The sequence below is a fragment of the Pollachius pollachius genome (assembly GCF_949987615.1).
Source record: "Pollachius pollachius genome assembly, chromosome: 18".
In the NCBI taxonomy this organism is placed as follows: domain Eukaryota; kingdom Metazoa; phylum Chordata; class Actinopteri; order Gadiformes; family Gadidae; genus Pollachius; species Pollachius pollachius.
Window position 1 is genome coordinate 16,835,985 of NC_136951.1, and position 105,000 is coordinate 16,940,984.

Here is a 105,000-nt window from a genome sequence, read left to right on the forward strand (position 1 = left end):
AGCCACGCACGGAGTCATGCTGGGTCTGCTCGTCCTAAATCAAGTGGAGCTGTCAGAGCCGAAACAACAAACTTCGGGGCCGAGCGGATGGGGTCCTTGCCCTGACATTTACGCGCTGCATTGGAGGGAAAGGGGGCGGGATTACGCGCGGATATACGTCCAAAAAACGGATGCATCAAAACAACCTGTAACTGCGTGTCGTTCACCCACACTGTGCCCGTTCTGACAGAGCGTGCGTGGTAGGGGGGGGGGAGAGGGGGGGAGAGACAGAGAGCTCTCTGCTCAACTCAATCACAGACAGTTGTTTCTTTCCACGCACTTCCCGACACTTTGCCAGAGGAGAACAACGACGACACAACTTACAGTCGACTACACAGTGGGATTCAGCCGCAAGGAGGACGGAGGACGGCAGGGCTCTGCACAGGAACGGATCCGGACGGGCTGTCTGGCGATCCGATGGCGCCATTGCTCTCTCTCTCGCTCTCTCTCTCGCTCGCTCGCTCTGTGGTGTGGCGCTCTCCCTCCCTCTCTCTCTCTCTCTCTCCCTCTCTCTCTCGCTCTCTCTCTCTCTCTCGGTCTCTCTCGCTATCTCTCTTCTTCGTGTTGCTGGCTGTGGACGAGTTGTGTTCCTCTCTCTCTCGCTCGCTCTCTCTCTCCTTCGCACGCAGCAAGCGAAAAAAAACAAACACTTGACGTCATCCTCGGGACTTTCCGGTAGCTTTCGTTTTCAGACCTGGTCGTAAATAATAATAAAAGCACGCCATGAACTAGACGAGGGCATTCATAATGAGGAAATACTGAATACAACGTAAAATAAATAAATAAATGAATGAGAATCACTAAATAATGATAATTCAATGACGAAACGACTGAAAATACACACAAAAACAACAACTAAACGATCTTAATAATAATAAAAAAGTAGAAACTAACGCTCAACCATTTCTGTAGTCTCGTCGTCAATAGGCCCAGATGTTGCAATAATAACAATACAGATCCATGCATCAGATAAAGCTCTGTAAAAAGTTTGAGTATATTAAGGTATAAGCCTAGCTGAATATTACTCCTTATTATAATATAACCGACTGTATTCGGCTATAGTATCGGATAGGCCTATGTACATATCATATACAGTATATTCGACCAGTATCTAACATGTATGAACGGCAATTATTGTACACCTAAAATAAAGCCAATCAAGAAGTTAAACTCAAACCAAATCTGCTTGAAAATTGGAAAGTATGGTCTTGAATCAATATGAATTGAATGATGCACATGATAAACACGAAGATTAACGTCACACAGTTGATAAAAATGTTGATGTTGCAACTGCAACATTGAACAATGTAACGTCACCCAAGCAGTAGCTGTAATGGCACTGTAGCGCCACTCACATACAATTGTAGCGACCTCTTGTGGCGGAAAGAAGTAACGCTTGGATTAACTGCACTAAAAGTACAGGGAAGTTCCCAAATACCGATCACAACACACTAATACACTCAAAATGAATACTAGCATGAACCATTCAGACTGGCAACTCAAACCGCATATAACTATAAGGATTTAACTCAATTAAGTGTGTGCGTGTGTATGTGTGTGTGCTCTGTGGCCTGCGTGACATAACTGACATACCAGAGAGCACATGACACGCCATGACGCGACGTTGTCAGGTCAGTCACCCGGGGGTGGGAAATAGTGAGTAGGAGTGGGTTAATTTAGTAAGTAACTGAGTGGGAAAAGGTCAAAAAGTTCACAGGCAGACAAAAGAAAACGCAAGCATGAATACACATGCAAACATACACACACACACACACACAAAGTATATTAATCCAAATCCTAAACTGTGACGAGGCTATTTTTCCACTTATCCATCCCCTTCCTTTATCTAGCTTATTTCTCACATTCATAATACACTTTCTTTGAAACACACACACACACACACACGCACACACACACACACACACTCACACACACACACACACACACACACGCACACAATGCTAGACGTATACCAGGTTAGATGTGTTATATATTATATACACAAACACGACCACGCACACAGACACTCAAAATGTTAGACAATTACCAGGTTAGATGTGTTATATATTGTACACACACACACACACACACACACACACACACACACACACACACACACACACACACACACACACACACACACACAATGAAGGGGCCGTTAAATATTTTTAAAGCATTTATTTATTGACTTTTATTTAAAAAAACAAGAACTTTGGCAGAGAGGCTGAATACCATTCTCCTGAACGGCACACGTCGGCTGGTGAGAATATTGTGAGGCAACGTGCTTAGCTGGAAACATTACAGAAGCAGTGGCATAACCAGTACACCAACACACACACATTCATGTCTTCACTTTGACCTCGGTCATACAAAACCCTGATCTGAGGCAATGTGCAACACTTAAAAAAAAAACTAAAAGCGATCATATTGTCAATAACAAACAAAAGTACAGTTTCTGTGTAATCTCCATGGTATAATAACCCACCAACCATTGTACAAACCACCAAATAGTTCTTCATTGGATTTTTTTATATAAAATAACACAATAGTCGATTAAGATCGTTTGGATCTTTCTAGAATAAAAAAGTGCTGCTTTGGTCAAAAGCAACTAAAGACTTTTAAGTCCCATAGAGGATGGAAAGGAAAAAGGTGAACAAAATTCAGTTTACTTCAACATCTTTATATCGTCGTAACATGAACACCTCTTTTCCTTCTGGTCGAACTCAAATTTATTGCTTCTCATTCAGAGCTAAATAAAAACAAATTGTACGAAATGAATGAATGAAAAAAGTGACTTTTGTACAACGGTATAAAGTTCAATATTGTGTAATTATTATTACATCAACATCATGTTGATGTAATAATAATGTTACACCAACATGATGTGACATCATGTTGCCTTATGTTACACAAACCATCACAATGGATAACCCTAACCCCTAACCCCAACCCTAACCCAACACAATGCCTCGGTTATCCATTGTGATAACCGATGCATTGTGCATGCATAACCGAGTTTACATTTCTACGGGAGAATACTGCTGTGTCTCACAGCTAAAGGGAAATGGTTAACGTACCGCTTAAAAGATTCACCCGTGCTTATCGTCCAAAGCATTTGGATTTGCATTTACCCTCTCTGTCAGATACAATGGGTGTGTACCTGCCGGTAGAGGCTGGTTCTGAGTCTTTTTCAGCCTCAGGAATAGAGATCAACCGAATTCAGACCCTGGCCCAATGAGACACTGAATTGATACCTTGAGTAGAGGCCCTCTTTAGTAGAAACTAGCCTGATAGAGTTTAGTGCACAACTTCAGTTTGACACCAAAGAATATAGACAACAGCTCTACCACTTCTTTTGATAATAATAATACATATAATAATAATGATGATAAGTGTATAATAATTAAGGAATGAGACTTGGGAGGGGACTATGACATAGTATATCACTTAAATTGTAAATTGCCTTATTGTAAGTGGACTTTAAGGCTTTAGACACAGGTACAGGAATGGCACAAGAACAAGGGAAACTGTTTAAAATATAGCCTATCCTCTCTAGACAATTGGGCTCAGTCATCCACACGTCAGTTTTGTACGATGTGGATGGTAGCACCGATATAACAAATTGTAAAAAGACAGGGTTTTCTAGAACTAACTCTGCCTCATCTGCATCTTCAAAAGGCACTGTGTGTGTGTGTGTGTGTGTGTGTGTGTGTGTATGTGTGTGTGTGTGTGTGTGTGTGTGTGTGTGTGTGTGTGTGTGTGCGTGCGTGCGTGTTCTCTGATTGTATTTGTGATTTGTGTATTTGTATTAGTCACCAGTGTGGACGCTTTACAGATGTGTATGCATGAGTGTGAACACACATTCAGCGTCCTTGTTTCTATGTGTGTGTGTGTGTGTGCGTGGGAATGTGTCTATAGATGAAGGTTTTTCGTAGTGTGCATGTGGCCTCATATCTCTACGCGTGTGCGTGTGTTTTTTGCGTTTGAATGTGTGTATATATCATGTTGTCTTAGTAGTGTGTGCGTGAGATCTCATATCTGTATGTATGTATGTATGTGTGTATATGTGTATGTATGTATGTATGTATGTATGTATGTATGTATGTATGTATGTATGTATGTATGTATGTATGTATGTATGTATGTATGTATGTATGTATGTGTGTATGTATGTATGTGTGTATGTATGTGTGTATGTGTGTATGTCTGTGTGAGATCGTTTTGTACAATGTGGACGATAGCACCAATATATCATTTTATTTATTTTTTTAGTAACTCTGCCAGTATTAACTCTTCATCTTCAAAAGGCACTGTGTGTGTGTGTGTGTGTGTGTGTGTGTGTGTGCGTGTTCTGTGTTTATATTTGTGATTACGGCTTTTGTGGGCAACTGCGTTCAGTCACCTGTGTGTGAGTTTATATATGTTTATCTAAAGCATGTATGTGTGTGTGTGTGTGTGTGTGTGTGTGTGTGTGTGTGTGTGTGTGTGTGTGTGTGTGTGTGTGTGTGTGTGTGTGTGTTCATATGGCTGCAGGGACCTGGGTCCTTTGGGGGGCTGCCTGGCCGCTGTTTTTCTGTGCGTGCCAGCGCGTCTCTTTGTACACGAACCAGGCGTTGCCCGCCCACACACACAGGTTCAGGAAGCCAAACACCTGGGGAGGAGAAACACACAGAGAAAATATATGAGATACGCACTATTGCAGTATCGTAAGTTACATTATCCTATTTCATCGTCCTGCCCAATTTGACGGACCTACGTTTACCTAGTAGATGTAAAAACCACGACCACTAGTTTTACGTCCTTGCACTTAATGTACGCCCCATTGAATGTTGTATTTATTTGCCTTACAAATAGTACTCAGCATTGTGTACAACCTTATCCTAGCTATCTTTCTTGTCTACGGGGAATGGGTTAACCCAGGGATTGTTAGTGCTTGGCACTTGGTTCTATGAACATCCTTCCTGTACCGACAGCGATGTATTGGGGTTTCTCTTTCTTCTGACAAATGCAATTACTGTATGTCGCTTTGGATAAAAGTGTCTGCTAAATGTCCTTAATGTAAAAGCAAATGTTAAGTGTGTAAATAGTCAGTTATTATGCACAATGGGAGACCTTTCAAAATATAGTGACGTAAAACGTGCAAGACATGCTTACACAAAAACAAACCATCCGACTCTCTTTGTGACACAAACACAAAAGAAAGAAAAAAAATGTAACTTCCTTCTAATTGACACAAAAACCAAGCGACCCTGTTCTCCTTATCTTTAAACGTTTTCTCACCACGGAGACGTTGAGGGACCGCAGGCTGGCGAACTCCGTGACCCGGCAGGTGACGTCGCCCTGCGCACAGACGGCCAGCGTGGCGGCGATGCCCGCATCCCCGGTGGCGTCCTTCACGGTCTGCAGCCCCCTGGCCCACGCCGACGAGCTCACCAGCCAGAGGAAGGCCAGCGCCGCCGTCAGCAGGAAGTCCTGAAGGAAGAGCGAGAGTCAGGACGGAGAGCGCTAGCATTAGTATTAGCATGAGCCAGAGGGCTAGCGTTAGCATTACGGAGAGTGTTAGAGTTAGCGTTAGCATAAGCATGACGGAGAGCGTTAGAATTAGCGTTGGCATTAGCATGACAGAGAGCGTTAGCATTAGTCTTAGCATGACGGAGAGCGTTTGAATAAGCATTAGCATGACGGAGAGCTTTAGCATTAGCCTTAGCATGAAGGAGAGCGTTATCATTGGCCTTTGCTTGATGGAAAGCGTTAGCCTGAGCATGAAGGAGAGCGTTGGCCTTAGCATTAGCATGAAGGACAGCATTAGCATTAGCCTTAGCATGAAGGAGAGCGTTAACATTAGCATGACTGAGAGCGTAAGCATTAGCATTAGCATGAAGGAGAGTGTTAGCATAAGCACAACAGACGCTAGCATCCAATAAAATGGAGTGGTTTTAGCGCCATGTCATTAAAGGTAAAGTATGCAACGTGTTTTTGTTTGAGATGTGCACCGAAACACGTTCATGTCGTCACGTAGACGGTCCCTTTGAGGCTGCAGGGATCTAGGTTAATTGCACTGATTCGGCAGTAGCATAGAGAAATTGCGTTTTATGCTTTTTTTTATTTTTGGAAGCCTCGCTTTTTAAGGTGGGGCATCTTGCACAGTGTCCCTTTAATGCCCTGGTTAGGGTAAGAATAAGGCTGTTGATTGGCTTGTTTATATCCCCTAGATGTGGCATCACAAATGGCGTCGATTCAAGTTTGCTCCAGTGCAGTGATTCCAGTCAAAAATTCTCAACGAATTGTAAAACCTTCATTCATTTAGCAGATTTATTAGACGGATTTAAGGGGGGCTGTCAACACATTCCTCTGCTCAGAACAAGGCTCTATCTACCAATCCGTTATAAAACGTAATCAAGTATTCATAACCACTCACGATGATGGGCCCGAAATCGGAGCCCTTGTACACGTGCATGTAGCCCAGATACACCAGCAGCGCCACCATGGAGTACAGGAAGCAGACCACGCCCACGCCCACAAAGAACTCAGCCGAGGAGGCAGAGTCACCCACCAGGTGGGTGGGGCCAGCCGTGTGGTTGCAGAAAGTCATGTTGGCCTCGACCAGTGGAACCTGGCTTAACCTGGAACCGCAACACACACACACGCACGCACGCACGCACGGACGCACGCACACACACGCGCACACACACAAACTCACTTAAGTTTCAATTCTCATTTATTTATAATAGTGGCAGAAGTGTAAAGAATAAAAGTAAAGTAGTGCATTTGCATTTAAACTGATTTCGATTAAAGTTTCTGCTCAATAAATACATGACAAGGTAAAAACTCTCAATAGGGTAGCATAATTACACAACGCACTACATAACTTTATTCTATTGACCATTCGAACGCAATGCAAAGCAAGGCAGTGGTCCTGGGGGTCCATTTTGTTTGTTTAAATACAGGTGTTAGCGGTTAAATGAGCGGTCAGGCGCACACCTGAAGGGGTAGCTGAAGGCAGCGGAGAGCGTCTCGTTCGTCCCATTTCCACAGAAGAGAGAGATGACGTTTGTTCCGGAATAACCGCCACAGCTTCCAAACGCAAAGATGGCCGTCAACTGTCAGAGAGGGTCAGAGAAGAGAAGAGAAGAGAGAGAGAGAGAGAGAGAGAGAGAGAGAGAGAGAGAGAGAGAGAGAGAGAGAGAGAGAGAGAGAGAGAGAGAGAGAGAGAGAGAGAAAGAGAGAGAGAGAGAGACACACACACACACAAAGATGGTGAGACTCAGAGAAAGCGAACAAGCGTACAGAAGAGGAGAAGAACAAGGAAGGAGTTAGGACAGAAATAAGGAGAGAAGTGAACCTTGAGAACCAAACATAGCACGGCCTTTCCAGAGGACAGATCTCGCCGGTTGTTTGTGTATACTTCTTTCTGTTATTAATTCCAACTGGATCAAACGGGCGACCAACTCAGCATTTAGTATCACGTAACACTAACAACGTCAAACGTTGTGGCCGACAGCTACTGAGTAGCTATAATTCTGTATAAGGGTGTAGGGTCATGGTGGTAATACATTAGACAAGGCATAGCAGTCCTCACAGCGGACATTCCTAGCGCTTTACTTTGGCGGTCACATGATAACACGTTTAAAAGACAAATGTTAAAAGCCAATAAGAGAACAATATTATTAAGGGAAGATAAAAGTACCAGAAGGGAAGAAAATACCTATATTTTGTACGTTCAAACATTATGATTGAACTGCAGAGCATCACTTTTGCCAAGTGTGAGTTGTGGTCATGCACGTATATCTCTGCTGTGTGTGTGTGTGTGTGTGTGTGTGTGTGTGTGTGTGTGTGTGTGTGTGTGTGTGTGTGTGTGTGTGTGTGTGTGTGTGTGTGTGTGTGCCATGTCCCATTAGTGCTATTCCTAAGTGGCCCAGCATGCCAAGCAGTCATGCTCCAGGGCTTATGTCACTCACACACACACACACACACACACACACACACACACACACACACACACACACACACACACACAAACATCAAAACCAAGGCACACAAACCAAACATCAAAACCAACACAAACGCACCAAAACCATCACGCAAACACACACTCATCAAAACCAACACATACAGACACGCACACATTACATGTGACCAGCCCAAGGCCAGAACTAAAAAAGGTTGGATTTCAAAATATACACCCTATTTATGACCCTATACTACAAACACCTAGCACATGCAAAGTGTAAAGACTATCACTGTTGTTTTGGGTATATTGTGTAATTAAGGTCTATTAGAGTCAACATTACACATTTTGCAGAGCAAGATCATTTACACAGCAGATAGCAAATCATTACACATCAGCAAATCAGATCACATTTACATCATCCTGTTTTTTTCAAATACCGGCACATAGTCTGACGTTGCACAAAAAGCCCATTTCTTGCCCATGAGTCCGCTCCCACAATGCAGCAGAGCACAAGACCGGAGCTCAGATTATAAAAATACAAATCTGAACGATTCAGCTTCACCTCCCCCTCACGGACACACACACACCTATGTTTAGTCAGCATAAACACCCCACTTCTGCAACCACGACGCCACACACACACATCCACACACACGCACCCTGCAGGCCTTATCCAGATGCTCATCCAGATGCTGTTGTCGCCGTCACTTCCTGTTTTCTTTGACTTTTTCGACTAATGGAAACCACTTTTGAACTGTACTGCCAACACACTCTCCTGACTCAGAAGGGACCCCCTTATGGGGACGTGTGGGGTCCCCATTACATTTATGGGGGTTTGCCGGATGAGGGCAGTAAAGGGCTTGGGTTCACAAAAACTGGGTTTTTGAGTCTGTGTATGCGTGTGTGTGTGTGTGTGTGTGTTTGTGTGTGTGTGTGTGTGTGTTATTCTGTTTGTGTTTGTGTGTGTGTGTGTGTTATTCTCTGTGTGTGTCTGTGTGTGTGTGTGTGTGTGTGTCTACGGGTGTGTGTGGGCCGACGCATGGGGACTGGAACAGGTAAGCTAAACCTAAACTGCAAGCTAATAGCATTTATCCATTGGGGGATTGGGATTGACCAAACAATAGTTGGTTCAAAAGACAATGTAAACCTAAGTACCAAGTAAAGCACCACTAGTTTTATCGATAATCATCATCGTTTTTTTCTTGCCCTCTGGGGGGCTAGGGTCAGGGGGTTGTCATAAATATATGGCCTGTAAGCCCTTTGAGACTGTACCTGCGATTAAGGGCCATGCAAATTAAACTGAATTGAATTTAAATCGATGAAACAGCCTTGGTTCATGTATAAACGGCGCTGATTTAATTACCTAGACCTGTCTTGGAAAAGAGAAAGCTAACTGGATAACAGTTGAAAGTCTGCACCTTAACAGAGGTTGTCCAACCGGGTCCAGCAGTGTTTGGGGACAAAGGCTTCACACAGTTAGCTCCTTCAAGGTCCCTCCGTTCAAACACAAAGGCTCAGTCAGCTGTAAGACACAACCTATTTGCGATACACAACGCTGACATACACATTGTGTGTGTGTGTGTGTGTGTGTGTGTGTGTGTGTGTGTGTGTGTGTGTGTGTGTGTGTGTGTGTGTGTGTGTGTGTGTGTGTGTGTGTGTGTCCTTGTATTAATGCTTGACCGCTCTTGGCCAGTGGTTACAATAATGTGACGGTAAAACTCCATGAGAAAACATCAGTTTCTGCACAGTCGGCCCTACACACACATGGAAATGTTATCTATAGTCGGATGACTGTGGTGGGACACGAACGTCTCTCCCTCTTTTTCTCTCTCTGAGGTCACTCCCGTGAATTAGGGAGCCCAGTGGAAGAACAGATGTACGACAGCTGTATCGGGGCCACACTGGGCCACTTAAAGCAGAGCGTTAGCCTGCCCTGGCCTCATTTCTCCACACAAACCACCGGAAATCCCATTTGAAACGCTTACCCACGGAATCAGTCCAACCTACCGCAATAATGCTGATCTAAACTGCATGGGCCAAGGAAACTTAAATTAGGCCTAACTTTTTTTTTTCTTTTGTATTTCTTAGTTCAAGTTCAAAATGCTCCCAATGTGCCAAAGGTTAATTATTGCTGTGCAGTGCATTAATCGACAACTGCCTGGCGTTTAGGTCATAAATCACTTCCCATTAATTAATCATTTTTGTACAAACAGACAGCAAGACAGCAGCACAGATACGTTGGACAGATAAGTTAGATAAATACCTAGGGGACTTCCCCTAAACTTCACTTCTTGAAAACTCATGAAAATTGAATATTATCACAGTTGGAATGGCAAGTCTGCAACTCCCTTTTCAATATCTGAAAAACTATTTTATTTTATGTATTAAACATAATAAAACCTCGGACCAGACCCCTCCCATCCTCATGCGCACCAGAACGGAGAACACACTGGTCTCCAGAAGATCTGAAGGACTCACCCACTCCACCAGTTTGACGAAGCCCAGCGGCTCTTTGAGCGGGGACAGATTCAGCCGAAATCCAGTCATCATAGTCCTGGGGGGAGGAAATCGAACCTGCGCACTTTTTCTATGCTCGGATTCTAAAGGTAGCGGAAGAATGAAGCGCCCTGACAGTAATGACGTGGTGGCTGGGTAGAGTTCAGACGCTGCCACGCAAATCGCGGAGGCGGTGCTGCTGACTGCACAGAGAAAAGTTTTACCCCCAATGGGAAAAAAAAGCATCCCCTTCAAAATAAGAGTAGTAACGGAGCTTAGGTGAGGAGATAAACCCTTCGATTGCATACAAATGGGTTTATCGGCTTACTTAAACACCATTAAACCCCTTTGTATGCCATCAAGACTTGTATTTAGATTTAAAGTCGATTCAGATCCTGCTTCGACCTGGTCTAGAATAAACGGTATAAAAGCTGGGAAATATGAAGCCATGGGGTTGCCCCCTGCGGGCGCTGCAGGGTATGACAGGAGAGGTTTTATTACATGACCCTTAGGGGGGCTGCTGACTCAGTCATATGATTGTGGGTAACACAAGGCTTGGAATTGTTGCGTTTTTTAAACTGAGACAATGAGACAAGTACCCTTAATCTCACCTTCTGAATAAACAAAGTTAGAACGACAAGAAGAGAGATAACGAAGACTTTAGGGATATAGTGGAAGGCTACTGTTGCATTGCATTTGGTCAGTTCAATTAAACTGTGTTCATAACTGCTCCTGAGTTAGTTTAGAATAGTGGACTTTCTTTTTTTACAATTATTATTACCTAAAAATAAGATTATTCAAACATTGGCGTGTTTGAATAATCCAGATTTGACGTCACAACTGGCAATGATTAAGATTGACGTCATTACAACTGGCAATGATTCAGATTGGCGTCATTTACTTGGACATTGTTTCCAATTAAACTACAAATCGAGCAGGTAGAGTTGAGGCACCTTGCTGTAGGATTACACCATGTAGATTGATTAGGGTTAATACCCTTAATTACCTTTTGGATTGACATTGGTGAAGACTTCCGTTCTATTAGACTCCAATATTAGATCTAAGTTTGCATAACAGAGGCCATAAAAAAACATGGTAACATATGTTATATAATCCAGTTAAATCCTATTGGGTTCTTTCAATGAGTAATAATAATAAAACACTCAAATCACATCGACAGGGTGTGACCTTTAATCAACGCCGTGCTGACATTAGAGCAACAATTATGTTAGTTAAAATATCAGGGAACTCGTGTGGGACAACCAGCATATACATACGATGAAACGACAAAGAAAAGAAAGAAAAATCACTTCATTTGTATTTTGTAATATAATCACGCAGTAGCATTCATACAGGGCCACACACGCTCTCACACACACACGTATGCACAAACATACACTAACAAACACACACACACGCACACACATACCCGTTAACAGACTGAAGCACAATGAATGACTCATGTGTCGTACAAACACACACACTTTTGGATAACTGTTGGTAGAAAACGGTACGTTTGAAAAACAAAAATGAAAGAATGATAATTTCCAGAACTTTCCTTCCTTCCTCACCTACCCTCTTCTTCCTCAGTCAGATACCTTGTGGTATTTACACGAAGAGGGCAGTTTGGCCGCAAACATTTGTGAATCAACTATTTACTGCAATATTGGCTTCATTTCGACCTCCTGACCACGTCATACAAAATAATATTTTCTTCAGAGGTAATCAGAACCCAGATAGTATCAAAATATTAAACCAAAAAACATTTTTGTTTTCCACTTAAGAGTGAACCGCATAACATAAAAAAGGGAGACAAAATAAAACTAGGCTAGGCTCATAATGTTTTGAGATGTACGGTTGGCATTCCAGTTTGGGGTCGTGTGCCCTTTTAAGAGCAGGCAGGAAGAGACGACTTGATGACATCACAAGATTCCAACTGGACTTGATGGCATCCCAAGATTCCGACCCCCATGAATGGTAAAAAGCACCGCAACGGCTAACCTTGGTAGCACAGTTGCTACCCGTGAAGAGATGTTATATTTTGTTCCGTGAGCGATGGGAAGAATGTCCCAAGGGCCCAAGGCCACTAGGTTAGGGTACCATGGGCACAGCGAAAGCTTTTCCACAGCACAGTTAGCAGTTGCATTTCCTTCATATCCACCCGTGTATTCTATCTCATCGGCCATGGAGAAGACAGGAGGATACGAACAGATGTTACCCACACACAGGACTAGGGGACGGGATTCGTACCCGGGCTTCAAGGGCTGTTGGGGAGTGGTAGTTCAGGTAAATGTACACCAACCCTAAAACACCCAATTGGCACGTTCCAACTTTCCAGAATCATCTCTTGGGGAGGTGTTTCCTGCTTGTCTGGGGGAGGGGGGATTAAAGCAGTGATACACAGGACAATGTTGAATTGATAGGCAAATCTGAAAGACCTCCTTCTCTTCAACCTTAAAGTATGTATTTATCCTCTGTCTGTTGTGGCTGATGTTAAAATTCCTCTACTGAGCCCGTAGCAACGGTGTTAGCATTCCTACAGCCTGTCGTCCAATCACAACAAAAAGCCAAGCAACTTAAAGGAAGAGTGATTTTAAGTTCCCTAGCTGCCCCCCCCCGCTCAGAAAACAGATTTGCATAAAAATAACTGACTCACTTTGAAAAGGAAGAAAACGTCAGTGCGCTTACAGCAGTCCATGCACACTCTCACATAGTCAAACCCTGGATGAACATTTAACATCTCACACGCCTATCCAGGGGGAATAGAGGAATAGTCTTCTTTTGAAAACATCATTGTTCGATGTACGTATTGTTATACTGTGAAAATTTGGTGGTATAGACGTGGAATTTGTTATGAATGGGACTTTTACTGCTGTAAGAAGTCTATTATTCCTGGAATCCTTCCTTAATAACTCTACATACCTTTTTTGACAATTCTTGGACAACTCAGGTCAAATCCACTAAAAAGGAAACTTCGCCCCAATTGATTCCTGAAAAAAGATATCTGAACGATTCTGGTGGCCAAAGGTCTCCTCATCAAACCAGCAAAAACAAAGTGCATCAGTCCGAATTATATCGACCGGAATTGAGGGAGGGCACTATTGTCAGTGTATGTTCAGACAGTGCATTCTGGGAAAAGCAGTTCTAGTTCTAGAAGCAAGGAGAACGACTAATTTACGCTCGTGGAAAACACCAATCACATTTCGTTGGCTGCTAGTTACGATTAATAGTGTATTTTGCTCATGCAGACTCCGCAGAGTATATTAATTAGACCTATATAATAATAAAAGAAGCATTTCTTTTGGTGAGACACAATTTAAGCTGCAAGGATCGAATGGGAAAACAGATCAGTGGGAAAGAACTCAGTGTGTAGTACAAAGTTAAAATATTACAAAAAATGCAAATAAAATGCATACAAACACATCATCACATTGACTAATCTTCTTTATACGGGGGCAAGACCCCAAAACCCCGTAGTGCAGGACTTAAGAGCTGACACATCTAATCAGTGCAACCAATCAAAAACCATACGCATAATTTCCCTCCTTCACATGAAAAGACAAAGTTGACTTTAAACAGTATTTAAACATATATAGGTTTTCCACAGCTCTGTACACCATACATGGGGGGAGGGGGGGTACTTTGGGACTACTTCACCAAGGGTCCTACTGGTGAAGCAGTTTGTAATGCTTTTTTTTTTTAAATTTTATAATCGGCCGATTAAATCGTTATCGTAATTTTTCTCTGAAAATAATCGGCATCGGCACTCAAAAATCAATATCGGTCGGGCCCTAGTAAGGACATGTCATTGATATGGTTGTGGATTAGCATCACTTTCACTTTCTCTCCAGCTCACATCTTCTGTAGTCTCTCTCTCTCTCTCTCTCTCCCTCACTCTCCCTCTCTGCCTCCCACTCCCTCTCTCCCTCTCCCTCCCACTCTCTCTCTCTCTCCCTCCCTCACTCTCCCTCTCTCCCTCCCACTCTCTCTCTCTCCCTCTCTCTCTCTCTCCCTCCCTCACTCTCCCTCTCTCCTTCCCACTCTCTCTCTCTCTCTCTCTCTCTCCCTCTCTCACTCCCACTCTCTCTCTCTCTCTCTCTCTCTCTCTCTCTCTCCCTCTCTCACCCTGTCTCCCTCCCTCTCTCCCTCTCTCTAGAGCCCGGTCGTCAGTGACCAAGCAACCAAATGAACAACAAAAACACAAACATGGGACAGGAGTATACACAGATCGCTGGAAGGAAGCTGAGACTTTTTTTTTCTTTTTCTGCCCTGCCGAAGAAGACGAGGGCTGGTTCGGCGGGGGGGGAATGGTGAAGCTGCTAGGGAGCTGAAAAGAGGTGTGGTCGACGTCTGAACTCTCTCTCTCTCTCTCTCTCTCTCTCTCTCTCTCTCTCTCTCTCTCTCTCTCTCTCTCTCTCTCTCTCTCTCCTCTACATGTCTCACCTGGGGTGTCAGGGGGTCGTGGTGGGTGGCTGGGTGGGTGGGGTCACAGGGCCATCAACATCAGTGCACCCTACCTCTGCACGCTGGGTGACAGTGGAGGCCAAGGAGGTGAGGAATGGGGGGGGGGGGGGGGGGGGGGGGGGTGTTCTACGTTGGGTGGAGTTTGGCGGGGGGTGGTTATGTAAGGGTGGGGGCGGGGGGGGGCTTATTTGAGAAGCTCCTCCTTCTCTGTGTCTTTGAGCTTGGCATTGTCTCTGACGTCGTCGAACGTGTACGTCTTCACGATCTTGCCGTTCTGGAACACCGTGTGCAGGTGGTCCTGGGGGGGGGGGGGGAGATCAGAGGTCAGAGGTCGGGGCGACGGGAAGAGACGAGAGGTCGGGGCGAAAGGTCAGTGAGGAAGGGAGCTGTAGGCAGCAAGGGCGCGTGCCTATGCATCTGTGTCTGCCTGTGTGTGTGCGCGTCTGCCTGTACAAGCGTATACATGTGTGTGCCTGTGTGTGTGCTGACACACAGTGCCTGTGTGTATCTGCCTGCGTGCGCGGCCATGTCTCCTTGTCTGTGTCCGCGCCAATACGTGTGCGTATGCCTGTGTGTGCGTGTATGCGTGTGTCTGCCTGTGTGCGCGTGTACATGCATGCGTCCGCCTCTGTGTGTGTGCGTCACTGCAGACTCACCGCTCCGTACTCTTCCAGGTCTCCCTTGCCCTCCTCCAGCGTGACGAACTGCCCGCTGTGGGAGCGGTGCAGGGACAGACGACCCTTCTTTGACCTCTTGTTGGGGTCGGCCACCGGGTCCTTGAACACGTTCACCTGCGAGCGCGGAGCACAGCCGTCACGCCTCCGAGCGGTGACCGCGGGACCGTACGCGGTTATTCCCTCAGTCGACACCGAGCTAAAGATCTACCCAATGTGGGGGCCGGGGTGTTCTCAGGGTGTTTCCCTCACAGCCCAAAGGTTGCCGGTGTGATACCCAGCGTCAACACTGCCTGTAGGCGTCGTTGAGCCCCTACCTGCTACCTAACGGCATGTCTTTGAAATCAATCAAATAAAAAAGCCCATGTGGGCGTGTGTGAGGATGACGGCTGGTTTAAGTCTGATTGGACCCTTAAACGCTTAAAGCAGCCAACATCCACACACACTCCCACAGTCTATTATACAGTGAAATAGCGCACGGTACTACTAGCCAGCAGATGCTTTCAAAAATCAACAAGTCTTAAATACAACAACAAATGTGAAGATACATTTAGAAGCGGCTTTGAACCAGGAACGGACAGGTCCTCTTGCTCAAGGAGGCCTGCAGTTAGACCGCAGACATCCCCGTTTCAAACCCAGAACCTTTCCACTGGGATTCAAACAACAACCACTGGACCATAATCCCCACGCTAAGGGGACCACAGATGCAAATGAGCTTTACAGCAGACCCTGGTATAGAACCTGTTCTGTACACGGTCCCTGTCAACTGAACCGATGAACTAGACAATGAGCGGAGGTTCGTGTGCCACCACAACGACGTGGTTCTGAGGCAGTGGTTTGGTTCTCGCTCCTCACCCCCAGTCCGTTGGTCACCACGTAGCTGCACTTGAAGGAGCAGTTCAGCAGGTCCCGGGTCAGCTTCTGCAGCAGGGCGCCCCCGGAGCCGAAGGAGATGTTCTCGATGGACCACTTCTGCTCCTTCAGGCCCTCCACGATCTGGGGGGGGGGGGGCAGAGGGGAGGGTTGACGTTTGTTTGTTAGGAGAAGCATTTGCCTTTCTGAAAGATTACGTACATTGATTTTCATATGGATGGTGACATAATTACACGTTTTTCCTTTGTTCCTTTTTATTATATTTTCTTATTTTCTCAATTGCTAGGAGAAGGTGTTGGCGGAGAATATACCAGAAGTAGCGTTCAATTTTTTTTAATATGTAATATTCATTTTATCTTAGCGTATAGTGAGGAGGCTTTTGTGGTCTCTCCATGGGGGGGTTTCTCTACCTCTTGCAGGGTGTAGTGTGTGTGTGTGTGTGTGTGTGTGTGTGTGTGTGTGTGTGTGTGTGTGTGTGTGTGTGTGTGTGTGTGTGTGTGTGTGTGTGTGTGTGTGTGTGTGTGTGTGTGTGTGTGTGTGTTCTCTCTACCTCTTGCAGGATGTAGTTTGTTTGTGTGTGTGTGTGTGTGTGTGTGTGTGTGTGTGTGTGTGTGTGTGTGTGTGTGTGTTCTCTCTACCTCTTGCAGGATGTAGTTTGTGTGTGTGTGTGTGTGTGTGTGTGTGTGTGTGTGTGTGTGTGTGTGTGTGTGTGTGTGTGTGTGTTCTCTCTACCTCCTGCAGGGTGTTGATGTCCACTCCGTCCCCCTGGATCACTCTGATGTAGGGGGGCAGGACCCTGTAGCCCAGCGAGTTCTCTGTCGGGGGAAACTTCTTACCAAGGATCTCCAGGACCTGAAGGAATAAAAGCGCAACTCGCTTTTAATACTACTTTTAAAAAGCAAGTAAATACGCTGCTTATAAACAGTGATTCAAGCCATTGTATCATATTATGGTATTTATGGTATTATATTGGTTGTAAAAGGAGTAAGGGTATACAAAGGAAACTATGTGCGGGTTTTCAACTTCGTACATTCCTAGATAGGATAGTCCTTTCATAATAAAAGGGTGTTTGAGATAGGATAAGATCATAAATTACTATGTAAACCAAGTGATAGTTTATCTACATAGCCCACATCATTGAGCAACCCTTCCTCAGAGCGAGAGGGTTTTCCCTGCTTGCGGGACGAACTGTATTGGACGACAGGCTGTAGGAATGCTAACAACTGCAGACGCCGCATACCACGGTTGCACAGGAAGTGATGCTTGACACGCCCCAGAGCCACGATATCCAGAAATGTGTGCGTTCCGGGAAAGGAGATATTTTTAGCTCAGTTTCAGTTTCTCCTCCAAGGCACCTGCGTGATTCGATTCACTTCGACATGACAGCGTCCAACCCATTAGTGAATCAAATAGTCGAGGGGAAGGCCACAAGGACAGCTTTTCAAGATAAAAGCATAGATTGCGAAAAAAAATATTAACAAGACAAATAAAGTCACACGCAAGAGAGTGCAGCACCCCGGGTGGGCTTTTCAAAATAAAAGCGCCAGACCAAAAAAAAATGCACTGCACCTTCAGGACGGTGTCCAGGGGGTCTCCTGAGTCGGGCCGGACCACCAGGGGGGCGTCTGCGCCACGGGACACGATCAAGCTCCTCAGGTCCTCGCCCCAGATCTTCTCGCAGGCGTTATAGATGTCGTAGCTATCGCTCACGATGGACACGGGAACGTTGGGGAACTGCTTGATGATGTGCTCGAAGGCGTCCTTCTCGTGGTCCTTGCCCCATGCTGTGATGGTGCTGGAGAAAATAAATAAATAGAACACGCTCTTATTTTCAAAGATTTAACACAGCGCTTTTAATTTGAAACATATGCAGCTTCAATGGAATGGAGGAGCTTTAGTAAGCAATGTCAACTAGGGTGAACTAGATAAACTGCTTTTACTAGGAAATATCTAACATTTGATGAAGGATTACATTTATTAAATTAGACAGTGTCCTTCAAAATGAAAATGCTTTAGTAGGCAATGCAAAACCAGGTTGTTTATGACAAGTTCCTCTGGATTTATTCAATGTCATAACAGTCTAAAATATGCAAGTTGAAACACAGTTGAAAACCAAGTAAGGGAAACTAAAAGTTACTTATTATAATGAAAACCCAAAAGCCACAGAATATTAACCGGATAGGTGATGCATCACCAGTGATAGAGGAAAACAGGCAATAACACAGGCCGTCCAATAGAGGGCAATATTGTCCAGGTTTTCCATTAATGAGCAAAGGCACAGAATTTCATGGTTGGAACGTATGGGCCGTTTTAGAGTATTTGGAAAGTGTAGATTCCAGCAAACTTCTAATTCCACTGAACTTCCTGGTTGTATGGCTCGCGGTAAAAACTAGAATTTCTGATGGGTTAGGCTGACTCGCTCATTGTGGGCAGAGTGGAATGTGTGACATAAGGATTTTAACTCGGCGGTATTCTACATTAAACTCTACATTATTATATTAGCTGTAAGTAGACACATACACATCAACATAAATTCTAGGTAAATCCTAGGTAAATCCAGCAAGAGCCACCCCCAGGTGGTTTCCATTCCCTGCATTTGCATACCCAAAACCAGTTTGATAGCTGGTCATTTCCTAGACGCACACACTTAATTATATTGAAACAATCTAGTCATTCAGCACACACACAGTCAATTCAGACGCATGTCGCCATGGAACAGGTGTGTGATCTTCGTCTTCCTCAAAAGACTCACAAAGGTTTACCCAAGGACATTGGGAATCGAACCTGGTACCTTTCGCCCTAGCACCTTAACACCCCTTCACTATCTACACAAACTGGCACTAGAGACCTGCAATCAGTCCTCACACCACCAGATCAGCGCGCAGAGGAACACATAGACGCAAAGAAACCCAGACACGTACACGCAAAAGAAAAATCGCCTGCATCTGCATGGCACTCGATAGTGCGCCGAGCGCTTGTGTCGTTTGTTTCTGGGCGACAGGTGCTCAATAAGTGGATGACGTTTCCTCAGTGCTCCGTCCGACCTGTTAGCCCAGAAGAGAGGAGGAATGCTCGGGTTGCCACGTAGCCTCACGTCTCTGCCGCTGCCGGGACGAGACGCAGGGCTGCCCTGATGGCTTTGCGAGGCCTGAGGGGAATGGGTTTATGGCGCTCATTATCCTAATGGACCGCCAAACAGAAGGGCCCGAATCGCACCGGTGAACGCCGTACCCCTTTACGGCAAGCCGGAAGGCGGGGACAGGTTCTCGTAAATACCTCCACTTAGCTTTCACATTTTCTATGAACTTACAAGCGGATATGAAGGATCCACTGACACAGCGTTTTATTTGAGTCGACACAAAATGACCTTTCGACATTCAATAAACACACACGGAAACAGACAAGTTCCAAAATCTTCCGTGGGTGAGATCGGCCGGGGGTTGCTATGGATCTGAAGGTATTAACGAGCTTCGACAGGCCTGCGTGGGTCGGTATCTCCCGCAAAACAAACAAAACCCTCGGTTCAGCTTCCCCGCCCCCCTACCCCTCGCCCACCCCACCAAGGGGAATTTCACTGAGGGCCAGCTCCCCAGCGGCCCCACGCCAAACAAACAGGGGACCGCTTATGTAATGGTCGCCATGGCGAACACCATCCCTGCAGACATAAACTTGGGGTAACCCAAGCAGCGCCATGGCAAAGTAGCGTCTCCCGGGCAGCATGCTAACATAGCGTGTGAGCACGTATCCTGTTAGCGTGTTGTCATCACATGTTAGCATGTAAACATAGCCTGCTAGCATGTTAATATAGCCTCTAAGCAATTAAACATAGGCTTGATAACGTACTCTGTTGGCATGTTTACATGGGCTGTTAGTGTGAAAGCATAGCCTGTTAACATAGCCCATTTGTACATCAACATATAGTTGTTGACAGGTTGACATGTAGCATGGTGGCATTCGTGTGCATTGCATCTTAGAGCGAAGAGGATTCACGTGTGCATGGAAGAAAGGAGGTAAAAGAAAGAAGAACGAACCAATATCAAAAGAAAACTATCCACGTCTATCCACGAAGGACACAACGAGATACGCTTTCCTCCAATACCGTGGCAGGTTTTAAACATACACAACCGACCAACTGCTAAAGGATGTGTCTGTGCAGGTGCGGGAAGAATTGTGCAAGGTGTGCTCTGGAAATTTTGATAGAGCGATTTGACGTCATGTTTATTACTAAGACGAACCGAAAGGTGAAAATTTAAAAGGGGTGATTTCATGCCAGCGATGTAACTACACACAGGCAAAAAGCAGGTTTTCAAACAGCTTGTAACGGCTGATCACCCACACATCTGGTGGCATAATAATGCCCCTTTAACACATATATGTGCGGGCGTATGGCCCAGACCGAATGCACGCTGATGGGCCTTAAATGTCATCGTCTGTTGCCGTAATATCATGATGAATGCAAGTATTTTTATTTTAATCGTGGGCCCTGTCTTGATGTCCTGTCCTGATGTCTTGTCTGTGATGTTTGTAAATAGAGCTGCTGGGATGCAAGACCAATTCAGACCTGCTCTGACAATGAAGTATTATCGTATCGCACGCGGGTTCGACCGCTGGTTACCTGTGCTCCGCGGCGGGCACGGAGAAGCCGGGGACGGGGTCCTTGGTTCCGTAGTACTTCTTGATGACCCCGATGCCGGCGACGGTGTCGGTTCCCTTGAAGTTGACCAGGTGGGCAGAGGCTCCGATACCTGCCGTCTTGGGGGGGGGGGGAGGCGGCGATGGAGAGAGAACGGGGCGATGTTTATTACATAGAAGAGATGATTCAGGAGTACGGTCAGAAGTCACAAAGCAGCCCTTATTTTTATTTTTTTGTTTGTCTGTGATGTGTCTGTTTGTGGATCCACCGTTTCCATTCCCATTACCTAGTCTGAAGACAGTCTCCCTCAAAGCCAACATTAAAAAGTTTTCCCTTCCATAGATATGGATGAATAAATACTAAAAACAGATGTACAGACAGGCGAGACAGAAAACAAAAGGGCAGGCACAAAAATGAAGACAGAGCCAGACAGTCAAAGCAACAAAGGGGCAGACAAACCCGGCTAATAGATAAATGGACAGGCAGACAAACAGACACACAGGAGCCCATACTTTCACCCCAAGATACGATTACGATGCACGTTATTCATCCCAGACGGGGAAGACAAGGGCAAGATGCGCTCCAGGCGAGTGAGCTAGCGTTGTGGAGGTTCTCACTATTCTGTCTGTTCTAGCGTGTTGCGGTGACTGGACTGGATGCCTGGACTCTCCTCATGGTCAACCGGCCAGCACCACATCACCATTTTAACATGATGTGCATGTATTTACCTGTATGTCAATTATGGCACCCATTGCACTCCTGACCATCCCTGGAAGAAGGGATCCCCCACTATGCGTTTCTTCTCAAGATTTCTTCCTTGCTAATTTCAAGGGAGTTTTTTCTTGCCCTTGTGGGGGCTTGGGTAAAGGGGGTTGTCATAAATATTTGACCTGTTAAGCCCTTTGAGACTGTAATGGTGATTAAGGGCTATACAAATAAAATTGAATTGAATTGAATTGAACTGAATTCTCGGACTAGTCTGGCTCGGCCGTACCTCCTGGGAGGAGACGCCCCGATAGCCAAAGTCGTGCAGCTTCAGCTCCAGGCCTGTCAGGTTGCCGGAGGTCTCCAGCAGGAACTTGGCCAGGATTTTCTTCTGCTCCCTGGAGTTGGTCGCCACGGTGATGGGGTACCAGATCTGGACTAGGATAGTCTGGAGAGGATGGAGGAGGAGGAGGAGGAGGAGGAGGAGGAGGAGAAGGAGGAGGAGGAGGAGGGAGAGAGGGGGTTAATGGACAGGATCTCACACTTGTTGGATTTCTGCAGAGAGCAAAAGGGTTCTCACTCTTCTGTCCAGCTCAGATCAAAGCTTTACTACGAGATTGATTTATACCATGGCTGAGAAGATGCATTTGTGTGAACAGGTTAGTTACCTTTTCAAATCGCAGTGCGGTTTTGGAAATTGCTTAGGGTATTAATGTGTCTTCCCCGCTTTTCAAACATGGCAATCACAACACTGACAAATCAGACTTGTTTGCGGCAGCCAAAGATCAAGCAACGGTACAATACCCTGCAATGTTGAGAACATAAAACCCTTTCGCGTTTTCGCCTAAGCACACTCGTCTTCAAAGTGTGCTCCAGTTCCAGGGTTTGGAATGGACCGACAGGGAACGGCAGGGATGCCTGCGTTTATTAAAACTATTTCAGAAGCTTTAATTTCCATGCAGAGCGCTCCGACTTTAAAAAAGGAAGGATGTGTGGAACATTACGGGTACTTATTTTAATAAGGGGGAACAATAAAAATGTAAGTGGAAATTAAATTCTGTTTCCCACCAGCCTTATCATACCTAAGTATATTGCTCAGTACATGAAGTTCGCTTTTCATTTGGATGAGCTGGTGTGTCACCAGCTTACAACTCCTGGCGTTTTGATATCTACAGACTGCTTTACGCCGCAGCGATGCAAACAATCCAGGTTCTGATTCCACTATCTGGTCATTCTTTTGCAAACACTTGGGTTGGAAATGTCTTTATCTGAACTGTGGACAAATTACGTCTGCGTTATGGGGCCTTGACATTTTTACCGGGAATACGCAGCACACAATCTAGCAATGTCTGACTGAGGATAGGGAATGGACACACACACACGAACACGCACACACACACATACACACGAAACTGGAGGATGGGCAATACAGGGACAGAAGATAAGAGAAAACAAAAACGAAAGAGAGAGACGAAAAGAGCAAAACTATGAAAGTATGAAAGTAGTATGAAAGAAAGAAAGACAAAAATAGAGAGCCATACTCAGTATCAAAAAGATAGAGAGGGATAAAAAGGTTTAACCCAATGATGCGGTGTACGTGGGGGCCAAGGGCACAGAGCCGTCTAATTTTAAATCCGTCACAAGGAAAGTGTGTAAATATATCCATGACCTATGTCTTTTAAAGCTGTGTGTGTGTGTAAATATATCCATGACCTATGTCTTATACAGCCACTCTGGATGTGTGCGTTGGTGTGTGTAACTCTCGATATGAGCCCTCTTGTACAGGCCCATGAGATAACACCGGTAAGGCTTCATTTCCTAAGAGGAAATAAAGTCGAACAGATTTCGTGTGGGGTGGAGTCTGTTAACGGCTCTTCTCTCCACCCTTTAAACAACTAACTTTTATTTGGAAATCCGTGTTTGTTTGGTAGCTGGAGAGACCTCGGATCGTGCGCTATCGCGGACAATAAACTTGGTTTCAACGCAAAACACAAACTTCAATTTTGCCTCCTGAACAGCATCACTTCAAGGTACACTTCGCCAATATTCTGCAACAAACATTAACTAATATAATAGAAAATAAATAAACATACACAGGCTGAATCGCAATTACTTTAGGGACTTTCTTATATCTTTTGCATTAGGTGGAGAAAGATGCTTACTGTCAGATAGACTCGGAATAAACCACTCAATACAGGGAACTGAAACCCACATAACGTATTATCAAGGGAGCAGAAGCATTCATTGGGCCCTATCTTAACGGTCTGAAACGCAAGTGAGAAGCGCCAAGCACAAGTAGCTTTGTGGGCGGTTCTATGGCGATGTCGCTATTTAACCGGCGTAAAAATGACTCTTGCGCCCGGCGCAAATCTAAAAAGGGTTGGTCTGAAGTAGCCTAATTACCCGTAGGTGTGGTTTGGGCGTAACGTGCAATAAACCAATGAGAGTACCAGCTCCCATCTCCTTTAAGAGCCATGAGCGCATTTGAATCTGACAAGTTGATATTCTGACAGCGCGTCTGCAGTCTACGATGAGACAGATGCACATGAATTTCAAACTTCAAATGGCTCAGTTTATGGCCAAATAATATGGCCTAATTCACACAGGGAATAAGGTTTTATTCCACAACTTCAGAAATACTGAGTCCTCAAATAAATTTCGGCAAAGAAAACTTAACACACATATGAATTGCGGTAACTGTGGTTCTATTTAATGATATACGCAATACATTATAAACATAGTTTCTTATCAGTATTGTATGCATTATCGTTATCGACTTGTGTTCCTAATATGCATGTGTCCCCCCGTTAATATACATTGCCATGGACTGTATTATGCATTACGTGTTTAGTTTGCGTGTGTTTAAACAGATGGACGCACACACGCGCGCCTGCATTCATTCATTCTTTTACACATACACAAACGCGCGCCCGCATTCATTCATTCTTTTTAACACACACTCGCGGTAAAACAATGTTTTCTCACGATCAAATACTCATCAATCCTAAAAGTTATGTACACGATGTCTGTGTCAAGAAAATATGTGTTTGCTGTATGGTGTTTGCAGATGCATTGATTTAAAAGTACAACTTATTACCGCTGTATCAGCTGTTGTTTCCCAAATAATTTACCAAGAATGTGTGGCTAGGTAGATGAGAGAAGCAAAGTGTATGCGCGAGGTGCACAAGCAACATTATGCATGCGCCCTTAAAATAGCATCTGAACAACGCGCCACTGACTTTCAACCAGGTATTTCCTGGTTTGTGGCGCAAGTGGTTTCTGAAACTGCAAAATAGCACCAGGGAACGTTTGCACCAGAACACGCCTCCTCCTTTCGCCGAACCGCCCCTTGGGGCGCAAGATCATTCCCTAATTTACCGACGCGTGGCGCAGGAGGGAAAAGAACGCTCTGGGCCAGTTAATTGCGCCGGATGCAAGATAGGGCCCATAGTGTTCATCAGTCAAGTAAGGACGAATGAGAAAAAGGGAGAAAAACAAGAATTCAGGACTGGTGGCTTCTTTTTGACGGATGTGGCAACTTTCCGTTTAAGAAAGGTAGACGCGTGACCGAGAGAAGTTGCATTCCTTAAATAAATCATGTGTTTCCAAAGGACATTTCCCCTATGCATTGGTTTTCTCTCACAAGCACTTTTTATTTCACCTCGAGTCTCTGACCCGTCTATTTCAAGCGCAGAAAGAACTAGTTTTCCTTTCATAAGAGATAAGAGAGATATTCAAAAGGGAGACGCATTGACACACCGACAAGAAATAGAGAATGGGAGGGCAGACTAACCGATGTAATAGTTGACCACATCCTCGTTGCTATGGGGACCGGGGGGGGGGGGGGGGGGGGGGGGGGGGGGGGAGAACTGCCCACTCAGTTGGCCCAATGGCGCTCTTACCCTGTTACATGTAAGTTACAATAAACCTAAACTGACACTGGGGAACATTTCAAGTAATCCAGTTAACTCAAGCTTTCTTCTTTCTAAATACTTTACAATAGAAGAGTGAGGAGTGAGTGTTGCAACAGATCAGCTCTCCTAAATGAGTTTGCAATGAATAAAATAAAGAATCTTTGTGAACAACATCTATAGTGATCAGAGTGTTGCTGTACAGATTGATATTTGTAGTTGTAGTAGTAGTAGTAGAAGTAGTAGTAGTTGTATTTTATGTTGTTTTAAAAATAGTTCATCTTTAAAACTACTGAAACAATTAACAACAAATTCTTAAGCTTCCAAAGCCAATGGGGATAAGTGGGGAGGAGAGGCAGCAACCCAAAAGGTTGTGGGGTTGAACTCCAATATCTGCAGTAAGTTGCTTTAGATAAAACGTAAAATAAACGCTCAATAAACCAATGATGTCAAGGAGGCCAGCAGCAAATTTCCGGTATAGCTTTAAAGCGCATTGCATCATACAAGTTTGTTTTATAGCCTGGTTCCAGCCCATAAAACCTTTTATAAAAACCTCTCTGATTCAAAGTCTGCTCCACAGTTTCTTGTAGGGCTGGGTATTGCCGGGTACCTCACAATTCAATTCAATTCGATTCTTTAGGTCTTGATTCGATATCGATTCAATTCGATTGGATTGGATATTGATCCAATTGCTTCGATATCGATTAAATAATACGTGCATATGACAAAAATACCTAAATATTATTTAGAATTAACCATTTCAAAAAGAATTAACCATTTCATTGTGCTTTAACTATCAAAAAGGGAATACACCATTGTATAGAATTGTTCCTGAGCTAAACTTGCAGCATAAAAGTAATAATCATAACATGGACAAATGTAAAAGGGCATGTACATTTAGGCATACTCGCTTCTAGATTACAATGACTGAGAATGTTTTTTTTTTTTTTAATGGAAATAATCGATTTCAAAGAAATTCTGAATCGAAATTGAATCGAGAACAAATAAATTCCAGTGCATTGATGAATCTATATTTTTTATATTTTTTTCTCTTTAGTCAACTTCTTCCTTTTTCCAAACCTGCCTCTTCTGACATCACAAGTGGGCGTGTCCACCTAGATGGGTGCCGGATAGGTCAGTCTTACCAGCCTCCCCGGTGGTGTGTAGCGAACGTCGCTCTTCTATCTGTCACAGATCTAGGGGGACGCACCCGCTTGTGATGTCAGAAGAGGCAGATTTTCAAAACAGCTTGTAACGGCTAATCACACACACACCTGGTGGTACAGCACGCCACCTTTAATAACACCTAAAAGACGGAGTGCAATCGTGTCTTGAGTCGCCCCAGGCCGTGGCTCTGCGGGCCCGTACGACCTCGTCATACTGTGGTTGGGGTGTACTTGTTTTGCTGCAGCAGACCTCTTACCTCCACCCAGTTGGTGAGCCAGTAGCACTCTGGGTCGGTGCTCTCCACGGTGAACAGGACGTTCCCACGGGGGATGACACTGCCCTCTGGCACCGCCTTGATCTCGATGGGCAGGTGGCCATCGTATTTCTGGAACACACACACACACACACACACACGTCATTGTGCTGCATTTGTTTAGCGTGCACTGCTTTTGGGTTACTACACTGCGGTGTGATATTTCTACTTGCTTGCGGGATCAGAAACATGACGTTGCATGAACTTTTTTCTTAAACTTAAACCAGACACTGATTTTGGAAGTCCTATCGGATTAGAAGTGAGTGCACGCGTGTGTCTGTTCACATCACAATTGCTATATCAGAATCACCCACGCAAAACAATAGGTGTGTGTGTGTGTGTGTTATGAAGGTATTATTGTAGCAAAAGTCTTTGGCAGTTGTAACGATGAACTTGTGCTCGCTCATTAAAATGCTGAATCAACATAGCGTTCTGTATCATTTTATTTGTGAGGAAATTTTTCACAGATGTGCAACTTCTGATGCAGTAGTTCACATTTGGGTTGACGAGTGCACACATTTTGGGCATGTTCTCAGATTCCGAAACACGGGTGTGCGAATGTGTTTTGCGCCAACTGCGCTGCAATGATTGTAGCAAAAGTGTCAATTGCGTGACTCTTTGAATTAGTGATGCACAGGATAAGATTTGTGCACCTGTAACACAGACTTGTGAACTTGTAGACAAAATGTAGTGTTTACAATGGTAGAAAAAATATTTACGACTTCAAATGTACTGTTACCCATTTGTGAGTTTAGAGTACACATGCAAAATAAATATTTACGACTTCAAATTTACTGTTACACATTTGTGACTTAAATAAATCTGCAGTTACAGGTGCTAAAGACTTTTGCTACAATAATACCTTCATAGAAAGATGGCTTACCTAGAGCTTGCAGTACGGCGAGCTAATAAGTTGCCTGCATAAACGCACGCAATCGTTTGTGTGGGTGTTTGTTTACACAAAGCACAACAATGGCAAGATGTTTTTTGGGTTTTTTTTGAAACACAAAGTCTGCGGCATGGTAGCAACGTCCATTGTTTTTAATTGAATGAATGAACTGAATTGTAATCAACTTTCATGGCAACCAGACGTTGGTTTCCAAATGCTTTTGTCTGTTCACATGACTCACCTTAGTTGGTCAACAGAGTATCAACAGCTGATTATTAAAAGAGACTAACATTTTTTGACCTTGCTCGACTCACTCAATTGTGTAGGACAGCCGGTCGGCAGACTTCTGTAATATTCTAACCGGAAGGGACGACTTGTAAGCCAAAACATTTTTTTCATTTCAAACTTTTTAGGGATTTATTTGTGTTAACAACTCACAATATTAATGATTATACCGTCTCAACCCCAGGGCATTGCACTCCAGTGTCTTGAATGCATAGGCTCAAACAGCTTGCAGTTCACTTAGCAGCCACAGGGGTCAGTAATGAGTGGGAGTTACCTCTTTTTAGAAATTAAATCTGTGGCATGTATCCCGATGCTATGAACCAAATCTGTGACGGGGGCTTATTTTCCCAGGGCGGCTTATAGGTCGATTTTGCAAACCTATTTCAGTGATTTGCATTCGGGTGATAAAACATGAAGTTCCTAATACCGTCCCGAGTTAACGTCCATAAGCTCATTTACATTAGACGTTTGAAAGTAAAAGGATATCCTCGGAAAGAAATAAGCATGGGCATCAATTCATCACTGACTAAAATACACAGAGGACCGTTCTCTGCCATCTGCTCCCAGTCCATTAGCGATGATTCAAAACCTGTGCGTCTCAACAAAGTGCTTGCAAAATAAAAGACGCCTTCTTTTCTAAATCTAAAAGTTCAGGTTTCTACTAAAGCTTGAGCGAGATATGAATTATGGTCATCGTCCCTAGTCTAAATAGGGCTAAGCCAATCAGTTGATGGATAAATAGATTACCTCCAGGATGTAGTTCCAGCCCTTCTCGTTGAAGACATCATCCTGGAAGTGTTCCCTGTAGACCTCCTTAGCCTCCTGGATCTTCTCAGGGGTCACCACCTTCCCTGCAAGGGCGAGGGGGGATGGGGGGGGGGGCAGAACAGAGAACATTCATTAAGGTAAATGAGAGACAGATTGAGAGAGAGCAGAGAGTGCTCTTACGCACTTATGGTAAGTTGTACGTCCTGGCACTTAATGTACGCACTTATTGTATGTTGTACGTCCTGGCATTTAATATACTCACTCATTGTACAGTGTACGTCATTGAACTTAAAAACTACTACTACATTGTGTTTTTGTATACAGGGAATGGTTTAACCTAACAAATGTTAGTCCTTGGCACTTGGTTCTATTCAGAGATATATCGTTTCTCTTTCTTCAGAGAAATGTACTTGTACATGTTAACAATGTACTAACCCGTCGCTTTGGATAATAGGGTCTTCTAAATGCCCTAAATGTAAATGAGTGACAGTAAAGAAAAAGGTAAAGAGAGAGAGGGAGTATAAGAAGGTGAAATGGCAAGGTTAAAGGCAGGAGGTAGAGGAGAGAGAGACAGAGATAAAGAGACAGAGATGGAGAGACTGAGGGACAGACGGACAGACGGACAGATGGACAGACGGACAGACGAACAGACGGACGGACAGACGGACAGACGGACAGACGGACAGACGGACAGACGGACAGACGGACAGACGGACAGACGGACAGACGGACAGACAGGACAGAAAGCAAGAATGGGTTAACTACACACGAGAGAGAAAGAAGAACGAGATGGGCAGGAACTTGGTCTGACCGAAAGGACTGCTCATTAACGCAAACAGCAGCATAGTTTGTCGGATACATTAACACACTTCCGCAGAAGACTGTCCGCCAAGGAACACTGGGATGTGATTCTACTGTTCCCGCCACTGTAATTAAATTAGCAGCGCACCACATGCATCTTTGTCCACACACGCACGCATGCACGCACACACCTACTTGAAACATTCATTTCTAGGGTACACTAAATGGGGGCTTTGTCCAAAAGGCAATGTGCATGCATGCTGGGACAAAGCAGTGAGTTTTTGGCTTTAGAGCGGAAATATGGTCACAAATTATCTTCATCATTTGATGCGTTACAAACGATATGTGGGAACAGAGTTAGCTATTATCTCAAAGTTTCAGTTGTATTCAACCATGTCATTGAATAGCATAGCTCAAAATCGGTCTCTTTTCTCTTACATATTTTAACGGACTTTAGTACTAGAATATTTAGGGACTTTTTGGTCAAAGGTCATAAGCTCATGTGCGACACTTGTGAAGGCTAAGCGTGTGTAACTAGCAAATCAACTTTAATATTTTAAGAGCAATGTTTTTTTTAGATTCACTCTGTAAGTAGAATTCTAAGAACAAAGTGAAAAGGTATGTGGAATAAAACGGCACTACATTTTTTTTTATAATTTACTTCTTACTTATTTATTCCTGCTTGCCAGCTGGGCTTTGGGCTGAAGTGCAGCTGTTCTTTTGTTTCTCGTGCTCTCTGCTCCTTTTCTTCTCATCCCTTAATCTACTTCTCCCCTGGCCCTCTCCTACCCCACCATGAAATCCTCTTAAGTGACACAATGCAAACTGTTTCTCTTTCTCTCCTTCCTTTGCTCTCCTGTGATGCCCTAACAACTGCTTGCCATCCTACATTTAAAAAAAGAAGACATTTTAAAGAAAGGAAAGCCACTCCAAACTCCCAAAATGCATTCTGTTCTCCTCTGTATTCATCTGTTAAGTCTTGTCTTACTGTTCTCGGGGAAGATCGTGTGGATCAAAATGACACCATATCTATGGGGAGTGCTAATTAATGTTCATCACTATTCTCGGGAAGTACAATTCTGACGCTGTGGGGAATCTGCAGAGTTTACTCAATCGGAATTAGGAAGGTACTTGTTTACAGCCAATGGTGGCTAATTTTAAGTGTAAGACCGTGCAAACTCATGGGTTTTACATGCAAAGAACTTTTCCGTACAGCTTCAGGGGTATTACATGACAGAAGGGCTGGGCGATTCAACAAATTTTGATTGCGTTTAGATTTTAGCGTCAAACGATCACAAAACTAATATAATCGAGTTTTAAAATGAATATTATTATTTTGTTCATTAAATGTATTATAGAAAGTGGAAAGAACAGCTGGATACATATCTGTACATTACTTTAGATTTGAACATTTTCTTTTTGACCATTTTTGTGAATTTTCTTGTGAGTTCTCAGTTACAACATGTTTTTTGGGCGAGACATGCTGAATAAATACGTCACGTTATCAAACTCAAAAATTATCGTTCGAATAATCGTGATTTCAATATTGACCAAAATAATCGTGACCATGATCTTTATCCAAAATCGAGCAGCACCTACATGACGGTTGGCGGGTTTACCTTTGAGGTACTTGTGGAGGATGTACTGGAGGCCGTAGAACACCGTCTTGTCATACTTGACCTTCCTGTTCTTTGTGGGCTCCGTTCTGGTCTCACGGCACTCGAAGTAGGAGTACACTTTGCTGGTGTTGGGCGGGTACTGCTTGTAATGTGTGACCTGCGGGACGAAGGCACACAGAGGTGAGGCTGGGGATTCAGCGTGCAGACGAGCCCCTTGGCAGAACTACAAGTCGTCCACATGGATGAGACGCACCTTAAGGTTGCATATTTGCACCAAATCTACCATTAATGGGCCGTAACAGGTGCAAGGGCGATTGGTTATTACAAGAACAATCAATATGATGAAACTATGATGATATCAGAAGTGGAGGTATCACAAGATCGTATAAATGAGAATGTTATGGCTATCAGCCACCCATCTGGCGGTAAAATAAGGGTGCTTAAGATTATCTTATTGACATTTAACCACATGCCTAAGGTTGGCTGAGTTGCAGTTTCGCTTTCACGCCCAAGTTCACTCTTAGGCCCTTAGGCTATACATGCTTTGGGGACTACAGGAAAAAGCATTCAACCAGGTGTCTGAGACATCTACGCCACCTATGGTTTCAGAACCCGGACCCATACATGTCGATCAAATCAAAGGCGTCAAAGAAACACAAGATCAACTTTGATGTTGAGACCATTGATTTACAAGCAGGGCTGCATAAACAACCCCTCAGTTGCAGGCTACAGCTAACCTAGCTTAGCTTTGATCCTAATAAACATTGACATATTGTAATTGCTTTACTTTTGAAAAGTTTGCCACACTCGAAAACGATCTGAAGCATAGAAGGTGTGTACGGACGTGTACATGTGGGTGATTTTATGTTTGCAATGTATCATCCACAGATGGCATGCACATTGGATAGTTGATTAGTTGATACTTGATATCTTTTCTCGGAAGCATCTTGCTCTTTAGGGGAAAGACAGACCAAACACTTTCACTTTCAATTTTCTCAGCTATCCTGTATCCTAGAGCTCGAAGAAACTCAGTATTTTGAAATGGCGTAATTAATAATCAATTATATTCTCAATTGTCTGTAATGTCTGTAAAAACAAAGTTTCATGTCGGTGGACTTGAGTGTAAAAAATGTGACGTTATGAATTTGGGTCACTTAAAAGTTCATGGCTTTTTATCTATGCAACCAAACTATCAGGAAGACGTTGGCATTTGACTGACACTAGCCTGACATTGAACATTTTTAGGACCCTCCCCCCCTCCTCCCACGGACAAGTTCCAAAGAATCCTATCTGGTCATGTGACCACAGACCGTGGATGCTTCTGAGGTCAAACAGGAAGAGAGATTGTCACGTGACTTGGTCAAAATGCGTCGGACATACGGACATTATACAAGCCACACACACCCACCACAAGCAGTGCGCTATGGCTGAAGAACAGCATGCTTTTAGTGGAATGAAACTGCGTGTTTTTACTGACATTTACAAATGAGAATCCTGTAACAGACTCTGCGCACACTTCTGGAAGAGTTCCCAAGAAGCCAAACATCTGTGTCCGAATCTCTCTCGCACACCCACGCGCGCACAAACAAACACACACGCACGCACCAACACACACAGATGGCCCCGGAACCTAAAAGATCTTCCGGATCCTTTGTCAAGTCCAAGTCAATTTTATGTATGTCTTTATTCATAACAGTCAGTCAAAGGGCTTCCCAGGACGACATTAAACAACATCCTCCAACACAAAGCCCTCTTAAGGCCAAGGAATAAAATGCCCCAGTACCCAGAGGGAAGAAACTCTGGGAAGGAACATAGAAAGGGTGTAGTAAGCTCCAAATGGATAGGCATAACAGCAGCATAAAAGTCATAAGTTACGGGCAATCAAATTAGGTTTGAATGGCTGAGTCATCCGTGGACCGATGCATGCCCGGACACATACAGGCTTCTCAGAGCGAGAGAATTCATGTTGATATACACACACGGCCAACGGGATGAATGGCGTCACTGTATTAACTCCGAGCTCCAAGGAAAGTGTGTTTATTTTGAGTTTTTTTCTAACTGAGACTCCCCGAGTTTCTTTTGTTGTGCTAAAAGGGAAATTTGTGATTATGTAAAACATACAAGGCAGTTGACCAGAGCAAAACACACAAACTACTGTAGCAGGTCGGAAAAGTAAACGTCACGATATCCCAGTGCTACCAGTAATAAACTCGGAACTCCGGAATTCTAACCAAATGGTTTTATTACCTGTAGTTCAATGTAGTTGTCATGTTAACATATTGTTGTGATGTTCGACTTGCGCGTAATGCTTACAATGCAGGCTGATTGTTAAGCTAGCCCGCCAATGTCTGAGTCTCCCATGGATACGTCGGGGACTAAATTAAATTCATTAATGTTGGCCACTGCTGGAGAGGCTTACTGCAGGAGAAGGGGCTAGCATAGCAGGGTAAATGTCATTGTAATAGTGTTTCTGTGACCCTGTCCTTCCCCCTTAACCTCAGAGGACCCAAAATAGTGTAGAGATAAACACGACACGCGGGCCTGACGCCACGCAAACTAACTCACACACATCTTAGTTTCGCCAAGTGACCCTGCTTCATACGACTTTGGAACAATGCAACATATACCAAGCAGTATGTGAGATATTTTAGTGTAAATACCGCTGTTCGCTCAGATGCCAAACGTTGGTTCGAGATTCAACTTCAAAGAACAGCTTGACGTTGAAGCAGCCGATGTAGGCGATTGTGTGGACGGCAACAACAACAAAAGCCCAAACAAACAGTAAGAGCCCATAATGGCCGACCGAATATAAAGAGAGAAGAACTGAGATGCACACACACACCCACCTACATTGTAGGGATACAAAGCACATCAACTCACAGTAACATGATCCCCAGTGGGACTTAAGAAAACAGTCAGGATTTGTTTGTATCTTTGCCGGCTTGTTGGTCACTTAAGTCTGCGTATGAATATCTGGTTATCAATCTTATTTTCTAGAAGAGTCATCCGGTTACAAGAAGGAATAATAAATTATCACCAGAACGGAAATATTAAGCCATTAGACGAGGGCAAGTCCAGGAAACACTCAATGGCATGAAATGTGATCAACATCAAAGCAAACGCTTTAGACTCTGTGTACCTTAATGTATCCGTTCTGTTTGACTTGTCCTGAACGCTGTAATTAACACTGTAGTGTAGAGGTGCGTTTACCACACACACACACACACACACACACACACACACACACACAGGGTCATGATCTTAACAAGCAGCTTATTTCATTAATTTGTATGCCCACCATGTTACAGTATGATGTATTCAGAGTTCTAAATTTGCGCCCCAGGATATGGACGAGTCGTAATGCTACTAATTCTATTTACAGACTAAATAAATAATAATAATAAAAAAAATATTCTAGTGATGTATTTGTGGTGCACTTCTCGTTGGGATGACAGCTTAGTTGGTAACAGAATGGATGGTACTTGTGATCATTTAATAGAGTTTGAAGCCTGATCATGTTCGGTTAAAATGCAACAGTCCGAGACGTCCTACGTCTACGACATAGGCAAGGCCATGCTGAAATAAGAATTGACTGCAAAGGTTGTCGCCTAAATTGGAGGAATGGGATGCTTTAAAATGAGCAAAAAGTAATTAACCTTCCCTGTGAGACATTTTGAAATTTGGATGTTAATATTGTGATTATGTTGCTCCATATTACCCCTAACACTTGCAAACCTAATCTTGTGATTTATAGAACAATTTGTGGTCTAGTTTATACTCTGTAATTTGCAGAATAGACTGAACTAAACTAGTCAGGACCATATCAGAGACTAGCTTCATTCAAATAGATATATTATATGTTAATCCTTGAACGTATAAAGAGCTTATTAAGAAAACAGTTCTTCTGAAATCAAGTAAAGCTCTGTTTTACACATTGAGTGTGTTAACTTAAAAAGGAAGACTTCTCTACAGTCTCTTTAACAGAAAATGCTTTGTTTTATTTCCACTACATTGCTTTAATGCATTTCATTCTCATTTGCACCAATAACCTCATATTTCCTGCCGTGGTATTAACCATTCCATTATCCTACCGGCACAAATAACAAATTCTTGTTAAAATAGGGATATTACACATCTGTAAAAACGAAACTAAAAGCAAGGTGAACCAAAACAAGGTCCACCGGAACCTCCATCCCGTCGACCAAAGCATAACAATTGACATACATCGTCAAAACATTAACTGTGATGAACAAAATACCAAAATAATAATAACATCTCACCGTTACAACGTTACGTTTCAATTCGCTGCAAGACCAGCTTTCTCGGTTTTAGGATCGGGTTGGCGGGTCACAAGAAACGGAGACTCAAATCAGACGAATTATCAATTTCGTTTTCGGACTAGTGAAAGCTACCAAAAGGCTATCCCATTTTACTCTCTGTCTGTCTGCCTAGTTGTGTGTTGGATGCCAAGTTAAATTCCTGGGTGTACATTGATGCATTTGCGCATGGTGCCACGGCCGGTTGTGCGCGAGCGGGTATGCGACCTGCTCGCGCAACCTGGGCCGGGAAGGGAAGGCTCACGTGCGGCTCATCACATCATCCAGAAGAGACTCGGCTGCTCGCTAGTTACAAGCAGCGCTGCCAGATTGGGCCAGACTTTCCCTCCAATCTGGCAACCTTCAGGCTAACGTTAGCTTCCCACCACCGTTCATATAATCTCCTGTTTCGGTCACCCTGGCTAGTAGCGAGCTACCTAGCTAGCACCTATTGCACATCAACGCGCCTCAGCGGACAAGGCTCGGGGGAGGGAAAACGCGAACGTTTTCCCCTTTTAGGAGGCGGGTTTTATGGGGTTCGTCCTTGTGTTCGTCGCGGCTATAAGGGTCGCTTTATCCTGGATCTGAGGGAGGATGCTTTCTCGGTGAAATTGGTACCCCGTTTCGTCCTGCCCTATCCTCCTCCGCCGCCTCCTCCTCCTCCTCCCCATTTGGCCTTGCGATAACCATCGGACATGCCACAGAACCGCGGGATGGCCTTGGTGCTGATTAAACCACCTTGACGGGTCTATTATACTGGGGAATCGCACCCTCTGCGTGTTTTTATATTTTTTTGTTTTACCCTTTAATCAACAGCGAACCCCCTTTAAACGTAGAAACATAACACAGATACGTTACCTTGTAGGAGTCGGTCGCTAGCAGTATGTTGAAATCGCTGTCTCTGTGCTCCATCTTTCCCCTTGGTTGTGAGTCAGTCGCAGCTGTCAGTATTGTGTGTGTTTGTGTGGAGCGCCGTGTGTGTGTCTGTGTGCAAGCTGCCGGGAACTCTAACAGCCAGGTGTTGCCAGATCGGGCCCTAGTCCCCACCCAATCTGGCAACATTGGCCGCTGCGCGCTGAAGCCAGCGTTGCCAGATTGGACGGGGAAATCGGGCCCGATCTGGCAACGCTTGTAGCCGCGTAGCTCGGGAGCGGACAGTGGGGTGGAGCGGAGAGGGGGCGGTGCCATGTGTTGGTGTCGTCACGACAGTTTCCGCCTTCACTCGGCTGTGTTCGGCCTGTAGCCGAGGGTGACTCGTGAATAGTTGCACTGGCAACAAAAAGGCCCTCTCCAAACTTCGAAACAGGGAAAATGTTGCTCAAGAAATCTCAAAATGGGAACAAATACGCGGAGCTTGACAAAAGGCTTAAAAAAGGTGGAAAATATAGAGGGAAAAAATAGACCCATAAATGAAAGGACTAGCTGTTGATCATATTGTTAAAGGAAATGTGTATGAGTAACAGTGTAAAGGGCAATAACATCAATGGAAGATAGCAATGATGTGAAAAAGGTAAAAAATGTAACTAAATGTAATAACATGACATTTATGTTTTTCCTCCAACAAAAAAACGGGAAAAATCTGTTAAATACAGCAACAAGTAACATTTTCTTGCACTTGTCTGATGCTGCAAGAACGATTTTATTTGTATTTTTTATTTCTTGCAAGACAAATTGATGATCCTAAATTTGCCCAGATGACGTTGGCCCTTTCTGATCTTCAAATGTGGCCATATGCTGAAGCCTCCTCTTCCTCATCGTCTTCTTCCTCCTCCTCTCCCTTCTCCACCTCATCCTCTTCTCTTCAGTCTGGTTTGTTGACCGCTGGCTGTCTGTCTTCTGCACTTGGGTCTGATTTTACTTCTGTGTGGAATAGCCGGCGTAGAAATCCACGGTGTATGTGTTTGTGAGCGTAGGCAGTTGCTAATTTGGTGACATCTGGTGATCGTTATAAGCACACCCGTAGCCAGCTATGAGGTCGCTGAGGCCCGGATCTTTGTCGGTTTTCTAGAGCTAAAAATAAAAACAAAAATTTGAAGCTAAAACTGTATGAGGGAATCTGCACTTGAAAACTTCTCAGAACTGAGTGCATGCTTACTGCACGCCACCCAAAAGGACCACCCTAACTTTCAAACCCTGGTAAAAATGAAGATATATGAGAACCGCCAAGCTAGTTCATCATAATGAACCAGAAAACAAGGCAGGAAAGATAAAGTGCATCTTCTGCCCTCAAGTGTAGTAACATTTTTGAAGAGGTGCTCGTAATCAGTGGTTTCTCTGTAGGCCACACTGGTGACCTAGGATAATTCAACCTTTAAAGTCCTTATTTATGCCGTGTTCTTTTTGGAAAAAGGTCGCAGAGTCAGGATCGCTTGTAACTCACTTTATTTGGGAAAGGTTTGGTCTAGTCTCTATGAACCAAAAGGAGAGGAATTGTATTGGCCCGCGTGGGGATACGCTTAGTAGGGCATCTGATAGATGCGTTACCTGGAGCCTTCCGGCCCCCTGGGCTATGTGTTGTGACTTTAATACTGGGCAGGCGTGGACTCAGTCATGTGCTATGATTGGCTAAGCATGGTGATGAACTCCCGCCTCCTGGATACCCGTATGTGTACTCTGTACTGATCCCTTGTGGCTATGTGCTGGTATTGCAAATTGTTTTTGTGGCCTTGAGCGTCTGAGTTTCTCGATTACCTGGGCCGCTCGCATCTCTAGAATGGACACATGATGAATGGCTTCCTGTATGAGCTGGACGTCTCCCTGGGCTCAGGAGAAAAGAAGATGCAAAAGATGAGAAAGAAGCCTCTCTAATTGCCAAGGACACGGACGCCTCCCTAGGCTAAGGATCCCTTCCTAGCGTGGGAAAGAAGCCTCTCTAATTGGCAAGGACATATGTCGCCTGTTGGTATGAATGTGTGAATTATGTCACATTTGTCCTTCTCTCACTACATAGACTTGACTCGTGTAAGTTATGACCCCAACCTGGCCAGTGGGTATCCTAGTCCGCAATCATAGTCCACTGGTTTGTGTCTGGGTTCTCAGCACTCGATAGAAAATATGTCTGTTGAAGGCAGCCAGCACAAATATAGACCAAAGAGAAAAGTAAAATTGACTTTGCATGTTAACATCTTTCAGGCTTCCTTCAGCGCCTCTGCCACGATGCCCCGGCCTTCCTCTGAAGCTCGGACTAGCGTGTGGTTGGCAACGTAGTCAGCGAGGACCCATCCATTGACCCATCCATCCGTTCATCCATCTATCCATCCTTTCAAGCGACTACCCATCCATCCGTCGGTCCCTCCCCCCCCCAATCCACCATTACCTTGGACAACATCCTAAAGACAAGGGCAGTGCGTTCTTCAGGCATGTGGTCGAACCAGTCGGCCACAGCCTCCAACACCATCTCCTCGTGGCTGACGTTCAGCTCGACCACCACCGCAACCTCCGCCAGCTTGGCCGCGGAGAACGCCAGGAACTCCTCCGAGAACCCCGCCACCTGGTCAAAGTGGCGCAGGAATCAGCCATACGCCTACTGCCGGAGGCCCGGGCAGAAGCAGATCCCAACACAGTTCTCCAAGGTTAGGGTTGGTTGATGAGGTCACTGTAGTTACATTTGTCCCCTGTAACACCTTTTCGAATTTGAGGGGGCAAGGAGCAGGTCAGGCTTATTCATTTTACAACAATATCAGATCCCTCATTTTGGTCTGTCAATATGAGTAAGACACCCAACACTCTTTATTGAAAACCATTTTGAACTAGAATTCATATTCATGTCCAAAACACAGACAAAACACAGTATACGTGGATCTATACATTTATTAATTTGTTACATTTATAAATTAGTAAACGATATTGGAGAACAGATACACTGCAGTAGGCCTATACAAACAATAATCAAATCAATTTTATTAAATCATGTTCTCTTTTTTAGCGTAGTCGTGTTACGTCGTAGTGCTATCTACTTTTGCTTTCTGATTAAAACATTATCATATAATATAAGTTGTCTCCCTATTGATAAGGATGCGTGCCTAATATCACCCCAGCGTGTCACACATATCTCTGCCTGGCCCTGTGACCCCTCGCCCGATCAGCTGACCATCATCCAGCGGGGCGGTGAGACATTCCGTCCCCGACCGGAGGGATGCCTTGGCCCGCGGATCGCATCGCCTCTCACCGCTCTGCCAGCACTGCCAACTCGTGGGACGGAGCAGGAGGAGTTCTCCACTCCAGGAAACAAAAGCGACATTTCCGCATGTCTTCTGCGTTCCAAAGCTGGCGTCCGACCAATGAGACACCGATTGTGGTTCGCCTCTTAACCCCGTTTCTGTTGATGTCACGTGACTGCTTGCTTCAGATGACACCGGTTGATCGCCAGGTGGACGCAAGGTGTCTGTGTTTCTTCGATAGTGGTTTGTGCATCTCTGTGTTACTTCTGGATGCTTGGTCCAAAACAAGTCGCACACATTGAAAGAGGAAGTGTTATTTGGCGACAAGAAGGGGATCAGTGGCCACTATGCTGAAGCTGAAGACAAAGTTTGATCTGCGGAGAGATGTGGTGGCTGATATCCTCAGGAAAGAGCCGACTGTGGGGAGAGTCGAGACAGGTAGGCCCGAGTGTTTTTTCCTGGATGATTTCTACGTGTCGTGAACACAATGAATCCCGACGCGTCTGTCTACTCGTCATGTGGATGGACTGGGTTTTTGTGATGTTTAAAGTGTTGGACATGCATGGTTCCTTACTAGGAATGTCCTCTGCGGATTATTCTGGGGCTTTGGACACTCGCATCGTGAACGTAGAGAGAGATGGGGGGATTCTCTACTCCTGGAAGGTAACCGTGTAATGCGATCACTCTGTGGTTCAGTAGGTCAGTCCACACCACACCACAAAGGCCTGTGCAATAAAAGTATAATTCCACGTTGATAATGATTATGTACATGAGGATAATCGTGTCTCTTTAAGGATTCATACTCGTAATGAACACGCTATGAAATCAAATGATGTAGATGTACATGCAGATAATCATTGAGAACAAAAGAACCATTATTTCTAAGAATCATCATGTGCAATGCTTGATTCATAGGTTGTGTAATCAATTTCAGAATCTAGTCAGAAAATAAAGTATGGGAAACTGGTAGGCTCAAAAACACATCATATTTAGATCAGGAAAGATAAATGAATTAACAGGTCATACTGTTTTTGTATGCTGATAATCCAACATAATTGTAGCCTCGAATATCCATGTTATTATTATTATTATGGTAATTATTGTGCTTATTATGCATTGATTCATTCTATTAATTTATATTTAGGGGGCATCTGGGACCACTAGGATTGGGAAATACGACCCGAACACAAAGGACAACAAGGTAGCGTGAATGCATGCACGTTTCCTGTGTGTGTGTGTGTGTGTGTGTGTGTGTGTGTGTGTGTGTGTGTGTGTGTACAGCACGTGTTTGTGTCTCCGCATGCAGATAAGACTGTATATGTGTATTTATATTATTGCATACTATTGTGCATGCAAGTCTGTGTGTGTGTGTGTGTGTGTGTGTGTAAGTGTGGGTGTGTGTTTGTTCATACATTTTCTCCCATCTTGTTTAATAATTGTGTGGGTGTATACGCCCGCGTGTGTGCGCACGTGTGTGTGTGTGTGTGTGTGTGTGTGTGTGTGTGTGTGTGTATGTGTATGCACATGTATGCGTGTAGCTCCTGTATACATTTGACCAGCAGGTATGTGTGAGCAGTTGTTCTCTGAACAAGGAGGAGACACTCCTGGGTGAGAGATAAATCTACTAAAAACAATTAAATATCCCAGAATAAAACCACCTCATAAACATTATTTGTGAATGCCTCACCAGTACCCAATCCTTGGAGATGTTTATTAGTTAGTCTGGGCCCTTTTAAACTCCTTGATTACATTCAGGGCCTTGGCTACAATGCCCTTCAATGGGGATATTTTTCATAAAGTTATGTTGGGAAGCTATGCCTGGGGTGAGATTAAATAAGTTTTTCTTCTTCTCACCCCTTTTCAAATGGGTAAAGCAAGTGTTGGTTTCTTTTCAATTGTTGTTTTCATTGTTAGTAAATATTACTTAATTGTAACTGTCCACTTATTTAATCATTAGATTTTATTGTTTATCATTGCTTCATTTTCTTTTCTTTATTGGTTCGAAAAAAATATATTTTCAATTCAATTCAAAGCTAAACTTGTGCTACAGAGGTAGGTAGAACATGGTAGTTTTTTCTTATTTCATTGTACAGTATATCCCGAGACAGTTGCGTGTTTAGAAAGTACGTTTAAATGTATGATGTTGACAGTGATAATGTATGCGTCGTTACTCCTTCTCAGCTGTCAGCCTAACACAAAGGAGAGGAGGACAGGATCGCCTGAACCCAAGTAACACACCCTTTCTCATTCTCTCTGCTTTTCTATCTCCCTATTTTCATAAATAATAGCCTGGAGATCAGACCAGGATGTAGTGACTTGGGTGTTCGTCTCCCAAAATATTCAGGGTTGTGTTGCCAAAGTCCAGGATAAAAGAAGTCTTACCAAAAGGAATCCTAGAGGAAGATTCCTATCAACTTCTCTTTATTGACAATCACTGATATTCATTCATTAATTTCATTAAATCATTCTTTCATTCATTCACTGTCACTTTAGATAAAAATGCCTTCTAAATGGCATCCATCTTTAAATTCAAATAGTAAAATGTGTGTGGGGGGGGGGTAATAGAGAGCAAGCATTAGTCATGATCATGTTATTAACACAAGTGTGAGTGATGGATATTTATAATATAGAAATACACGTCATGGTTCTCCTGTCCCTTTCATCACAGTGTCCAAGTGTTTGGCCCTGCTCATTGAGATCCACCCCATCAACAACACCAAGGTCCTCAAGGCTGTGGACTGCACGGTCAGAGTTCAGGTGTGTGTGTGTGTGTGTGTGTTTGCTCGCGTTTGTGGTTTTGCATCTGTTTGTGTGAGTGTGTAATTGTCTGCGTTTAACCACTCCTGAAACACTGTTTCGCAATCCCATGTCCCGTCGTTAACGGGTTTACATTGTCGTTAAATCTCTGCCTCATCACAGTTCTCTGTAGTTTACAAGCTACCTTGGGTTTGATTATTTTTATAACCTGAGTAGCCAATCTGTGTTTTCATGATAGTCAGTTTAAAATGAGAGGGATCAGAAACAGGGAAAGAGATTTGTACAGCGAGTACGGAGGGTATGTGTTCAACATAAAAAGTATGTCTTTGCATTTATCCGTTTTTGTGGGGGGCTGGTGACCTGAGATATAGGCAGCGAACCGAGCCGTAGGAGCTGATTGGTCAGTTATCAGACATATCATTGTTATATTCATTTTTTTCTTTGTTTTAGTTCCTCCACCCAGAAACGGACAGCAAGTCTGTGCTAGAGAGCCACCTCTTGCTGATAGCTGAAGATGGCTGTAAGACACACATCCGTCCGTCTGTCTGTCTGTCTGTCTGTCTGTCTGTCTACCCATCTAATACACATTTTGAAAATATACAATATAAAAGGCATCAAACAACTTTGACGTGACGTAAAAAACATATCTATTCTAAATGTAAATTCAATTCCTCTGACTCATTGAAATTGTCTTTTTGTTTTCAACAGATATAGAACAGTACCACGTTCTGCTGTGCAAATATGAAGGATATAGAGTGGTACGTCCCTGTTGAGATCCTGATTTGATTTCCCCAGTTCTCTTTCTGGAATACAATTTACTGTTGTTGGACTTTAACATAAAATAAATAATAATGCTTATTAAATAATGCTTATTTCAAACCAGTTGTCACACTGTGTGTGTGTGTGTGTGTGTGTGTGTGTGTGTGTGTGTGTGTGTGTGTACCAGGTGATGTTGAACCCAGAGCGGCTGTCCAAGTTGACAGAGAGGATAGCAGAGGACGTCAGTTGGGTCCAGTGGGACAGACACTCCCAGAGACTGTACTACCTCACACACAGGGTAACACACACACACACACACACACACACACACACACACACACACACACACACACACACACACACACACACACACACACACACACACACACACACACACACACACACACACACACACACACACAAACACACACACACAGAGACCCCCCCCCCCAAACACACACACACAAGCACAAATTCTTTGACAGCTCAACTTTATAGGCTTTTGAGATTATCGGAAGGTACTTTCTGTGTTTAGAAAAAAAACATCAGAACTTTGTAAAAGTTTAAAAAAATATGCTGTCTACTGACACTAGGTGGTGCCAGTTCCTTTAAAATAAAATAATGAAGCGCAGTGTGGCATTATGATCCCTTTTATTAGCTCACTATACCATAGGAAAATGTAAGCGAATGATGCATATATTGTATCATTATATTATTATATATTTTAACGAAGAGGCAATGCAGATAGGAATATGATGCAACCAATCAGTACTAGCATGTATTCAGCTTGACGTTACGATTTTGCAAGAAAGTGTTTGCCAAACAATTCATTACTACATTTACATTTACATTTAGGGCATTTAGCAGACGCTTTTATCCAAAGCGACTTACAATAAGTGCATTTGTTACAATAAGTACATTTGTCATAAGAAGTGAAACAATATATCGCTGTCGGTACAGTAAAGATGTTCATAGAACCAAGTGCAAGTATTACAATCGCTAGGCTAACCCATTCCCCGTGTAAAGCAACAATAGCAGCTACTGTAGATGCTACACATTACTAGTGACAACTACTGACTTATCTACTGACTCATAACTACCGACTAATAACTACTGACTAATAACAACTGACTTATAACTACCTAATTTAACTACTGACTATACATACTGACCCTACCTACTGGCTTATAACTACTGACTTTTAATTACAGACCAATAACTACCGACTAATAACTCCTGCCTATACATACTGACCCTACCTTCTGGCTTATAACTACTGACTTTTAATTACAGACTAATAACTACAGACCATTAACTACAGACTAATAACTACAGACTAATATCTACAGACCATTAACTAGAGACTAATAACTAGAGACTAATAACTACAGACCATTAACTACAGACTAATAACTACAGACTAATAACTACAGACTAATTTCTACAGACCATTAACTACAGACTAATAACTACAGACCATTAACTATAGACTAATAACTACAGACTAATAACTACAGACCATTAACTACAGACTAATAACTACAGACTAATAACTACAGACTAATTTCTACAGACCATTAACTAGAGACTAATAACTACAGACCAAAAACTACAGACTAATAACTACAGACCATTAACTACAGACCATTAACTACAGACTAATAACTACAGACCAAAAACTACAGACTAATAACTGATGACTGTCGCTGCGTATGATTGCATACCTTTGTGCCGGACTGTGTCTTCGGTCCTGGGGCCGGCGTCTGGCGCTGATCTGAAGCAGTTCGTCGGGCCCCCAGGGGCCTCTACCCAAACACTTCAGTCCAAAGCTCCTCAAGCGCCCCCCCCCCCCCCCCCCCCCCCCCCCACTGCTGCTCGTCGAGGACCGAGCCACCGCGGGGCGTCGTACTTCGACCTCAACAGGCGTCTGTCATGACCCATATCGCCACGGCGACCGGGACCCCCAGGGTGGGGGGACAGGGCCGTCGGCGGGGTCCCCCCCTGACCCTTCCGACCAATCAGCTCGGGTTAGGGGGTCACGCCGCGGTGTTCCCGAGGTGCGACCCTCCCACCTCCGTCGTCCCGCCGGAAGGGGGAGGCGACAGCGGCGGTTTTGGCTCCCGGAGCGGGGGGGAGGGGAGGAAAGGGCCAGGGAGGAGAGGGGAAGGGGTCAAAGGTCGATCCGGGCGCCAAGCCGACGGGTAGACGAGCTGAAGCGCTGTCCGACAGCCCCAGGCGGGAAGTGCGCCTGCCACCGGCGCCACGCCCACTGACCTGATGATGGATTGCATTAAACTCCGCAGCGTTGTGACTGCATTTGAAATTCTGCTCCTTCCGTCTTGGTTCAGCGATATGTGTGTGTTGAGGTGATGGGTAATTAAGGGATTATGGTGTACACGAAAGTGGGTGTGTGTGTCACACAATTTTGTTTTTACTGACACTTTGGTTCAACTATCGGTCTTGAGAGGGAACGGGAGTCGAGAATTCCCAGTCCTGAAATAAAACTTAAGCAGTCAGTGAAATGGGCAGAGAAATATGGATCAAGATGTAAGAGAGTAGGGACTTTATGGCTACTTAACTTAAGATAAAAGAATATGTACTTCATTAAACCCAGACTGAAATTTTTGGGTGAGACAGCAGAAGTGCAGGACATTAATTAAACTCTTTTCTGTAATATCTATAATAATATGCAAAATCTACTTTGTTTAAGGTCACCCTATAATTAAAGATAGGATCCCTGTTTCATGGCCAAGATCCAAGGTTCATACAGAGTGTTTGTAGAAGAAGTTCTTGTCCTCACATATTCCTTCTACAGAAAGAGACTTAGAAGAGAACCACAGATATGTTTGAGCTTTCCTGTGTTCATCCTCCGATCATATTCATGCACATGTTTCGTGGTGTGCTGGAAAAATGATGCACTGAACATGTGCATTATTCACATGTTTATATTTCTTAGGGGTGTAACACCATCTTCAGTTGACTCTTTTTAATCACACAAAATTCACACACTTCAGTGTACACAAGCAATCTTTTTCAACTAGAAGGTCATTCAACTGCTTCCAGGGAAGTTGGATTCATGCATCCAAATGTACCATTCACATCATCGTTTTAATCGTATATTATGCCTTTCACACAGGACAAGACCTTGCGATGTTTCCAATTTTACCCCAATCGCAACTGCGAGATTGTGGTAAGTAAAAAACATGTTTAATGTAAAAATATAAGCTTTCACCTTGCATATGACCTGCGACATTTATATCTAGTAACTCAGCTTTTTTCGAAAGCGGTCTGCAGTTGCGGCACAATGTACGATTTAATCAAAAAACAACCCTTTTGACAGACGGGTAGCAACCTAACCTTCATCATGTGTCTGAGCACCAGTGTGGTTCATGTGTGGTATCTCCACTCGCTCTGTCTTTCACTGGAGCCTCGACATGCATGAACGAATGAAGCGGCCCCGAAGTAATCAGTGTAATGCACTCCACCGGAATCTAACCTTCAACTACACCTCCAGATGTGCAAAGGTTATCATTTCCCTAGTCTTGCTTTATCAGACCATTGGAGATCTCGCCTACCAAAACTGTAAGCTTATTAACTGCTGCGAGAATGGCCAACTACTAGTCTGTTATTGGCCTTGTTCCTGTACATTTTACTTGTTCCTGTACATATTTTCTCCAATTCTCCTGCATAGTGGAAAAAACTGGATGTAGCAAGTCAGTTTACAAAAACAGCTTTTACAAACATTGACAATTTTACATTATTTGATTCCGCTTTATTCAATTTGCTCAGAAACTTGACTTGACTTGAGCGTTTTGAGTCTTCCTATCATGCATGTGCTGCTGATACGACTTAACAGCCCTGATATGAAGAGCCGCCCTAAAGCAAGGCACTTTTTTTATAAACTCCCAAGTGGGTATCAGTTTTAGCAGAGAAACCTTGGTGATTGCCCTCAGTCTCTAGTTGAGTCAAGCGTTTAGAAACGTACTCATGAGTGTATCTCCCTGATGGTACAAAAAAACACCAACATTGTATATTATCTTCCCACTCGATTTGAAACAATACAATTCCACCCTTTAAATGATTTTAACAGTCTCCTGGCAGATGCATTCATTGCTTGTCCTTGATGTCTCTCGCTCTCTTGCTCTCTGCCAGTTGGAGATGGTGCTAGATTTGCCTACAGAGCCTCTGAACACTTTAAGGTAAGGGCACACGGATAACAATCATTATACGTCCATCGACCGCCACAGAGCGGCAGCAGCTCAAGAGGTAGAGACGGTTCACCTGGAACCAAGGGGTCGCCTGTTTGATCACCCAGACGTATCGTGACGTCTGTCCTTGAGTCAAGGCACCTGTTCACTATTGTGGCTCTTTTCAGACGCTTTCATCCAAAGTCACCTACGGTGAATTCAGATACATGTCGCGAAGGGGCGGGGTTAGAGTTAGGGCGTTGATATTTGGGATCAAACCCAGAACCGACTGGGGTTCGACTCCAGCACACACACTGTACTTTAACCCACTAACTCAAGTCCGTCCTCACATGACACGGTCGCTGGTTTTGTGTGAATGTGTATTCCCGTGGGCAATCACTCAAGCACTTGGAGAGCGAAAACAAGTTTAGAAACAATAAATAACACACTAGTATTTTATTCTTTCACGATCAGTACAACACTTAACTTTGTTTGATTGGGCTTGTGTCCCGGATGATGAATTCATGTAACTTATCGTTTAATTGCCTTTAATGTACTTTTTGGTTTATAATTAATCACCCAGCAGAAATTGCTTAATAGGCTGAAACCTTGTTGAATATTTCTGTAGTATTTAGTGTGTGTGTTTGTGTGTGTGTGCGTGTGTGTGTGTGTGTGTGCGTCCCAGGTTTGTCAACCTGGGTTTTGACCACTACGATGAGAAAAAACTTCAGCAACAACACAATCAAATGGAAGTGTTCACAAACAATATAGGTACAACACACACACACACACACACACACACACACACACACACACACACACACACACACACACACTAACTTACAATGTAGTCAAACTATGCTAACATGCATTTTGTCTGATTTCCATTTTGGCACCTGATGAAACAGAGAATAAGTTCTGACACAATATAATACCTCTGTCAAAAACACAAAGTCATCCTCTTGCAATATGAGGAAATATAATTACATTCCACTGCGCAAATGATCTGCCACTCTCTGAGAAGCAATGTTCTGCGCAAATGTTTATTTTTATCCATATTCAAATGTGAAATTTGATTCTATCCTAATATTGATTCAAATGTGTCCGAAAATCGAGGTTGATATTTCCCTTCAAACGTTTTGGGAGTTGATTGTCTTCTCAATATGTTTCACTAACTGTTTCAATAATTGTGCATGATTTACTTTTTCAATGTAACAAACGTTGATCAAAATGAACAAAACGAATTTGACTTCCTGTCACTGCAAAGCCATTTATTGTTCGCGATCACGTAAAATACTATGTAGGAAATCGCATTTGTAAATTACCTTTACGCTCCTAATCAAATAATTGGAAAATCACGTGATGGTCTCGCTTCCTCCACTGTTTGACCAATTGCTCCCCCTGCTGGTCGTTCCAGGGAGTATGTGCGTGTGCTTCAGCCAACCAGCGATCGATGGTCATGAGCAGACTTACAGCGTCATCTTCGTTCATAAAGGCAAGAGGGCTTTTCACCTGCGAGCCCACAGTATTCATTATGCATGTAAATATGCAAAGAAACAACAAAATAGCAGCATGAATAAACATAATAATTGTGAAAAGATCTTGACTTTTTGTAAGAATCATATCATTTAAATGCGTAATTTGACTTCAGTGCAGATTACAGTGAAACTATTTATAAATTCCTTAATTAATGAATGCAAGTACTTGTTAGTTTTTCACGGTGAATAGTTCAAATGAAATGTAAATGGCGGCAACGTAACAGGATGCAAGATATCCAGATTTTCCTACTCTTTATCTGTGGCCGGTGGGTGTTTGTGTGTTTGACTGTGGTGTGACTCGGTGGAAGCCGATTGGTCGGTGCAGCAGGGGAGATGAGGTGATGACACATGTTGTGGTTGCAGGCTGCAGTAAAACATTCAGAGTGTCTCAGGAGGGGAACGGCCCGGAGTCCCCCCCCCTGCCGATCTTCATACCGATAGGTCTGGAGCACACAAACACACCCACACACACACACACACACAGGCACATGCACACACACATGCACACGTTTACACACACGCACAAACTCACTGTTAGACATGCCTGTTGTCGTTGCAGACATGCACACATGCACAAACACATTGTGCACACACACAGACACACACTTAAGATTAGACATGCACACACACACGTGCACACCCACACACACACACGCAAAGTCACGCAAGAACACACACTCACGGTTAGGCATACACACACACACTATCACGGTTAGACATGCACACACACGTACACACAACATACGCGCACGCACAGTCACAGTCACGCAAGCACACACACACACTCATGGTTAGACATGCACACACACACGTACAACACACGTGCACACACAACAGACACGCACACACCTACGCACTCACAGACACACTTACTCTCACACACACACAGTCACACGAATACATGAATACACACATGCACAATCACTGTCACACATACACACCGACGCCCGCAGTGATGCTGGCGATGTTTCCTGTGCAGGGTTCTACATCCTGGTGCACGTGGCCGGCCGCTTCCTCCACTGCATCAACAGCAGACAGCCACAGACCCTCTGCTACTCTCTCTTCCTCTCAGGTGAGAGAGAGAGAGACTGAGAGAGAGAGAGAGATACTGAGAGAGAGAGAGAGAGAGATACTGAGAGAGACTGAGAGAGAGAGAGAGATACTGAGAGAGCGAGAGAGAGACAGAGAGAGAGAGAGCGAGAGAGCAAGAGAGAGAGAGAGGGAGAGAGAGAGCCTTCGAGTAGACTTTACCCTTGAGCAAGATGCCTAACTCCTGTCCAACTCCTTAATGACATAATGTGGAGCGTCATTCAATACCGCACAAAGAAAGACAAAGCGAGCCACACTATTAAGTGTCGAAGGTCTCGCTCTGACAGACTGACGAGTTTGAGCTTTCACCGCAGGCATTACCAGACGAGCTCAGATCGTGTCAACATCTTTTATGTACAACCCGCAAACACACACGATTTTACGAGATTTTCAGCTTGCTCGATGAATATGAGAGTTGGAATCGATCGCAGTGTCCTTAAAGGTTTGTTTTAGAAGCTAGAGGTCATTTATTTTTCATACAAACTTGCTTTCAGGCAGTATTCTGTTTGTCTGCGGTCTGAAAACTTTGGAGTGAAAATCATGTAGACGTACACTTGAAATAAACTTTCCTTGTCCTGGACACGATGATGTTATCATAACCAACACAAAAGGAACAACAGTGTCTTTGTAAGCTAGGATGGAAGGTATTTGGTCCCCTAGTAAATAAATGTGATAGCCATCATTCATTGAGTTCATTCATTTACAATATAAATAATAATACATAAGAATACATTCATTAACAATAATAACAATATTAAAGGATGAATCAACATACATTTGTATGTGTCTCAGGGTCTTTTTGTTAAATAAATATATTAATAAAGTGTGTGAAATGCAGTGACCTATTGGGCGGCCATCTTTGATGAGGGGTATAGGTGACTCCGCCTCCCTCCTTTCCTTCCTTTAGGTCCAGAGGCCCAGCTGGGTGTGCCAGAGCCGTCGGCAGGCGTCACTGTTTTAGGCGTAGAAGAAGAAAGTGAAGAGGGAGGAGGAGGAGGAGCCTCAGCCAGCATGCTGATGGACCTGGCCAGTGGCAAGATCTACAGGGCTGGCCTTAGCTCCGCCTTCCTGCTGCAGATCCTCTGCTCGGACACGCCCCCTACGAGAACCAGGTGAGGAGGCTGGAGGGGAAATATCAAAATGGCCGCCTAGCATTTGAGCGGAATGTGTTAATAATTGGGTTATAATTTCCTTGCAATACGTGAAGTGTAGACACTGTGTGCACAAACTAAACTTCTAATGAACATATTTTTCCACTTGGAGCCTGATGAAAAAGAAAGTTAGTTAAGACACCTTTAGAAATAAATCCCAACCTCGTAGTCATGATTTAAGAAACAACTTTTCATGACAGACTCCAAGAGACTTTTTTGTATATTCAACACAATAAGTAGTTGGTTTTAGGACTATACTTGCATATTGGGATTCTATGTGTCATCTCTGCAAATGAGTAACACACACACACACACACACACACAGCAGGAGCTCTGAAGAAAAGGGATGGTTCAGACGCCAGCTTCTTAGTTTCACCATTAAAGTTCATGAGGAGAAATGGTTTCATTATGGTGCCTGCTTCTGCTCTTATTATGCAGAAGAAGTCCCAATAGTAAATATCACTGCTGTCATCTCCTCTCTCTCTCTCTCTGTCTCTCTCTCTCTCACTCAGTATCTCTCTCTATCTCTCTCTCTCTCAGCATCTCTCTCCGTCTCTCTCTCGCTCTCTCTCTCTCTCTCGCTCTCTCTCTCGCTCTCTATCCTTGTTCTCAATCTTGTTTAAAGCGCAGAGAGTACTGGGCCCCACCAGTTCTTCCCCAAGGTCGCGGGGAACACGAGCCCACAACACCGATGCGCTTTACTCTTTCCTGACGCGTCTTTTCGTACAAATCGTGCATTTCACAGGAGTGCGTCTCCAGGTCAAGGGCGCGCTCAGCGTCGGCGCGCTGATGCAAATCGACGCTCAAACGATGTAAATTAAAATGTCTAATGATTCATCATGAATAATTGAATAGATCCCAATCGCCTTGTGTTGAGGGGAATTGATGCCGTAGATGATACCTTAACGCGTTAGAGGATGCCTTCAGGTGCACCTCAGACATAGGGGAATCGAACTCGGTGCCCGTTGGCTACTACTCAGTCCCAGACGCCACCCCGTGTTCTAGCCTACAGCGGTGTGTCTAGCTGCCGCTAAATGTGTGTACGTGTGTGTGTGTGCGTTTGTACATGCACAGTTACGTCTGTGTGTGTGTACATGAGTATATATGTATGCATATATATATAGGTATGCATCTTTATGCAAATGTATATGTGTGTCCCTGTGTGTGTGTGTGTGTGTGTGTGTGCGTGTCCGCATTCTGCATGTGTGTGTACATGCGTATATATGTATGCATGTATCTATATATAGGTATGCTAATGTGTGTGTGTGTGTGTGTGTGTGTGTGTGTGTGGCGGCAGCCTGCCTCTCAGCGTGGCCCCTGGAGGAACCGGTCGGCCCCGGGCCCCCAGCCGGCCAGAAGCCCAGCGGCTGGCGGCCCTCCACTGCCTGCTGGTGTACCTGGGAACCGAACCAACGCTGGAAGACAAGGTGAGGGGGGGAGGGAAGGAGGGAGGGAGGGGGGCGTGGAGGGGAGAGGGAAAGCGAAGTAAGAAAAGGGCAGAGTCAGGAGGAAGGAGGTAGGGAGGGAAGGGAGAGGAGAGGGAAGGAGGGAAGGAGGGGAGGGAGGGGAGGGAGGGAGGGAGGGAAGGAGAGGAAGGGAGGAGGTGGAGAGGAGAGAGAGATGGGAGGAAAGATGAGCAGGAAAGGGAAGGGAGGAAAATAGAGGGAGGAGAGAGGGAGGAGTAGGAAGAGAGAGGAAGGAGAAGGGAGGGAGGGAGGAGAGGAGACAAAGAGAAGACCGATGATGCGGTGAGAGGGAGAGAATGAGAGACCATAGGTTATAAGAGGGAGAAGTGGGGGAGGGAGGGAGAGAAGAGGAGGAGAGGAGAGGAGGCTGAGGGGGAGGAGGAGCGAGGGGGAGAAGTTAAGAGGAGATACAGAGGAGATAATGGGAGGTGGGACCATGATGTAATGGGGGGCTTTTACTTCAGCCTCAGGAGATCTATAAATTAACAGACAGCCGGACAGACAGACAACCGCAAACAAACCTATGAAAACACAGACCGTAGGATGAAGACAGATAAGACGATACTTTGTTAATCTCAGATGGGGAATTCAGTGGAAAAAACTAATGAACAGTTAAGGCTAAAACAGGTAATGGCCTTTTGTGTTGCGGCATGGACAGCGACGGAGAGAGAGAGACAAAGAGATAAGGTGGGGAGAGAGAGATGGAGTCAGTTGCAAGAAGTGAATAGACCGGAGGGTCACTCTGGCCTCAAGAGTTTTACACAAGGGACTCGAAGAAAGGGCTAACGACTGAAAAAGGAGAAGAAGGAGTAGGCTGAAGTGTGAGCCCGGCGCTCTCCTAGCCTCATTTAAAATGTTCTGTGAGACTATAATAAATCCTTCTTAAGGGCTTGGAGTGAGTCACTGTAATTACCACTGCAAGGCCTTAGCAACAGCAAGCTAACACACTTTGCTGGTCATTTTTTTTAGGGAGTTTTTTAGGGACTTTTTTTTTTTCTGCAACTGTAACTTTTGGGCAATTTTAAGTAAATAGTTTGTCAACTATCGTGCGTGTGTGTGTGTATATGTGTGTATGTGTATGTTTTTGCGTACGTCTATGTTTGTGCGTGTCCACCTGTGTGTGTGTGTGTGTGTGTGTGTGTGCTGCTTCCAGATCATCGATTGGCTGTGTGACAACACGATGGCGTTCGTGTCCTTCGATCAGATCCAGGAGTTCATTCTAGGTGAGCTGTTGACACTAGACACGAACGGCCAGCTTCTGGAACAACCCGTGATTTACTGCTCGCAGAACCCACGTCGGCCCTGAGATTAATTGTAGTATAGATGTGAATTTAATATTATCCGTTTTTTTACAGGAATGTGATTAAAAGCACTACTCTGGCCACTGATTATTTCCCCCTGCATCATTTGTCTATTTATTCTTGTTCTGATTTGACTCTCTCTCTCTCTCTCGTCTCACTTTCCTCTCTCTCTCTCTCTCTCTCTCTCTCTACCGCTACCTCTACCTCTAACTCTCCACCTCTAACTCTTTACCTCTCTACCTCTCTCTCTCTTTCGTCTCTCTTTCCTCTCTCTCTACCTCTCTCTCTCTCTCCCAGCCTCTTTGTACAGGATCAGCTATGGGAAGTTTCTCTGTCTCGACAAAGTCTTGCCCTACTCGTCTGTTTCCGACAAGAAGGTAACTCACACACACACACACACACACACACACACACACACAAACACACACAATGTGTACACACTGTTGTAGTGCCTTCCATTTGTAAATACATTTCCTTTATTAGTTTTCTCCACAATACTGCAAAGTAATAACTCCTGTCATGTCGACAGTCTAGACACAATTCACTGACAAACAAATAAAGTCAAATTGAAACATACTTGACTATTATATAGAGTAGTGGCCCAAAGCTACTGGGTTTGATCCCTGATGTACACAGTCAGTAACACGTATCTGAATTCACTTTGGATAAAAGCTCAATGAATAGATGGTACTAAAAAATACCTATTTGCATGTTTACTCAAACTGAAACATGAAATGTGACTTGGCATTAATAGATTGTTTGCAGATGATGTCACACTTGTGGCGGGAAAGTGAGATGGAGGGATGGATATACTGTACATAAAGTTAAGATATGTTTCTTGGAAGTTGTCGGTGTGTTTAAGTGGTTTAATGATGCGATTCAACCTAGGAAGGTTAATGAGGCGAACGTTGTTATTTATTCACCGTTGGTACCGCCCACTCTAAGCACTGTGACTAAAAGCACACGCCCACCCTGACAAAAACAATATTTTTCTCTCCCAATTCGGGAACCCGAAACCCGAACACGAAAAAGCAATACCTTGTTCTTCCGATCTCTGATGTAGTACTAGGTCAGCATAAGGTCATGGACTTTGTTTACCGACTCGATCAAGGGGGTAAATCGCGAATATCCTGTGATAAAGCCTTTCATTTTTTTTAAACCACACGGATCGAATCCAATATATTTGAGTATTTCTTTTGAGACGTTTGTCTGGAACATTATGGTCCGGTTTACTTAAGCAGAGTTGTGTTGCCGGACGTTGTCCATCTCCCTCTCTGCCCTTGGTGTCACCGACCCACCGGTCTTACCTGGCTGGACACCAACAGCAGGCCGATCCCAGAGAGGATCAATAATCTGTCCAATTCCATTAGAGACTGCTGTGTGTGTGTGTGTGTGTGTGTGTGTGTGAGAGAGAAGATGATGCATCATTCCCACTGGGGAAATGTGGGTGTCAAAGCAGCAGTACAGGACAGTAATAAGAGTTGAAGAGATACTTGTTTTGAATAATATGCAAAAATCGCCCCATACTAAATAAACAGGTCTATAAATACCCTATGAGTAGTAGAAATGTAAAAGCAGACTGTAAATGTTTGTGTGTGTGTACACGTGTTTGTGTGACTGCACAGGTTTATCTGTATTTGTGTGTGTATTTGTTTGTGTGCGTGTAAATTATTCTGTGTGCGCGTGTGTGGGTGTATGTGTATGTGTGTGTGGGAGCATATGTGTGTCCAAACGTGTTTGTGTGTGTGTGTGACTCAGGAAGTGGCAGCAGCACTGCTGGAGGTCCCTGGTGTTTCCTGTACGTCTGAAATGTACACGGACCCCGTGTTCAAAGGGAAGGTGAGCCATAGCTCTGATTGGTTAATGCTGGGAACTCTTTTATTTTCCATATTCTGATTGGTGGCTCTTATTACAGGTAATGTAATGTGTCCTTGTGTTAATGTGTGTGTGCATATGGGGTATCTGAGTGTGAGTGTGTTTGTGTCGTTGTGTGTGTGTGTGTGTGTTCGAATTTATGTTCAAGGGATGCACATACATTTATGCGTGTGTGTGTGTGTCATTGTCTATCTGTGTTTCATTGTGTGTGTGTTTCATTGTGTCTATCTGTGTTTCATTGTGCGTGTGTGTGTCTCATTGTGTGTGTGCGTGTGTGTCTCATTGTGTGTGTATGTGTGTTTGTATGTGTCGCATTGTGTGTGTGTGTCTCATTGTGTGTGTGTGTGTGTCTCATTGTGTGTGTGTGTGTGTCTCATGTGTGTCTGTCTCATTGTGTGTGTGTGTCTCATTATGTGTGTGCGTGTCTCATTGTGTGTGTGTGTTTGTGTGTCTCATTGTGTGTGTGGGTGTCTCATTGTGTGTGTGTGTGTCTCATTGTGTGTGTGTGTGTGTGTGTGTGTGTGTGAGTGCGTGTGTCTCATTGTGTGTGAGTGCATGTGTCTCATTGTGTGTGTGTGTGTGTGAGTCAGTGCATGAGTCTCATTGTGTGTGTGTGTGTGTGTGTGAGTGAGTGCATGAGTCTCATTGTGTGTGTGTGTGTGTGTGTGTGAGTGAGTGCATGAGTCTCATTGTGTGTGTGTGTGTGTGTGTGTGAGTGAGTGCATGAGTCTCATTGTGTGTGTGTGTGTGTGTGTGTGTGAGTGAGTGCATGAGTCTCATTGTGTGTGTGTGTGTGTGTGTGTGTGTGTGAGTGAGTGCATGAGTCTCATTGTGTGTGTGTGTGTGTGTGTGTGTGTGTGTGTGTGTGTGCGCGCCACCAGGCCCGGGGGCTGCAGGGCTTCTGGTTGTCTCTCCAGTGGAACGCGGAGAAGATGAAGCACCTGGAGGCCGCGCCCCATCCCCGCTACCGCGCCTCGCTGCTGAAGGACCCCTGGGACCGGCTGGTGGGTGGGGGGGGGGGGGTGTTTACCTGTGCGCGTACTGTGTGTGTGTGTGTGTGTGTGTGTGTGTGCGCGTACTGCGTGTTGTGTGTGTGTGTGGTGAAAGTACTGCGTGTTGTGTGTGTGCGCGCGTACTGTGTGTGTGTGCGCACGCACTGTGTGTGTGTGTGTGTGCGTGCGTGTGCTTGCGCACGCACACGTACTGCGCGTGTGTGCGTGCTTGCATCGTGCATCGTGCGTGTGTTTTGCGTTGACGACGACAAAGCGGGTTTGCAAAACTGCGTCATCCAAACCCGCTTCCATCCACTTGTTCATTGTAAATGAAGCTGAGAATGTTCAGAATTCAACGTGTGGGATTAATAAAGAGATAAAAGCATCAGCATGAAGAGCATCAAGCGTCTGTCTGCAGCCCTGACGTACTGTTACCTCTGTGGGTGGGTGTGTGTGTGTGTGTGTGTGTGTGGGTGTGTTACCCACGCCGGCGACCTCTGGGGGACAGGTAGGGGCTGACACCCACACACCGGCCTACAGGGTGGGTGTGTGTGTGTCTGTGTGTGTGTGTGTGTGTGTGTGTGTGCCCTCTATAGGCCAGGCAGGGGCTGACACCCACACACCGGCCTACAGGGTGTGTGTGTGTGTCTGTGTGTGTGTGTCTGTGTGTGTGTGTGTGTGTGTGTGTGTGCGCCCTCTGTAGGCCAGGCAGGGGCTGACAGCCACAGGCCTACAGGATGTGTGTCTGTGTGTGTGTGTGTGTGTGTGTGTGTGTGTGTGTGTGTGTGTGTGTGTGTGTGTGTGTGTGTGTGTGTGCGTGTGGGCGCCCTCTGTAGGCCAGGCAGGGGCTGACACCCACACAGCCCTACCGGGGCTATCTGAGGGCAGATGCATGCTCTGGCCTGAAGCCATACATGCTTTAAATAGCTCTGCGTGCCGACTGCATTTGTGAGGGAATTGAGGACACTTGATATCATCGTATAAACTACATTCATATGGATTACGTGCATGTGCTGCCAAAGGAATCAGCCGTGCAGGAAGGGATGCTGATTCGATTTGGAACTGAGGAGTAAACTGCATTTATTTTGGATGATATGAGCCGGAAAGTCAGTTATTTGAGTTTATGGCGACCATATGTAGCTCGGGGATGGGTAGCATCTCACTTTGTTAGCGTTTGATAGCTTTCTTCGATATAATTGCTGTCTCTGATAGCATTGCTTCCTTAGATAGCGTTTCTCAGGAAGTCTGAACAATGGTACCCCCATAGCCTTCTTTGATAGCATTTGATTGCATGGTGGTAGTGTTGGGTAGCTTTGCTTAGCTTTGCTGATAGGGTTCGATAATAGCCTGTCGAGTGGTATTACGTGTTGTTAGACATATGTTTGCAATTAGCATGGCTATACTTAGGCGCCTTGATAGTGTAGTGTTGCTTTCATGGCGTCTGATAGCAGGTGTTTGTGGACACTTTGCGGTTGTTATGTTTTTGTCAGGTTTCCTATTCCTCGTGTCGTTTTACTGACATCTTAAGTCATGCAGCTGGTGTTTTCTCCATTTACACTTTGAGCATGTTTTCGCTCTGTCGCTGCTGTTGTGTTTATGTTGTTTTTCTGTTTCAGAGGGCAGATGGGGGGAAAACACCCAGTCAATCGAAACATCTGGAGGAGAACGCAAAGAAGTAGGTCTTAACTCCTGCCGCTGTTCCCTTTATATGCTCTCTCTCTGTCTCTCTTTCTCTCTGTTGTCTCTGTCTGTCTCTCACTTTCTCTCTCTCTCTCTCTCTCTCTCTCTCTCTCTCTCTGTCCCTCTGTATCCCAGTAGGATAAGGCAGCTTGGCTTAGCCTCAAGCTAACTTGGCTAGCCTGTTCAGTTATCATATGCATGCCTTTTCTTTGAGTCCATCCACTTACAAGCCTGCTGTCTCTCTTGATTAGATCCTTTTGGACTGGACTCTGTTGTAGAACTTGGAACAAGAACACAGTCTGTGTTCAAGCTGTTTTCAGAGTCAAACGTCTGTTGTGCTCTTTCTTCTTAGAGTTCTGTCAATGGTGGATACATGGAGCCTCGGTGAGATCACGCACGCACGCACACATTGTAGACACACACACACACACACACACACACACACACACACACACACAGATACTGTAGACACACACACACACACACAGATGTACAAGGTTTCACATGGGAGTACACATGCACGCACACTAACACACAAATATCGTAGACATGCAAGCACGCACGCACGCACATACACACACACAGACGTACAAGGTTTCACATGGGAGTACACATGCACGCACACGAACACACAAATACTGTAGACACACACACACACACACAAATCTAATGTAGATACACACACACACTGTAAATACACACACACAGGTGTACATGATTTCACACGGGAGTACACATGCACGCACACGCACTCACAGCACATACTGTACATACACACACAGGTACACGTAGATGAATAGGAAACCCATCATCTTAAATAGAAGCTGAGAGTGCACCCACGTTTGCCCCAATGTGTGTGGGACACGTGCGCAAGAGTGTGCACGCGTTTCTTCCTCCCAGGGTCACATTCCTCCAACCCACTGAAGAACTCCTGCAGAACAGAACCAGACCGGTAATTCATCACAAAACGAGAGAGGGAGCGAGAAAGAGAGAGAGAGGTTGGATAACAATGGGACAAACATACCTCTTTCTCTCATTTCCTCCTAACTATCTCTCTCTCCCTCGCTCTCTCTCTTCTGCCTGACTGAAGTTCAGCTGGTGATTGTTAGGACCTTCCCTCACCTCACTTACCTCTGCACATAACACACACACACACACACACACACACACACACACACACAGTCGCTACCTTGTTCCCTGGCTCCCGTATAAAACCCTCTACAAACTTCAGATTGATTGTGTAATCAGTTGGTCCTCCACAGTTACTTTGTATATGTGAACGTCGCCGATGTATTTCTGTCCATTCGGTGAGACTTGAGTGCGCTCGTGTTTGATGCTAAGTGAACATCCGCCTGTTTCCCAAAAAGTCTGCTTTTCACCGTAGGTGGCAAACAGCTGAAGTGCCATTCAGCAACGTGACCCCAACATTCGTGCTCCCGCTCGGATTTAAACACTTCTGTGAAACCATTAGCATATGAAAAATGAAAAATGAAAAAAAAGATAATTCATCTAGATATCTCCGAGTGGTTATTTTCATCAAAGGATGTTTTTGAGATCAGGGTTTACCAAGGGCCTCGGTGCAAAGTGTACTTCGGAGAAGGAGAGCGCATTAGCTAGCAAGCCGGAGACACATGCTAAATGGAGATCATTAGCATGCATATGCTAATGGAATTGGCTTATTTCAATTGTAAAAGACAAAGTAAAGTGGAGTTCAATTTTATGGCTTATAAAGCTACAAGACGACTCGCTATAAAACCCAACTGATGAGGGAGGAATTTAATCTCTTTTCCCTTTTTTTCTTCTCTTTGTGGTTTTGTTTCATTACCACAAACTTTTCCGCTTACTTTTTCCGAGTCAGGTATCATTGTTATTGTGAGTTGTAGGGAGTTGGTGGTTTTTGTTTTGAGCTGGGACTCGATCCAGTGGACATGGCCAGCACTAGGCAGCGATCCTGGGGTGTTTAGATGAAATGTTAATCAGATTAAATGTTTATCAGTTCCCAGCCCCAACATCCAGTCCAGCAGTAAGCATCTTTGAACAAGTGTGTTTGTGGGTGTGTGTCTTTCTCCGTACGTGTGTGTATGTGCGTCTGCGTGTGTGTGCGTCTGCGTGTGTGTGTGTGTGCGTGCGCGATCCAGATAGGAAGACTGTTCCTCTGTTCCAAGAAGAAGATCCACAGCAGAGAGCCCTCATAGGACTGGTGAGACACACACACACACACACACACACACACACACACACACACACACACACACACACACACACACACACACACACACACACACACACACACACACACACACACACGCACACTCCTACTTTAACATTCACCTACATATCTCAATCAAAGTAAACACAGACACACACCAGTTCAGCCCAGCAGGGCGCTGTGTGTGTCTTTATTGGCCCGGCCGCTCACAGAGTGAGTTGCACCGCTGAGCCCGTGACCGACGGTGAGTCGACCGCAGCTCTTCCTTATTATTGTTATTATTTCAGTTTTCAGCCTCGCAGCACACGTTAGCGTAACGGCCCCCGTCCGAGCGAGATGAAAGGGGCCCGGTGTGTTTATGTCCTGCGGTGCTCGCCGGTGATTCTCTGGGTGTTGTGTAGCGTGCCGCTGTAGCGGCGCGGCCCAAACGCTATAATGGAACTCACTCAGATGTGAGCGAGAAATCATTTGGGCTATTCTTAGTGAGTCCCTCTTCCTCTTCCTCCTCCTCCTCTCCGTCCTCCTGTTTCTGTTTCTGGTTTTCCCTGCATATCTTCCTGCTCGTTCTTGCTCTTCTTTCGCTCTTTCCGTCTCCGTTGTCCTCCTGTTTGTATAGTCTATCTCTCTATCGTTCTACCTATTTCCCTCGCCATCTCTCATCCTATCTCTCTCCCCTCATCTCTCCCTCCCTCCCTCCCCTCTATCTCTCCCTCTGTTGATTGCTCTCACCCTCACATCCAATATCTCTCCACTCATCTCTCTCTCTCCCTCTCTCTCATTCTCTATCTCTTTCTCATCTCTCCCTTCCCTCTATCTAACTCTCTCTCTCCCTCTCTGTAGAGTTCTCTCACCCTTTCTCATCTTATCTGTCTCTCTGTTTGTTGACTTCTCTCATCCTATCCATCTCCCCTCCCCCTCCCCCCCTCTCTCTCTCCCCCTTCATAATATCCCAGCTGCTCCATACCTCTGTCTCTTCTCCCTCTGCTCGTTATTCAGTTTCTTCTTCCCCCCTTACCTCCCGCCCCCCCGCCGCTCTCCCACCTCTCCGTAACCTCTCTCCCGTCTCCCGCCCTCCTTCATTTGTTTCCTTCCCCCGCCCCCTTTCCCTCCGTCTGTTCCTCTCGCTCTTTTATTCTCTCTTATGTCATGTCGTTTGACCCTCCCATCTCTCCCCACCTCTCCTCCTCCTCCACCTCTCCTTCTCAACCCTCCCCCTCTCCTCCTCCACCCTATTACCGCTCTCTCTTCCTCCTCCACCCTCCCCCCCACCTCTCCCCCTCCCCTCTCCCCCCATCCATCCTCCCCCTCTCCTCTCCCCTCTCTGCCTCTCCCCCTCCCCTTCCTCCTCCACCTCTCCCCCTCCCCTCTCCCCCTCCTCCGTATTACCGCTCTCTTCCTCCTCCTTTGGTGTCTTTGTTCGCTGTCGTTCCCCAGCAGGACGTCTCCGCCCGCGACCCTCAGGCAGCAGACTTTAGTTGATTCATTTATATATTTAGCCGCCTCTCTTTCCCTCCTCCTCCTCTTCACCTCCTCTCCTCCAATCCCTCCTTTCCTTCCCTCCTCCTCCCCATCGTCTTCCTCTGTTCTCCTCCTCTCCTCTTTCCTCCTCTCCTCCTCCTTATCCTCCCCTCCCATCGTCTTCTTCCTCTCCTCTTCTTCTCTTCCATCTTTATCTTCTGCCCTCTACCTTTACATCATTTCTCCCTAATTACGTTCCCCCTTTTCCTCCCCTGCTTCTCCTCTCTCCTCGCTCCACCTCACTGATCCGCTCCTGTCAATCCCTCCTGCTCTCCTCTTCCTTGTCTCACTCCCATATTCTCTCCCTTCCCTTCTCTTCTCTTCTCTCCTCTCCTCTCATCCTTTTCTCCGCTTGTCCTTCTCGTCTCCTCTGTTTTCTCCTTTTCCCTCTCCTCTACTCACTATTCTCCCATCCTCCTCCCTCCTTTCTTCCCTCGCGTCTTTCTTGTTTATTTTCCTTTCTCTCTTATCCCCTCGATGCTCCTCTCCCCCCTTCTCCCCTGTCCTTCTCTCCCCCTCCTCCCCCTCCGTGCCATCGTCCTCACGCAGTCACGCACGTTATCTAAATCGGGACCTGGTCGTTGAGGGAAAAGCCGAGCTGCACCCAATTTGACCTCGTAGGGAGAGAGTACATGCCCAAGTTCTTAAAACACACACACACACACACACACACACACACACACACACACACACACACACACACACACACACACACACATATACGCATAGATGCATTCGCGTGAGGGTATACACATACCTGTGCACATTTTTATATTTGGTTTCAAACTGTGCAAAGGTCTGTGTGTATGAGGTTATATTTCCCTTTCTCAGTTTTTGCTATGTTTCATTAAAATGTGTGTGTGTGTGTGTGTGTGTGTGTGGTTAATTGTACCAGACAACCTTTGTATTTGACCTGCTAAACAGCTGTTCAGCAGGAGATCAGCAATGTGAAACACTTCATAATCACCTGCAAAACAAACCCACAGACACCCGCACACACACTCACACACTGTGTATTGTTTCTAAGATGGTTGACAAACTTCGGGAACATCTGACCAGACTCCTTCCTGGCCTGGGGAAGAAGAGGATCGACTCGCTGGTGGTCAACTATGTAGCCAAACTGGTCAGTGTGGTGTGTCTGAGTGTGTGTGTGTGTGTGTGTGTGTGTGTGTGTGTGTGTGTGTGTGTGTGTGTGTTCAAGTTCAAGTTCTTTACTTAGTCAAATACACAACAAACATGCAGTAGCAGTCGTGGCTCAGTCGTGGAAATTCCAGTGTTTTAAGGTGTATGTGTGTGTGTGCGTGTGCGTGCGTGCGCGCACAAGTGTGTGTGTGCGTGCATGCGTTTGAAAGGTTCTGACTCTGAACCCCTAACCTAATCCTAAATGACCTGTCCTAATAAAACTAGCGTTGTTTGTAAGTCACCGTGGTCAAGCATCTGGTCAATGACTAAAGAGTCCATATATTTTGAGCCGAAACGCTCTACATAGAGAACTAAACCATAAGAAAACACAGGACGGTGTCAGTTCGAGGTCTGCAACAGAACTTTTGAGAAGGGCTCATGTTGTCTTCAAGTAAAATCGATCTTCAAAACGCAACCAGCTCAAACACGAGTGCATTACGTAAGCCCAGGGAGAAAGAGACGATCCATTTCAAACATCTTACCCCTTTCCTCTCTGCATCGCCAGACCTGGCACCCCTCTGCTTGGCATCCTCATGTCCGACAGCCACAGTGGGCATAGGGCTAAGTAGGTGTTTAATATTCCTGCTCTCCACACTGCAGAGTACAGCTCCGGGCGTACAGACGTTGTACATCAACACGCCAGCTCCCGGTCGGCTCAAGGTTAGGGGCTGGAGCATAGCGGGGAGACTGGATGGTCTGGAGGTCCCCTTTGTATTGAGGATGTTGCAGGACTGCAAATGGGTTCCTGAAAAGGCCACACTTTTTATTTGTAACATTCTATTTCGCTTGAGAGATGAATTGTCGGGGGTACACAAGGGGGAGGGTACGGGTGAGAACCAGGAGAGTTCCATGAAATAAAACAACATAAATTTGGGGAAAGTACATTTGAAAGTACATTTGTACTTGTGTTTGGCAGTTAATGTACACACTTATTGTATGTATGTACGTCCTGGCACTTTATGTAGGCACTTAGTGTATGTGGTACATCCTGGTTCTTAAAAACAACATGCTTGGCATTTTGTAGCATCTTATCCTAGCTATGCTTGTTGTATGAATTGGAATTGTTTGAACTAGCGATTGTAAGTGCTTGGCAGTTGTTTCTATGAACATCCTTACTGTACCTTCTATTTCTTCTGACAGATGTACTTCTTGGAAGTCACTTTGGATAAAAGCTTCTGCTAAATGCCCTAAATGGAAATAATTACAATTAGGGCATTTAGCAGACGCTTTTATCCAAAGCGACTTACATCAGTTAATATACACATTGACACACCGACGGCAGAGTCAACCATGCAAGGTGACAGCCAGCTCGTCAGGAGCAGTTAGGGTTAAGTGTCTTGCTCAGGGACACATCAACAATAAGCTAGGAGTAGCTGGGGATCGAACTAGCGACCTTTCGGTTACAAGGCAACTGCTCTACCTCCTGAGCTAAGCCGACCCCTGGAAACATGCTGAGTTGTTATTAATTTTTCCCCAAACATGACGGAAATGATGTTCATAAAACGAACAAGAGACTGAAATGTTCACTGTTTGATTCCCTGTGGTCTTCCATCTCATTATTTTGCAGAAGGAGTTGTTCTCCAAAGTTTGCGACCATTGGAAAGTCATCGCTTTCGAGCAAAGACGTCCGGTATCGCGAAATGTCTCGATCCCTCTTGACGTGATTGAAGTGGCTTCTGATGCAGTCAGATGTACTCACCTGGAATACATATCGAGCAATCGGCCAACGGCACAGTTATTGGAACAAAACACAGTGTAATCAGTGAATAGATGTGTGTGTGTGTGTGTGTGATGTAGGTCTGTAGGGGTACATGATCCGTGTTGTTTGGGGGGCATGTGTGCGTTTGTGTGTGTTGAATACCAAGCCGTTTGACGTTGTTGCCAGAAAATGCAGTTTTTTTTCATAATGAGTGTGTGATCATCACACACACGGTTCACTGCCTCCCCCCCCCCCCCCCCCCCCCCCCAGAGGACAGGCAGTGTTCCCGGTCGATTAGTATACGATTAGCAGAATTCCCAGAAGCGACACTGCCGGTTAATAAGATGTCCCAGCCGGGATAGGAACCCTTATTGTGTTGGGATTACACATCAACGTTTGTGAGACTCAAAACATGTCGCTTGAAGACGAATAAACGAAGCGAAGCGAAGTAAAACCGCAAAAAACGAATCAGGCGCACGTATTTTTAACAGCGTATATTTTAAGCCAGGGGAGGTGGAGGGGGTGAGAGGGAAGCATAATTTTTTAATCTTTTAAGGGTGACGTGTTGCATAACCTAAGATAATTAAGATTCCCGCCCTTAGGGTAACGAGAGAGCGAGAGAGAGAGCGAGAGAGAGAGAGAGAGCTGGGAGGATGATATAATGGAGGATATCCTCTGGTAGGTGCTCATCCTGTTGTTGTTTCCGATGCTCAGAGGAGATGAGAGGGTTAGAATGTGCGTGTGTGTGTCTGTGTGTGTGTGTGTGTGTGTGTGTGTGTGTGTGTTTGTGTGTGCGTGACACTCCACAGCATGGTGCCTCACTGGAGTGGACAATATCATTACCAATCTGTCAGTGGTAGTTATGTGACTTCCTTGTGTGTGTGTGTGTGTGTGTGTTTGCGTGCTTGTGTGTGTGTGTTTGTGTTGTGTACGGTCACGTGTGTCTGTGTGTGCGTGTGTTTTGTGCGCTCGTGTGTGTTTTGCGTACTCGTGTTTGTGCTTTGTGCGCTCGTGTGTGCGTTTTGTGCACTCGTGTTTGTGTGACCTGCACATATAACTGCGTCATCTGACAGGAATAGGAATTCGGAGAGGGAGGAGAAGAGAAAAGTGAAAAGTGTTTTCTGTGTTACGGAATCCTCCAGAGAACCGCCAGAAGTCCTGAGAACCGCTGTAGTTCACATCGGAATAAAAAGACTACAGCTCCCAGGAGACCACCACACGCTCAAATCCCGAACAGCACATTTTAGCTCCGCCGAAGCCGGCTCGGAAGAGAAAACTAGTTAGTTATCCCACATAACGGAAGGGAAAACTTTTTAGCAAATACGATTTTACATGTAATTACGGCAAAGTATTATGTTGTTATTTAATTATTTTCTTCTTTTCAGAGAGTTTAAATTGCCTTTTCACGTTTCACAAGGAAGGCAGTACCGAGGGACTGGCCGTTGGAGTTGATGTATAGACCCTCTCTCTCTGTGTATGTGTGTGTGTTAATGTATGGTTAATGCAAATGTTCGTTCATGTGCGTTATTGTGTTTAGCTGGAGCTCATCAGACACATGCTGGATTACGTGTGGCTGAAATACAGTCTGGGCCCACGAGTTCTGTGCCTGTGAGTTACAAAGCTTCTCTCTCAGTGTGTGTGTGTGTGTGTGTGTACATGCGTGTTTGTGTGTTAAATCATGCCTGATGTGTTCCCTACTATATATACATCTATGAAATATATTAAATTAGATTATACTAGATGGAGTGTGTGTTTGTGTGTTTCTTTTTGTGTGCATGTTTGAGAGTTAAATTATGCCGGATTTGGTCACCATATGTACCTTTCGTGGGACCTAAGAAATATGTTCAATGAGATTGAACTGGATTAAGTGTGTGTGTGTGTGTGTGTGGTTGTGTGTGTGTGTGTGTGTGTGTGTGTGCGTGTGCGTGTGTTAGTTCTCAGCAGGGCAGCTCATCAGAGTGGTCCGTCTTCCACTTCATGTGTCGGGTCCTGGAAGCCACGAGGGGCCTCTGCCTGCCCCTCCCACCAGGTACACACACACACACACACACACACACACACACACACACACACACACACACACACACACACACACACACACACACACACACACACACACACACACACACACACACACACACACACACTATTCTATTTCCAATGTAAGACTACAATCCCATCATGCATAGCCCTCGTTCAGTCACATCTGCACTCATACACTCTCTTTATCTACCCCAAATCTCTCTCTCTGTCTGTCTGTCTGTCTGTCTGTCTGTCTGTCTGTCTGTCTGTCTGTCTACGTCACTCTCGCTCTCTCCCTCCCCCCCCCTCCAGGCTATAACACAGTGCTGTCGGTGTTGGCCGTGCGCTGTCTGCCTCCCCACAGCCTCCTGCAGTACGTGGACCACGGCCTGCTGCAGCTCACGGAGACCCTGGTCACACACCTCATGGCCGGTACACACACACACACACACACACACACACACACACACACACACACACACACACACAGTCACACAGTCACACACACACACACACACACAGTCACACAGTCACACAGTCACACACACACACACAGTCACACAGTCACACAGTCACACACACACACACACACACACACACAGTCACACACACACACTCAAGCTGACTCATCCACTAACTAACTCACTTACTCACTAACATTCTTACTCACTCACACACACACTTTAACTCTCACACACACACACACACACACACAATCTCTTATTCTCAAGCACACACTCTTACTCTCATACACACACACACTCGTACTCGAAACACAAACTCTTACTCTCACACACACACTCTTAATCACACACACACACACAAACTCACACAAACTCACACACAAATAAACTCTCTTGGAATTCACATATTTCAAATAAACATTTCCGTTCCTGGGAAGGGCTACAGCAATTATTCCGATTATTAGATTATTACAGCGTCAGACAACTGTGTGTGCGCACAAAACAGCGGCTTCCACACAAACCATCAACAAGAGCCGTACGATGTTTGGGAATGGCGGACCTACGTTGACACGTCGTTCAGCGCTGGTTCAAACCGAACAGCACGTTCGAACCACTCGTTAAAGTGAAAGACGGTTCAATCTGTATTTACATTCCCATGACATTAACCCTGCCAGGCACGTGCCCCCTGGTATGAATCAGTACCGAGATCTACTGGGAGATATAAACTCATTCAACACCCCCCAGACGGGGCGAAGGCGTCAAGAAGGTTGTCAAAAAAACAATTAAATGCGCTTCAGCACGTTTTCAATCCCGCAGCAGAAGCAGATATTCAAATGGGATTCATCCCGGCGATCCCGGCTGTCGGATCGGGTTATCTCCTCGGCTAGGCCCCGTTAATAAGGCGACAGACAATTCATTGGATATTGTTTTTCATTTTAGCGGCGACATTAGCTTCTAATAGAAAGCCACCAGGTGTCTCGACAATACATTTGTTTGAGCCGCTTCCCAATTTGCTATGCTTACTTGATCACAGACTTCACAGCAGGATTAGCATGTGGGCGGGTCGATTATTTTGCTATCAATTGCGGAAAACTAGAAAATAAATGGTAAATGGACTGCATTTATATGGCTCACTTTTCTAACCAGTGGCCTCTCAAAGCACTTTACATTAGTGCCAGCATTCACACACCGACGGTGGCGTCAACCACGCAAGGCGACAGCCAGCTCGTCAGGAGCAGTTCGGGTTAGAAGTGCCTTGCTCAGGGACACCCCAACACTCGGAGCTAGGAGGTAGCTGGGGATCGAACCGGCAACCTTCCGGTCACTAGCCAACCCGCTCTACCTTCTGAGACAAATGCCGCTGCCGTAGAAGATATAGTGTGCTGTGCAAGAGAATCGAGTGACGGTATTTCAACAAACGCCTCATTGAACATTGCAACCATGCTGGGGGCACACTGTAGTAGCAGGTTGAAGGGGGATTCTACTTTAATGAGGTCATTTAACCCAGCGGTGCCATTTGACCTGACTTTAGGGGTAATGTAAACACGTTTTGGGTAAACTTTGCCAGGAAACCCTTCATCATCGTCATGGCGATGGGAACAGGGGCAGGTTGGGGATAAATCCCCTAAACCATTCTGATGATTTGAATTAAAAACACACCCATGCACCAAGCCACTTAAATGCACACACAAACCCGCAAGCACACACAAAAACAGTAGATTTAATGCAGGAAACTGATACTGAACCACTATATATTATGAAATAAATATCTTACTTTATATATGTACTATAAAGTAACAAAAAAGAAATATGACTTATAATATTCTTCATAATTTTCCGAAAAAATATAATTATAATTACAAACAGGGCATTTCCTTGTTTTATGCTAATATCCTAACGTGGGGGGAATGAGAATCAAAATAATTAGTGTCGACTCAACGACTCAAATATAATTAATTTGTTTCCCCTCTCTCTGTTCCCTGACAAAATACACAAACAAGTATTTTGGACATTACAGATTTATTTTCTGGGTGATCTTAGCATCAAAGGACTCATAACTTCAAAGTGTGCATGCAGAGCATCTTTTAAAGACTTTGAAGTCATGAGAGCAATGTATCATCATGGCCCACGGGATTTGATGAAGACTAAAATAATAAATGTAACAACCATTGGATTTAGACCTTATTTGACCCTATCCCTGTTCCTTCTTTCACCTTTGACCTCCTTTGACAGATTGAGGCCTATTTGATTGGCTTATTTTGTATTATAAACACTTTGCTGACATTTTTAACCCTGATAGATGGACTTAAAATAATTAAGACACTCCTTAACCGACTTAAGATATATACCTTCTAAGTGTGATTGCAATTAAGGAGCATTAAACTACTTAATGGAAGTGGGGCTTGCTGGCTATCGTTTGTGGGTCATAAAACCAATGTATTCATTATACTGTATTTCTCTCATTCCTTCTAATTTGTTTTATTTTCAGATTTGGACAACAGTGAAGCCAACGAGAAACTAAAGTTCAGCATCCTGAAGAGACTGCCTGAGGTGAGAGAGGGAGAGAGTGGGGGGGGGTAGAGAGAGAGAGTCAGTGGTAGAGAGAGGGAGGGACAGACAGAGAGAGAGAGAGAGGTAACGGAGAAAGGAGGGATGGAGAGAGATGGAGGTAGAGAAGGGGAGATGGAGATAGGGAGGTAGAGAGAGAGAGGAGGGGAGAGAGGGAGTAATGGAGAGAGAGAGAGGGAGTAATAGAGAGAGAGAGAGAGAGGAGGAAAGAGAGACAGAGGGAGTAATGGAGAGAGAGAGAGAGGGAGTAATAGAGAGAGAGAGAGAGAGAGGTCGACCAGGGTGCTAGGTCCATTCCCGGCCCCTCCCTTCCCACCGTGTCACCTGTGAGGGGTGGCTGCATGTGACTGGAGGTGACAGCCTGTGGCGTCATGCTGCCAGAAATGTTTCCTCTGTCTGCTGCTGTGGCTATTCCTCCCTCTCCCCTCCTTACAAGACTGTGTGTGTGTGTGTGTGTGTGTGTGTGTGTGTGTCAGAACGGAAACTCTTGTATAACGAAATCGCCCGTGTATGTGTGCACGAGATGTTTGCGCACACACACCCATCTGGGTGTCTTGTGTAACGTTGAGTGTGAACGAAAGAGTGCGAGTGCAGTGCACGTGTGTGTCTGTACCGGTTGGAATGTGGCGAGTCAGGTCAGGTCTAACAGACCGACGGACACACACACACTCACACACACACACACATTTATGCATACACGCACAAACACACAACCATACACCCACACACACAAACACACACATATGTCATGAGTTTGCTTGTCAGGAGGAGAGATGTTTGACACACACGGGCACACACACACGCACACGCACATCCACATCCAAACTCCCCTACACACACATTTTGCTGAAGCACTCTATGAAAAATCTGACTACCATCTGTCGAACACAGTACGCCTAAATGTGAAATAAATAATGTGAAATAAGTGTCTATTTAACCAGGAAGTCTCGGGCCACTTCCTGACACTAATGAGGACAGAGAGGGGGTTGTGTCTGTGTGTGCGTGTGCGTCTTTGCCTGTGCGTGTGTGTGTGTTTGACTGTGTGCGTGTGTGTGTTTGCCTATGTGTGTGTGTGTGTGTGTTTGACTGTGTGCGTGTGTGTGTCTTTGCCTGTGTGCGTGCGTGTGTTTGCCTGTGACTGTGTGTTTGTCTCCGTGCGTTTTTGCCTGTGTGTCTTTGCATGTGTCTGTGTGTTTGCCTGTGCGTGTGTGTGTTTGCCTATGTGTGTGTGTGTGTGTGTTTGACTGTGTGCGTGTGTGTGTCTTTGCCTGTGTGCGTGCGTGTGTTTGCCTGTGACTGTGTGTTTGTCTCTGTGCGTGTTTGCCTGTGTGTCTTTGCATGTGTCTGTGTGTTTGCCTGTGTGTGTGTGTGTTTGCCTGCGTATGCGTGTGTATTTCTGTGCCTGTGTCTGTGTGTTTGCCTGTGTGTGAATGTGGCGAGGGGGCGTACACAGCACAATCTTCCCCACCCCTTGAGCAGGGCATGTGCGCAGGCCTCTTTGACCACTGAGCCACTGAGTCTCCCGTTACCACCCCCACCCCCCCGCCATGGATCGCCTGCGATATGAAACACAGAAAGTCGATACGGCGCCGCTGGACTGAGGTTTCATTCGGGGGATAATAATGATATTAAAGAAATAATCGAATGATTCATGCGGTGTCAAACTCGCTATCGGATTAAAAAACAATAACCTGGCAACTTTCGAAGGTGAAATGTTGTTTTCGTTCCACCTGCTGTGGCGACTGATGTGTGGGTGGAGGAGAGGAGAAGAAAAAACACACAAATCAATACCACATCCCCCCCCCCCCCCGGTCCAATGATTCGGGCGTCGTGGGCGCCGTCGATAATCCCGATCACGCGCTCCACGCTTCCTCACGCTCATTTGTAAACTTGAACTCCTCGTGCTTTTTAATCAGGCAGTGGGCTGTCAGGGTATCGGGTCCCAAACCGCCGGTAATGAACGGGGGGGCGGGGGGTTGACGCCTAGCGGTGGCGGCGGCATGAGCGGCGAGCTAACGTTGTCTCCTCATGGCGGGAAGCCTCCGGGGCCCTCCCCCCTCCCGCTCGTGGTTTAAGTACGGAATGGAAAGTTGATTAAGCCCCCCCCCCCTCACTCCCTTCTCTCCCCCCCTCCCCCACCTGCTAGGATAGTACTCAGTGAAACTCATTTAGGGAGTCTCTTTTGATTTGGCGACGGCCGTGGTGAAGGGGGGAGAGCCGGCGGATGGGGGCGGTGGTTAAGGGGTGACGAGGGGCAGAGTCGACGGCGGCGATGTGTGTGACCGCCGATTGGGGCGGAGCTAAGCCCATAAAACGGCGATCTGCGGATCCAGCGGTGTGCCCAGATTGGCGGTAACCATGACTACGCCGTGACAGTGGGTTTGAGTCGATTAGTTGATTGGTTAGTTGGTTGATTTAATTAAACGGGCAGCAATGCTAATGTATCCCTGCAAGCTTGAGTGACACCCGCTGCGCTCCAAGCCCCCGCCCCCCCGGCCTGTTCTGTTGCCTGGCCCAATCGGCTCGTCACGCTGGAGAATAAGAATAAGAATGAAAATATATGTATATAAATATATATTTAACAAACACCATTCTGCGCCTCAGGCAGGCGGCCAAAAGAAGTGGGATAGGACCATCACACACACACACACACACACACGTATGTACACACACACACACACACACACACACACACACACACACAAAGACTGCGTCGGCCGAGTGTGCACAGATTGTTTTTGAATCCAGTTGGCGTTAAATTGATTCCAACAGATGTTGGCGGATGCTTCGGGGATGATGTGGACTGTTAAGTGGAATCTGAATGACTGGGAGAATGCACACAATTTCAATGTACTTGTGTCTCCTGGGTGGGTGTCTGTGCGTGTGTGTATGTGTAATTGCTTGTGTGAGGTTCATTTGTTCGTTTGCGTGTGTGTGTGAAACTGTGTATGCTTGTGTTGTGCTGGTGTGTGAGTAAGTGTGTGTGTGTGTGTGGGGTGCTTATTGTTTGTGTGTGTATGTGTGTGTGCTTTTGTGAGGTCCTTATTTATTGTTTGGATATGTATGTGTGTGCGCTTTTGCGTCCTTATTGTGTGTGTGTGTGTGTGTGTGTGGAACTGTGTGCTTGCGTGTGAGCAAGTGTGTGTGTGTTTATGTTTTTGTGTGTGGTGCTTATTCATTGTCTGCTTGTGCTTGTGTGATGTGCATCCTTATTGTGTGTGTGTGTGTGTGTGTGCGCGTGTTTGTGTGTGTGTGAAACTGTGTGCTTCCATGTGTGTGTTTCTGTATTACTCATTGTGTGTGTGTGTGTGTGTGTGTGTGTGTGTGTGTCAGCCCCTAGACCAGAGGGTGCACCATGTGTGGGACCACCCCGTCACGTCAGCCATCATCTCCAGGGACTACGTGAGGAGCGTACTGGAGAGGGTGCAGAAACAAAAGGTACACACACACACACCACACACACACACCAGACACCACACACACACACCAGACACCACACACACCAGACACCACACACACACCAGACACCACACACACACACACCAGACACCACACACACCAGACACCACACACACACACACCAGACACCACACACACACCAGACACCACACACACCAGACACCACACACACACACACCAGACACCACACACACACACACCAGACACCACACACACACACACACACACACCAGACACCACACACACACCAGACACCACACACACACACACCAGACACCACACACACATACACACACACACACACACCAGACACCACACACACACACCAGACACCACACACACACGCGCGCACAAACACGCACACACCTGCTGTAGGCCAGCAGGAGTTCATCATGGCAACAGGAGGAGGGAGGGCCGCATGATGGACTCTCAGCCTCATACAGGTGTGGGGACAGATATATCACACACACACACACACACACACACACACACACACACACACACACACACACACACACACACACACACACACACACACACACACACAGACACACAGACAGACACGCATACACCTCACATAAGTAAACAACATGCAAGTACACTTTGCAGACACTAACAAACACACACACCTCACAAACGTATACAACGTTGATGAAGAGAAACTTATTTTTAGGACACGTCGGCCAGCGAAATATTTGATTGAATATTAGAGCATGATCATGGGAAAGTACAGGCAGCAAAGTTACCAAGGATACATTCAGGGAGACAAAGGGTGAAAAAGATTTTTATAGGGAAACGTTTGCATTGTGGGTAGGGAATATACAGTTAACTAAGGTAAGTGGTAGTGACCATTCTGGAGCAATTAGGATTGGCGGGAGAGGTCAAGTTAAAATGCAATAGACTATGGGGGGAGTGGACATGTCTGCAAGTCTGTAAGACAGGGCTGCAATGCAGTTAAACAAATCTACACAACAAAGAAGTCAGTCGATTGGCCTCAGTATCAGCTCAGTGGCTCCAGTGGGAATGCAAATCTGAACTGCCTTAACTTCTCTCAGTTAGAGAGAGGAAGGGTGGTATCTTAAGATACAGGGAGAATGTATACAGTTCCTTTTAATGTGAATAGTTATTATATAAACAAGGTTAATATATTTTGTATACGATTGTTTATTTTAGTTATGATTGATATTTCCACGACAAACGTGCACACACACTTTACAGATACCAACACATACACACACACACACATACACCTCAGACACACACACTTCAAACAGACACATACACGCACACACACACATGTATACCTCAAACAGACACACACTTCAAACAGACACACACACGCACCTTAAATGGACACACACACGCAGACACACACACAAATACCTCGAACAGACACACACTTCAAAGAGACACACACAAACCTTAACTAGACACACACATCTATACACACACACACACCTCACAAACTTATTCAACGTGCACGCACACCTCACAGACACTAGTACACAGACAGACAGACACAGACAGTCGTACCGATACAATGCAGTGATTTTCCCACTATTGCCTGGTCAGCGTTTCTTTTTATAAAACAACTGTTTCTATGGCGATGAGATGAAGCCCAGTGACAGTTATGAAACACAGAGGAGAACGAATCCAGTCGTTGAAGTATGAAGCATGCTCTTCTCCACGCGGAGATATTATTTGACCATATATATATTCTTTTTTTTACACATATAAATATATAAAAAGAGAGTTTTGAGTGCAACTTTTCTCTTTATTTCTGACTTTCTCTCTGTTCCTCTCCAGGGATTTGAATTCACAGGGAAGGAAAATATGGGCTTCAAACCCCAGTTTCTACCTCTTACCCATCTGACGCAAATACTGTCTGATGTTGAGCAACGAGGTACCGAGTGTGTGTGTGTGTGTGTGTGTGTGTTTGTGTGCGTGCATGACTGTGTTTCCCTTGTGTTTATATTACACTGCTATGTTTCTTGGAATGTAATACATTTCTCTGTTGTCTGGAGTGTCAGGAAAATGATGGACTGCATCTGCTTTATGTGTTTTTAATGTGTGTGTGTGTGTGTGGGTGCCTGTGACTATCAAAACTTTGTTGTATAATAGATGGACACTTACATACGAATGGGTTTGTGTGATTGTTTTCCGTGTGAATGGGTTTCATGGTCAGTGAAGTAATCAAATGTTTGTGTAGAGTTCATGTTTATGTGTTGCTATGGTCGACACAGTAACCGTTATCCAATGTTTATGAAGAATGAATTTTCATATTTCTGTCTGATTCTGTGTGTGCTCGTGTGTGTGTGTGTGTGTGTGTGTGTGTGTCTTGCAGCCATGAACCCCTTCGCGGAGCAGGGGTCCGTGGACGCACACTTCGTGGAGGAGACGGCCCTGAAGCAGACGCTGGTCCACCTGGGCTTCAGCAGGAAGTGATGGAGGGGGGGGGGGGGAGGGGAGTGATGGAGGAGGAGGGAGGAGGAGAGAGGGAGGGAGATAGGAGGGGAAATGATGGAGATATGGAGGAGGAGAGAGTTGGAGGAGGTAAGGGAGGAGAGAGAGGGAGGGAGGGAGGAAGGGAAAATGATGGAGAGGAATATAGTGGGAGGAGGGGAGAAGTGATAGAGGAGGAGGATAGAGGGATGAGGGAAAACAATGGAAAAATGGAGAAGGAGGGAGGGAGGAGAGAGGTAGAGAGGAGAGAGGGAGGGAGGGAGGAGAGAGAGAGGGAGGGAGGATGAGAAATGACGGAGACATGAAGGAGGAGGGTGGGAGGAGGAGGAGAGAAGGAGGGAGGGAGGAGGGAAAATGATGGAAAACTGGAGGAGGGAGGGAGGAGGGAATAAGAACTAGCGCCGTTTGACCCAAAATAATGACTTTCTTTTATGACTGATATGACATGAATAAAGGAACAGAGTGGAGGGGAGTGGACCATGGAGGTGGATGAGAGGAGGAGGGGTGGAGGTTGAACGGGTAAGACATGGAGGAGAGAAGGACCTGGTTGGCTCGACTGATGGCTGGAAGGACGGACGGACGCATGACGGGGACATGGAGAGGTGGGTCGATAGCTGAGGGAGGGAGGGGGAGAGATAGAGAGAGAGAGAGAGAGAGAGAGGCATACATGGATGTGTGCAGAGAGAGAGCGAGGGACAGGGAGAGATGGAGAGCGAGAACAATGGCTTCAGGGAAAGCAGAAAAATGCAAAGTCAGTGGCCACACGGACCACCACTTGGCACCTCTGGGCGGGATGTGAAAGCTGATATCTCTTGTTCGACAAAACGCCCTGCAGCCCAACGCATGGTAAACACGCTGACTTCTGCTGACTAACGGCTAATGGAACCACCATCTCTCCCCCCCCCCCCCCCCCGCTGGGGCTGAGCTGAGGCCCAGCCACGCTCAATATGTCTAATTAGCTATTAGCTCTTTCAATTATTTCATTCTCCCTGAAAGTTGCCCATTTTTTTTTAAAGCCCCACCCTCGGGATTGTTTGTTACTTTGGGCGGGGAGGGATGGAGATGGAGATGGAGATGCGGGGGGGGGAGGTAGATGTAATTATTCTCTCAGCATGCGGACGTGCCGAGGCATCGATTGTTCACACTGCAAAACAATATCTGTAAATCAGACGTGGGCCGTGGGCTGGCGACAGGGTCCTCTTGGGGGGGGGCTGAGTTATGACAGGGGGTGGGTGGGGGAGACGGGGGGGGCGAGAGGATCCACTTTGATGGAATTTGGTTTGGATTAACGGCCGGTAATGAGAGGAATATGGAGGGGAGGGCGGAAAGGCTGCGAGTAAAGACGTGTGTGTGTGTGTGTGTGTGTGTGGCAGTGTGCGTGCGTGCGTTGTGTTTGGTGAAAGATATGGTGGGTAGGGGTTGGGGGGGAGGGGGCGGGTGGTGAATTAGAGTCATGAATTACCCTGGAACTCAGAATGCCGGCCGGCCCACCTCAGCTTGTAAGGCCCTCGTCGTTAGCGCAAATCTCTGGTTCCCGGCAGGTTGGGGGGGGGGGCGGTGAAAATGGCTCTCACCGGGAACTCTGATGCTGTTTTTGACAACTGTTTACTGGCTGTGGTTGTGTGTGTGTGTGTGTGTGTGTGTGTGTGTGTGTGTGTGTGCGCGCGCAATCCATCGACTGGAGTGACCTGGGCCATCAGACTGGAGACAGATGTCCCGGCATCTGGAGAGACGCGACTGGTTGAGTGGATTGATAGTCAGCCAATGAGCAAGGGGACCCTCGAGGTCCCCGCCCTTCCGTTCCCATTGATTGGACGGCTGGAGGCTTTGTGATAAGGAGGGCAGCTGTGTCATAGGGGGGGGGGGGGCGGACAACAACAACAACCCACACCAGCTCAACTGTTGATCCAACTGGTGTTGTTTACGGATCGACACACTCACACATGTTGACTCACACACACACATGCAGGCACATACTTAGAAACACAAAAATACACTCAGAAACACACACACACACACAAACAAGGACACACATGATGACACACACACAGAGGCACATGCAGACACACACTCAGAAACCACTCATACATACATACTCGGAAACACACGCACACACACACTCAGAAACACACCCCGAAACACACACACGCACACATAAACACACACATACACTCATACAAACACACACACACGGAGGTACGAATGCAAGGAAGGACATAAGACACACGCATACAAACTAACGCCACAAACACACGCATGCGCACAAACACACACACACACACTTACTGGGTCGGAACTTCCGTCCTTCCTGTTAGTGTTGACAGGCATCAGAGGCTGTCACGGAGTCCCGACATGAGACTTGTTTTCACAACAGCCAGCTTCCGGGGAACGTCAGTCCGGGAACGTGTCACTAATGAGAGGGGATGTTCGGCCGAGCGTCGCCGTGAAAACAATGGTTCCGGTAACCATAGCCCTGGAACCTGGTTGTTTACAGAACCATAGCGCGACAGAGTTGGCAGGCTGAGGCTGAGGACAAACTTAGGATGTTGAGGTCCTGGCTTAGGGGGGGAAGGATGGATGGAGCAGCCACTGATGGATGTGGATGGAGGGAAGGTTGATGGATGGATGAAGGGATGGAGGGATGGGTGAATGGATGATGGATGGATGATGGAGAAATGTGGGATGATGGATAGAGGGGTACAAAAAGACAGACAGAGAGGGAGAGGGAGTGACTGACTGCAGGGTGGTAGAGAAATTTGAAAATGTGAATTTGCAACGGGCAAGTTTTTTTTTCTCAAAACTGCCAAAGCAAAGATGTAAACGATTAAGAATGCTAACTGATCGCACAAAAATAAATTGAATATCGATGATACTTTGAATGATTTGAAAAGTCAATGATTTTGTGAAGAGGTAAATCTGTATGCATTTTGTAAAAAAAAAAGAAGGGATTTCTTTGAGTTTTTCTGAAAGCACTTCTATGACTTGTAGATAAATAAAAAACCTGTCAAATGTAAACTTACTCTCAGTTTTTCATTTACATAACTCAACTTTCTTAAGTATTACGACGATGTAAGAATTAGACATTTATTCATTCAATACACTCCTCGAGTTGAACTATGGAGGCACATAATCAGTAACACTTTGGTTCCTCACAGTTTTGACACACACCCAAAATCCCTGCATACCCTCTGCTAACGCTCTTCCATCCCTGGCATGGAAGTGTCTGTAAAATCAATGTGTTCAAAAGGCACTCAAGTATGATTACACTCTTGTGTATCTTCAGGCCTGATGGATCTCAAACAATCGGCACCTACGCCTGCAACAATCCAAAGTATACCGATGTTTCAACGGTCAGTAAACAAGATGAAAGCCGTTCTGTTCTGTGAGGTTCTCGATCTGGGTTGCTGCAGTACTACTGTGTTACGGCAGAACTTCTGGGGGGAGATGGGACAGAGCCAAACACTGCAAACCACAGTTACACCTTGTTCAAGGTTTGTTACAGAGATATTCTACCAAAGAGAAACTCATTTGCTGCAGAGGAAGAGGCTTTCAGAAGGGGCTTTCCAATGAATGGGGGTTATTTCCTACAGCGGCCTGTCTGTCTAAAACCTTTCCAGATGATATTAAGTTTCGTTTTTAATATTTTACGTGAGCTTGACTGCTATCAGACTGCTCTGGATTGTTAATCTTAAGTCTGAAGAATCTTTCGTCTGTGTGGGTGAATTCCTCTGTTATGTTTGACCAAAATGTATATAGTTGTTAGAACTCTCTTTCTCTGTTACATATGAGACAAAGGGTCGACTCCTCCCGGCTAAAAAGCTTTTCCAGAGTGTTAGTTTTCAATCGGCTCTGCACCCTTGTTTCCCGCATTAAACCCAATGAGGCCGTTTTTCCAAAACAACTTTTAAAACCCTTTTCCCTTTAAGAAAGGTTTTTGTCATTAAATCCTATAGGAGGATGTTCCCCTGCTAAAACGGGGCTTTAGCTCACCCTTCAAGCAGCCAATACAGTGGCTTTGAGGCGGCACTGTGGAGAGACCGCCGCGTGCCAGAGAGCAGCCAGGGTGTTCCACTGGGAGGAACGGAGTGCTCCAGAGAGAGCGGATCACAGAACAGGTTCACTGCAGCTCTCTCTCAAGGTGAAAGAAAACGAGCGAGTCATGTCCGTTTGTGCCTTCACTCTCGCTCTCTTTCTTTCTCTCTCTCCCTCCCGCTTTCTCTTTCTTGCTCTCCCTCACTCTTTCTCTCTCGCCTTCTCTCTCTCTCTCTCTCTTTCTTTCTCTCTCTCTCTCCCTCTTTCTTTGTCTCTCTCACTCCCTCTCTTTCTTTCTATCTCCCTCTCCCTCCCGCTTCTCTTTCTTTCTCTCCCTCACTCTCTTTCTCTCTCGCCTTCTTTCTTTCTCCCTCGCTTTCCCTCTCTATCCGTCTTTCTCAATTTCCCTCTTTCCCTGTCTCTCGTTCTCTGTCCCTCTATCTTGTTCTCTGTCTCTCTATGTCTCTCTCTTACTCTCTCTCTCTCTCTCTCTATGTCTGTCTATGTCTCTCACCCGCTCTCTCAGACTCTCTAACTGTCAGCGTTTTTTGTTTTTTTTTATCCTGGAAATCTACGGATGCCAGGGTTTAACTGAAGCAAGAGATTTCCCAGGACACACTAACACACACACACACACCCCCCCCCCCCCCCCCCCACACACACACACACACACACACAAACACACACACACACACACACACACACACACACACACACACACACACACAGAGATACAGTCTGACCCACGCCAAGAAGACCATGACTAGGCATCTCAACCCGGTTATGTAATAAAAACATCTATGAAGTCACAGGTTTGACGGACAGTATTATGTTAAATGATTGAGCCAGGGAGCAGGGGACTGTGAAGGAATAACTCAGCACAATTCAGAGTCTGCAGTTTTTTCCTGCAAAACGGCATTGCAGTGAGGAGTGGCTGTTATAACGTTACAGTGGGTTCATATAGAAGGCTGTAATGATACTTATGAAAGTCATTAAGTTCACCAGCACACCAGGTAAGACAGAAGTGAGGCAGGCGATCACACACACATGCACACACACACACACACACACACACACTCACACCCACAGATATTCTGCTGAGTTGGGAGAGTGTGTGTGTGTGTGTGTGTGTGTGTGTGTGTGTGTGTGTGTGTGTGTGTGTGGGGGTGCATTCACCATCCTATGCTAGGAGCAGTGGGCTGCTGCAAACACTTTGGCACCTGAGAACAAGCCCAGTTGCAGTGCTCTTGCCTTGCTCATGGGCAGGGCAGCAGTGTTATACAGCATTTGTGTGGATTCACGTTAAAGTAAAATACAGGATATAACGTGTACTTAAAACACCACTAGATGTTACATCTAGTGGTACATTTCTGCTACGTTTCTGACCTAAAACATGCATGTTGTCTCACAGTCACGACACAAACGCACCTATGCAAACACACTCGCACACATAGTGATACACAGTGACTAAAACTTTCTGATTGCAAACATATATCACACATCCTCGACTAATCATTTGCACACTGCTTACTCAGCAGGATGTGACATCAGTGATGCCAGTAACTAGCCCACTGCTTGCGTCCACGCAAACTAGTGTAGCTTCACGCCTTTGTTCCTTATTTTCAATTCCCCTTTTACCAATCAGTACCTCCTCTTTGTCTCTCTTCTTTTTGTATTCTTGTAATGACTGCTGGTGGGTTAACTTAAGACGGCCTCTTCTAATACGAAAGAAGAAATCACAACCGGATGTCAGACACAAACTCACACATGCACAGGCAGGCACAGGCAGGCACACACACACACACACACACACACAGGCACATTCAGACACACAGGCACACGCACACACTGTGAGTACTATTGATTTTACTATTGATTTTTATCCTTTATTAAATACCTTGTTGCTGTTCAGCATCTCGAACCGCCTCCATCTAGATTAAGTTAACAGCAGAAGACATCAAGGGAATTAAAGTCGGAAGCAACATCAGTGTTTGCCAATTTGAAGGCGTGCTGTGTTGCCTAAATTGTCAATTGTTCATCTGAGTGTTTATTACGTTTGGGAGATGAATAATGAGGTTGTTGAGTGTTTCAAGTACGCCATGAGGAAGGAGAGAGCGGGGTTTGGGCCCTGTTTCGAAAATCTCATTTATTTTGCTCTGGAAACGGCATGCGTTATGGCACGATTCAATGATATCTCCTCCTCATAACCGGCAATGCATACATCTGAGCCAGGGCACACAGTGGGCTGTTCCGAGCAGCAGGGCAGGATATGTTTCAGATTAACCCAGATCTCTGACTCGAGGGAGCGCTCTCCATGACTGTGGGGATTTTCAGTCTCGGTTGACTTCAATCTCGAGGAACGAGTCCGCTCGATCATGGATCGGTTGAACGTGAAAATGCCGCGATCATGATGTGCTTCAAACGCCCTCCTCTAGCTAGTGGGCACTGAATATACGATCGATATGGTAGTCCCAAGTTATCATTGCTCTCAGGGATTTTATTGGGAGACGCATGGTCACTTCATTAACACAACGTCATCAAGGAAGGGCTGGCTCTGTGGTTCGAGGGCTGCGTTCCATTAGTAGTTCCTCTCCCCCTAGTTCACTTCCACTCGGCCCTTTGTCTAACCATAAGATACGGTTAGACCAAGGGCGTTGCTCTAAGGTACGTTGGTACGTTGCTCGTATGTCTAAAGTCTAAAAGCGTTTCAGTCTAACTTGTAACAGCGAACCTTGCAAGGAAGCCACTTTAGAGAGCAGAGGGAAAGTGTGTGTATATAAAAATCTAATATCACTTAAACGCAGACACGTCGCGTTAGGCTGATTGTTAGGGTAAAATACCAATGAGGAGCAAAGATTATTATACAATAGATTTAGATTTAACCATACAAAGTCGTTTGTTGACATTGTTCCAACCAATGAAAGGGCAGAAAGAAGCTGTGGGCGGGGTCATACCCGGAGCTTACTGGCAGTGTACCCGGGTGGTCCCGGCTCAGGCTCACAGCATGGGTCGCCATGGTAACCGAACGGAGAGCAAACTAAGGTCGTTGTCGGAGTTCTGAAACCGAAAGTTCTGCCGTTCCCTGAAATCTGACTCAACATGTCCGGCCTACCTGGAAATCTTCAGCATCTTGAACCAGGGCCCTGGAAGACCGGCTGGAGCTGGTTTAGATGGAAATATAAAGGGCATGAGCGCAGGGTTTAAGAGTTTAATACTTTATTATGGTTGTAATACGGTACAGATGTCGTGTTACACATCTTGAAATGTAGTAGTGAGAGAGGCCTGAGTAAGCGTCGAAGGAACATTCTTTGGTACTTTAGAGCTTTCGTTTATAAGCTCAGGATATCCATCTCTGTCTGTGTCTCTCTGTCTCTGTCTGTCTGTCTCGCTGTGTCTGTCTGTCTATCTGTCTGTGTCTGTCTGTCTCTCTGCGTCTGTCTGTCTGTGTCTCTCTCTGTGTCTGTCGGTCTTTCTGTCTGTCTATCCCTGTGTCTGTCCATCTGCGTGTCTCTCTCGGTCTATCTCCCCTTGTCTGTCCATCTGTCCGTCAGTCCGTATGTCTGTGTGTCCGTCCGTCCGTCCGTCCGTCCGCCTCTACTTCTCTATGGGCTTGAGTCTGGGCTTGCGGATGTGCCTCATGTTGGCCCCGGGCTCCGTGGGCTTGAAGGGCCCCGGGGCCCCATAGGGTCTGGGCAGCGGCAGGCGGCCCGGGCCGGGGATGTAGGCGTTGGGTCGCGGCTCGGCCGTGGTGAACACGCCGCCGGGCAGCTGGCTCCACGCCTCCTCCCCCTCGCGCTGGGGACGCCGGTGTGCACGCACACACACACACACACACACACACACACACACACACATCCGTGCGCAAAAAAACAGACACACACACACACACACAAGCGTACATGCGCAGACACGCACACAAATACACAGACAGACACATGCGCACCCACACATGCATACCATGCACAGACAATACCAATACGCTCACATGCAGGCGTAGACACACAGATGCAGGCACACTCACACACACACACACACACACACACACACACACACACACACACACACACACACACACACACACAACCATACAGGTTTTAGAGTTTGGCTAATTACGTTATCTTGGGAGGCTCATGAGTGATTAAAACAAAATATTAGCTCAAACTTCAGGCAGCTTCTTGTTTTTCTTCCACAGAAAGTTCACACAAGGTCACCACTGTGTGTCTGCCTCGATGACCTTGTTGTCTGACTTTATTTCTCACAGAGCTTCATTTTCCGCTTTAACCAACGTTTCCCAAACACAGTTTGGGTTTCAGACCGCGGCGTTCATGAATTAAACAAGGTTTTATCTGGGATTGGGTAGACCCGCGGCCCACAGTCAATTCTGTGTTTAATGTGTCGTTTAATCGAATAGAAAGGACGGTATGCACAGGACCAACAAGCTGTGGTCATGCCCTAGGGAAGAACGATGCAGATCCTCCCATGGCAGACACATTCCCACATTCCCGACACAATCCCAGGAGGAAAAAACCAAGACAGAACCTGAATTTCACAGCTGAGAATTAAACTTGCGCAAACGAACCTTCAGGCCCGAGTTGCGGTGTAAAGGCGCTAAAGGCTAGGGTGTTTCCCGCAGGTATGCAGGGCACACCTGTTGCTGACTATCTTAGTCTAGTTCAGCCAAGTACTTCGGAGCAAGACTTCGGAAAGAGTCAGACGCTATTGGGCGTAGTTTGTTTTCGTGCTATGATATTTCTTCGTAATGTTTACACTTTTTTTGTAATATCATAATAGCATTCACATGTCGGTTCGGATTGAAAGTTTGTTTGGTTTTACTGGTAAATTGGCTGTATATGTTTTAACGATTGACCGAAAAAGCATAAGATAACAAACCATAGCACAAAAGCCTCCCCTTGAGCAAACGTTCCGACCGAACTACACAGTTCCGCCCGACCGGACGTCAAACTTCAAAGCCACAACACATTTTCTCACCATCGCCGCGTTTCGGACGCATTTCTTCCCCATGAACTGTTTGTTCTCTGGCATGAGATGAAGAGCAGTTCAGGAGAACCAAACAAAACGCTCTGAATAGCTACCAGGGAATCCAAAGGGGAGAAAGATCGGATTGCACCGACAACCGTTGCATAAAAATTGTAGAACGATGTAACCATGATGAATAAAATAATCATCATTTTCATCATTTCAAAATAGTTCTAGATTTATTTGTCTACTAATATTACTTTAAGTTTGCCGTCCTTGCGTTTTGCAGCCTACGGTCTCTCTCATGGTCTCATTTGGGTTTAAATGTTAGAACAACAACCTCGTATCTGCTCTGGAGTAAATGGTGGTGTGTTTAAGGAGTCAGGTACGGCGGTCCCTACGGGACTAGGATTTTCTTATGACTAACAGGCTGAATACAAATCAGCCCATCTTCAAAACGATCCACATGTCCTTGTATGGATTGTTTTGTGTGTGTTTATGTGTGCTTGGGTGCCTGTGCGTTTGTGTGTGTGTGTGTGTGCCTGTGTGTGTCAGGGCTGTGTGTAGGGTATGTATATTAGTGTGTGTGTTCGTGTGGGGGCTGTGTGTAGGGTATATGTACGAGTCTGTGTATCTAAGTCTACAGGTCAATCTTTAATATAATCTGGCCCTGTTGGAACAGTGTGTGTGTGTGTGTCTGGTTTGTTTGTGTGTGTTTTGTAATGCGTGGGTTTGTTTGTTGTGAGTCTCTTGTTTACCATGAGTCCCCTGATAGAAGTAGTGATTCCCCACTTTCCAGTCGAGGTAGGGATTCCCAAAAGATTCTTGCTCAGTTTCAAGTTCACAGGGACGTTTAAGTGTTCTGTGTACATGTTGTCTCTTGTCTGCGTGTTTACAGTTTCGAGAAAGTGTGTTTGTGTGTTTTTTTTGTATTTTTGTCTCTACCTGGGGTTTTGTATATATATTGTGTTCACCCACTCTCCTCGCCTCTGAGTAGTCAAGTCTGCACGAGTAAGTCTGTGTGTGTGTGTGTGTGCGCGTGCATGCGGTTGTGGGTGTCTATATATATATATCTTTGCATAGGAGGATGTGTGTTTGTCTGTGCACGATCAGCGGTGTGCGTGCATGTGTATCTGCGTTCGGTTCACCTCCTCTCTCTCCTGCGCCTCCTTCTGCCTCCTCCTCCTGTCCCTGAGCAGCCTCCTCCACTCCTCCTCCACCTCCAGGCCGGGGGAGACACCCTGCGCCAGACGGCGCTCACACTCCTCCACCTGCAGCAGTGCAGCCTCCGTCAGCACACTGGCACCACTCTGCTAGCACCCTGCTAGCTATCCGCTATGCTAGCCGCTATGCTAGCTGCTATGCTAGCTGCTATGCTATGCTAGCCACTATGCTATGCTAGCCGCCGTGGCTACGTTAGCTGCCGCGGCTATCGATGCGTCAGCCACGATAACCGTGGTGTGTTCTGGGTTGTAATAGGCTATGGAAGATGGATGGGATCTAATGGGGTGAGCTAAGATGTTATCTGGGATGCTATTGTGTCAATCAGGGGAACCTTTTCAAAAGTATGATGATCAACATTTCGTAATGTATATTGTTCATCAATACACTAGTCCCCTTTTCAATTATACATATGTATCCAGCTATATATACAAAAAAGGGGGCAAAAAAGTTTTTAGTCAGCCACCAATTGTGCAAGTTCTCCCACTTAAAAAGACAAGAGAGGCCTGTAATTTTCATCATAGGTAAACCTCAGCTATGAGAGACAAAATGAAAAAAAAAATCCAGAAAATCACATTGTCTGATTTTTTAAGAATTTATTTGCAAATTATGGTGGAAAATAAGTATTTGGTCACCTACAAACCAGCAAGATTTCTGGCTGTCACAGACCTGTAACTTCTTCTTTAAGAGGCTCCTCTGTCCTCCACTCGTTACCTGTATTAATGGCACCTGTTTGAACTCCTTATCAGTATAAAAGACACCTGTCCACAACCTCAAACAGTCACACTCCAAACTCCACTATGGCCAAGACCAAAGAGCTGTCAAAGGACACCAGAAACACAATTGTAGACCTGCACCAGGCTGGGAAGTCTGAATCTGCAATAGGTAAGCAGCTTGGTGTGAAGAAATCAACTGTGGGAGCAATTATTAGGAAATGGAATACATACAAGACCACTGATAATCTCCCTTGATCTGGGGCTCCACGCAAGATCTCACCCTGTGGGGTCAAAATGATCACAAGAACGGTGAACAAAAATCCCAGAACCACACGGGGGGACCTAGTGAATGACCTCCAGAGAGCACGGACCAAAGTAACAAAGGCTACCATCACTAACACACTACGCCTCCAGGGACTCAAATCCTGCAGTGCCAGACGTGTGCCCCTGCTAAAGCCAGTGCATGTCCGGGCCCGTTTGAAGTTTGCTAGAGAGCATTTGTATGATCCAGAACAGGATTGGGAGAATGTCATATGGTCAGATGAAACCAAAACAGAACTTTTTGGTAAAAACTCAACTCGTCGTGTTTGGAGGAGAAAGAATGCTGAATTGCATCCAAAGAACACCATACCTACAGTGAAGCATGGGGGTGGAAACATCATGCTTTGGGGCTGTTTTTCTGCCAAGGGACCAGGACGTGTGATCCGTGTGACGGAAAGAATGAATGGGGCCAAGTATCGTGAGATTTTGAGTGAAAACCTCCTTCCATCAGCAAGGGCACTGAAGATGAAACGTGGCTGGGTCTTTCAGCATGACAATGACCCCAAACACACCACCCAGGCAACGAAGGAGTGGCTTCGTAAGAAGCATTTCAAGGTCCTGGAGTGGCCTAGCCAGTCTCCAGATCTCAACCCCATAGAAAATCTTTGGAGGGAGTTGAAAGTCTGTGTTGCCCAGCGAAGGCCCAAAAACATCACTGCTCTAGAGGAGATCTGCATGGAGGAATGGGCCAAAATACCAGCAGCAGTGTGTGAAAACCTTGTAAAGACTTACAGACAACGTTTGACCTCTGTCATTGCCAACAAAGGGCATGTAACAAAGTATTGAGATGACCTTTTGTTATTGACCAAATACTTATTTTCCACCATAATTTGCAAATAAATTCTTTAAAAATCAGACAATGTGATTTTCTAGATTTTTTTTTTTCATTTTGTCTCTCATAGCTGAGGTATACCTATGATGAAAATTACAGGCCTCTCTCATCTTTTTAAGTGGGAGAACTTGCACAATTGGTGGCTGACTAAATACTATTTTGCCCCACTGTATATCTATAGCTAACAATCTATTGATCACTCAATCGAGAGATAGAGAGATGAAGAGATGGATGCAAACTTTCGTAACAAAATAGTAAAAAGTAAAAATATAAAATAGTAATTGATTTTGGCCATCATGCATCCCACTTAGCCTGGCATCGCCAGACGAATTGCAAACTAAAATTAGTCTGGAACCCCTCTGTTCATTTTCCATTTCCAAGGGGCGTCCCCAACAGGTGCAGACCAAAATGCCTCTGGACGCAATTAGATAGACCTACATCCAATCATGGCAACAAAACGGCTGACCCAAAACCGAGTGACAAAAAATCGACATAAGCAGGCATCAGAATCAACAGATCGTTCTACATCAGCGGCAGCCATCTTTGTTGCTGTACCGCTCTGCTCTGCAAAGTCCTCGTATTTCTCCCGCCTTATATTAGATAAACGATTATGATTGGTCGTCTATTTCGAATCGGGCAGAAATAATTTTGTATGGGAGGGGAGCCAGACCTCATCTGCAGAGCAAATCAAACACAAGCTTTCGAGATTCGTCTGGTTCCCAGGTTACCTCCCACTCTGTCCCCCAGCTGCCACTTATGGCCCCCGAACCGCTCTTTGAGTGCTGACCTGCTGCTTTCTCTCCCTGACCTCCTGCTCCAGGGCCAGGGCCTGGGCCTGCCTCATGGACAGCTCCGCCGCCACCGCCATCAGGCGCTGGTTGGTGCCGGTGCTCTGGGAACGAAGCGAGTTCAGCTGGAGACACACACAAACGCACACACACACAGACACGCACATACACAGATGGTCAGGGGGAACGTGGTTGTCTGTTGGTGGGTATACACAGGAGCTGTGTTAGCGGTACAACGGTAAGGATATGAAAAATATCTTCTGCTCCAGATGTGTCAGCAGTGTCCAATTAAAAAAGGGAAAAATAACTTGCTCGCTGTTTTGCTTCATCTTTGTGAAGAGGTAAACACACACACAATGATGACACCTGGGGAGATTTGGATCTCTGCTTGTGTTTGTGTCAGAGAGAGAGAGAGAGAGAGAGAGAGAGAGAGAGAGAGAGAGAGGGGGGGGGGGAGAAAGAGAAAGAGAGAGAGGGAGAGAGAGAGAGAGAGAGGGGGGGAGAAGGAGAGAGGGAGAGAGAGAGAGAGAGGGGGGGAGAAAGAGAGGGAGAGAGGGAGAGAGAGGGGGAGAAAGAGAGAGAGAGAGAGAGAAAGTGAGAGAGAAAGAGGGAGAGAGTGAGAGAGAGAGAGAGAGAGAGAGAAAGTGAGAGAGAGAGAGAGCGAGCCCCGGGTCCCTTCATATTTCTGCTTATTACAATAAAATGAGTCTAGTTTATTTGTTAAGGAAAGTAAGTGTAGAACCATTTGACACACCGCATGTTTAAACCATTGTATGCTTTGTATAGTGTACTGTATGCAGAAGTGACTTTGTCTTTTGTATCTCTTGCCTTCTTAGCCATCTGCAGCCTTTCCTGTTGGCCGTCCTCCAGCTGGTCTCTGATTGGCTGAGAGAGCCTGGTCACCTGATCCAGCAGCAGCTCCTTCTCCATCAGCTGCTCCTCGCATTTCATTATACGGTCCTCCAACTACACACACACACACACAAACACACACGTACATACACACACACACACACACACACACACACATGCACGCACTCGCGCAAACCCAATGTACACGCACATGCGCACGCACACAGGCCCGCACGCACGCACACCCAAGTGCACACATACATGTACACACGCAAACGGACGCTCGACGCACGTACGCACAGTCACACGCACACACACACATACACACACATACACACACACACAAAATGTGCCTTTCTCTATCATCGAAAATGACTTTCATAATTTCTTTGAAACAATGTCCGGCTTCCTTAATGAAGTCGTGTGCAATCCTAAGCGTTTAAATCTCCCTCTGAAATGAATCTCTACGATTCAGGTATGGCTGAGGGGTGCATGGTGGGGGGGCAGGAAGTGAATCAGACAGGCAGATTTTCAAAAGAAAAGCGGAGGGGGCGCTATGAAAGGGTGGATCGACGTAAAAGAGAGTGAGAGAAAGAAACTAACTTCACTGTCTCCCTTTTTCTGTGTCGTTGGGCTGCACTCTCCCCCCCCCCCCCCCCCCACCCGGTGTGGGTCACATGCTGTGCTTACGTGTCGGGTCTTCTCTATCAGCTGGGGCCCCGGGGCCGGGGGCCCCAGTAGCTCCTTGAACACGGAGGAGGGGTCCCCGCTGAGGCTCAGCTCCTCAGCCAGCACTGAGGTCTGGGCCCGGGCCGTCAGCAGCTGATCCAGCAGAGAGAGAGGGCCAGGGGTTACACACACACACACACACACACACTGAGGAAAGGCGCTCGCACGCACACACACAGACGCACGCACGCACACAGACACAAGCCCATGCAGAAATATACAGACGCACGCAAACACACAGACGCACGCACACATGCACAGACAGGCGCCCCACACATGCAGGCACACACACCCACACACAAGAAGGCAGACGAAGACACAGACACACACACCCACACATAGTCGCCTCTACACATGCACACACATACATACCGTACATACAGACACCCACATGCTCACACACACACGCACACCCCACACAGACACACACACACACAGGGTTTGGGGCGCAGAAGCATAAAGATGCACAAACACACACACACACACACACACACACACACACACACACACACACACACACACACCCGGACCTAGATGATCACCAGTTCTTCCGTGCGTCTCACCACTATGGTCCCATAATGACACACACAGCCACCAGAGGTGAACACGGAGACACCAAAATGGCAGACATTGAAGAGTCCAATCCCCACAATCACATTTGAAGTTCACATTTTCAAGGTCTCCTCACAACAACAGAGTACGACAATCCTCAGTATGGAGGGGAGCAGGGGCACCGCCTTTCCAGAGCTCTCTATGCCAAGAAAAGAGAAAGGCACCGACCGGGAATTCACAGGAAAGAAATAAATAAACACAAAAAAGCGCTTATGGAGACATTTCTGGGGTCTCGCTGCCCATTTAGGGTAGCCAGTGGCTCCCTCTGGGCGTGTATGGAGAGGCTGAGGGGAGGGAGATAAGGAGGAAAGCTGCAGAAAAACATGTTCACAGAGGGCAGCGTGGAATAGCCTCCCGGCACTCTCTACCACCGGCTGCTCAGACCACCGGGAGGGGAGACGAGGAGGGAGGTTAAGAGAGAGGGATGAAAGAGAAATAAAATGAAATGAAAGGGAGGAAGAGTTAATGGAAGGGATGAAAGAGAAAGGGATGGAGGGAGAAAGAGAGAGGGAGAGAAGAAGGAAGAAAGGATGGCAGGGAAGAAGAGTTAAGAGAATGGAAGGAGGAAGGGAGGAAGGAAGGGAATAAGACAAGAAAGAAGAGCAGGAAGGAAGAAGACAAGGAAAGATCAAACAAGGGGAAGAAAAGGATGGAAGAAATTAGGTAAGAAAGATTAAAAAGAAAGAAAGACTGAAAATTGGAATTGAGTTGACCAATGCTGAGAACCACGAGCCAGTTCAACAGATCAAACTTTAGATATCATCTTATTTTTTGGCTCAACCCGGTCATAATCCCGCTTCCCTGACCAGATGGAGCGGAGACCGGCTTGAAGAGGAAAGGAAGAGAGAAAAAAGGACTGGATGGTTTTAAGCTGACTGAAGACAGAAAGTCTAACACACTTCAAGTTGAAGTACCTTGAAGACCGCTGACGCACACACACACACACACACACACACACGCAAACACACACAATCTGACACACTTCCCAGTTGAAGTACCAGTGCACCTTGAAGACCACTGACACACACACACACACCCACACAAAGTCTGACACACTCCCCGGTTCAAGTGTGCACCTTGAAGACCGCTGACACACACACACACACACACACACACACACACACACACACACACACACACACACACACACACACACACACACACACACACGCGCGATCTGACAGACTTCCCGGTTGAAGTACAAGTGCACCTTGAAGACCACTGACGCACGCACGCGCACACACACACCCACACCCACACCCACACCCACACACACACACACACACACATTCCAGAAAGCAAGTCACTCCAACAGGATCCTCACCCCTGGCTTCACATCCCAGGATGTGATGTGGGGGGCTGAGAGTGCGACCATGCAGATTGACCTTATGAGCGATCAAAGCTTCATCTGGGTGATCCCGGGGGGCCGCTTAGGTTCCCGTGAAAATCCTACTTTTTTTTTTCCGCCGTTTAGCGATGGAAGATAATATGATGAACGGCGCCCGACGCTAAACCGACTCTGGGAAAAAATCTTTTTGCCGTTGATCGCTACAATTCCCGGACTTCGGGTAGAAAGGCCCCAACGATGTTGGTTGATAGCTTGGTTTTTGCTGTTCGTTTTTCCGGTTTGTTGGGGGAGTGGGACAGCACTTTAAAAAAGTACAACCGAGACAACGTCTCAGGATGTCCACAGAGTCGGAAACCATTGAAGAAAAGATCAAGATGCCAAAGAAGGAACGAGAACCGGAACAGATAATAGAAGTGGAGACAGAAGGTCTGACCCCGCATGATCAGGCTTGACCAAACATCCATCCCCTTCCCCCCTATCATCCAAGCATGCATGGATGATGGGGTTGTTGGGGGGGGGGGGGGGTCCACTGACCCCACCCATGGGTCAGTGGACATTAAAATAACAAACATTAGCCTGGCGTGGAACAAAGCGAAGATTCCCCGCTCTCCCTCTCCCTATTATGGACACCATTTGATCCTCCTTCCGGTTGCCGGGGACAACAGAGAGGGGGTCAAGATGGAGGAGGAAGAGGATGCTTTGCCCCGTCAGTCACATGACCGGCTGCGTTAAACGTAGCGTGTGTAATCGTGTCTCAGCTCACTTAGCGGCCCCGGAGAAAGAAAGAGAAAATCTAAAGTTCTACCCGACTGCTCGTCTAATTGTACCATTTCAAAGACTTAATGTGGTACCATATTCACATCTGTGTAAGTTTGATTAATTGTGGAGGAGGATGGCAACGAATCGTGCATGATGACTACCATTAGGGTTTGGACGTGATGAAATCAGTGTTCATGCTGTGAAAGGCCGTCAGCGATCGCAGGCTACAACTGTATTGCTGGTTGCCGACACGCTCGGACGGCCACAGCTGCCATCTCCACTCAACAGATGATGTGCAAAGGGCCACATGAAAGGTGAAGGCTAGACAGCACTTTACGAGTGAAGACCATAATGCCTTGTGGCTGTTGTTTGTGTTGGAACCCAGCATAAAAATGCAGCATAGAATTCAGCTTCTACGGACAACTAGATGCTGAATGGAAAAACACATACTATAGACTGACTAAAAAAATTAATAGGAATAATATTGAGAAACAGAGGACAATGGCGTTTCTTCGGGTAAGATGGGCTGAGGTTATACAGAGTATTTTCACTTCTTCTAATAATGTACGGCACAACATCGTAGTTGTCTTGAACAAACATATTTGTACTCAGTTCTGCAGTAAGTTTCTCCCAACCAACCTCAGTCTCCTGAAAAGCTCTGCACTGCAATGTAATCTTTTTTTTTGTCTAGGTTTCAGCCAGCGCAGAGCCTCACTTTATTTTCAAGTTTTCCAAAACTGCTTCCAAAGAACTTAACAAGAATGTATTGATTTCCAATGTTCAACGTCCATACAATAAGAGGTCTTGGATATTGTGGTCTGGATATGTGCCATGGTGATACATACTGTATATTCATCGATGTGTCGCATCTCCACGCAGTCGATTGAGGTCATAGAGAACGACAAGTTGAGACCAACACAGACAGAGAGAGACCAGAGAGAGACCAGAGAGATAGACCAGAGATAGTCAAGAGAGAGACAGGAGAGAGAGACCAGAGAGAGAGAGAGAGACCGGAGGGATAGAGAGACCAGAGAGAGACCAGAGAAATAAAGGCCAGTAAAGATAGAAATAATGCAATAAAGATATTTCAGTAGGAATGGAATGAGATGGTATGTGCGTGAGTGTGTGCGTGCGCGTGTGTGTGTGCGTGTGTGTGTGCGTGTGTGACTCCGGACCTGGTTTTGCTTGTTCTGGATCTGATAAATGTGAATGTGCTTGCACGCGGTCACACCAAGCCTTTTAAACAGTGTAGTGATTGATGGACTACAGTGAATCTCGCTTTGCCCACTGTATGTCTCTCTTCTCCTCTGACCAATCCATCCATCTTTCGCTCTCACCCTCTCTCCTATGTGTGTATGGGTTTTTTGTTTTCTTGTTCTCTTTCTTCCTTGATTCCCTTTCTCTAGGTATTCATCCGTCTCCACATCAAGCTCCTCTTTATGTCAGCTGTCTTTCTCTCGCCCTCTCTCTCTCTCTCTCTCTCTCTGAAGCTCTCTCTCTCTCCCTTGCTCTCTCTCTCCCTTGTTCTCTCTCGCTTGCTTTCTCTCTCTCTCCCTTGCTCTCTGTGGCTCTTTCTCGCTCTCTCTGTTCGTCTTTGCATCGTCACTCTTCTCTTATTCACTGCTTCTTTGTCCTTTGTGAAACCGTTATCTCCCATCTTCCATCTCTCCTGTGACTTTTTCTTTGTGCATTAATAATCATCAATAATTCTCTGCACTTTCTCTCCCTCTGCCCCGACCCCATGCCCTTCCCTGTCTGTCCCTCTCTCTTAGCTTCACTTTCGCTTTCTGTTTCATCGTTGTCTGTGTCTGCATCTATTTGCACCTCATAACTTCTTCCCCCGTTTGTCAGTTAGACTGCTTGATAGTCACGGAGATGGTAGTTTATTTATGTGTCTGTTCTCAAGGGATCCCAGCCGTCGTATAACAGGTATGCCGGCGCCACACACACCTATTTCACATTTACATAACTCAACTTCCATTCTCGTCAATGTGCGCGTGATGCGACATGGAGCGACCGCAACAAAAGAGGAAAACAACAACAAAACGCACATGGCCCCCGATATGATCGCGCCGACCTTTTCAGACGAACGCGGAGTGTCTCAAACTTACACCGGCTGCCACCGTGTCGGTCCGCTCTGTCACATCGCTTTAGCTTTAGCTGTCCGGTCGAGCAGCACTTTCCATAATAGCATGCGCGTCCCAGGCGGTTAGGTAGCTCCCCCAACCCTCCCCCCCACCGCACTATCCAATCTCTTTGAAGTGAGGTCTGATTGGTCTGTTACTTCAGGTGGGAGCCTGTCCACTCAGAGGGTGGAGGGGTGGGGGGACAAAATGAAAGTAGCGAGAAACCCAAAACGACTTTGAAAGATTTATTTTTTGTTATCCTTTTAGGTTTAAGGTCTGTCGTTAGCTTTGTCATTCAATCACGGCCGTGTAATCCTTTCTATCTTCAGCCCATCTAATTCATCTGTCCGTCTTTCCGTCTGTGCCTTGACTGACAGCTCCCGCCTTCCCGCCTACCCGCCACTAGCGTCTGACTTCAGCGTTGTGGAGGACCTGCCAAGTCCCCGCTATTCTCCCAAACGTATGTCCCGTGGCTGTCCCCGTTCCGGTCGGATCGCCCGACCATGTTAATGAGTCCCAGAAAAGTTAGGCCTCAGACGGGAGGAGGAGGACATGGTAACACAGAGTGACACTCGCGGAGGCCGACCTCACGGCGCCGCACTGCCACTCATCTGTCCCGGAGTGAGTCTGCCTGCACAGACACACACATGCGGCTCTCTGCATTTTAACTACCTTGGGTCTCATTATTGAGGACTGATGCATTCGCATGGAGAGCTATGCATGATTGACAGTGTGCACACGCATAATGTGTGTGTGTGTGTGTGTGTGTGTGTGCCTGCATGTATGGGTGTATTGCTCTGTGCATCTGGACTGGATCGAATTGATTTCACTCCACTTGTGTGTGGGTATCTATGTATGCTTGTGTATGAGTGAGTGTGCATGTTTGTGTGTCTGTTTTTATTCGTCTGTAACTGTGTGTGTGTGCGCGTGTCTGTGTGTGTTCATGTATCTGTATGTATCTGTGTCTCTACGACCGTGTGTGTGTGTGGCCGTGTGTCTGTGTTTCTATGTTTCCTCGTCTATGTGTGTGAGTGCCCCCCCCCCCCCCCCCCTCCCTGAGGAGCGCTGGGTACTCCGGCAGCAGCAGCAGCAGCTCATAAACGGGCTGGCGGTAAACCGGGAGCCGGGCGGTACACCGGAGCGGAGCGCTGGCCCGGCCGCCTCATCACACTCTTTATTTGTGACCAATTAAAAGTCCTCCGAGCACCGATGAAACACCTCCAATCAGGTCGGCCAGGAAATCTGTCTCTGCTACAATAACGTCCCATCGGGGGAACGTGGTTGTTTAAGACTGCAAATAGACAGAGGCATGGGAGGAGGAGGAGGAGGAGGAGGAGGAGGAATCTAGGTTGAAATGAAGACCGAGATGCTGGGAGTGTGATGATGAATGGTCATGGAGGCTGAGTTGACGGGGTGGGGTCGTGGTGTGAGGTGGGAGGGATAGTGAGGGATAGGGTGGAAGGGAGTGCAGGTCTGCAGAGGAAACGAACGGAGCCCGTAGCAAAATGTCATCATCGTATCTCGCAGAATCACTGTCTCTGCCTCGCTGGAGATATTTGTAATGCTGCGTGTGTGTGTGTGCGTGCGTGTGCGTGTGAGTGTGTGTGTGTGTCTGTGTGTGTGTGTCTGTGTGTGTGTGAAAAAGGCAGATGACTCTGGAAGGTAAAATGCCAGGCGGATACATATCTGGATGGTTATATGATGGATGGGTAGGTACAAGATGGATTGAGGAATGGGAACAAGATGGATGAATGGTTAGTTGATGGATGGGTACAAGATGGATGGATGGATGGATGAATGAATGAAGGAATGGATGGATGGATGGATGGATGGAGGGATGATGACATGATGGATGGACGGCTACAGGATGGATGATTACATGATGATGGGTTGATGAAGGGATGTATGGATGGAGGGATGATTACATGATGATGGATTGATGGATGGGTACAAGAAGGATGGATGAATGGATGAATAGAGTTGGTCGTTGTAAGCTCTTGATATAACTGGATTCACAGAATGTACTGAAAACAAACACTACAAGGGCAGTGTTTAATGCACTGCATAAAAGGGTCCTGTTTTACGGTAAAGTCTATCCAGAAGGAGAGATGGAGCAAATGGAAGGAAAGAGGGATTAAGGGAAGGTGGAAAACAACATAAGGAAGTCTCAGGGACTAAAACGTGGCCTGGGTGAGTATAAATACTGTGTATTGGTCTGTGTAGCGATGAGTGTTGTTCTAACTTTATACAGTACAAACAACAGTAGTCACTGGTTGTTGTTTTGACGAAAAGATCTACCTCTTTGATCAAAAACAAATTGACTTTGTAAAAGTCTATCTACTAATGATTGCTGAGTTCAGAAAAATACGGATTCAAAAAACATAGTGCGTACTTACAAAAAAGACTGGGCCCCCAATTATACCAAGAGGGAAAATAAACCAAATACATAATAAATAAAAAATGCTGGAAAGCCAAGAACGACCCAACGGGACGAGAGAAGAAGTGGTAAACAACAGAGTGAGAGCAACAGATGGGGAGAGTGGGAGAACAGAGGGCGTCTCCCCCTCCAGAAGCATGAGAGGGTGAGGGTGTTCCAGCGGACGAGGGAACATGTGCACTAATCAGTTGTTGATATGACCGCGGCGGTTCTGATCCAGCACAGAGACGACACACCCGGTCCCACAGCCCCTAGACACTGAGCGGGCCAGGGGCTCGCTCTGTCGCTCTCTCCCTCTCTACAAACTTCCATCCCTCTCTCTCTCTCTCTCCCTCTCCCTGTGCACACATCCATGCTCTTTCTCTCTCTCCCTCACTCTCCCCTCTCCCTCTACACACGTCCATGTCTCTCTCTCTCTCTCCCTCTACACACATCCATGTCTCGCTCTCTCTCTCCCTCTCCACACATCCATGTCTCTCTCTCTCCACACATCCATGTCTCTCTCTCTCCCCCTATCTCACTCTCCGCACACATCCATCCCTCTCTTTCTCTCCCCACTCCCTCTGCACACATCCATATCTCTCTCTCCCCCTCTCTCCACACATCCATCCATACCCCTCTCTCTCCCTCTCCCCACACATCGATGTCTCTCTCGCCCTCTCCCAATTTTCCTTAATCTCTCCTTCTCCCTCTCTCGCCCTCATCCATGCCTCTCTCTCTCTCTCTATCTCGTTCTCTTTCATTAATACAGTGTAATAAGGTCAGGCCTGTCTAGTGCACTACACTAGTTATACAGTGAAAAGTTGTGCGGTGGTGTTGTTGCACTCAGACACACAAATGAAGGCTCTATCGTGTAATGATGAACTGCAGGTGTAGCCGGAAAATAAACACGCTCGCACACATACACACACACACACAGGATGTAATACATTTCTGATGCAGGAATGTGAATGTAGAAATGTGTTTATACAAGAACGAGGGGAGGCAGATATGAGTAAAGGATGAATCATATTAGGAAAGCACTATGTATGTGTGTGTGTATGTGTGTGTGTGTGTGTGTGTGTGTGTGTGTGTGTGTATGTGTGTGCGTTTTCATGACAGAAAGAGGAAGACAGGTGTTTCCCCAACACAGATCTACACGTGACGCACGACTACCAATGTCAACAACACTTTGCCACATTTTCTCCTACCCCACGGTTTGATAACACACAGCAAACTGTGCTTTTATAATCCCACGGTCGTAACAGTGCCAGGGCGAGGGGTTAGACTCCCCAGCCGCCGTGCTCGGCAGCGTACGTGTGGTATCAGAGGAGGCTGTGGCTGACAGCAAAGTGCATTAAATATGATCTACTCTGCATGCTGTTAGGTTGAGTGAGGGGGAGCATGGTGAGGAATGTTGATAACGCGCATCCCTGAGCGCTACGGCGAAGAGAGTGAGCCGTTGCTATCCATCATCTGTCCCCGGAACAGCTCCTCTTACCCACTAATATACACGAGTTATCCATTAATGAATAATAATTAGCTAATGCGGTGATTAGCGTTAGCGTGAACAACGTAGAGTTTTCAAAGTTGGTACACGTGTAGAAACGATAAAGTGAAGTACCTCTATGTCGACAGGGGGCGCTATAACTCACGATCCGACAAAAAACGATAAGCCTCGTTGTTCAATCAATCACGAGTCCGCTTCAGAGCGGCCCAGGGACTTGAAACTCGGCCTCCTCGCTCATTAGCCTCGCTAGAAATAGCAGGTCAGCATGCTCACAGAATATCGCACACACCATGACCTGGCTCACGCAACCACACGCATTTACTTCATAAAATGCATAGCGGGCGACATGTCTAGTTTAATAATGTAACTGACTAACCCTAACCCTCAACCCTATGCTGATGATTTATTACAAAGCTTAACACTGCGTGACCTAATGGTAATTAATTAATTAATGTGCCCTTATTGTAAGGTGTGACAGTATTTTCTTTAATTTTCTTTTTATTTTCTTTAATTTTCTTTAAAAAAATACACATATTTCTTTAATATGTGTTTTTATAATAAACAAGTTGGATTATAGGTGAGCGATTTGGGGCAACATAACAAAAGCAGCGAGAACAAATAATCAATACCTTTGTTTACTCCCTTTTCCTAGAGATACATAGTACACAAAATCCATGGGGTCCCTTCTCAACTAATAATGTCCGCCCGTCTGTACTGATGCAGAAGTGTGCTTGAGGCATCTGTTCGAACACGCACACACATACACAGACACATTAACACACACGCACACACACATATGAACATCAACGCACACCCTCATACACAAACATACACACACATAAACCCACCCACACACACACATAGATTTACATCAACACACACACATACAACCCCTTCCCCACCCCATAAACACACACACACACACAAGCCCACCCGCCCACACACACATATATGACCATCAACGCACCGACACACACATACACACAAACAAACAAACAAACCCACAAGCCCCCCCCCCCCCGACACACTCACACACATACATCAACACACACACACACACACACACACGCAGTTCCACACCGTACCTCCTTCCACAGCGCGGTGAACTCCGCCCCCAGGGCGCGGGCCTGGGCGGCGCGCCCCGTCTCCAGGGCGACGCAGCGGCGCTCCTCGGCCCCGTCCACCCCCAGCGTCCTGGCCTGCTCCTCCAGGGCGTCCAGCGTGGCGCCGCCGGCGTCCAGCGCCGCCGCGCGGCCCCGCGCGCCCTGCTGCAGCAGGCTGCCCTCCGCCTCACACGCCAGCAGCTGGAGGCTTCTGCGGGCGCGCACGGCCGCGCACGGACACGCGCACGCACGCACACGTGGAGACACACAGGGACACCAACGCACACATATGCGCACGCACACAGGTGGACACAAAGGCACACACATGCGCATTCACACACACACACACACACACACACACGCGCACACACATACACATATGGAGACACATATGGACACGAACACATGCACACACACACACATGGACACACAGGCAAACACGCATGCGCTTGCACACGCACACACACATGCAAACACACACACACAAACACATAGACACACATACAAACATACACAAGCGCACGTACAAACACACACACGCACACACATGCAAAAACACGCACGAGAACACACGCACACACATTCACTCACACAAAGAGACAAACACAAAGATACATGTAACACGCACACACATATGAACAGACACTCGCACATATATGCACACACACACACACACACACCCACACGCACACAGCCAAAGGTTATACAATAAAACACTTAGCATTGGGTCCTAAAATGATATAAATGTCATGTCACGTGATGTCATCTTATTTTATTCGATTCAATCAAGCGTTATTGAGCCACGGTCGCCCTGGTGTGACGAATCACCTCTTTTACAAGAGAGACCTCGAATATGTCAGAAAATAAATAAAGCATGCAGCCATTAATAACGGTGACTTTCATAGACTGTGATGCCTGTAAAGGCTTTAACGGCCTATGATAATCGCTCTGATAAGTTACAAGGGGATTTGGCTGGAAAGATTTTGTCTCAAAAAAGGTTTTGCATGATTTAAAACTACAAAATGGCCCTGGTAATGCAACTTCCCTGTCGATGGTCAACGACAGTTTCAAATCGAGTAAGATAATATCGCTAGCCTCATAGTATCATTGTCATATTTTTGCCAAATTGTGCTATCTAACCTAACTCCAATCTCCTATTGCTGCTGATTCACTGTGCCTCATTGGCTACATCCTTAGCCAATCAGAGTGCTTTTTACATTCAATAATCACTATCTGCCTAATCATCAATTTGACAACAATTTGATGATTTAGGCAATTATGCTATGAGGCAAACGATATGTAATCTAACATAATATAATTTAATCTAATCTGATGGTATCAAATTGAATCTAATCCAAACCCAAATCAAATTCTAATCCAACATTATCCAATCAAACTTCATCCAATCCGAATCGAGATCCAATCCAACCTAGCCCGCCGTAACCCAATCCAAGCGGACCCTGACCCGGTGTGACCTACAGGGCCTTGCGTCTGTGCGTGGCGGCGTGGTAGCTCCTGGTCAGGGCCATCAGCTCCTGCTCCCGCTCGTCCCCGGCCTGCTTCAGGGCGTGGGCCGCCGCCGCTCGCTCCTCGCTGCGTTCCTCCGCCTCCCGCAGCCGCCGGTCCACCTGGGGGTGGGGGGCACGGTGGCCTCGCTTTAGCCCGTGCTGCTCATTGGTCCGTGTGTGGATCAGGTATTCATTCAGTGGATGAACTGTCGGAACTCACCTGTTCAGAGTTCACCTAGACCCTGCATAGCCGGCCCGTCCTACCTACTGTATGTTGTACGTCCTGGCCCTTAATGTACGCACTTGTTGAATTTAGTTATAGTACTTAGTTGTGAAGCATCTTATCCTAGCTATCATCGCTGTATACGGGGAATGGGTTAACCTAGCGACTGTTAGTGCTTTGCACTTCTATGAACATCCTTACTGTATTGGAAGCGATTTATTGTTCCACTTTCTTATGGCAAATGTTCTTTCTTATGGCAAATCTATTCTAACTCTACTCTCCTGACGCTGCTGATTGACTGTGCCTCATTGGCTATATCCTAAGCCAATTAGAGTGCTTTTTACATTCCATAATCACTATCTACCTGAGTCGTCTATTTGACTTGGGCATTTTTGACACAAAATACAAGATGAACCTTAAAATATGAATCAGGGATTTCTGCTATGAGGCTAACGCTGATGTCGTGCGGGGGAATTCGACATGCTGTGTTCCATGTGTGCTGCGGGAACCGATTGGCTCGCCATTCGCCCTGTTTGTTGATGCTTCCTTGAACGCTTATCTATGGTGATGTCACCGTCCACCATCTAAGAATGACGGTTTCAGTTAGGGTTGTGTCGGTATCTTTAATCAAGATGCCTGTTTTGATGTGGTCGGACTTCACGATTTACATCCTAGTCTGAGATGTACCACCACACCCCTACCCTGTACACAGTGAGTTTATCCGATGATAATCAGATCATGCAGGTGATTAGTGTTCCTCCAATTAAAACAAGCAGTTGATTAGTGTTTCTCAAATCAAATCTCTCCAAGCAGTTGATAAGTGCACCCTTAGTCAAATTCCTCAAATCAAATCAAGCAATTAGTACTTGTTCCTCCAATCAAACTCCTCTAATCAGATCGAGCAGTTGATTAGTGCTCCTCCAATCAAATGCTTGTGGTTCTGCCTCGCTCTGGGCAGATGATTGGTTCTAGAGAGTTGGAATTGATCAATAGCTAATTCTTTCATAAAATGCTGTGTCGGTTTTACTCAATACTTTATTCCGAATTTTGTTCACTAGAGTTATTTAAATTGTCTAAACTTTCCTTACCAAGGCATCTCATCACCGTTACGTAGTGCGACATGCGGGTGGGGTGGGAGTATGTGAATGACGCCAATGCACTCATACATGCAGAACGTACACATCGTATGTTACACCCATGGACGTCTGTTGTCGTTACCTCAAAGACGTCCTGTTATATACCAAACGATTCGGTCTGATAAGTAAAACAACAACTGGACGTCATGGAACTGGCTCTGTGTCAACCCCCCCCCCACCCAAACACACACACACACACACACATTGCGAAGACCGCAAAAGCACAAGCCCGCAGGCTGATTCGTTGACAGCTCTGGGCATGGCCCCGGGAAATGTGTGTAACGCCACGTGAACCGCTAACTGAAAACGACAAACAGCCAAGGTCACTCGCTGTGGGTGTGTGTGTGTGTGTATGTATGTGTGTGTGTGTGTGTGGTTTGCATTCCGTATACGTACTTTGGAGATGTCTTTGGAGAGACTTTCCTGCTGTGCGCGGCCATGGGAATGTTTCTTTCGGGCCTCGACCATTGTTCTGGTAGTCGGACACACCCGAGACACACAGCCATGCACACACACACACGCAAACACACAATACGTTATTTACTAGATGTAAGTCGTCTTTGTCAAGGAGGGAAAAAGTAATTAATGCAAGGCTTCTACTAATCAGCAAACCAGTCAACAGGCAGATGTCGATGTTTCGGTTTACATTAAGGGCATTTAGCAGGCGCTTTCATCCAAAGCGACTTACAATAAGTACATTTGTCAGAAGAAAGAGAAACAACATATCTGTCGGTACAGCAAGAATAATCACAGATACACGTTCCAAGCACTCGGGTTAACCCATTCCCCGTAGACAACAAAGGTAGTTCGGATAAGACGCTACACGACGCTAAGTACCATTTTCAAATGACATATATGATATGCCAAACACCGGAAACCAGGGCTTAAACTGGCTCCTGCAAACCGTGGTACCACCGACCTGCTCTCACAAAGCCTCCCTCACAAACGACCGTCCGACTCGGGGAAGAGTTGGTGAGCGCGTCTCCCTGATGTCTCTTGGAAACGACCGCGAGTGGGAGGAAGGGAACGATGGATTACAGTTATTATATCTGTCGCCGCGCGGCACTCTCTCCCGCCTGTCTGCACTGATCTCAGGCGCCCGGGCGCCATCAAGGCGTCTCTCAGAAGCTAAGACCCTGCCGCGTGACACGGCGAGAGAGAACAAAGGAACGTGACGCCAGACTTCGAGGAACACAATCCTGTCGTTGGAACGTATGGCGTCCGTGAACTCCCCTTAGCCCCGAGGTGCGCAGGCTTGAAGGTGCAATCCTCCTGATCAGGGTCAAAGCCAGGGTTTGGAACATAGTGAGGCCTTGGGGACGGTGCTGGGTTCCGAGCTTTCTGTTGT

At 45.9% G+C, this 105,000-nt stretch overlaps 4 protein-coding genes across 5 annotated transcripts in view; 1 reads left to right on the plus strand and 3 right to left on the minus strand.

The window, feature by feature from the left end:
* Window positions 1–4,506: 4,506 nt before the first annotated feature.
* Window positions 4,507–10,681, minus strand: sypl1 (synaptophysin-like 1). 2 transcript variants are annotated; one of them, XM_079755775.1, is made up of 5 exons: window positions 10,469–10,681; window positions 7,021–7,139; window positions 6,593–6,662; window positions 5,320–5,511; window positions 4,507–4,690 (listed from the first exon to the last, which is right to left on the minus strand). In XM_079755775.1, the coding sequence occupies exons 1-5, from the start codon at window positions 10,538–10,540 to the stop codon at window positions 4,559–4,561; spliced, it is 585 nt and encodes a 194-aa protein (XP_079611901.1). In that variant the 5' UTR covers window positions 10,541–10,681; the 3' UTR covers window positions 4,507–4,558. The 2 variants fall into 2 exon arrangements, with proteins under 2 accessions (XP_079611901.1, XP_079611900.1); XM_079755774.1 differs by having other exon boundaries at window positions 6,458–6,662.
* Window positions 10,682–11,664: 983 nt separating this feature from the next.
* On the minus strand, window positions 11,665–36,881 carry nampt1 (nicotinamide phosphoribosyltransferase 1). Its single transcript, XM_079755772.1, has 11 exons — window positions 36,763–36,881; window positions 31,589–31,745; window positions 29,148–29,251; window positions 27,170–27,298; window positions 22,125–22,283; window positions 21,113–21,249; window positions 18,067–18,292; window positions 17,230–17,349; window positions 16,480–16,620; window positions 15,607–15,741; window positions 11,665–15,248 (listed from the first exon to the last, which is right to left on the minus strand). The coding sequence occupies exons 1-11, from the start codon at window positions 36,814–36,816 to the stop codon at window positions 15,135–15,137; spliced, it is 1,476 nt and encodes a 491-aa protein (XP_079611898.1). The 5' UTR covers window positions 36,817–36,881; the 3' UTR covers window positions 11,665–15,134.
* Window positions 36,882–40,267: 3,386 nt separating this feature from the next.
* On the plus strand, window positions 40,268–76,431 carry gsap (gamma-secretase activating protein). The gene is made up of 32 exons (XM_079755387.1): window positions 40,268–40,502; window positions 40,642–40,727; window positions 41,209–41,265; window positions 41,603–41,672; window positions 42,246–42,293; window positions 42,733–42,821; window positions 43,272–43,341; window positions 43,530–43,579; window positions 43,768–43,878; window positions 46,717–46,770; window positions 47,733–47,779; window positions 48,453–48,538; window positions 49,185–49,262; window positions 49,669–49,746; window positions 50,285–50,377; window positions 51,302–51,506; window positions 52,843–52,972; window positions 54,165–54,234; window positions 54,610–54,689; window positions 56,071–56,151; window positions 57,069–57,191; window positions 58,796–58,854; window positions 59,212–59,243; window positions 60,998–61,059; window positions 63,614–63,709; window positions 67,005–67,075; window positions 67,402–67,496; window positions 67,802–67,921; window positions 70,442–70,503; window positions 73,855–73,959; window positions 75,787–75,883; window positions 76,325–76,431. Exons 1-32 carry the CDS (start codon window positions 40,412–40,414, stop codon window positions 76,423–76,425), a joined length of 2,697 nt encoding a protein of 898 aa, XP_079611513.1. The 5' UTR covers window positions 40,268–40,411; the 3' UTR covers window positions 76,426–76,431.
* A 7,638-nt stretch (window positions 76,432–84,069) lies between these two features.
* ccdc146 (coiled-coil domain containing 146) overlaps window positions 84,070–105,000 on the minus strand; it is a gene marked incomplete at both ends in the record, with an annotated part of 60,071 nt that continues 39,140 nt past the window's right edge. The window contains 8 exons of the mRNA XM_079755958.1: window positions 84,070–84,270; window positions 86,601–86,723; window positions 89,330–89,455; window positions 90,159–90,296; window positions 90,873–91,004; window positions 100,768–100,996; window positions 102,265–102,413; window positions 104,049–104,124. Coding sequence (XP_079612084.1) covers window positions 84,070–84,270; window positions 86,601–86,723; window positions 89,330–89,455; window positions 90,159–90,296; window positions 90,873–91,004; window positions 100,768–100,996; window positions 102,265–102,413; window positions 104,049–104,124 — 1,174 coding nt within the window. The remainder of the gene's footprint in view (window positions 84,271–86,600; window positions 86,724–89,329; window positions 89,456–90,158; window positions 90,297–90,872; window positions 91,005–100,767; window positions 100,997–102,264; window positions 102,414–104,048; window positions 104,125–105,000) is intronic.

Coding starts and splice junctions, on each gene's coding strand:
- sypl1 (XM_079755774.1), bottom strand. CDS start 10,540: ATGATGACTGGATTTCGGCTGAATCTGTCCCCGCTCAAAGAGCCGCTG. Junction 5,512..6,457: donor CCGATTTCGGGCCCATCATC/GTGAGTGGTTAT, acceptor CTCTTCCTTCAG/GACTTCCTGCTGACGGCGGC. Junction 4,691..5,319: donor GGTCCCTCAACGTCTCCGTG/GTGAGAAAACGT, acceptor TCTCCTCCCCAG/GTGTTTGGCTTCCTGAACCT.
- nampt1 (XM_079755772.1), bottom strand. CDS start 36,816: ATGGAGCACAGAGACAGCGATTTCAACATACTGCTAGCGACCGACTCC. Junction 16,621..17,229: donor ACATCAACACCCTGCAGGAG/GTAGAGAGAACA, acceptor CCCCCCCCCCAG/ATCGTGGAGGGCCTGAAGGA. Junction 15,249..15,606: donor ACCTGGAAGAGTACGGAGCG/GTGAGTCTGCAG, acceptor CCCCCCCCCCAG/GACCACCTGCACACGGTGTT.
- gsap (XM_079755387.1), top strand. CDS start 40,412: ATGCTGAAGCTGAAGACAAAGTTTGATCTGCGGAGAGATGTGGTGGCT. Junction 40,728..41,208: donor GGATTCTCTACTCCTGGAAG/GTAACCGTGTAA, acceptor ATTTATATTTAG/GGGGCATCTGGGACCACTAG. Junction 43,342..43,529: donor GCTGATAGCTGAAGATGGCT/GTAAGACACACA, acceptor TGTTTTCAACAG/ATATAGAACAGTACCACGTT.